This window comes from Lytechinus variegatus, chromosome 7 (genome assembly GCF_018143015.1).
Source record: "Lytechinus variegatus isolate NC3 chromosome 7, Lvar_3.0, whole genome shotgun sequence".
Lineage (NCBI taxonomy): Eukaryota > Metazoa > Echinodermata > Echinoidea > Temnopleuroida > Toxopneustidae > Lytechinus > Lytechinus variegatus.
Window position 1 is genome coordinate 43,545,474 of NC_054746.1, and position 144,179 is coordinate 43,689,652.

At 34.8% G+C, this 144,179-nt stretch overlaps 3 protein-coding genes across 4 annotated transcripts in view; all 3 read right to left on the reverse strand.

The window, feature by feature from the left end:
* LOC121418032 overlaps positions 1 to 2,094 on the reverse strand; it is a 2,398-nt gene extending 304 nt beyond the window's left edge. The window contains exon 1 of the mRNA XM_041611733.1: positions 1 to 2,094. This exon is cut by the window's left edge and continues 304 nt beyond it. Within this exon, the coding sequence (XP_041467667.1) occupies positions 107 to 1,183 (1,077 nt within the window). The 5' untranslated portion in view covers positions 1,184 to 2,094 and the 3' untranslated portion in view covers positions 1 to 106.
* A 10,478-nt stretch (positions 2,095 to 12,572) lies between these two features.
* LOC121419392 lies at positions 12,573 to 46,116 on the reverse strand. 2 transcript variants are annotated; one of them, XM_041613844.1, is made up of 4 exons: positions 45,819 to 46,116; positions 45,421 to 45,485; positions 23,120 to 23,201; positions 12,573 to 12,744 (listed from the first exon to the last, which is right to left on the reverse strand). In XM_041613844.1, exons 1-4 carry the CDS (start codon positions 45,896 to 45,898, stop codon positions 12,630 to 12,632), a joined length of 342 nt encoding a protein of 113 aa, XP_041469778.1. In that variant the 5' UTR covers positions 45,899 to 46,116; the 3' UTR covers positions 12,573 to 12,629. The 2 variants fall into 2 exon arrangements, with proteins under 2 accessions (XP_041469778.1, XP_041469779.1); XM_041613845.1 differs by lacking the exon at positions 12,573 to 12,744 and adding an exon at positions 15,985 to 16,638.
* A 2,747-nt stretch (positions 46,117 to 48,863) lies between these two features.
* LOC121419393 (DNA repair protein RAD51 homolog 2-like) lies at positions 48,864 to 84,407 on the reverse strand. Its single transcript, XM_041613847.1, has 4 exons — positions 84,307 to 84,407; positions 78,143 to 78,243; positions 76,902 to 76,980; positions 48,864 to 49,028 (listed from the first exon to the last, which is right to left on the reverse strand). The coding sequence occupies exons 1-4, from the start codon at positions 84,347 to 84,349 to the stop codon at positions 48,949 to 48,951; spliced, it is 303 nt and encodes a 100-aa protein (XP_041469781.1). The 5' UTR covers positions 84,350 to 84,407; the 3' UTR covers positions 48,864 to 48,948.
* Positions 84,408 to 144,179: the final 59,772 nt, after the last annotated feature.

The window sequence follows — 144,179 nt, forward strand, 5'->3', positions numbered from 1 at the left end:
AATGACATATCAGTTTGTGGATTGGTTACAGTTCCTTCTATGGGCTCTTCTGTATGATATTGCTTTCTAATGTCCTCTGCCGTTTGGCCCTCAACAACAGAGGGGTCTAGTTTTCCTCCTGGGATGCGATATGTTGGTGAGGAATACTGGCAGCTCCTTGTGATGAGGACTGGAAGACTGTTGGCCTGTTGAAACTGCCATGATTCTGCATGGTACCTGATTCCGTGCTCCAAGTGGGGAAGCTTTGATTCTCCTGATGCCAGTTGCCAGCAGAGTAATTATATTCATGTGCAGGGGAACCGGTGGGTATGTTGGGGCAGTCACGTCGTAGATGTCCTTTATGGCCACAGCTGAAGCATCGTCCATCAGTCCTCTTCCTCTGAGGTTTTCCTCCTTTCAGCTTGGCGACTTCTCCCCTAAGTTGCTCCAACTCCGTCATTATAGCTTTCTGTTGTTCTACTACCTGTTGCACAAGCATGGAATCTTTCATGACTGCCCTTCCAACTTCAATATCTGCTTCTCGCACTCTGGGCCTCTGAGTGGTGGCAGTCTCCTGAAAGAGTTTGAGGGCTTCCTCACGAATCTTGGCAAATCCATCGATTTCATGCATCATCTGTATTCGCCTCAACTCTCTCCTCACCCAAGCCTCCCGGGCACCATTGACAAATTGATCACTTAAGGTCTTGTTTTTCAACTGACTTAAAGCTTCTCCTTGAGCTTGTGTAGTGGCAGCTTTTTCCATCTTGTTGTAGGTGCGAATCAGGGCACGGCTGAAGTCACAAAGTGATTCTCCATCTCTCTGTATGCGATTATGAAACTGACTACTGAGGGTCTGTGTGGTTTCCTGATAGCCAAAGCACAATTTCAGACGACTTACTATTTCATCAAAATCCTGTCTCTTTGATTCACTGAGACACATTATTTCCTCTCGTGCTGGTCCTGAAAGGTGATCTAGCAACAGTCGAGCTTTGCTACTCATTTCCATATTTTGGTTAGCAGTTACTCCATTAAATTCTTCAAGCCATTCTGACAAGGACATATCATCCGCATGATGTGGCATCCCTCGGAATTTTGGTAAGTTGCTCTGTAATATACTCTGTAATCCAATTGAACGGCGGAAGAATTGGGACAAAACATCCATACTCTCAGTTGTAGCTGATGATGAACTCGAACTGGTTTCCATGATCCTAGATTTCAATTTGGAACATAAAAAGAATTTTGCATACAGAATAGCGAAACCACAATACAATCACTGCAAAAATCAGTAAAAAAAGCATATGTTGTCCATTACATACAGTCTGACCGAGGCTGTTTAGAACCAGTCTAAAGTCATTTCAATTTTACGTTGTGCACGATGACACCAGGATAAGACCACGTACAATGTAAGTTCTCAAGATTTCTTCTAAGTCCGATATCTGCAGAGCCCGCACCAGATGGTCCCTTGTTGCTGATGATCCCACTTCTGACACCATTGAAAGGGTTCGCGCCGACGACCACAACACTGACACGACTCACGAGGGCTGCGGTTTCATTGAACTCTTTTATTCACCAAAGGAAAACAGCCTCGGTCAGACACTAATTCTGCATTTTGCTTCAACATCTAAAGTAAAATTGTACATCAAGGGAAGTCCTTGCAGAAGTCTTCTCTACTTCAAAATTAAACTTCCTTCTGTAGGGACAAGTCTCCTCCTCAACAACAAGCAGTGGGAATGCCCTGGCTACTGCCAGTGTCATGAGTCACTGGACTCTCTCCCTAGCTAACAATAAAAGTGCAATGGTGCACATCATAGTACAAAAGCATCCCTAAAGGGGGTACATGAATTGGCATTACTGCTACTCCAAAAAAGGCGGGAAAGAATTAGCCAATGAGCAAAGAAGGCGGGAAAGAATTAGCCAATGAGCAGAGAGGGAGAGAGTAAGTCAAAGCTGATAGAAGTACAGAGAGGAAGAAAGAGTACTAAAGATCAAGTTGGCAGATATAATGTGCAATATAAGTTCATTATACACTTTATATTCAAATGCTACATGTACTGAATTGAAATAATAAAACATAGTATCATTTTAACTAGATTTTTTTTAGAGAAATATTACACAAGGAAAATCCTATTTACAACACAAACAGACACTTTAGTGGTCATTTCATTGGATTCTGTACGAACTCATTTTGATATCGTTACCAAAACTAGCATTTACCTTTAATCTAGTTTTATATCTGTATGTCTGTTTTGGTGTATTCTATGATTACTTATATGGACCTTTGCTTATGCAGTTGTGTCTGGAATAAAGTCTTGAATTGAATTGAACATTATCTTGATACTTTAGTCTGCACTTTATGTGAAAAATACTGCATGAGAATAAACTACTTACAAAAATAAACCAATTACAGAATTTACAAGAATAATGATTATGACATGTAAATGACCTGTACTGACTGCAGAGAAATGTTATTAGTGCTAACAGTACACTAACAGAAGCCCTGTTACAATTGGCAATATGGAAGCAATGCCTAATGTTACAATACATTACTTACTCATTGAATTAAATGTTTTGACTAAACAATCCAAAAATTGTGACTGGGCTTGCTGTTAGTTCGGCCAACAACGTTTCTGTGCAGCCAGCATCGGACTCTTCAATTTGCCATCAAGTTCAAGCGAAAATCAAAATATAGCTTTAGAAATTCTCCCTTATATACCAAAACAGAGAATGAAAGAAAAGAAAAAGATAAAAGAAATGTTACATGAATCTAGCACACACAGTCCTCCCACTTTTGACTAAAAATGTGTAGTACCTCACACTATGATTCACATTTCAGTGCATGCACTTTTACTTTTCAAGTATTTAAACTGACAAGAATACGATTGATTCTAAAAATAGAAATACATCAACATAAAACCAATCACTACATGAAGGAATGCGGACAAAACAGATCAAGAAAAGAGCAGCTTAAAAACAAATAATGTGCTATTGACACTATCCTCTTGGAGGTTTAGTACTAAACCCTCTGAAACCCATCTTATAAAAGTGAAAACAAGAAAAACATTCTTTAAGGCAAATTCCATGTTTGAAGTGTCATTTCCAGTGAGATTTTGGGCCATTTCACATGTGAATCTTGAATCATCATTGTAATGATGATTGCAATTCGACTTTAGAATCATCGGACCTTTCACAAGCCCGCTCGAAAACTGTGATTTGAATTGGAATTCCCGTGCGAAGACGGTAGGTATGTGCTCTTGGTGACTTGTCAGTCAAAGCACAGCATCGCATATACAAACTACGATGAGTGCATGACAATTGTATTATCTACGGAAGTGCTTGAAAGGTCACATAAGCTCCGCCCCAAAAGATGTTTTGGAGGTCAAGCCTTTCACATGCAAAATTTGTGCCGTAATGTGAAAGACACTTAACTGGAATTCACCTTCCGAGAAAAATTTGAATCCGTGATTGAGATTGGCATTCATGATTTTAGTTTGGTTTCACCCATGCTAAAAAAATTTCATTAGCCTTATTTTTTACTGGAATCATCATTCAAATTACGTTTTTTTTTACCGTGTGAAAGGTGGTTTGTTAGTGGCATAAATGCTTTATATAAAAAGCCAATACATTTAATATGGATATCAATCAGCAAGAAAATTCTTTTGCTCTAGATGAAATTTATTTCTCTGAGTAACTCATCCTTGAGCAAAAAAAACCCCTTTTATTTGTAAATCCACATCTTCACAGATGATAATTTTCAGTGATTTTTCATGAGAGAATTTATAAGGTTTCTTTCATCATCATGTGTGTATCTAAACAAATCAGATTTATAAGCTTTCAAACCTAAGATCATGTGACTGATTAGATAGATTTAGGTATGTGATTTCTAAATCCATAAAAAATGTAAAAAATACTTTTTTTGTTAGTTCATAAGACCTGTTGTCCGCAATTTTGGTAGTTTATAACAACAAAAAGCCAGTTGATTTTACATTAAAAAGAGAAATGCGGACAGAGAGAGGGAGGGGGCAGTAGAATGAAAATATCAAAAAATAAGAATCTTGTTATACTGTTTGAGGTAGATCAATGAAAGCAAACACACTCTTATTTTGTTCTCAAACAAACTTCTTCCTTTTTAGATAATAGAGGTCCCAGAGGCTTTCCTGCCAAAAGTCAGAGAAGAACTTTTCAAAGCAAAGCAACTTTTAAATCTTTGTATTTCATTAACTTCACAACGACTTTGTTGATTTACATTGACTGTCTTGACCAAAGTCAAATAGGCAGTTCAGGGTGTCAATATTTGATTCTATTTCATTCAGGAATGAAAGAAAAGATTTGTTTAGGGTAGACCAGACAGATAATAGAATTCAGGTTGAATCAGAAAATTAGATCATGGACAAGGTGTCAATAAAAACTGGAATCACACTGTAATTTAAATATTCATTCCAATAAGATCAAAACAAGATCTCTGTTATTCATTTTTCTTTTAATTACACATGCACCCTTGACACGCAGTAGGGCTTTGCAATTCCAATATTTGACACTCTCTACCCAGGTGAAGAAGTAAAAAGAAATACATCATGAATCCTGAGAACGCTGAAGCTAACAAACACAATGGGATTTATTCAAGTGTATATCAATTGCCTCATATAAGGAAAATATCTGCAATAACTTTAACCTCTTCATATTACCTGACTTATACCCCTTTCATAAACCCAATTACTATGAATTAGGCGGCTAATAGCAGCATAATTTGGTCGTAAAATTGGAGGAGGACAAGAGTTATCCGCATTACTCTGATGCTGCTATTATCCGCATAATAGCAGCATCGGGATAAGATTTTGAGTTTATGAACGCATTTCCAAATAATGCGGATAATTGCCATGGTGCGGTCACAAGGTCACCCTTTTTCAACACAACTGCATCGGAGGGGGCGTGTCCAGTTGTCATGGCAATTATCCGCCTTTTTCAGGACGGGCGCTCGTAAAAATAATGCGGCTTATTTTCGGAGTTTATGAACGCAATTTTTATTGAATTATCCGCATTACTCTTAGGCGGCTAATTGGAGGATAGGTTTATGAAAAGGGTATCAAAGAACTCGTTTTGGATTCCTCGTTATTCTGGATTCTCGTCAAATCTTCAAGCAAGAGGTTTCTCTTAATTTGGCTGCATGTATCAAAAATAACTTAAGGTGACCAGTATTCAATGACCCCTCTTCCCTCATGAAATGGACATCATTAATGTTACCCTGGTTATGCAAGTCATCACAAAGTAATCAGATTATTTTCAAGACTTAAAGTAAACACATTCATATCAAGTTCATTATCTTACAGACTGTGTGTGTAAAGGTAGTAGCAGATAAGCCTCAATTTCAATCATATTTTTCATGTGGCTTACATGTGAAAATCCCCATTTTACTCAATATCTGTTAATTGCAATGGAATTCATGATGTGAACTGATAGTCATACTGATTGATTGATTTCATTGGTCAAGAATATCACAGGATTATAAGATTCAATAAGTGGGAAGAATACCTTGACAGGATAACACATGAAAGCAAAGTGGCTTATTTCCAATGGGGTCCTATGGTAGTAGTATTATAGTAATAATAAAACGTAATAATTACGACAAGTACAAGAACATGGTAATACTACATATCTATCAATCAAATAATTTGCAAAAACCTGAAGCAGACAACAATTATCTACTTTATATATTAACAAATCCTATATTATAATACAATAGTAACTGTACAAAATGTGTACACCAGAGTCATATTGACAACCCTATCTCATTCCGATTCACTGTCATTTTCTTATGTTTTAGTCTCATTTTTAAAATAGTTTAATCATTCCATTTGCAAGGTATATTTTCTAAATGCAAATCAACTAAACGCGGTACAAATAATACAGATTGCATTTGTCTTAAAATCTAATTGATCTCCATGACCTTTGACCTTTAACCCATCAAGCCATCAATATGATCATCTATCTCAATATGATATGCAGGTTAAAGATGAACTATCAAATGGTTCTCAGGTCTTCATTTGTACATTGAACCATGGACCTACTAGCAGGTCCATGATTGGACTCAATCGACCTTTGACCTTTTTGGCATCAGAATTAAACATTACCACTCTTACATGTATGATGTTCACTGGATGGAGGAGCTTGGGGGCCATGACCTCCCCATTTCCAATTCGTCTAATGCCAATACGTCCAATTGCCAAATCGTCTACTACCATTGGTCTATCATCACTTCGTCCACTCACCACATGGTCTACTTTAATTTAGTCTAATGCCATTCCGTCTAATAACCAGTTGGTTCAATAGCCATTTAGTCCATATACCATTTGGCCTAATTGAACTAAAGTGTTTATTGTGCAAATGAATGAAAGGAAAATGGGTATTACATCAACTGGTTATTAGACCAAATGGTAATAAACGTAATGGTGATTAGACGAAGTGATAAATGGACCAAATGGTTGTTAGACGAAATGTTGGACAGAATGACATTAGACTAAATGAAAGTAGACCATATGGTGAGTGGACGAGTTGGCAGAGGATGAATTGGCACTTTACCCCCCTAAAGATCTACAACCAAGAAATAAAAAGGAGAAAGGGAAAAATGAAAGGAAAAAGGGTGGAATATGATATCATTTACTAAACATATCAATTGTCAAAATCTATCAAAAAATTAGCATTCTATACAAAAATGTCAATTTTTTTACTACCTCGCTTTGTTCACTCAAAATTTTTGTTTGATTTTTTTTTCCTATAGGGTTTGGCCCCTCTCAAAATGTGAGGCTAAATATACCATTGATTACCCTAATCCCTGATCTTATCTGATCGTTATTTCTCCTCTATCCAAAAGCAATATTATTTTTTAGGGGAAAAACATGAAAACAGGACTGATGGATGGACATACAGACGACCAGCAAACATCAAGCATGTATAACCATCTATGGTGGTGGGTGTACTGGCATAAATAATGAAATCTAGTGATCGTAGTTAAGATTGATTTCAGTTAATTCTAAATTCCAATAATTCCTTTAAATCTATGATAAGCAAATAAAATCAAGTTATTGTGATGGAATTATCAATGAGCTAAATAAAAAGAGACTAAATAGTAGAGATAGTACTGAATTGAACAATCCAATCATTCTTTGCTGAACCTTAAATGAAACGGACTGTGAACGAGTCGGTAGTGTAAATGGGGTAGTCGTGAAATATATCACACACCAAGATCTACAATCATTGCATCCTTCATTAATCAGTACTATTGTGCAAATTTAACTGGATTTCCAATAATCAAAAATTACATCCTGGCTGAGTAATCATGCATAACATGTGAATAATAACAATGGCAAAAGCCAAAAACAAATATACATTGGAATAAAAAAATGAAAAACTTCAAATAGCATTCGATGCAAAACCCTGCAGAATCCCTAAAATGGAAAAAAAAGCCTCATTTACACTGTATGAAAATCATTTGCAGTTGTACTCATATTCTAGGGAATACAGTCCACTCCTTTCCTAACAGACCTCTTCTTATATTGTTATTTGGTAAGGAACATGGATGCAAAATTCTGGCAGATATTGCTAAATTGTGAATGTTCTTCCCACAGGTTGGTCCTTAAAATTTTTGAAATATCATCTGAAACAAAAAATAAAACACATTTTGTCGTGTTCACCTTTTCTATAACATTTTAACATGTAGAAGGAAATGTTGGGCAAAGAAATCATTCACCAAAAAATAAAATAAATGCCCAAGATTTCAAAAAGAGCTTTTAAATAAAATATAATGACACTTTTCTAAAATGATATTTGTTTTGAACAATGTAAATGACCCAGTACAATTGTTATCTGGGTCAAGCAGTGTTTATTCCATTGTTTGTATGGGTCCTTCTCTCTTTCTCTCTGGTTCTTATTCTGTGAGCTTTGTAACACTTTTTCCCTTCTATTTTATTTTGCAGGATTGTGTTCACTGCAAATACAGGAAACTCCCCCTAAGCTAGTCTTGTCACAAGGACTTACAAAATCACTAAACTTTATTCAATATCTCACCATACAAAATATAGCTTAGGTGTACTAAGAGAGGTAGGTTAGAAGCTAAAGCATGAAACAATTCAAATGTTCAAAAAGATTCAGTAGTTAAAAGGAAAAGTACAATGGCTACTACATTTTTGAAAAAAAATGGGAACATTACATGATACTTTATATGCACAATCTACAATATTAACCATTTCCAAATTTTAGCTGGTCATTAAAACATATTTATTCACCTGAGAAAAAAAATTATATGAAGTATTAAGTGTTTTGTGATATCAATTTTATTTCATAGTTCCAAAAATATATGCATTAGGTATGATCAGTTTTCTTTTCTCCATCTCAACTAAAGACAGTGTATAAAATATTTCATATAATTTTGACAAGTTTAATAACAATAAATAAATATCCTTTTTTATATTACTGAAGATAAAAACCAAGCATGCAAGTTATGAACCCTTTTCACCAATTTGTTGTACAGGTGTTATGTAACTTATTACTGAAAATCAATTATTGATTTAAAGTTCAATGCAACATATTTTTGTAATAGTGAAAAAAAGACTTTACTGGAGCCTACTCCCAAGTATCAAGACAAATAAAGACAAACATTGAACACAAATCAAACATATAGTATTGATATAGACTTTGGGTTGTTTAATGGTACTTTAGACTATCTATTGACACATCAGTTGAGTGTGTGCATTCAACATGATCAAGCCTTACCATTTTGACAATTAGGGGCAGCTCCATAACAAACATGGGGGTAGTTTGTACCATTTTTAATTTGACAGCTTCGTGCACATTGAAGTTACCGTTGAAAAACAAGAGGTATAAAAGTTTAGTGATTGAGCTGTCATTATTAAATCACTGATCACAAGGCAACCCTATGGTCAGTAACACCCAGACTCTGATGAAAGATATTCAAACTACTTCTTTTAATTGGTCCAGATCTGTTGATAACCAAAAAGATTATTGCCATGCAATGCCTAGATCATCTTGGAGAATATATATAACATGATATGGCACTTGGATATATTGAACCACTGTACTCTATAAAAGTGACTTTTTGTTGCTTGCAAAAAAACATCAACAAACAGCTTATAATGTAATCACATTAAATAAACAACAAAGTTTCAAGGGATTGGTGCAATAATGTGCATTTCATCATGTTTTTTTTTTAAATTCAAACAAATAGATGATTTCATAATATTACTCACACATTCCCTCTTATATGACTTATGTGATTCAGAGACAACTCCCACATCATTACATCAAGATCAGAAATAGATTTCCACCCCTATCTTTAAAATGAAAGCTTCCGAAATGCTACTAAATTATTTCGCAAAGTTGCACTGATCAAACAGACACGCTGACAAGAGGAAGGGAGAGAAAGAGAGACAGAAAGGAATAGATAGAGAGAGAATAATCTGATCAGTTCAATTTTTATATGTTTTTCCTCCATTCAAACATAAAACTTGAGCAAATATGCTGAAAAGAAATATTGCCCAAAGGGATAGAATAATGGCCAGGAAAGGTACAAGAGAGAAAATAGGGATAGGAAGAGAATGAGATATGAGATCGGTGTAAAGGTCAAAGTCGTGAAAGATAAACAAGTATTGAGCAATAATTTCTCTTTTTAGTCTCCCTTTGCAATAATTGAAATTTCCAGTATTATTGATGCAATGATCCCTTGAACATCATACTGCTGCAGGTGTGGGTTTAACCCATGCAATGCCAAAAAGAACTTCTGGTAAATGTGAGGCATCATGTTTAACTAACTCCTAAAAATGAAAGTATTTTGGTTCCAAGACGACAAAGCGAGGTTATTCTAAGACCTAAATTTCGAACTTCCATTTTCATTTCCATCCATCTTCTATAATCTATTTGGGATACAATTGTTATGATCACTTAGAATACAATGCACCTGTTTTCTTTATTCTGGAAAGATGAAAATCATAAATCAAATTCATTAGTTATAAATTAGACATGTCATAGGCTGAAACCTATTCTATTCCATTCTATTCCACAGGTCAAAAATACAGCAGTAGTGATGTAGTAGTGAGTAGTGATGAAAGGAGAAAGTCAGATAAAAGATGGGGAAGAATGAAAAAGAAGGAGAAGGAGTAGGAGAAGAAGAAGAAGGAGAAGGAGAAGAAGACGACGAAGAAGAAGGAGAATGAGAAGAAGGAAAAGAAGAGAAGATAGAAAGGAGAAGAGAGGATATATGTATTGGAATGCACCTGTGAATGTCAACTGCAGTCATCTATCAAAATCAAAGCAGGTTTTGTTTTTCTTCAAACTTTTTTCTAATGCTGTACCTTTTCAGTGCACCTGTCTCATGCTCATAAGCTCATGCCCATTGTTGATGTCACGTAGCTTATAGGATATAATATAGGGAAGAATGCAATGGAGAATAGTACTAATACCTATCATACAAGAATAGACATCGAAAATCCTGTCCCATTTCATAAGCCCCCCCCCCTCCTTTAATATCTAGCTAGGGGTCACATACTTGGCATCAAGGTATAAGTGGAAGTAAATCTAATACTCAGAATACAGTCACATGATAAATTGTCTTTCCAAAGAAATTAAAGAAAAAATTATATTTCTAATTCATCAACACTTTGTGCTCATGTCGCATAATGTGGAAAATGAAAAATTATTTTTGAAGGTACAATTCTGAATCAATTATATTCACAAATCCCCACTTCATAAAAAAATAAAACTTATCCTGAAACCTATCCTCTCTTTTTATTGCTTCTTTTTCGTTCGTTTTCTTAGCTGTCCATTAATAATTCTTTTACACTACTTTTTTTTTTACTCACAGATATCACACTTTGAATGTCAATGTGACACCAGTAATTAGAAGGAATGAACCATATCATAAACAAACATAGTCTACCATTTCATACCTTTATTCATAAAAAATAACTACTGTCCAGAAATGTTTTATTCAAACTGTTGTGATTTAAGGATTACCGGTAAGCAATATTGTTTGTTTTGAGAGAGTAAAAATCCTCCCGTGTTATCCTCTTACTCTGTTAAGAACCTTATTATGGATTTAATCTGTATGACATAGGCCTATAGAAAAATATATGAATGCATAAAGGGTCTTACAAACATTCCACATCTTGTGTAATTGTAAGGGTTTACTAAGCATAAATTAGAAAACTCTATTAAAATCACTAATGGGGAAATAAATAAGTTCTTAAAATTTTTGAGGAGATAAATGAAAAAAAGGAAATTTTCTGAAGGCCCTCTCCTCTTCAGATTATATCATTATAGTCATTTTGTCAAAGCATAACATATAATTGGCTTACATTCATAATACAAACAGTCTCTGAAGATTATTTAACCATATCATAAGGTTAAATATAACATATGCAAAAAAAAAAAATTTCAGGATGTGATGGCCCGAATTCACAAAGGTGGTTTTTAAAACTATTGGTTGAACTCATGGTTTATGAAGATTTCCTGTGTAAATTATGCTTATTTACCACGTATAACAAATGACCAATGCTGATGCGTGCTTTTGTCAGAGTGTGCCAAATTGATGCCTGTTGCCACTGTTTTGAATTAATGAGTCCACTCTTCAAACAGTGGACTCATGAATAACCGATGGTTTAAAAAAGAACCCTTCTTGAATTTGGGCAATAAAAGTTCCAGAAGTTTTCAAAAGTTGCATTAATTTGGTCAATCTTGATGCTCATTGCTTCGTTAGCAAATTAAAATAATAATTATGGCAAGAAAAAAGAAATGTTTGCTCAATGTTAATGACCAAATTTAGGAGTATGTTCTCTATTTTGGAAATGAGTAGAGGTTATGACTCTAATTACTTGATTATGAGGCAGAACCAACTTCAAAGTATACCGAATGAATCCTAGCCCCCTCCCCCTTAATAAATGACCCCCTGCAGATATGTTGTTTCCTTTGATGACTGATTTTTGTTTTGTTCTAGTAACATCCACTTTTCATCTAAACATCATTTACAATGCCAATTACACTAATAAAAAAAAATTCTCAGAGGGGGTTCTTTCTAAACAAGTCATAACTACATCATTCTGTTTGCTGGTCATTAAACTCCTATTGTTATATATAGGGGCCTATAGCTTTGTAGAAGGTTGTAGAAACACTCTAACATGACCGTGAGTTGGCACCAATTAGTGGGCATGTATTCATCCTGTTCCATCTTATTACATCGGTGTTGTATAATGAAAGTTCTAAAGAAAATGTCATATCCCACATCTGAAAGCTATGGGCCTAATGGATGAAATGTGTATGGCAAAGGACAGGCCAACTGTTGCAGATAAACTTTTTAAAATCATACTGCTATCTTCCATAATTGCAGTTTCAAAAATCTGGACAAAGATCTAATGCATTTAACTCCTGGAATCAAGAAGTTCCTGTACAAATCCTATGGGAATTAAATAATCCAATTGTCAACAGACTTATCATGTTGGCCTATTACCCTATCTATACACATCAATCTAGTTACGTCTTGAAAACATCATACCAGTATCACAATCACACATCAATGGGTCTGAATGATCTAGACTACATTATTTCAATCCACAGACTGCCCACTTGCAGATTCTAACAGGCAGACATTCCTATAAATAAACAATGATGGCATGAATTACATACCTGTACATGAACCTAACAACAGATGGCGCTTGTCCTATTCTGGCATGGGATGAACAGGTTGTAGCAACAGGTGACTTGAAGCTAAATATATCAGTCAATATTGTTTGGATTATCGTAATGATAATTTTAATAGGGAAATTAGGCAAAGATTATATATGAAGTATATCTAGCTAGAATTATTCATAGATCTTCTTTCAATTCGGCAATGTCATTGAAAAATAGACATGTTACACATTTGACCACATCAAAGGGAAGCTCACCCTAGTCATATTTAAAAAAATATATATCACCCAGAAAAATAAGATGAAAATATTTGTGAAGATATGACAAAAGTCCTTATGCATAAAGAGCTTTGTTAGTTTTGGAAGTAATGGCTTTGTGGTTTCATATGTGAGCAGTTGCTCCATACTTCATATAAATATAAAATTCATAAATTTTCATTTCTTTTTCATGGCTGGTGTAGACTGAAAACAAAATGATGTACCTGGTGCTATATAAATACAAAGGTTCAAATTCTTTCTTTAGAATTTGATATGGCTTAGCATATAGGGAAATGCTCTCACATGGCACAACAAATTAAAATTTTGAAAATTTTGCCAAACCTTCAATAAGTTTCTAATGTTTGTTTGCTTTTAATAAAATCAATTTTACATCAAAGTGAACTTCCCATTTAAGAGGAGATATTTTGGAAGGGTACTCCATATTTGGGGCAGTAATTGTAAATGTACTGTCACAAAGAAACTTAGAAAGTATTAAATTGCAAAAAATGTATTGCAAAATAAATTGTTTATGACTGCAAATGTAATATGAATTTACGATTTCAAGTAAGTCAGAACTGTAATTGAAGATTGACCAATTGTTGGGGAAAAAATATGTCATAATCCTATTTTAGCATGATCAGGAGGACTTGCTCATAATATTTTTATGTTCCAGTTTAGATTTATGAATGATAACAATAGCTTCTAATCAAGAATGATGTGAATAAAATTTGATGAAATTTTGATTTTTTTCTCTATTTATCATCAAATCCTTACATGTTCCAAGCTGTAGACCATAGAGACCTGGATAAAAATAAATCAAGGCTCAGGTAAAAATCAAAGGTGTGGTTTGGACTGATTAATCTTCTCTCAGACTACTCACAAGAAAACCTACACATGGGACTACAAGAAGGAACCAGCAGGATAATACACAACACCTGGCACATGAGGTAGAAAGATGGGGCCAGGATTCTCTCAAGTCAAAGCCTTCAAGCCATCCAAGGATCTGTCATCAAGACATGCATGGCCGAGAGAAAATGGATGTAAGATGGCCGACCGATGTCATCACAGACTAAAAAAAAAATCTAGCAACTTGTTTTTACAGGAGACTTGCAGGTTACTCTTCACTTTACAAGGGTGGCTGATGCTTAAAGGCTCATTATTGAATTAACTTGCAAGATGGACATAAGGATTCAGATTTTCAGAGTAAATTGTTATGTTTCTATTATATTGTGCAGGACCAAAATTGAAAGGAAATATCAGGAGCTGAAACTTCCAGTCCACCAGTAGGCCTGACTCAGAGACTGCTGTATATAGGTTTTTAAAATATTTATGTTTACATTCAAATCATGGGTAGAACTGCATTTAAAGAGAAATTCCAGTAGTTTGCAGTAAACACTGATTTCATGAGAAAGTCTGTAAAACAAGGCGTAATTGTCAGTATATCATCGAGGATCTAGATCTGGTACAGTTACATTAACTGAACTTTAGGTGGTTTCAGACCGCCTCGAAGTTCGCCAGTTCCAGGTATTCTCTGATCGGGAAATTTACCCCGATCAGAAAATACCAGGTATTTTGGTAATGTGAAAACAAACTACCCGTAATTTCCCCAAAAGAAAATACCTGCTAAATAGTAGGTACTTGGTGAAATTACGAGAACTTTCGTGGGGATTTTTCCAAGGTCGCAGGTATTTTGGCAATGTGAAAGCAAATTACGGGAACTTTTATCCCAGCGTGTCGTTGGGCGCGGCGGCGTGGGTGGCTGCTGGGCAAGTGATTTTGAATCTCCCGCCTTGCCTGCTTATCAGACCACACTGCGCATGCTCGTAACTTCGGGAACTTATCCCGAAGGATGTGTTTCGGGGCGGTGTGAATGCAGGAATAATTAACGGGTATTTTTTAGCCTTAAAAAGTTCTCGTAATGTAATGGGGATTCTTGTGATCGAGGCGGTTTGAAACCACCTTTTGTGAAATCTTGAAATCTACACTGAAAAATGTTCACACCGAAGATCCCCAACACAGATAAGCGCACGTGGGACAATGTATAATTATTGCTTAGAGCGTCGGGCCCGACGCTCTACCTGAATCCTGTGCTTATTTGCTGATTTCAAAGCAATTACACAATTTCTTCCAGAATTCTTTGGCACATGCGTTTTATTCATAAAAACAGACACTTTGGTGGTCATTTCATTGGATTCTGTACGAACTCATTTTGATATCGTTACCAAATTTAGCATTTACCTTTAAGGTGAGGGTTTGGGAGTCTGACCCTTGAATAATTTTTTTGCATTTCTGTGAGTTTGTTTTATGGAAAGATGACACATTTGCCATTTTTACTTTCCATTGAAATGGAAAAAAAAACACAGAGAAATACATAACAAGAAATAAAGTAACAGAAAGGAGAGAAAGGGGGGGGGGGACTTATACAATGACATATCCATACTCGCAAAAACTCCTTTTTGCTTTTTGCTCTGAAAGGAAGAAAGCAAGGAATCCAAATAAGGAGGCATTCAATTAGCCAGGTATTTGAAGAAAAATAGGTGAAAATTGAAGAAAAAATCAGTAATCTTCCCAAAAATTGCTTTTCAATGAGTATATAATGAATTCACCATTGTATATTTTAATTGTCCATAAACTTGCCAAACAAATAACTTTGGATAGTGGTAAAGCTTTAAACAAATATTTTATTATTTGGGTGACCACGGTCCAATTGCTCCCTCTCCTGGTCCTGTGGCCCTGAGGCTTTGAGCCTTACACAGAGACCTTGACTGAATAAATAATTCAGTTCTTCACTCTGTTGAGATTTCTAGGTATTATACAATTAAAAGAATTTTACTGAATTTCTACTTTCATATCTTACAAAGATAGAGTGATTCTTATATGGATTATCATTCTTCAGAGATCAGTTACTTACAATTACAAAATGACCAATGTAATTAAAAAAAATTTCATCTCATGGCCTGTGTCATAGAATCTTATCATGTATTTACAAATGTTACATCATGAGGTGAAAATTCTTCAAAATTCATGACTTTTTGAATAGAGTTTAAAAAGCTGAATGAGGCTCAAAGTCACTATATTCTTTAAGGAAAACTTTGCAAGTGTTACATTAAAATTGTGAACAAATAATTTTAATGCAGTAGTTTTTGTAGCAATCAAGATGACACTTATATACGCAACATTATGCATTATGGATGCTGGGATCAATGATTTCTGTATTGTTGATCAAACGGATCAATCACAACTCTTTGTAAGACAAGGCCCTGGTCAATGACTGGTTATTGAACTTGTGAAAGCCACTACAAATCCATTATCTTGGCAATCAACCATTATTTCATTCATATAAACAAAAATATTATGTCTTGCCATTCTACATCTTTGGCTACTCATACTCCTATGAATCCTGCTTTGTGGAACAACAGATTAAGTTGGATTTAGTTCTTTGATTTGGCCTAATCCTCTTAATCCCTTTCCACATTTCCTTTACTAGGATGAATGGTTTCCCTCCCAATAGCCCTCTGCCAAGCCAAAAGAGGGAAATGGTTCACAAACTATCACATGATTCATCAATTTATTATTTAGGGTGTCAATGAATATCAGTTATCTGTGTATGTGGTCATGATACCAAAATCTTTACTTACTCACTCTCAGCAGGTGGTTATATCTGATCACCCTATTCACTACCTAACAGTTGGAGATGGATGGATAGATGAGAAAACTGCCACAAATTGAGAAAAGAGGGGGAAAATGAGGGCAAAGCTAAGGTGTAATTTTTTCTGAGAGTGATTTAGTAAGCAAAAAATGAAATTCATGAATGAATTAAAGATCAAAGAGCTGCATATAGATGTAGACTAATAAATTTGTCTAACATTCTGCTTCCATTCGTGTTATCTAATTATTACCAGTGTAAAAGTGTGATAACTGTAAACCATTAAAATTCTGACTGTCATACATGTAATTACATTGAATAACTTGATGTAAATGCAATGATTCCATGATAATTGTTGATTTCACTCTATATGTATATATTGTATTCTGTTTTTACTTTATTGTTTTGTTATATACATTGAATTGCTATTGATGTAGAGTTGTTTGTTAAACTGCAGGGTGCCTTTGGAAAGCAGTGAACAGGCCTACCCTGCAGTATAAAATAAAGAAAACAAAAAGATGAATAAATAACCAACAGTATACTTCCCACAAGAAGGGACTTATCAATATTTTCTTTAAAACATTGATTTGTTTTTATTGCTGAAATGTGCTTTATGCAAATAGATGCGTCCTTTCCCTGGGAACTGGATCGTGCATTTCGTTCCTGGAAAAAAGACAGTTCTTGGTTCAACGTCCTTACGTGCATAGACCGATTACCGGTAGTGCTAGCGGTCATTCTCTGGGAACTGGAATGCGTATTCGCGTAGGCGTTTTTTTCTCTGGGAACTTGATAAGTGGATTGCGTATTTTTTGTTCTCGGAAAAAGGGCATACAGTATTCATTCTCAAAAGATTAGAAAGGGTTTATAGAGAGTTTACATAAAATCACAAAATATCAATGAAGAACAAAATCTTGCTTTGTCAGAAAGTCTTAGAACTAGGACAGAGAATAATACACCAGCTGCTAGAAGCACAAAAATAAGGTCAAAACATAATTTGTGTTTTCTAAAAAAATGTACGTTTTGCGCATGTTAAGTCCCTTCTTGCTGGAAGCCGATGATAGTCTACATACAAAACTTAAATTACTTGGCAGAGGTCAAGCAAATCAACATATTCTAATAATTCTATTTAACCTTAAAGATATCGTGGATTCAGATATTGCAATAATTTCTTATTGAATAAAATATCAAGGTAACAACAACCACAAAGGATGAATTTTTTTATATTAAAAAAAAATAGTGATAACTTGAACTTTCACAAACCTAAATGGATTCAATAGGAAAAAACTTTTGAAAAATCATTGTACTCCTTTATACCCATTTAGAATCTTTGTTTTTATTCAATCAACCTCACAACTCAACCATTAATCCCACAAAACTTTCATTTTAGAATTGATGCAATAACCGCACGAGAAAATCCTCCATTTTACCAAAATAAATCTAGTTCTGCACTTTACTCCAAGGTGACCTCAAAAGTTCATATTGGTTGGTATTTAGAAGCTATTACTGAGTTTTATTTGGGAAGAGAATCATTCATGTGGAATACTCACTAACTAGCACTGATTTTTTTTTTCAAAATGAGAATTCTTTTAATATTGCACTCTTTATCATACCAGAAACATGTTCATAACGACATAATTTGAATGCATTTGGCATACATGTTGTGTTTATGCTTCCCCAGTAGCTGTCTTTAATAAATCATAAGTATACTTTTTTGCAAATTTACAATGTGATCTGTTTTAAAAAGAAAATGAGAAGGAAAACAATTCAAAAAGTTTTGGGCTCGAAAATGGAAAGGATAAATGAATCCAGAGAGAGATAGGAAAAGAACAATATGAGAGTAGAAAGTGGTTTATGAAGAGAATCTAACAAGGTTGTTTAACAATGGTAACCCAATTGATGATGTGATTGAATTTGACAGTATCAAGCAGGTCAATGGGAGGTGGGCACTGCATGGGGTATACTTCTAAAATAAATTCTATTTTCAGCGAAGGAAAAAAAAGAATTTCAGGGAATGATTCAACATGAAAAATGATATATGAATGGTTTAAACACTTTGTAAGATTATTGCATAGTATCTAATAGTGTTAATTTTACTAAATTGTTACAAGAAAGTATTTCTGGTTCAACTTTTCTACAACTGATTTCCAGATATTGAATAAGAAATTTCATGAAGATTCGATATAACATTCTATAGTTTACTGAGTTCGGTGAAAGATATTTAATGAAATTATCTAAAAAAAATTATATCTTTGAAACTTTGTGAGCACATTCATAGGACCCTTATAGCATATTAGCCTTTTCATGTTTTGACACAAATGTTTAATTATAGAACTTTCATGCACGAGTCCTTATTTAATAGAGACAGCCCTGAATAAGGGCATGAAAAGGGACAATTTAAACCTTTGACAAACATATTTAGCTACTTTTGTCTAAAAATCTATCATTAAGATAAACCAGGAACGCTATTTGTTGTTTGATTTCCACTTCTTTGATAGTTTTTCCCCTAATTTATTTTGATGAAGACAATGATGGATTTCCCTTTGAAAATAAACTTTGTCAAGAAAGAAAAATAATAGAAAATGAGATTAAAAAAAAGGTTTTGGGGCAATGTGAATATAGTAAGAGCAGAAACAGGTGAAGTTTGTCATGATCAAACACCCACGATCTAATTTACTGGTCGTGATTGATGTCTTATTTAACGTCATTCAAAGAAATAAGGAAATAGATTTAATATTGCATAATTTGATACACTCTCATTGTAACTATTTCTTAGAATGAAACTGCCTCTTGGTAATACGTTTCACACCTAAAGTACAATGATCTCTGAATCATAACTTCCTGCTTGTTAAATGCTTCTAGCACTACCTACATCATTCTCTATATGCTTTTGCTATATAAGTTTACCTGAACTGCTGGAGTTTGTGAATGTGACATCACACCTATATAGCCTGTGGGTGATAATAGTTTCAATATTCTGAGCCTGCATGATCTTGATTCATATCTTCCTGTTTCCTGCTAACTTTCCTTCCTTCTTTCCAGCCAATAATCATTAAATTCAATCCATAATTACTTTTAATATGATAGATCATGACACCATACTAGATCATTAATAAGTCATTAAATCAACCTTCCTCATTGTTCCTCATTCATTCAAACTTTCGTTTCTTTTCTCTTTCTTCCAAAAGAACGACACAATATCAACTTAAAGACAAAAATAAGGAAAAGAACATAACATTTTAATAAACGGAACATTTTTCAAGGTTCACACCTCATCATCAGCCTAAAATCATAGAACAGAGTAACTGGTATATATACATTTGGGATATCAATAGGGCCGTCTGCACCATCCCGAGTTTTCAAATTAGCGCGCTTTTTCTGATCCTGCAAATTATCCCGATTTGAACAATCTCGAGATTGCAATGGAGACGCAATTATTGCGCTAGTTCGTAGGATTAATCTCGAGATTGCAATCCCAAGTCAACTTAGGATTATTTGCAAAATAGCGCGCTATTTTACGAATTATCGCGCTAATTCGTAGGTGCAGACGCACTCGGGATTATTTATCACGGCGTCAGACCATTAATGCATCGATGCCTCGCTCGAGCAGGAATCGCTCTTCTTGCGATGGTGGAGACGGGGTTTCTTGAATCTCGAGATTAATCGCGAAGATGGCCGATCGCGCTAAAATCTCGAGATTGATCAAAAACTGGGATGGTGCAGCATCGCCTACTGTAATTTCAAGAATGTACTTACAGAGTGTGGAACAGGGTGAATTTAAAAAGGAGTAAAGGTAAAGATTATATCAGTGATAGGTCAGTTTGGGTGGGATAATTAAGCATTGTTTGATAATTGTTGATTGAGTTGGGACTTTCTCCAGTTGAGGGAGAGCCCTTCTTTGATTTTGACTGCCCAAACAGACTTTCAGCTCAAATGTACAAATACCAGTAATACCCTTTTCATAAACCTATCCTCCAATTAGCCGCCTAAGAGTAATGCGGATAATTCAATAAAAATTGCGTTCATAAACTCCGAAAATAAGCCGCATTATTTTTACGAGCGCCCGTCCTGAAAAAGGCGGATAATCGCCATGACAACTGGACACGCCCCCTCCGATGCGGTTGTGTTGGAAAAGGGTGACCTTGTGACCGCACCATGGCAATTAACCGCATTATTTGGAAATGCGTTCATAAACTCAAAATCTTATCCCGATGCCGCTATTATGCGGATAATAGCAGCATCAGAGTAATGCGGATAACTCTTGTCCTCCTCCAATTTTACGACCAAATTATGCTGCTATTAGCCGCCTAATTCATTTTAATTGGGTTTATGAAAGGGGTATAACTCTAATTCATGAATTTAGACTGATGATGAACCTTGAAACATGTTCTGTATGATGAACTGTTATGTTATTTTCTCTTTTACTTCACCATTGTTCATATTATCTATGAAAATGCATTTTGCATTTAATTGTATATTAAAGGTGCAAAATAATGATATACCAATAATCTACCCCTTCAAAAGTTTAAATGATTCATGAGAACAGTTGAAGAGATACGAAACAAAACTACTTCTTCACTCACTCTCTCTCTCTCTCTGCAAGCTTTGCTATGTTTTGCTTTTCCTTTTCTACTTGTCATCAACAAATTTTCTCTTGGACTTAATAAGTTCGTCTGAAATCAAATCTTTATTACATTCCTCACTCTGTGTGATTGGGGGGGGGGGGGGCTGTACCTCCCCTGCTTTCTGAAAAATGGTTTCTTATTGCTGGGTACAACTGTGTATTGATAAACTTTAAAGTATGCAGCAAAAAGCATCGCTTTGTTGAAAGTCGTATTGCTATTTCACTTATACAATGCAGTATCTAGTGTCTCTAAAGAGATGATATTTCAAAACATCATAAACTTACATCAATAATGCAGAATTAAACTGCCTTTAAACCATGTCATATTATCCACTTCTTTCCTTGATTACAAACTGCACTCGAGGTTTGAAAACACCAATAAAATGCAATATGATCCATGTTATTTCCTTCAAATAGAAACAATATGAACCAAACAGGTAATAAGGAAGTATCAGAAAATATGGCAATTTTGTGGAATGCAATTCAATGCTTTATGAGTCATTAATATCATATTGAGACAGAATGGGATAGCACTTGAGAAATATTCCATCATCTAGGGTTTTGAGCTCAGGATTATAAAGGCAAGTGTAGTCCCACCCATTGATGCACCTGTTATTATGAAGACATGAAAGGAATGATTGAATTGAGCTCACTCTGTGAGGATATGCTGCGTATCTCAACATGGTATTCACCCACCTGAAGAGTCAGTAACACAGTTTTGTACAAACACGGATAGTGGGGGGGGGGGGGTTGCACCTCATGTATATAAAACTAAGCATGCTCCTGTACTGTGGTACATATTGCACATACAACAGCATACTTGCTCAGTTATCCATGTCCTGGGGGTGTTTCACAAAGATTTAAGCATGACTTAAGTCGCACTTAAATGTCGACGCGTACATGATATGCAACGCGCAATCTTATTGATCAATACGCAGTAGTGCGCGTCCTCTTGGCACGATCTGACCAATGCTGTCATGCCTTTTATACTATGAGCAACTAGACATTTAAGTGCGACTCTAAGTCATACTTAAATCTTTGTGAAACACCCCCTGGTTTTTTTTTATGCCCAATATTCCTGAGGTTTCATGAGGTATAACCCCATCAAAGCACCACCCCCCTCCTGTAAGTAATGCTCTTGTAATAAGGGATATGCAGAAGAAGAGTAGTGAAAGTACTTTTTATTCATGATTATGTACAATTCACGCCTACGGACTAACAGGTTAAGTCATTTCGTAGCACAGGATATTGTGACATGGATATTTCATCATGTGTGAACTGTAGGGTGAGAAGTCTATTAACACCTGGTTGGTGGGTTTGTTGGACACCTTTAAGATCAAACACCTAAAAAGTTATCTAATAATATTTAAAAAGTGCAACTGATTTAAAGCCATCACATCTATGGAGAGCCAGCAACACCATAACTCATCTCATGAACAGACTGAGTCTTGATAGATGGGTAATCAATATTCTCATTGCCATCTTGCAAAGTTTGTTATTGCTGGCTGTCCATACAAGATATAAATTTGACTTAGTTGTACCTTTTAAGGCGTGGAATGTTAGCTCTTTATCATTCTCTAACAGAATACATCAGAAAAATATAGTAAAATTCTTTTCTTCTTTATGTTATAGAAATCTATCTTACTTATGAAATCAAATTAATTTCAAAATAAATGAAACATAAATCTTCACCTTTCCAATTCCAATAACCTAAACCAGAAACAGGGGATTTAGTGAAAATTACAGAAAATATATCATTTTATGTTGTGCAGTTTGTGTTCCTTCCTTTCAATTGTTCTATTGGTCTAATATATGTTGTTCTTGATAGCTATGGCAACAATACATGTCTAAACAAAGCATGCAGTGAACAGTTAGAACCAAGAAGGAAGCTGTAGGGTTCTATGCTATCAAAATCAGGATCTATCTTACCTCAACAGTGAAGAGCATCCTTTCATATATGTTGTCATGGAAACCATCTTGCCTCCATCAGATGTCCTATCAAGATAGTTTCCTGTATGTACAAACAAGAAATTCCATCAACATTTGATCATTAATCATACTCTAAGTTTCTTATACAGTTCTATTTGTATGTGTTTTTCATATCATATACCCTATTCAAACATGTACCACATAAATATGGTATCAAAGTACTTGAAAGAAGATACTATTTCTGGTAATATAATTATAATAATTTTGCATTCAATTCTTCAATGGGGGAATTAAGAGGTGTCTTTTCCATGACTCACACTGTGTTGTGCCTTAATCATAACTCCAAAATGACAACTTTTTAAGTTTACATTAAATTTCAGTTCATTTTTCTTGATTTATCGATCCTTATCAACTAGTTATAAAAGGTACAATGTGCATGGAGAGGAGACTACAATTGGTACAAGTTATTTGGTTACAATGATTGTTTACCAATAAAAAAAATTCATAAAAGTCATATCATTCATTGTTTAAAATCTTCTTACTCTGCTACAACTTCTGCATAGGAGGAAAAGGAATACAGAATAAAATATTTCAAATCCCACTATCATTGTGCAAAGAAAAAACAAATTAACTATTGCAGCTTTGATTTATGTGGGAGGAGGGTGGGAAGTTAAACAGTAACGCTTTTTACATGGATCATAAAAAGTGTTAATACTGATAATTAGGGCAAGTTGACTACCTAACTCTTGTGACGTAAGAAGCAAACCACAGTCACTAGAGAGTCAAAGAAAGACAAACAAAATACTTGCACTAGGCCAAAATTATGTGTAACAGAATTAGTCTGGTTTTTCCCTCCTAATTGACTGAAATGAAATAATAGTCAGTCTGGCATTCAAAACACAGCAACAGGCATCTCTTTTCATCTATTGACATACATTTTGACAGTGAATTAACTCGACCGATGGGACAGCCAAGTTTAACAACACAACATGAGTCAAGTCTTAGGTCTGTCATCAACTCATCGTAGAAGATAAACACACAGGCACATATAAGGAAAGCTGCGTTCGCACTCACTTTATCAAAATGTTTTCAGACAATTTTCTCAATATTTACCAAGAATTTAACAAATATTTTTAGTGTTTTGCACATAGGCCTGCTTCCCCTATTGAGTACCTCATTAAATCTGACTTTAAGTTAATGAATACATTAAAAATTAATCTTCATTTCGCTGTGCATATATAGTTATCAGTGGAACTCTTTATAATCTTTTAATGTTGAAAATAACTCTTTTGGAGTTCAAACCTAAATGCAGACATCAACTAGACACAGTAGATCTATGAAATTTAGGGAGCATGTCTGGAATGATATGGTTTTCTGATTGATCTAGAATAAAAGTAGATCACTGTTGATCTTTATCTGGTCAGTATCCCACTATCCCTCCAGATATCACATACAAAACTAAGATCAAATGTATTTCAAATTAATTGTAATAGCCAAGGTTTCTAAACACTTCCTCACAATTATTTTAGACATTGAGGTTAAGTTCAGATAGTTCATGCAGAGAGTTCGGAGGTCCATGTTCCATGGTTAAAGTTAGATCCTTGTCATTTTCACATAGGTACTTTAGCAATCGAATATTCCAAATTTGCAAAAATTAACATGGATCCCTGTGCTTGATTTTTTTTGCTACAGAGCTTCAAAGTTCACCCAAATGGATGTTCTTAAGAATTGCGCATTCAAAAGAATTTGGCATTTTTCGGCCTCACAAGATAATGAGTTTCAACCTCTATTACTCAGTTAAAATCCATTAACCCCTCTGGTGAAAGTGGTATGCATGGCCTGCCATAGCCAAACAAGATTTCAGTCATCCCCTCTGATGAAAGTGGTATGCATGGCCTGCCATAGCCAAACTAGATTTCAGTCATCCCCTCTGATGAAAGTGGTATGCATGGCCTGCCATAGCTAAAATAGATTTCAGTTTAACTAGCTGGTCAGTAACCTTTTTAATATGAACTTGATGTGGTAAGAAGGAAAGGACATTCAAGCGAAATGGTTTCTAGATGAGAATTGGCAAGCTTACTGCCAAATAAGTTTTTCATTTCCTTACATCGGCTTTATAAGACCCTTCTGAAACCTACCATGAATCATGCTCTCTCAAATCACAAACACAATTCCAATGGTTACAGTTGATCATTTGCATAGTTTTTAAAGGTCAATTAAGTAAAGTCTTTCTGGGTCCATTGTTAAACCCAGAAATGCATCATGAGTCATGAAACACTTTCTTCAAAGGAGCATTCATGTCACTATTCTTCCATAGTAATTCTTACAAACTTCTTGTGTTATTATAGGTCAAAGAAATTCATCCAAGTTTCAGAAGCCCTGACATAATCACAGCTAAGAAACATCATTATGAGTGTAAAGAACTGTCAAATTCAAGTGACTTCAAAAATGGTAATTCTATTTGGCTCATACCATTCTCAATGAAAGAAGAGGAGGAAACATAATCATTATAACATTTTTAACCAACGTAAAAGAAAGTTCAAATATTAAAAAAAATCAAATTAACACCCAAAATCTAGTAGCATGAAAGAGAATAAAAAGGACCTGAAAAGTCATTAGCTAAAATTCTTTTCAAAACGAGCTTCTCTTTTCACGACTGGGCGCAAACCCCGGAGGGGGCACTTTTTGTGTCCTAAATTCAGAAATCCTGGATATGCCCCTGCTAACAACTAACCACAATTACATTAACCTAAGTATGATATAATAAATCTCAAACTAATGACTTGCTGTATAAGCAATTAAGACATGAGTGACAATTATATTTCACAATCCAGCACAAGTGAACTGAAATAATGCAGCTGAACTTTGGAAACTTGCCAAGCATCTGTTTTCTAGTTCTCGATAGCTCAGTGATATCTTTAATTGCAAATGTAGTATATGATTATATTCCTTCTTTATGAAGAAATGTTAATCCTAGAATTTAATGAATCAAATATCATTCCTGAAAATATGAAGGGCGTTTGGATACTGAAGAAAGATATGATCCAAGTTGAATAACCTCTCTCTTACTCTTAGAGCAATTAAATGAGGTGTAAGCTAATGAAGTCTTTTCCAAGGCCTGTTTCAGATAAAAATGAATTCTTTCGGCAACTACTCTACAGATCTGGCACTTGTTCTTGTTGTTATACACTCATTCATAAATGATATATGGTCATCTATTAAAACATAGATATAAATGCTGTATTACTACAGGATGAAAGTTATATGATTTGAATCGATAGGGGAAAATGAAACAAGCATAACACAGAAAATTACATTAAATCATGTGAAAATTAATGAAGTTATAGAATTTCAAAGTTAAACATAATTTTAGGGAAACAGGTGCATGTACGTCATCATGAATATGCACAAAGTTTGCAGATGATGTCACATCACCACTTTAAAAACAAAAACAAATTTAAATGTTATCTGTATGGGAAAATATCCAGCAAATTTCCATCTAATCATATTTTACTCATATGATTATCATTTTTTATATCCTTAACGTAGATTTACAATCCTTATGATTTAGAGTGTAAACATTTACAATATTATTATCATATTTATTGACAAATAAGAAAGTTGATTGAAAGGATAATAAACGCCCAACAACCAATATCCTGAGGATTGAAGTGACCACATCGTAATAACTGTGGTCAATTCGATAATTAGAAACGCCATAAGCTGATCAAAGTTAAAGTCTTACAGGAGGGGGAAGTAAAGAAACCCCCACAGGAGTTCATTGAACCTTAGCTGATAGTCTACACTTCAGCAGCATAACTAATGACATTCAAAGGAGAGAGAGAGAAAAAAAAACACAATCATTCAAATAACCTTGCCTTTCCTCTACATAACAAAGATAGGAAGTAATCATACTTATGGTAAATTAATCATGAGAAAATAATGATCATGACAAAATAAAACTTGTGAGGAGTGTAAAACCAGATTATTGTGTCCTTGACCATCAACTCGAAGTCTGTATTACTTTTAGGCTGTGTTTATGTGACCTCAAGCCAGAATCATGATAAAAAACAAACAAACATGAAATCACAATATCACAGAATCAGCATTTAGATGAGTTTCATTCCGATGCTGTTTCTCCTCGGATTCGGGCCTATCCAGTGTGCAGATTGACCCAGGAACTATAGGTCAACTGTTCTGCGTGTATTTCAGCTCTCGAAAAAGCACCTTTTGCTTTCAGAATTCAATCTATTATACCTCATCTTGTCGGTGAATATCGGAAATGGTGTTCGGAAGTGAATTTCAGCAAAGATCCAATCTAATATTGGCACTGTTAACAAAACAACAACTGAGCTTATCGTCTTTTCAGTAAGTTCATTTACCAGAACTTGAATTTGAAGCAATGACAAAAAACACAAATGATCAAAATGAAAATCAGCGGATGATGCGATGATCAACACAGAACTTAAATAATGCACATGACAAGAAATGCATGCATGCATAGCACATAATTATGTACATAGATTTAGCGTAGCAGAGTCAAGCCAGAGGTAGCCGACGCAGTGATGTCATAGAAACATGATTAAAATCACGATTACATTTATACAACGTTTTTCGTTCTTGATTCTACAGAATCGTCTTTCCAAACGCCCCTTTTTCCGTGCTTCATGTTTGTGATATGAAAGAAGTTTATTTTTACGTTTGACTAAACACAATCGAGATTCTGCAGAATCATGATTTGAATCGTGATTCTGGGGTAAAAAAGTGGCGCATAAACACACCCTTATATGTTTTGTTTACATTACAGATGTTTTCTGATCCACCTCTAAACATATAAAATAAGTATGCAGAGAACATTATCAAAATTTAGCATAAAACTGAATTAATGATATTGCCCTGAAATCCATTCACTTTCTATGAATTTAAAATGTTCAAAAGCTTGGAAAATATCCATAGTCCCTACAAACTTGTAAATATGAAGATTCCAGCTGTGGCTCTATTTTTCCACATGCAATAGTATAAGAAACATGTTTGAACAAGTATAAAAACATCTTTTTCAATTGCATTGAGTTGATTATTTTTCAAAAAATTCAATTCATTACAAATCTCGAGAAGAAACATTCATAAAAAGATGTGTTAATACACTAAGCAAAACTTATTTTTCCTGACTTATCTATTAATACACAAAACCAATACAAGTTATCTGTTGCCTTGTTGAATGTGATGTGATTATGGTAAAGTCTAAATATATTTTGACAATTTTTATCCTTTAATATGCCATCGTTTCATGACTCAATCCAAAATGGTGAATAACATTTATTCTCCCTCAGGAAAGTCAGGATTCAGAAAAGGCAAAATTGAGAAAGTTTATAACTGCTTTGTCACATCCTCATTCTCAAAAATTCGAGTCTGTATAAAAACATTGTTCTTTACGTGATGAAGAGAGTAAGGGATGAAGTGGGGTGGGTATAGATATAATCTTTACTTCCTTTCTGTCATTCGTCATCCTACTATTCAGGAAACATAAACAGATAATATCAAGACAGAGAGGTAACTCTCCTGAACACCCACGCTTTCCTTTCATATGATACATTCACATGGCATTTTGTTTAAGTTATACTCTAAAATTACCAAGTTCAGATGAACATGGCTCTATAACTTTAAAGATAAATGAAAGAAGTTGCAGTAAACACTGATTTCACGAGAAAGTGTATGAAACCAAGCTTAATTGTCACTATATCATCGAGGATCTAGATCTGGTACAGTTACATAAACTGAACTTTGTGAAATCTTGAAATCTACACTGAAAAATGTTCACACTGAAGATCACTAACACAGATAAGCGCACGTGGGACAGTGTATTATTATTGCTTTAAATGTCAGCCTGACGCTTGACCCGAGTCCTGTGCTTATTTGCTGATTTCTCAGCAATTACACAATTTCATCCAGAATCCTTTGGCACATATTTTTCATTTATACAAACAGACACTTTGGTGGTCATTTCATTGGATTCTGTACAAACTCATTTTGGAATCGTTACAACTGGAATTTATCTTTAAAGATACCAGTTGTGGTAACAATCTCAAAATGAGTTAAAAGAGAATCCAATAAAATGACCACCCAAGTGTTTGTATGTATAGATAAAAAATGATTATTTGCCAATTGGCTCTGGAAAAATATATGTGATTGCTGAGAAATGAGCAAAATAAGCACGAAATTCCGTTAAATGTCAGGTATTTTTCCAAGCAATATTAATACACTGTCCCACAAATGCCCTTTTGTGCTAGTTATCATCAGAATTATCGGTCTTCAGCTAAGGTTTCATGATTTCACATAGATGAGCTGATTTCAATGTACCTGGTCTAGACCTATAATAATATCATGGTAATTAACATTGATTTTTAAAAGCTTTCTCATGAAATAATTGTTTGCTGCAATTATTTTATTTTACCTTCAAGGTTCAAATCTTTTTAAAGCCAATTTACACAGGTCTTAGCAGAGAGGCCCATAACACTTTGAACATAGTACTGACCAACGTTAATAAATGTAACAGTCTGTTTTAGACACTTACATTTCTTCCTCTCTCCCTCTCTCTACCCTAGTGTTAAAGGACAAGTCCACCGCAACAAAAAATTGATTTGATTAAAAAGAGAAAAATCCAGCAAGCATAACACTGAAAAATTCATCAAAATCGGATGTAAAATAAGAAAGTTATGACATTTTAGTGTTTCACTTAATTTCACAAAACAGTTATATGCACATCCTAGTTGGTATGCAACCAGGATTTTGTATTTTATTATATGAAATATGAAATCAAGTGAAAGAGTGATTAATTCCTCCCTGAACATGTGATATTAGCATTGCTTAATACTATATGATTCAGTCGATTCGGTCACTATGGTCATATCTGTAAAAAATGAAATATTGTATAATTCAAACAATAAAAAACAAAAGGAATAGTGAGTGATGGACATCATCGACTGACACATTTGCATGTCACTGAGTTGTGCATATCACCGTTTTTGAAAAATAAGCGAAACTTTAAAATGACATAACTTTCTCATTTTAACATCCGATTTTGATGAAATTTTCAGTGTTATGCTAGTTTGATTTTTCTCTGTTTATTCAAATTAACATTTTGCTGGGGTGGACTTGACCTCTAAATGGATACTAGGTGCAGTGGTAAGGATATAATACATGGTGGATGGTTTCATATCTTGTAAATAATATGCACATTAATTTGATTGTTTACAGCACATAAGTAGTTTTCATGAAACTTTCCAAATAGGACTTCACAAGCAAGAAACAATTTTAAATAAGCATGTAATAAATGCCATATTTGTAGGGTGTAAAGTATGTGATTGAATTTAGTTTTTGATATCATGATAGTACAATACCTAAGGAATCCAGTAAAAATAATTAAACCTGTGATATATTGTGAGATTATAAACATTGTGTTTTTCTTAACTTTCCAAGTACTTTGTGAGGATGATGATGGTATTTCCCACTGACAAATGAGATAATCTGCTGAAAACATCACACAATGGATGCTGTCTAAAGCAATGCCACCTTTTTGTACATCCATTGTTTCATAGATGAGACATCAATTTTGTATATATATATATATATATGTGTAAGGCTTTACATGTACAACAGCTTTTTGGCAACTCTTTTTTATTTAAATATTGTAAAGAAATGGATGAAGAGAACAATGGTAGGCGAAGCTTAAGTCCAGGTTCCCCAGAGCTATCTACCCTTTGGAAAAATTGGTAATGCCGAAAAAATGTCTCTGCCGGGAATCGAACCCGGGCCCCCAGCTTTGAACGCCGAATCGGGCTCACCCTAGCCACTAACCCGTCTCTATGGTCTAGTGGTTAAGGCACCGGCGTTCAAAAATGGGGGCCCGGGTTCGATTCCCGGCAGAGACATTTTTTCGGCATTACCAATTTTTCCAAAGGGTAGATAGCTCTGGGGAACCTGGATTTAAGCTACGCCTACCATTGTTCTCTTCATCCACTTCTTTACAATATTTAAATATATATTGTGAGAAACAGGGACCTATACACTGCGAGGGTGCTTTGTAGTATTAAAGAGGATGCTGTAAATACAGCGAGAATAAGCAATGAGACGTAACCGTGGCTCATTTCATCAAGTTTATAATCTCAATCTTTTGGCCATAATTGAGCCTTCTTCGCACGTCTGAAGTACATGACGAACAAGTGGCCCTAATGTACAAACAAATTTGCGGAATATGTATACACAGAAAAGGGTAACTACAACAAATAAGTAAATGTAATGAAATGAAAATACTTCCAGCTTGATCACTCTAAACTCATATGCCGGGGAGACCATTTCAAATTCACATGCCAAATTGATGAGCAATAAATCACAGAATTTTTTGCCTATAATTGATAACTTAATTAAAAATATGTTGCACAAGTCCAATGTTAAAAGCTTTAAGGCTCATTCACCTACCATTTCAATTGTCTCTCATCTATTTATTTCACTTATTTATTCTTTCATTCATTTTTATTCTCTTTCTTTTTATTCATTATGAAAATTGGAATTTTACCTCTCTGAATATTAAGCTCCTTCTACAGGCAATTTTTAAAGTGCCCTTTGCTCACTCATTTATTTTACAAATAAAAAATTACAAAGATTATATCCTGATATTTTTCAACACATGCCAGGTAAGAACATTGAATTTATTAAAAAAAATGCACTTTTTAATTTCTTCAGGATCCTAGACAAACTTAATTTTTAGTGTAAGATCCCCAAAAATATCCATTATAACACATTTGCTCGTATTCTGAAGTCGGGTTTTACTTAAACTCTGGTCTAAAGTTGTCGTTTAACTATGGATAGCCAATTGTGACATAAATCTGTAACATAAGAGATTCTATAAATCAGCTCATTTGACTCCCAAATCATTCCTCAACTGTCTGGCAAGGATAAATCAGATAATGTCTTCATCATTGAAGACTTGAACATTGAAGGAAAAAGCAAAGTAAACAGAAGGAGCATGGTATGCAAACATAATTTTGACATACATGGCTTCCCATAATTTTAGAACAGAGTTAAGACTATGGTCTAAGTTAAACCTGACTTCAGAATACAGGCCATTGTAATTTATTTTCATCCATACCACAAAATATTTAGTACATTAAAGTTTATGAAGTAATGTACGTGAGAACTGACAAAGAATTATCTCTCTATCTATCAGAGAGGCTTGAACTACAATACTTGACCGTCAATAACTTGCAGTTTAAGTTTAGATTTCAGACTGTTTCATGTGAACATAGTGTTTGTGATAATAGTACAATTATTATTTTTTATTAGTTCCTAGAAAACCAAGGCAACCAGGATACCATACTACTAAGGAAATAAGTCAATCAAAATTTATACCTTAATATAGGCCTATTAAAGGAAGAAGACAGTGGGGTATACTTAATGTATACTACAACATATTAAAGGGGTAACACAAATATGTTTGAACAAATGAAAGATAAAAAATAATTTTGGAAAGCCATGTAAATTTAAGGTAAACTCATGTATGTGAAACTGCCAAGATTCTGTTTTAATGACTGAACACAGCTTTTGAGCTGCCTCACAGAGAGCAGTCAAATGTACAGTTAATTGGTTGTAGGGTTCAAATCTCCTACAAATATATTTCAATAAAGTTTGTAACACTGACTTACAGATGGGGGGGGGGGGCATGGACTTCCCCAAGTTACACAACTAAAACAAAAAGGAAAGGATACATTGTGGAATATGATATTACTTTTCTGACTATTATGTCCACATCATTTACAAAATTAGAATTTTACATGAAATATGTCCAAAAAAATTGATAGCTCACACATTTTGCTTTCAGCTTTTTAGAAAAGTTGCCCCATATGCCATGTCTCGACCACTGGATTGTAATTAGTAACTTAAATCAAAGGAAATTTTAATTTTGCTACAAAATCTGTACCTGACCTTTAAAAGGTAATGTGATGTGACTAAGTTATACTTTATTACCTCAGCTTCCCTAATATATTTTGAATTTTATTAAAATTCTGGGAAAGGCTGATACTAAATGAAAATATTGGCTAGCATCCAATAGATAACAAACATGTGTCAAGTTTCTTAATTACAAAGTGAGCCAATAAAATCTAGGAAAACAGAATGTGTAGACCTTACTTATTTCAATCATAGTTTATACCGGGATAATATCCATCATTCAATACAGGTGCTTAGGATATACATGAATGTACCTAAGGATAATTTTTGGAAGATTTTATTTTGAAGAAATCTTAGTTGAAATATTGAGGTATTCTGTTATATCTTATTTGTTATGCAAATATCATTGGAGAAATTTATGTATTCATGTAACTTTTGCTTTAAAATTTTGCCTTGTTTTGTTTCAGTTCAATTTTGTTATGTTTTTTGGGTTTATTTTGCCAGTTCATCACCTTTAGCCCTTTGCTGTCACAAACCTGTTCAGAAATAAAAAAGCAAACTCCTAAATTTGACAGAGTTATGGTACCTTTAAAATGACCACAACTTTATTTTATTTTTATTGTCTCGTAAAACTATAATCCAATCAGGAAGCAGGATTCTTTAAAGTGACCTTTTATCAAATCATCAAAATATTCTAGATACTTAATGATTCATCAGGTCAATAAGTAGCCTTATTACCAGGTCAATCACATTAAATTCTTATTACATTAAGGTGTGTCTAGTTCAAGACTAGGCAAAATGGTTCATCATTCATGTCACCTGTGCAAGAAGAACTTTGTTTTGTTATCAATCTGAAAATAAAGAAAGATAGAGTTTGTATTTTTAAAGTCATTCAATAACAAAATATATAAAAAACAAATTTATCTAGAAAGCAAGAATAGTGTCCAGAAGTTGATAAAAACAGGATTTTTTTACTACCATTATATCACCTGAAAGACAGATTGTTACTATTTTAGACATATTAGTATTCATGTGCTTTTCCAGCTTTCATTCAAAATAGCTTGTCAATTTTCAGGAAACACTTTAAATATGTTCGGAGAGCATAACTAGAAGAAAGATTTTAAATGAATTATGGATTGTATTGAATGGATTATAGAAGTGAACAGAAGAAAAATGAATTTAACTTCATTCAATTAAACTTAGAATGAATTCAATCAAATAGATTAAACTTGTTATGATTAATAACATAGAATGAGATCTAAAGGAAAATAAATTGAGAGATAAGTGAGGAGTGAGGAAAAGGGGGAGTAGGTAATTCAGAGGGGGAATTAATTTTCATGATAAAAAGAAATTGATTATGTTAATCAGTTTTCATGGATGCAATATAAAGTGTCTAATTACATAATCAGTTATGTTAATGTTATGTTAATCATCATAATTATACATTATTATTATGTAAAATTCAATGTAATCAATTTTGTGATTGTTACACTATGTACATTATCATGACATGCAGAAACGAATAACATACAATTTTTATAAGCCAATATAGCATTAATGTTATGGCAATCAAACTCTGAAATTCAAAAGTTTGAATACAGTATAGATTTCTTTCTATAATATTTGTAGTTCAAGGCCTATACTTGTCATGTCATGGATTGTAAGTGGTCATGATCTGAGATTGTCACCAACAACTGTTGTTCATACTAACAGGCACTCATACTTTCCATGAACAATACTATGATTTAATCTTGTCTGGATAGTGTTATCCTGTTGTTGTCATTATCAATCAATTACATGTAATACAATATGATGGCAAAGAATAGATGCAACAGAATTCTATTTATAACTTTCTTTTCCATATTCTGCTGTAAAATCCAATTTTTACTCCATGCACAGCAGTACTGTTGACATTGTGTTGAACTTTTATCAGGTAATGATTATTCTTACAGATACAGCACTTGATAACATCAATGAACCAATTAAAAAATGATCCTATCACTTTAAAACAAATACCTAAGTTCAAATTCATTTAAACGTTCAATTTTCTCACTTCTGAATCAGTTCAGGGTCTGATTCAAAGAGAAAGAGACTTGTATTTAAGATTCAAACACAATTTTTTTAAATGGAGCACCGATCCCAATGCATGCATTTGATTGGATGAGAATGGAACCACAATGACACTACATTTGAATTCAACTCTTTCTGTGAGAGCCCCCCCCCCCCCGACCAAAACCTGTATCATTCGGCGGTGCTGCACCATCCCGAGTTTGCTCAATCTCGAGATTTTAGCCCGATCAGCCCTCTTCGCGATTAATCTCGAGATTCAAGAAACCCCGTCTCCACCATCGCAAGAAGAGCGATTCTTGCTCGAGCGAGGCAACAAGCCCGACATTCCGAGCATGCGCACTTTCGATCTTGGAGTTTCAACGGCCCGCGCTTTTGAATAACTTCCTGCAAGTACACGTACTCTTTTCACTAGCACTTTCGCCGAATTCGACCGTTCTTATGCAACAATCCTCTCAGCTCAGCCGCGCTATAATTATAAGCGAGTGAAGAATTCTTCGTTTAATATGATGGCGGAGGAGGCAACGACAGAGGGGGAGAGAGAGAGGAGGAAAGAAATGCTATTTGCTCACATTTTGTGAAGGAATAAGACGACACTGCTGTCAGTATTGTTATTGACTATGACCATCGTCGATAATGAGCGTCTCCCCCATCAGTCTGGTCTCTCCCAAAATCCATTCACTGGGGGGCTGGGGGGGGGACACCATCGTTGCTGATTGGGGAATTGATGAACGCTATTCGCGATAAAGTTGACTTTCGCATGCATTCGGTACAATCGCGATGTGTTTATGTTTTGACCAAGGCGGAAATGGAACGAGAATTGCATTATGGACTGAAGGTCATGAATAAATTAACCCAAGTCCAATCCCGAGTGCGTCTGCACCTACGAATTAGCGCGATAATTCGTAAATAGCGCGCTATTTTGCAAATAAACCCGAGTTGACTTGGGATTGCAATCTCGAGATTAATCCTACGAACTAGCGCGATAATTGCGTCTGCATTACAAACAATCTCGAGATCTTTCAGATCGGGATAATTTGCCGGATCAGAAATAGCGCGCTAATTTGAAAACTCAGGATGGTGCAGACGGTCCTATTCTTTCTTCTCATAATATAATCATTGGATTCTTATCTATGCCCCGCCCCAATCACCTCCTTCCTCCATTCAGTTGTATGATTTCTTTGAAACAATGAACCTGATACTTTTGTAAGGGAGAGAAAAAAAATCAAATTTTTAATATAATCTAATCTAACTACCATCATGACCATGGTAACAATGCTTAGAAGCCAATCAAAATCAAGGATTCAATGAAAGTTAATAGTAAACTTAAGCAGGCCAGTACATCTGAAATGAATATTCATGAATCACAGTTATGCTCGTGTTTAAAGAAAACACACCAATGAATGGATACTTTTCAACCACTTTGGATGAATTTTACATATACAAGAATTATTCATGAATGACATTCATTTACCAGAATAAAGAAAAATATTTGTGTATACTCTTAATGAACCACAATGAATAAACGTTGGAACGTAACCACTTAATATGAGATATCGAAAGTTGTGATAGTTGATTTAATTTCCGAGGGTTCAATTACTTTCATAGAACAAAGACAGGAAACCACAAAATCATCCACAAAAATGACTGGCAAAATGATAATCAATTTAACAGCTACATGCACTATAAAATGGGAGCAATTAAGTCAACATCAACAATTAATAAAATGTTTTTATTGTGTGGATATGAAACAATGATAGCATTACAATTCATGTCACTGTTTCTTTTGCAGTAAAATTTTATCATTTATTTTTTTTCTACCACTGTTTCTGTCTTCTTTAACTGTTTTGAATCTAGGCTATGTAATAATGAAACAATAAAAAATAAGGTTATGAAAAAGCCCTCCTGAGATGTTTAAGTTGCAACTTTTCCTCTCACAATGACAAATCCTTCATTCATTACCCTTTCTCTGATAAATACTAGAAGAAAAAAACTTTTGCCAGGCTACATAACTAAGTTTATTATTTTTATATTTGCTGTAGAGGAATTAACAGCCATGGTCGGATATCCCTTTAAGCTCCAATTATTGTGTTGGTTTCAGTCCTTTTCTTTGATATGAGAGGATATCCTGTTTGATCCAATTGAATTCATTTGGTGGTTGAATGACTGACTCGTCTGCTAAGGATTTCCTTCTACGTCTTACTCCTAACTCATTTTATTTTCAAGTCTTTTCTTTTCTACATATTACTGCCTTCACAATTCTTTTTCATCCTTTTCAAGGAAAGAATGATTTAATCTTGGCAAGGATTATTTTAACTGACAATTAACATGAAACTCAATCAATTAGACATGCTCATAGTCAGAACCCTCCCATACCACAAGTACTGCACCATTATATGAAATTTGCTCTTGGACCAACATCGTAACTGATTAATTGTACAATACTACCAGCGTTGTCACTTTAGTGGTCACTGCTAGTTAGAATCATTTACCAGAACTCAAATGCAATATCACACCCATAGCTTTAGATTAACACTTACAACCTCTCTTACAAAAGAGAGGAAATCATATTGTTTTTTATTTAAAATCTTGAAACCAAACAAATTTGGGACCCCCTACACCCCCGGTGACAAGGATTTAGACAATACCATTTTCACCATTAGAAAGATCTAGGTGACAACTCTGTTCACAATTAAAGAGTCAGAAAGAGATGGGCACATTGGTTCAACTCCTGCTTAATGAACAAGAAAGTAATGTCTTAATCCATGGCTGAGTCAAATAAAAGTTATGACTACAACCTAGTTATGTAAAGTATCTTTAACCAGATATTTCAGCCATGAAAAATTGAAACAATACGCCAAAGTCAATTGATGGTTAAGAATATCTTGCATCACACAGATCTATATTTGAAATGAATTGAGAAAGTTATAAAGATCAAGAGAGATATAAACATGAAACAGAGGTAAGTAAACATGCATGTCATCTATCTTGGCATCAGGATCAATAATCCTGACAATTTTAGTGTTTGTTAAATAAAGTCAAGGGTACAACATGTGTTAGCAACATTCATGACTTCCACAAAGTCACTTTCATGAATTCACCATGTTAAACATAAATTCTACAATAGATATTATGTCCATGGTTATTGTGACACAGTACAAGAGGCCCATTGTAACACAATCCACTTCAAATTAAAATTAAACTGGAAATGTGATAAATTGTGTCTGGGGAGGTATGTAGAAAGCCCCCCCCCCTCCAATCTCATTCCTCTATTTAATCAGGTGAAGCAGTTACAAAGCATTTACCAATCAATTAAAAATATTCGTATAGAGACTGGCAATTTACTATTTTGTGAAGGTTCAGAACTTCGATTGGGACTTTATAACTCTCACCCCTTTCATCTTGTAAATTATTCTTCATGTAATGAATATTAATACAGCGTAGTATTCCACAGGATGTTTATATTATAATCCTTTTGACATGTCTATTTCTGAGTTCTAAAGTCATCAACCTCAAGCGTTAATCATTGTTACATGACATACATGGTTGATGAGCAGCCAACAGCTTGTAGCAGGTGGGCAGGGCAACTCAAACAGATCTCATGAGACGCAAGCTGACGTGTCAAACAACCTTTCAACGCTCATCATCGCAAGGTGTGTTCACAGTCTGAGAATACAGCTGGCTGGCAAAACATCTTGAAAGATGAAAGTCTTTTGTTTCATAGAGTCTCTCCTAGAAGCAGACAACTAATATAGGACAATAAATCAAATCATTACTAGACAAAATTGAGCCATGTTTGAAACCAAGTAAATGTGTCACTGCCCTACGGTACCCTCTAAGGATTTGGAGTGGCCTTTCAGCTTCATGGTAGCACCCAGTGAAGCACCATGATACACTTAATCTCTGCTTCATTTAGAAGGTCATGACTGAGTTCACATCCTATAACTTCCTTCAGCATTGTCCTGCATTCAACCTTAGTATATGGTACTTGATAGAATACATTCCTTGACTACATGAATTATTACAATTGCTCAGACTAGCCAATCATTTAATGACTGTTGGTACAGCACTTATTTCAATATACAAGGTCTATCGGACAGGATGTAAAGCCATCAGTCCCCTGACTGCACATTAGCCGAGCATTGAGCTAAGCTACCACTAGACTACTAAACCTTTCAGAGCTGACACCTTTCTAAATCAAATCAGATACATGTAGGCCTACTTGTTTAAGACACAAGAAGAACGTTTCATGTCGGGAGATGGAACATGTTGTGGTTTGGGAGATCTTTGGCACATTGTTAGTCAGAGGCTTGAAATACTTCTTGAGGGAGGTTTACGGTAGTGTGGTTAGGGATTGGTACGTCAGGAAACAGGTGTCAATGGGTCGGGGGAGTCTGACAAACATTGACCTCTATACACATACATCCCTGGTAAAGATATTCATTAGTTGACATCAAGGACAGTAGACTTGATCGTTAATAGGACCCTCTACCACAAAATGACCAATAAGACCATTATGAGTTGTCAATGTATACAACCACTTCAAGGGTGCAGGGAGTAAAAATATGAGTATTGGCTATTTAATAACGGTAATAGCATGTTTTATTTTTTGATAATTGTAATTGTTGTATTATAAAAAGTAATGTAGACACTCTGACACATTAAATTCCATAGGAACTTTGGTAACAAATTAAGATTTCATTTTCAAAGTCAGAATTCATTGTCAGATTTGGTGAAAGATAATCTTTATCATCTGATTCAGTTAAAAAAGAGCCCCAGATTACCCAAACATAAAGTTAATTAAAACAAATCCTGCAGTAACAAACTAAATTATACATGTTTTTACACAATCTCGGATGTTTTAATTAAAAAAGTACAAAAATACAATTGCACATTAAAACTGATAACAATCAATACCAGTGCTATCTTCATCTGATGTGAACATACTATGATAAATAAGTCAAACTGATCACAACCAAGGTAACTGTTCTTACTGGTAGGCTACACAAAATTCTCCCAATCACATTTGAACCCACTTTAACCTGTTACCTACTGAATGATTTCAGTCGCTTTGTACATGACATCCCCGGTTCCAGTAAACAGCTTAACTTGTGTGTGAATTAAACTATATTTGATCTATCATTTACTTGATAGCAAACATGATAATGTTTAAAAAAATTACATCAAGCATTGTATAACCTAGCTATTGTAAAAAACATGTTGAAGGAAATAAGAGATAGTGCTATATCCTAATTTGATGTTTTTGGGTTGGCCAAGTCTTGTTTGCATATGGTTGAAATGGTGACCATCCTTAAATAGTGTGCTGAAAGTTTTGTTTATCACACCCAGTGTTTTACTACCCTAATTACCCATGTGGGTGTTTCATAAAGCTGTTCATAATTTTGCGACTGGAAAATGTTCTTAGGTCATAATTCAATTATGTAGGGACATCACATAGCGCAAGATAGAATCACCAGTTGTGCGTTAAGTCATTCATATCTCTAACAGCTATATGAAACACCCACCAGGTCTAGAAAAATTAACATAAAAACAAGGGTTGCTTAGAGGAGAAGGGGGGGGGGGAGCAGAGAGCTAAGCAGTGCTAAAGATATGACAATGATGTAAATTGCAACTGTGTATGTTGATAAAACAAACCATGTATTCAAAACCTCATTTTCTTTTTAGTACCATTGATTATCTTTCACACTGGCAATATACCTAGTATTTCTGATAAGGATAAATAAGGAAAGATTTCCTAATAAAAGAATATCAGGTAATTTTTTTTCAAGGCACCTAATTATGTCTAGTTTGGCACATTAAACAAAATTTTCACTTTTTATATATACAGAGCAAAAAAAATAGACAAAAGTCCACAGCTAATACGACGACTGTATCTTTTTCTCACCTGCAAAATAAAAAAAAAAGGGAAAAAAGGGACAAACTACCCTTACCCCTTAGTGGACGAAAACAGATCGTAATCTTCTATTCCTGATCTTGAGCTAGCAATGGAAAGTAACAAGGGAAGAGGTGAGGCTTGCGGCCAAATTCCCCCATTCCCACGATGCATTGTGAGTCCTTCCTGACAGGAAGTTGGAGTGTCTGCGGATAAACAGAACAGGACCCTTGTAACGGACATCCTGGCTCTCGTTGGGTTCTAGATCCAAGGCCAGTGGACCGCTGGGACAACCCCTAGTCTACGTCACCTTCAGACCTCACAGTCTACTGTCAGATAACAAATCAACTACTGGTTTACATCAATGATAACATACCAGTGCAGACAAAAGTTTCTTGAAAATACCTGCAACATTTGCTCACTCCACTAATTTTTGTGAGACAATCACCAGCCATTGATCAATATTCACTTGCAAAGAAAGCAGTCAAATTACTGAAAACCATATCTATTTGAGATATTTCTAGATAGATGGTGCATTATAAAGGTCTATTATTTTCATTAATATCAATGATGATGATCATCATTACTAATATATTAACCTGCTGTGAAATAAGGGAATCTATACCTCAAAATAAATGCACGTACAAGTATGATGAAAAACTGCCAATACAGATCTACACATGTTGGCAAGATTGTATTATCAGTTGGGAGTTATGGCATCGGTGAAGAGAGGGGTGTTCCATTTGACTTACCAGGTTTGTCAACTACCATTAAATGCCAACAGATACAGATTTTAGATTTGACTTGATGCATACACATATGTCCGTAAAAAGTTAATATGAAACAGCGTGATAGCAAACAAGCCACGATACACTCCTAAAACAGGGGGATCTGGCGTACCATCACTTCATGAACCAGTCGGGCATTTCAATGGTGTGACATGTGCACACTTGCTTTAATCCCTTTTTACATATCTCAGGACATGACGCATGCACAATAGGGTCGTCTGCACCACCCCGAGTTTTTGAATTAGCTCGCTATTTCTGATCCGGCAAATTATCCCGATCTGAACGATCTCGAGATTATTTGCAATGGAGACGCAATTATCGCGCTAGTTCGTAGGATTAATCTCGAGATTGCAATCCCAAGTCAACTTGGGATTATTTGCAAAATAGCACACTATTTTACAAATTATCGGCTAATTTGTAGGTGCAGACGCACTTGGAATTATTTATTCACGGTGTCATACCATAATGCATCGATATCTCGCTCAAGCAGGAATCGCTCTTCTTGCGATGGTGGAGACAGGATTTCTTGAATCTCAAAATTAATCATGAAGAGTGCTGATCGGGCTAAAATCTCGAGAGCAAACTCGGGATGGTGCAGCACCGCCTAATGACTTAAAACAACGTCATCTCATACCAGTTCACTTTTAAAACTCCCAATTTCTTGGTAACAGGCATGTCAACCCTAGAGATTGCCACGCCTCTTTTGCTTACTGCTAGATTAAACTGATACATATTTTTCGTTTTGGGGGCTTCTGGTTATTTTGGGGGGAGTAGTATTGACCTGGTTAGAATCATTATTTTTTTTGCAATCTCTTGCTGATGTGAACACACCACCTAATCCTCATTGTAATGATATCCAATAAGTTCCAAACTGGAGTATTCACACAAACATAATATATCACCTTGAAAAAATCCTGAAAAGTTATAGACAATTTGCCTTAATTGACATCTGTACCTAAATTCGGTCTAACAATAATGCATATTACATTTTTCAGAATGATAATCCTTAACAATAATTTTCTGAGGTAATCTCACAATAAGTGACTGTTTGGATAGACTAGTTAGTTTAAACCACAATGGCAGACAAACACTATTATAATGATTATAAAGATAGACTAAAATAGGTCATGTGCCGTTCCGAGAATAACATCAGGAAAGGTACTAGCAGAGAGATAAGGCAATGAATGAAAAGAAAAACCAGTAGTGAGTGATATACCAGATACTATTGTTTTTATAAATGTCATAACCACTGACTTTTAGTTTGCATCTCTGAGTTTTGAAAGAATGAATGAATTAACAGACAGGCAAAACACAAATACAGGTTAGTGAAGGTTACAGCATGGAGGTAGTTACAGTCAGAGAGTGATATAGGGTTACGGCTCTTATTCAGGTTTGATATTCAGAGGGTTCGTTGTTCCAAATATTTGTTTGTAAATCAAATAACGCTGGTTGGTTTGAAAACTAGATAAGGCTTATTATTCTAAAATTTCATAAATCCAGAAATGAAATAAGGCTTGGTTGATATAGTTCTATAGTAATGTTCATACTAAACGGCTTGGCACACCTGGACGTTCTTGCCATCGGGTAGGCCTACCTACTTTTCCTTTATGGGTCAACAACTTTTTTTTTATCTGGATAGCACGTGCAATAAGTAGGAATTGAAAAATATATGAAATATTAAATTGAACAATGAATCCTAGGTGAAGTGAAGAATAAGAATTTATCATAAGAACTATAAGTAAGATCCCAAGAGAGCTGAAGTGTTTAACGAGGGCTTGTAATCGCTTTGAAAAGGGAACATAATGATTAAAGCAAGGTGTACACTATTGTGACCAATCTCTCAAGGTAAATGCAAAGGAGTAACATCACAATGAGGGTGCAAGTTTGAAAAAATATCATGAAACGCATGGATCAAAAAGTATTTTGATCATATTTCTAGTGGTATATCATCAGAGCTGCCAACCTGAAAAGGAACATTTCAGTATTTCGGTGAGGAAATCAGTATTTTCAAAAAAATACCATAGGACCACACATACAACTGAAACTTTATAAATCAGTATTTTACATGAAACTATCAGTATTCTTCTCACTTTTCAGTACTTAATACTGAAAATCAGTACTACTTGGCAGCTCTGTATCATGATGAAAATCATTTTGACGTTCTTACTCAAAAGTCAATTCAAGAAACAATCTTTGGGTTTGTCATCATAACAAGATTCTTATCTTCTGGACAGAACTTTCTCCTGAGCATTGGGGTTGGAATATCACAACAGTCAACAAATGAAAATGATCAAGTTTCCAACCAAGAATATTGATTCCTTCAGACTGTATCTAGTTTGTACATAAGGGTATTTTCTTTCCAATCTTTCAGCTCTGTTGATAAGGATCATACTCTGATCACATCACCCTTGGCAAGCGCCCAAATGCAGATGAAATTACCTCAAGATGTAGCTTTGGGGGTGTCTTCATCAGAACAAGGTTGTTGCTTTTGCCCGCTACTATTGATCATATCAATAATGATACAGTCACATTGATGAACCCCAAGATATATATATCATTGAAAAAACTGAAGGCCTAGTAGCTTCGACAGCCTGGAGCAGGTTCCATAAGTGCGACTTTTACTATATAGTGTTAATTTTTTTCTCAAAAACTCGGCCCAAAACATTTTGGTTTTTCTGATTAGCCTGTGCAACCACAGATTGGCACATTTTGCTGGGCATCTTCACCAGACCATGCCACAGTCTGAACTAATGCAGCCCAATCGTTACTCAGGCTTGAGCAGTCTGTCCGACTTCATTCAGATGAAGTTGCTACACAAACTGAAGTTTGCTTCAGCAAGCTGATCCACCTTGAAGCAGGCAAGATCAACCACTTCTTCTACTTGGATCCATGTTCTGATGAAGACCCATCCAAATGAAGCTACTCTAACCATCATAGGTTAGAAGGCCATGAAAGTCAATCATGAAACAATAGCAACTCAACATACTTCACCACAGGGGGAGCTATACCATTCTAGTTCATGATGGTTTCTACTTAATTATATGCCGAAAGTTGACTGGTCATGACCAAACCCGTGAAAGAATTTGCTTAATCTGTACAAGGCTGGTGTTCAAGTAACAAGTCAGTCTCAAACTTGCAATTTATGCACTATAAATAATTATGTCTCATATGTCTGCATATACAGTCTAAATTACACGAGTGTCCAATTATCTTCCCAACTTTGAACATTCTCTCTGTCTTGGTTTGCTTGTTTCATACCTACCATGTTAATAAAAGGGTTTGATTTCCCTTTGTTTTCTTAATTGGTGCACTTTCGCATTGTCACTTGCCTTGATTATTCTTTACAAAGACTAATAGTAAGATTATGAATCAAAATATATACTCATAACACGCAATGTATTATCATAGCCGTCTGTTCTCATTATGATACAACAATAAAAGCATGACTGAACTGTTTTGAATGACAGAGTTGAATTATTTTTAGCCCATGCAGTCAGGATGTTTGCCTTATAAACGTCAGATTGAGGTTAAATGTGACAAAGCTTTCATCATAACCTTGCAATTATTTGAGGAAAAATTCCTGAATTAAATTAAATGAATGAGAATCATACCAAAATTAGCCCTCTTGATGAAGGACACATCAGACGGACAATGGTTTAGAATCTCGCAGCAAAGCCTGAAAAGATTAATAAGATAATATGAACATTTATAATACCTCGCTACCATCACATGAAGCTGATATAATGTACTTACTAATATACATGTACTTTGGATATGTCTGTAAATGATCAATAATAACTTTAGAATTAAAGTCAAAGTGTTACAGAGAAAGTTTCAAAGGCTAAAAACAAAGATCAAAAGAACAAGAAGACAAGCTTAAGCTAAAATATAACTACAATTTAACACTCAAATCTATTTGTTTCATTAATTCAACATCCAAGTAAACATAGATCCAAAATGTTAATAAAGTAATATCTAAGTTTGCCACATAGTTTTAATGTATACTCACAAAGTTGATATATGCCTTAAAAGTGACTTGAATGCCTCCAGACAGAAAGGAAGATGGCGGTGATTTATGTGCGGTTGCATAAATATTTGTAACTTTCATTGAACCATGGGCCAGAATAGGGGTACTCATAAAAGGCTTGTCAATATCTATTTTTAAAAAAGTAGTATAAAACAGTCATGAAGGTGTTGATATGATGGAAACAGATATATATTCTACTGCATTGAGTCGATGAAATTGATCCACTTCTACTTTTGAGCCAAATTTAACTGGAACCACTATCTATCTACTATCATCATACCCATAATCTATCACTAATTTTACTTGTTTATTTATGATCTAAAGAGATCTTTATCACATTAGGTGGTTTCAGACCCCCTCGAAGTTCGTCAGTTCCAGGTATTCTCTGATTGGGAAATTTACCCCGATCAGAAAATACCAGGTATTTTGGTAATGTGAAAGCAAACTAGGCGTAATTTCCCCAAAAGAAAATACCCGCTAAATAGTAGGTACTTGGTGAAATTACGAGAACTTTCGCGGGGATTTTTCCAAGGTCGCAGGTATTTTTGCAATGTGAAAGCAATTTACGGGAACTTTTGGCCCAGCGTGTCGTTGGGCGTGGGCGCCGTGGGTGGCTGCTGGGCTAGTGATTTTGAATCTCGCGCCTTGCCTGCTTATCAGACCATACTGCGCATGCTCGTAACTTCAGGAACTTATCTCCCGAAGGGTGTGTTTCTGGGCGGTGTGAATGCAGGAATGATTTTCACCAGCGAAGTTCGCCGGTGAACTTCTCCACCTCGCATTCCTCACTTCACCGGCGAAGAAAAAAATGTACCCTTTCGCACTGACATTTCTTCCCCGGCGAAAGTCAACGGGCGATTGCAGAACAAAACGAAAGAAAATTGTAAACATTACTTCTTACCTTTCACAAAAAGGTATCAAAAAAATAATTACAACATATTTTTGAAGTATTACGAGAAAAACAACCAATATCACCTTGTTTTTATATTTTAGCGCATTTTATACATGTAAAAAGTGCTTTTAAATATTGTTAGTAAAAAAAATATTTTCGAGGGTATATACTTGGCCATAGCATTCAGCTGAGCTTGCAACTTATCGCGCGCGGAATCTCGGTTTAGGGGTCTTTGGGAGAGAAAAAAATTGACCTCTGACGTCATTAAAGTTCTCCGGTTTGCTTTCATATTGGCTGTTTCACTGGCGAAGTTTGCCGGTGAAAAGTTTCACCGGTGAAGTTCTCCACCTCTAGAGGTGGAGAAGTTCGCCGGCGAACTTCACCGGTGAAGTTCTCCTGTGTACCTTTCATACTGGACACTTTCCCCTTCGCTGGCAAACTTCGCCAGTGAAGTTCGCCGGTGAAAAGCGCAATATGAAAGGGGTATAATTCTGAAAACAACAACTTGCAGCCTTATTCATGAGATTATTCAATATTTCTATAGTAAAAGTTAATAACAGGCATATTCCCAGGGTGGACATGAAAATTATAGTATATTTCCTGTCCAAGATGGACCATAAATATCTCACCACCATCATAGATGCTTCAATTTTCTGTTGTTTAGAAAAATAGCAGTCTATACAGGTATTCACACTAGGACAAACAGGTAATATTAAACCACTGGTAGAGGATTCATAATTACAGACAAGGCCTACTTATCAGTAAATAGAGGGATGGTTAACTATGATTATTCATTATAGAAATTTGTGTATATTACTGTTAAATCATTATACACTTGCCCAGATATGAATAGCGAGGGCACCCCCCCAACCATCCATGTGACCCTCCTTATCCTATCATTTATATTTGTTCTTTATACGTATGAATATGCTGAATAGATTATGATCCAATACTAAACCATGGCATTTGTCTAATGTGAATAACCCCATTTGTCCTCAATGGCAGTACTATTGCTCTAGTCAATCTGTCAATACTGAACATAAGGGATAGCCACCTGAAGGTTTACATCAAATATCTTTACATAGGTAGCTAATCATAATAGGTTCAGGTGTTTTACTTCAAGTGCTTTGCAATGTATTAGAGAAAATATTAATGTTTTACCCCCTCCCATCTCTATCTCACTACAACCATGGACCCTATGCTACAGTACAACCATGGACCTATCACATGTACTGAAGTGACCTACAACACAAGTTCTATATTTTTTGATAACTCCTTAGAACCAAAATGTAAAAAAAATCTTAACCCCCCCCACCCACAAAAATCCAACTCATCTCCGATAAGTGTAACAAAACACTTGTACTACTACAAGTGATAATAATAGCAATAACAAAACAGCAACAATGAAAATACCAATAACAAAATTAGAAGCAAAAATGAGATGAAGAAAAAGAACTGATGAACTATAGAACTAAACTCAGGAAATATTTTTACCTCAATAGTCAATCCAGATGATGAAGTTCCTTGTTGATCTAGGTTGTTAATCCTTTCTATCAATCATTTATCCTAAATTTTCAGAGGTTGATTTAAGTAGATGAAGTTCTTTCTTTCATATGACTTTCCATTTTATATAAGTCGTAATTATGTTCTAAGTCAAAAGATGCATTCATTTCTGATAACATCAACAACTCTTTGTCCAAAATCAAAGAAAACCAAGTTCTCTCTAGATAGCTTTCTTTTTTTTTCTAAATGAAAACATTTTTGTCCACCATTATCTGACAGTTCTTTGGTGTTTTTTTTTTTGTCATGTCTCAAGATGATGTTTTATTTGATGACCAAGATGATGAAGATAATGAAGATGGATATCGAGGCTGATAATGGCAGTGGTGATGATGTTGGTGTTGTTGTTAATGATGTTGATAATGATGATAATGGTGGTGCTGATGATGTTGTTGATGATGTTATTGTCAATGTTGATGTTATTGTTAATGTTATTGTCAATGTTTATGATGATGATGTTATTGTCAATGTTGACGTTGATGATGTTTTTGTCAATGTTGGTGTTGATGATGATGTTATTGTCAATGTTGATGTTATTGTTAATGTTGATGTTATTGTCAATGTTTATGTTGATGATGTTATTGTCAATGTTGATGTTGATGATGTTATTGTCAATGTTGATGATGTAAATATTGGTGTTGATAATATTGTTTCTGCTGACTATCTTCTGATGGCTGATCTGACCCTTATCTTCTGCAAACCAGGATCAGTACCTCTGAATGTAGAAACATTTTCCTCATCTGAGAAAAAAAAAGAGAAAGGAAGGGTGTGGGGAAGGGGAAGAGATAAAAGAATGGGAATGGAAAGCAGAAAGGAAAACAAGAGGACAAGAAAGGAAGAAGATAAAACCAATTTAATTTTCTTACAACACTGGACACATCAAAAGAGCATTCAAATAACATCTTACACACAAAAATGGAAATCGCAAAAAGCACTAGTGATATATGCTCCAGACATTCTGGTAAAAAGACTCCATGATTTAGAAGCACCAAATAACAAAGTAAATAAATAATTTAACATGGTAAATTAGAATATACAACACATTAAACTGTGAAATAATTCAATACCCCTTTTCGGCCATAAAAAGGGAAATCCTCACATTACTAAACAAATCTACACATATATTTACATATTTGTGTATGAATAACTTATTTCACTTGCTTGAATGAATGAAAATACATATGGCCTAATAATGTTTTGGGTTTATCCAATGCTATTTCTCAATTAGGAGCACATCATCATATCCATTGTAACACATGAAATATCATACATTCAGCAGGTTTCCAAAAGATTTCAAATTCCATGCTTTTTTTATAGTGATTTGTTGACATGAGTTGTTGTAATGTCATCAAGTAAACACATCTTGTCTCATCTGGAGAGTGTTTTGAATTGAATGAATGCCAGCTGTTTAACTCCCCTTCTCACTCATCCTCATATATAATCCCTTATGATCCCCTCACCATGCTGCTCAGGTCATTGACCATTTCTTGATCTATTAAAGGGAATAACTCCTGGGGAAAATATATTTAAAAAATTAGTTTTATAGCAATTATTCACTCACCAGTATCATACAAATTTATCAAATATTCTATACTCTATTGATTTGTTTGTGTTCCTGTTTTTTCAGGTTTAAATGAATACTTTTCTACTATTTCTCGTTGGCCTATTTTTCTTTTGTTTTGTTTTCTGCCATCTCTGAAATCTATACTTCTTTAGTTATGTTAGGTTGAATTTGAATCGTACTAAATCCCTTTGTTTAATCCTTGTCTAATACATTTTATGTTTTTAATGTACTGTATTCTTGTATTTCAATGTATTGTACTCTTCTGTCTCTTTTTAGATTCACCTTGTTTATTTGCCATTTGCTATTAATTTTCTGATCATCTCTAATAAAAGCATTCACCTTTTTATAGTCTCTTTCCATCCATCATCTTTTATCAGAGTTTCACAAATTTTTATGAACAACTTTATGAAAAACAGTAGACAATTTCCGCTTTTTATAGTTCATTTTATTATTCTAACACAAGTTCATTGACTTTAGAATCGATTTAAAATATAACCTAATGCATTTGACTACTAAATTGTAAATTATATGCAAATGTATGCAGCTACTTTGTTACTTTTCTTTGTTTTAAATGTACAGTGAATAATCATGCACTGTAGGTCTACTTAGACCCTTAGTGAAAAAGATTTGCTTTCAAATTGACCATTAAAGGGGAATCCAACCCAAATAAAAACTTGTTTTCATAAGAAAAAGAAAAATCAGACAAGTTGATAGGTGAAAGTTTGAACAATATTGGACAAACAACAAGAAAGTTATGAATTTTTAAAAGTTGTAAATATTGGTAATCACTATACCCATGGAGACTTCAAATTGGCCGCATATGGGATGTCATAGTGATGTAAGGCAAGGACTACTCTTCCATGTACTCCAATACATATTATGGCTAAACTGTCATTTTTCCCAAAATTTTTATTTCAAATTATATTTTTCTTTCATGAGGACATACTACAATATACTACCTGGGCTATATTTAGATTACTGCCCCAGGGGAATGGGTACTTATAAGAAAACCACAAATCCCTGATTATAAAGTACATGGCCTATGGGAAAGTTGTCCTTGCCCCTTGTCATAATTTACTTACACAGTTGCCAATTTGAAATCTACATAGTATTAGTGATCTCAATTTTAAAGCAGCTATAACTTTCTCATTGCTTGTCCGATTTCTTTCAAACTTTCACCATTCTGTTTAATTTATTTTTCTCCTTCCCAACATAACATTTTATGGCCAAGGCTGGATTCCCCTTTAAACTTTAGACTGGTCATTTAGCTATTCATAAACTTCCTCCTTTGACATCAACCATAAAAAAATTAAACTGGTTCAGTATGCAAGTGTGAAAGGGGTATTTGAAGTAACATGACATGGCATTTAGCTATTACTCATTGACATCCTGACTATGGTTTATTAGTATTATTTTCTAGATGACATACAGAAGAAATGGTTGGAGACACAGAGCAGTTTAAACTTCATTACGCGAATGTAAATGAGCATTTTGAAATGCTCATTGTTAACACACTTGAGCATTTTGAAATGCTCATATGTTCTCTTAAAGCACTATTTCATAAACAATGAAAATGATAAAGGACGCACCATCAAACATGAAATTAAAGATGGGTTTTGGCCTTGAAAATGAGAAAGTACAGGCGTGCTCAGTCATCTACATCTCAGTTACCTTAGGCCTATTTTAACAGATCATTATATTGCGTAATAATTATGGTTATCATCTTTTGGTATTTCACTGATATTATCTTTGTCACATTCACAATCAGAATCAAGACCAGTAGACCTGCTTAATAATGATAACTCTTCAAAGTACTGCCTTTCCACATATTAACTATTAATATGATTTGATGACCAGGTTTTGAGATGTTTTCCTCTGGACTTAATAAATGTTTATATTTAATAAATGAATGAACTATAAAGTTAGATTTCTGTTTGGAAACATTTCTTGTTACTATAGCTTGTCAAGAACAACCAAAGTATAAAAAGTTATGTCAACTGTCATTCTTTTGCATGGTTTTAAGGATTTTATCAATTCATCTGTAATTACTATTTTTGTGGATTTCTATACAAAAAATTAATGAAAGAAATATCAGTCCCAAATATCACCTATAAATGGAAAACAAAGCACTCTTGCCTTTTCTTGACCATTTTATCAAAATGGATCGAGACGCTATATAAATCCTATTTCTATTATTGATATTATTATAATATCAGGGTAAAGTTAATAGGAAATATTTGTAAACTTTAAAAAACATTGTAAGTGTGAATAAGGGTAATGAGGCCTAAACAATGAGAAATTGATGAGGGGGATATAATCTGATAACAAATGTATCATTATAATCCATACGACTTTCCTTTCTGGAGACAAGATTCATATCTTCATACTAAAAATAACTCATATTGGACTTATCAGTTATGAACATAGCAGGATACATTTAGAAAGAGAGTCTGACTTTGATCCTACAACTCAAAACAGTCTGGAACAATTTCTTTTTGTTGATTATATATGCTCTTGAAACTGAAGATTTGGCTTGTATTCTAACATTCAGAATTCTCTGTCTGATTTCTCCCTTGCTTTGTATCCTGTGGCTAGAAGCAGTTTTTTTTTCATAATTTGGTATACTAAGAAAGATCACAAAGTTCCATCCACTTGTCTCCATGATTTTGAATTTCAAGTTAAAGGTAAATGCTAGTTTTGGTAACGATGTCAAAATGAGTTCGTATAGAATCCAATGAAATGACCACCAAAGTGTATGTTTGTATAAATAAAAAGCATGTGCCAAAGGATTCTGGAAGAAATTGTGTAATTGCTGAGAAATCAGCAAATAAGCATGGGATTCGGGTAGAGCGTCGGGCCCGACGCTCTAAGCAATAACTATACATTGTCCCACGTGCGCTTATCTGTGTTGGGGATCTTCGGTGTGAACATTTTTTAGCGTAGATTTCAAGATTTCACAAAGTTCAGTTAATGTAACTGTACCAGATCTAGATCCTCGATGATATACTGACAATTAAGCCTTGTTTTACAGACTTTCTCATGAAATCAGTGTTTACTGCAACTACTGGAATTTCTCTTTAAGGTAAAGTCATATATACAGGTACCTATTTGACAAATTAGAAAAAACAATCAAAGACCTGATATTTTTGGGTAGATTTGAAAGATGCTCTTGAAACTAAGCAAAATTTAAAAAAAAGTTTTATTTTTCTTATTCTACATCTGTTTTGATTGAAATATTCAGCATAATGCTTTTTTATTTTTCTCTTTCTATAGATATCTCCCATTTCCACAGATACCTTTCTTTTATCTAAACTATATATTATAATTTGTCTACAAAATGTTTTGTATTATCTTTGTATGTTAATTATCATTAATGTTTTGTAATATTTGTTATTATGTATGAAAAATGATTTGTATCCATATTTATGTCATTTCTGTTGGAAATAAATCTGAATCTGAATATCAACTTTTTTTGTTGGGGTCAACTTCCCAAATAAACCCCCCCCCCCGATCAGCTTGGTTGCCTTGTTCTATCACATTTGTCTATAGATATTCGATCCCGTTTTCTGCTTCAAATATTCTTCTGCACAGGTTTATTTTGCATCCATTGATTTGTACTGTATTATTTGATATATGTAGTGAAAAAACCTCGACAACCGGGCCGTCTGCACCATCCCAAGTTTTCAAATTAGTGCGCTATTTCTGATCCGCCAAATTATCCCGATCTGAACAATTTCGAGATTTTTTGTAATGGAGAAGCAATTATCACGCTGGTTCGTAGGATTAATTAATAAATTAATCAATTGCATTGACTTGGGATCATTTGTATAATAGCGCGCTATTTTATAAATTATCGCACAAATTCGCAGGTGCAGATGCACTCAAGATTATTTATTCCCGGTGTCAGACCATAATGCATCAATGCCTTGCTCGAGTAGGAATCGCTCTTATTGCGATGGTGGAGATGGGGTTTCTTGAATCTCAAGATTAATCACGAAGAGGGCCGATCGGGCTTAAATCTCGAGATGTAGCAAACTTGGGATGGTGCTGAGTAGATACACTTTTACCCTTTTTAGACAGGCTAAAATTTCCTTAACCCCGTACTATTGGTGGGGCTAAATGGCAATTTAGCCCCACCTATAGTACGGGGTTAAGCTTAGCCCACTTTCGTTTTACACAGCGTTTTTGCAAAGTGGGCTAACCCCACCTATAGTACGGGATTATTTGGCCCTGCAAAAAAGCAGGGTTATCCCACCAATTGCGGTGCTAAGAGCAATAGTACGGGGTTAAGATCGCATGTGTAAAACGAAAGTGGGCTAAGCGCTCCCATTCATGCCCCGCAACAGAGCCGGCCCTGTTGTCCAATCAGAGGTAATCAGAGGTAAGTATAATGAATATTCATGACAGCGATCACGGCGATGAAAAAAAAGCGCGCGCCAGAAGTCAGCGATTTTGGATATGACTCGAATGACCCCTCAGTGCGCTCGTGAATATTCATGAGCTACCAATAGTCCGGGGTTAGCGAGTTTCGTGTGTAAAAAGCAAGCATTCCTTATCCGGGGTTAGCAAAAACAATTTGGCATGTGTGAAAAGGAAAATAAATAGTACGGGGTTAAGGATAGTACGGGGTTAGCGATAGTCCGGGGCCAAGAAAATCCTGTGTAAAAAGCCTAATTGTGATGATGCTTGAGGAATGGAGAAGTCTGGAAGTTGTAAACTACTGAGTCCACTTGAGGAATGATGTTTGTATGATGAGGAATGTGAGATGATGATGATGGGTGAGCGTGGGAAACCAAGCTCTGCTGGTGGCTTCATCCTTTCTTTTTCATATCTTCATCTTCCATCTCTTCCAATCTTTGCTTGTCTGTCCTTACAGCTGTATCAGGATGTCATAATGAATTTAACTCATCAATCTGCTATACACCAGACTCACTGACATCCCACAAAACAGATCACTAGTCTAACAAGTATACCCCATTTTATCGTAAAGAGTCCAGAAATTATACTCTTCCTTTTTTATGAAAATGGTTTGGTTTTAATATTTCTTTATTATTATGAATTTCTTTATCATTGTGTTGATGTTATGGGTTGGACCAAATCAAAATAATTACAATTTTTTATGGCCCAAAACTAATGATACTATTATTTATGGTTGAAAAAATGAAATTGAAAATAAAGTCGAGCTCTGACTCCGAGGGCCTATAAAACTGTAATCAGGTTTTATTTTAACGTAATCATAATCAAGGAACAAAAGTGAAATTCTTTGATAATGATGATAAATGGTAAAGTGTCAATAAAAACATGGCTTTTCTTAAACTTGGCTACCAATATAGGCCTACATATATTTTTCAATTTGTTCAAGTCTGACTTTTCAGACTATTAAACACACATGGTGTTGAGCAAAAGGAGGAACTTGTACTTGGTGATAATTTAATGGTTGTGTTATGATCAGATAGGCAGACCACATGTGGGAATGTCATTCTACATAATTTACTGAAGAAACTATTTCACTACATTTCCTCCATCCCCCAATACCTATAATTTGACCATACATAATTTTATGTGTACAAGGGAATTTTCCCTGGATATATTCTTCGAGTATACTATGCAACTATGAGGAGCAGTGAGCAGAAAGGGAGAGGCAAAGCTCAGTTTAGCACAAGTGATTGTGAGCCCCTTTAACCAAAAACAATGTTTTGTAGAATGGATTAAAGTGGCAATAAGAGAGACTTGCTATGTATCAAATTAGAAACTTTACACTCTCCCTTCACAGGGGGAAGAAAACTCTAGTAATAGTATAGAAACGAATAAAATCAAGAAACTTACCCTTTTCCCTAAATTTTTACCTTTTTTATGAAAAAAAATAACTTGTTTCTAATATCAAGCACTTTTGACACCCTGCAAGCACTGCACACACAAATGCTACTCTTTCCATATATAATTCTCTCTATTTCCAAATGTGAACCATTATTGACCCCCCCCCCCCCCATTCTCTGACACAGGTTGCAGAATGTTATTTCACATGGTAGTGTGATGCTAAAACCTAGCTTCTTATCTTCAATGTATACAGTCAAATATTTTAAGAAGGATTTATTTTCTGATTATGATGAAACTTGAGCTTGTTAAGAGCCTGAGGGTGTAAGGGAATCTCAGGAAGTTTAGTCTACCAAGTAGAGTGGAAACTAATATCATAACACATGATAAGGCTCTCTCAACACACTCTTTCACTCTTCAGGTAAAAACAAACAATATGAATTAATCAAATTAATCAATTAGTCTTAATGAATTGAAAGCGGTAGACCAGAAAGTTAACAATAATAATCTTGACTACTAATATAACACACATGGAATAGGACAGAGACAGAAATATCATAGAGCTATTAGCTCCATGGAAATATGATAGAAATTTAAATTCTCCTGAACACAATAGACTATAAATTTCTTAATGAAAGAGGGAAAAATAACAATTCCAACTTGAATATTTCTGGTGATGAAAGCTGGTATAAATGGAAATAGTTGCTTCCATAGCTTTAACCCCATTTACAAGTAATTATAATGACGAATGAGTATGAAAGCATCTATAGAAGTGATATGACAGAGAAATAGAGATTGTGCCATGCCAGCACTGACTGATGGAGTTTGACCAAATATGGCATTCCACTGGTGAAACCACTGGTAATTGGAGAGTATTTTGGAATGAACCACACAGTGTCATGATCCTTCATGTGGGAAACCCCTCTGCATGTCTGAAAGTGGAGAAGGAGGAGGGGCACTACCATTACAAGAAGGAGACTATGGAATTAATCTTGTACACCCAAGGCCTATTATTACCCATCGTAAATAATCCATGATCCATCAATATTCTTTATGATTATTCATAATAGGATGAAAAAATGCTTACACATACCGTGGACCTATTTGTAATAGGTCCATGCACATACATGTATCTGTGTTAGTAGCTCCATGCACATACCATGTTGTTGAGAATGTAGGACTAACCATTTTCCTGATTTTGGCAATTTTGACATCCTTTACATTTTACAAACATACAATGCCCGGCCCCAAAAAATACCAACAAGGTGTCCGATTTGCAATGACAGTGCCCCCCCCCTCACTCCATGATCTTGACATAATAAATGTAGACACTGCAATGCCTCAAGTCATTTTGAGATGTCATGAAAGTGAGTTGTTTGAATACACAAGGACCTGACTGGAATACATCATTAATATCAAAGTTTATTATTATTGAATACAGGTTTAGATGGAGAATCTCACTTCTTTAACTACAGTGTTAGTCCTATGGAGTCACGTGTTCCATTTTTGTATCAACCTGTTAGATGCAAAATAATCCTTAAAGGGGAAGTTCACCCTGATAAAAACATTGTTGTAAAAAACAGCAGAAAATCATTAAAAATATTGGTGAAAGATTGAGGAAAATCCGTTCAAGTTAAGACAGTAACTAGAATTTCAATTTTGATTTGTGACATCACAAACAAGCAGCTGCCCCATATGATATAATTATAAAATGCATAAATTGCATTTTCAATGGTTCAAGATGACTATTTTAAAATTTCTTTTTAGGAGCGGATGTGAATTGAGTCAAATAATTAAAATTATAATAACTTTTTTATTTTTTGATGGTTTTTCCTCAAACCTTCAACAATATTTTAAACCATTTTTTCTGCTATGAACCTCCACTTTAAATCCAACTTGATGTTGACAAGAGACATTGGATTCCTAGAGATAAATCTATTTACCCATTTTTCTTGAATATTATGAAAAACGAGGGCTCATTTCCCTATTAGATGTATGCCTTCTTTACTACTGATGATAGTACCACTACCAGATTGTAGAAATTTTTTAGACCCATAATTTCAAACACGGTTGAAATATTATTCCGGCTCAAGAATTCATGTTTTTTGCTTTCCTGTAGCACAAATCCCAAACCACTGGCATAGTTTTGACCTCTGACCTTATCTTAAAACACAGAGGAGATATCACACAACTTCAAGAAAGCTAGTACAACCCTTTTCAGTAAATCCCTGGTGCTGGTCTGCACTTGAGCTTGACTCACACCAAGTCACAGCATAAGAACTGGAGATAAGTTATGACTTGGCTTCGGTCAGGGCCAAAACAGTCCATGCTATTCTCACACTGCGTTTAGAAGCACCAGGCATGGGCCAGATCCGCACAGTCATGAACCAGGGTTTGACTGAAAGGGAGCAACAAATCTGGGCCAATATTCATCCCAGTCAGACTGAGGTCACTTGTTGCATGCATGTAAAACTAAATGCTTCCCATAGGCCAGTGCATTTACCAGGACAGTTTGATCACTTATTTGGACAATTTATGGAAAAGGGTGTTAACAAAAGCGATGTGCATGGTCTGCTCTTAGTGCAGACCTGCAGTGAAAGGACAAGTCCACCCCAACAAAAAGTTGATTTGAATAAAAATATAAAAATCCAACACGCATTAACACTGAAAATTTCATCAAAACTTGATGTAAAATAAGAAAGTTATGACATTTTAAAATTTCGCTTAATTTTACAAAACAGTTATATGCACATCCTGGTCGATATGCAAATGAGCTGACGGATGACGTCATCCACTCCCTATTTCTTTTTTATTTTATTATATGAAATATGAATATTCTAATCATTTCTTCATTGTCGAGTGAAACGATTAATTTCTCCCTGAACATGTGGATTTAGCATTGTTTAATACTATATGGTTCAGTCAAGTTGGTCCTTATTGTCAAATCTGTAAAAAAAATAAAAATTTAAATAATTCAAACGATAAAAAACAAAATAAATAGTGAGTGAGGGACATCGTCGACTCTCATTTGCATATCACACTTTTGAGAAAAATAAGTGAAACTTTATAATATCATAACTTTCTTATTTTACATCCGATTTTGATGAAATCTTTAGCATTACACTAGTTTGATTTTTCTGTATCTATTCAAATCAACATTATTCTGGGGTGGACTTGACCTTGAAAGAGTAAGGCCAGTCTAAAAGGGGTTTATGTCTTGAAGAGAAGGTATAGCATTCAGCAGTGTGTGAAAGGGTTGTTTTTAGAGGAGTGAATAAACTTTCCTGTGGTTGAAGGTGGTGTCTCCTGGTAAATGTTACTTCTCATATATCTTCACACATACCACTCATGCAGTTATTCTTGAAAACCAACAATATCTCCATCTGTTGTTTTGAAACATTCTAAAGAGTCCACTGTCAAGTGTCATCAGCATTAGCAAAGTTGTTAGGGAATGTTTTTTTTAAATTCTTTTGCCAAGTTCACAAATTTGTAAAGGAGCACTAACCAAAATATTGCGGAACACTACACGTTGCCCATATCAAAATGTTACTTGCAAAATCTCTTGTAAACACATAACTGGAAGAGCCTGGAATATCCCCTCCCCTCATTTGCTCTCTCTCTCTCTATTCCAATGACCTTTCACCAGCAAACAGGGTCAAATGGATCAAGCGCTTTATGGGAGGTCAAAGGTCAGAGAGATTTATAGATTTAGGGAAAGCACTGGAGGACATAGGAAACAATTTATGTGGTAAAAGAAATATATCTAAAGGCACAGAGGGGTAAGATGTCACAAGCTGCATCAGGTGGGTGTTTAATACTAGGAACATGGTTACTGCTTATTTATTGTACACTCGTAAGTTTAGCTTGAATGACAGCTGTATGACATATCTGAACCAGTAAATCAATTCAAAAGAGAGCAAAAATATAAGGTGGGAGTATTGTAAGTACTGACTTAAAATGATAGCATAAAGAGCAAGATAAGGAAGAAAATCTTCAGGATAGAAATTAGAATTTAGAATGAGTTTCAGTGCTCTATAAAAACATTGCTGGTAAGACAATAAGAAATAAATTTGATAGTTTGATGAATGGTTAGATTTTCAGATAAAAAGTTTGTATCTATTTGATTAACACACTGGTTGCCGACCTGGCTAATTACCGAACCCAGAACCTCAGATAAATATGTTCTGTTTTGTCTTAAGATAATACTTACTCTAAATTCTTGATGAACAAAAAGAAAATAGAAGTTAGAAGAAAATGTAATTACCCTTAACTTCATTTACAGACTTGTTATAAGAATACCAGCTTAGTGTTTAACCCATATGGGATTTCTAAAAATAAAGCACATGATATAAAAGTGTATTTTTCTGAGCTAATTTCCTATCTGAAATAGGCATGAATCAACATTGACTTTCTCAGCTAGCAATTAGGTTAAAAGAAACTGAACACTAGAGGGCACATGACCATATTTCTTTGTGGTTGTGTGTTTCAGGTGACCATTTCCTATTGGTTGCTGCTGTCCAGATCCAACCTCAATAGATGTCTTTTGGATAAGTGGACAAAATTCTAGACAGTGAAACATGGGGATCAGGATTCAAATCTCACTTTGACACAAAAAATATCTGACTGAGCTATTGTGTGTGTGTGGGGGATCAAATTTATGGTAAAGAATGGCTTTGGTATTGTTTTACAGAAATATATAGCCCTATTCCTCAAAAATTAATTTGTTCTTATTTAAATCAACAAAACATTAAAGTAGATCTTATCTTCTTAAAAGTTTATTCAAGACAAAAACTACTGTAAGTTTAGTTCTAATTAATTGAAATTATCATATTTGTCATTCTATACTCGAGTTACCTGGGTCCCATAATATAAAAGTTACCATTTACGGTTGGTAACTTGGCCATGCAATTGTAATTGCATGAAATCCTTGATTTTGATTGGCTGTTGAACATGTTTACCATGGTAGTTACCAATGGAAGTCAAAGTTACCATGTTAGTATTTTTTATGCAACAGGGCCCTAGAGTGATATCAATATTGTACTGGTAGGCCTAAATGAATTTTCCAGTGCCATCCAATGCCATGAAGTAGCCAGATCAGGAATGTTCCCCAGGGAGTGGGTGTTGTGCACTGCAAAGTGGTTTGAAAGTGTTTCTATCCATCAGGGTGAGCATATAGGCCTACTATAGTGATTGGCCAAATAGGCCTATAACTTGAGTTTTATCATCACTATTATCGTTATAGTTTACAGATGTTTTTTCTTCACATAAAAATAATCTCAAAATACAATCATTTCCACATCCAAAGCCTCTGAAAATTGAAGCATTTTAGTAATAAAAAAATGTCCCATTTCAATTCACTATAATCAAATTACACACCATAAATGCCGGCAAACTCTTGAAATGACATTAAAAGAACTCTTTAAGTCGAGGTCCATGAACCCATGAGGCTCGGATAACTATTCTGAAAAGAGGACCCTCTAAATCAAATTAGGAACAATTCCAAGCAAGATCCCTAATCTTGTTCAACCTGCTTTCTATGGGACCAAAGTGAAACATTCCCCAGAGAGGCCGTCCCAAGCAGAGCGTCAACAGCTAGATGAAGTAAACCAAAGAAAAGCACAAAATGGAGAGGAAATTTCCTTAAACTTTTGCAAGAAGACATGTTGAGAAGCTACAGAGATTTAATGATATCATAGAAGGTTTCCTCGCCTACACAATAATATCCACCCCTGGTTCCTAAAATATGATTTTCTTTATTTTTCTCTACTATTGACATAATTTGTACCAATTTATTCTACCCATGGAAAGGTACCGAGCTGACTTAGGATTTATGACCCCATCATGAGACCCTATGGGAGAGAATACAGTCAAATGGAGAAAGAATTTATTCTAACTCTCTCCCTTGTTTAGGTAGAACCATTTTCTTTTCTTTCATTTTAAAGAGTTTATATCACAGGTTACTTGCAATGCTTCAATCTGTAAACATGTTATTCATTACTTTTTGTTACTTATAGAGACTCATTGTACTCATATTTTCTACAAAATGACTTCAATATTAATATCTTTAACGATTATTAAATTGCTAATTTTGATGATAATGATGACGATGGTGGTGGTGGGGTGATGATGAAATAATAATAACATCAACAACAAGAATAATAACAACACTACTACTATTACTACTACTACTACCACTACTACTACTACTACTACTACTACTGCTGCTGCTGCTGCTGCTGCTACTGCTACTACTACTACTACTACTACTACTACTACTACTACTACTACTACTACTACTACTACTACTACTACTACTACTACTACTACTACTACTACTACTACTGCTGCTGCTGCTGCTGCTGCTGCTACTGCTACTACTACTACTACTACTAGTACTTCTACTACTACTACTACTACTACTACTACTACTACTACTACTACTACTACTACTACTACTACTACTACTACTACTACTACTACTACTACTACTACTAGTACTAATAATTTAATTCAAAGTAGCAGTAATAATAATATCAACAACAATAATGTTGATAATAACAATCAATAGGAATTAGTAGTAGTAGTGGTGGTCTATCAGAAAGGATAAAACTTAATAAACAGTGTAAAAAGTGTTGTGCATAAGGTATGTTCAAGGTAAAGGTATACACTTTCTTTAGTTGTTTGCAGAGGGCATATAAACAAATTATTTTATGTCACTTTGTGCACAAATTCTGTCTGAGTTTCTCTCTTTTAGTCATATTTTCCAGCTGACTCTTACCTTAGATTGAATTAAGACCTATCAGTATGACCTTCAACTTGAATTCACTTAACTTATTTGGTTTGATATTGACAGTGAGATAAAGACATCAACCGCTAGGATTGAATTGACTATGCCATGTTACTTGGTCACGTTTTTATAAAGTTCAGAAGGTAGATGTGGGGAGAGGGGGTGTTAAAGGGAATAATGTCATCTTTCCAGCTACTATTACAAAACCATTACAGAAATCACCTGAAGTTTATAAGTGGTCATACATTTATCAAAATATTTAGCTACTACTGTAGCATTAAAAAATCTTGTACAGGGTTGTGAGTGGTCACAAATAAAAAGATCTGAAAAAAGCTGAAGAGTGTTGAAAAATTCTGAAATAGAAAGAGCTCCCATACTTTTTGTACAGAGGAAGGCCCAAAATAAGCTGAAATTAAGCTGAAAATCAAAACAAAAAAAATCTGAACTCTCACACCCCTGCTTGTAAGAGGGCATTGCGGCCTAGCAAACTTTGACAAGGCATTAATCCACACTTTGCCACTCTCCATCCAGGTGTTAAATTGATACCTGGTAGCTTGTCCAGCATTATGGGTGCCTCATTGGCTACTGGCCTGAATCCTCCCCTGGGAGTGGAGGATGTGCATACATTGTGTGGGGGAGAGACAGATTGAATCCGATGACCATAACAGGGTAATAATAAATCTTTAAGCTCTTAGATATGTACAATGTGCAGGCGCAATGTGTGTCTCGGGCACATTATAGGTAACCAGATTATCATTATTATCATTAGTATTATTATTATTATATATATCTGTGTGTTGCAGGCCCCTGCCCTGGCACAAAAAGTTCTGTCTGCTGGACACTCTTGGGCATGGGGTTTGGCGAACTTTAATTATTTTCCCCTTTTCTAGATAGTTAATGATTTCCATTTTGTCAAGAAGTTTCAGGTATTATTAATTATACACAAGAAAGTGATATAGTATAACTCTCATTCAACCAGAAACAATTTTTTTCTGCTTTTGACATCCCTTTAATATTCTCTGCTGAGTTATGAGCGTTTAGGAGAGAAAAATCATTTAAGTAATAATTTATACTAATCAACAGAAGTACTTTAATAGAATGACATAGATGATTATTTGTTTTGGCAAACGTCATAGTTCGTACCCCAGTGGGAATACACTGTAAATGTATATATAGAAAGCTAGTGCTAATTACTTGGATTTGAAAGATTAGTAAAGGTAAACTGACTTCATGCAGGTCAGGGTTTGCCCACCAATATTTCTGCTGAGAATGAGAAGGATGATAAGTTTAAGACACATCAAAGACTATTTGAAAGTTTTGAACTTTGTAAAGCTCCTTTGTCCCAAAATTAGTGCAAGCACAATTCAGATATTGTAAAGTAATGCTTAGAAATTTAAAACAAAATTATACTAAATATGACTGTTTTCTTAACAAGAAGATATAAAGCCCCCATTTGTTCTAACCCTTTTTTTCAGTGATCAAAGGCTTTATTCAAGCAATTATTAAGGTGTTGGAAGGTATAACTCCCTCCAAATTCCTCATTGGTCTTAAAAGTAAAATAATTGCTATACACAAACATGAAACCAATGAGTTGGGAGGTGGAACACTAAAAAGGGTGATTCTACAGATAATAAAATTCACTTAAATGAAAAGGAAATCTACATTATAATCCTTGGAAGCCTCTTATTCCTCTTAATACTGCAGTAATACCATATGGTACAAGCTGACCAACAATGGTTACCTTTTCCATCAAGCATTTATCTACATTTGCCACTCTCCACCAAGATGTTGTAAATGGGTACTTGAATGCTTAAGCACTTGATAAGTGAAGCCGGGCTAAAGCCAGGGTAATATTATGCAGCACTTAGGAACATTGTATTAAGCCCTATATGAATGTTGCATATTATCATTAACTTCATGTCTTTTCACATCATAGCTAGAGGCAAGCCTAACATTTTAAACCCACCTATGTGCTTTCACATCAAAGGTAAGGTCCACCCAGTTCTAACCTAATTTTCACAAAAAATGAGAGATGAAACTGTATTTTATAACTTGATTTACTTATGACCAATGAGAGAAAAACGTTCATTATTTAGAATATCGGCCTAAAATGAAGTAGCTTGGTGAGAAAAGAGGAGTCATAGAAGTGCGTATAAGAGTTCATTGCCATCCTGGCATGCTGGCATTGCAAAGGTGATAATCAATGATTAAGTCATCAAAGTTTGCCTCATTATATGCTGCCATGTACCGCAAATTAACATCCATCCTCAGCGCAAACCGATAAAGCCGTCCTGGAGCAAAGAGGGAGGAAAAACTCCACCACTTATCTAATTCATCATCTACCGCTTGTAATTCTGTTTCTACGCATTAATTTTGAGACGTATCATATGTACAAGATAGTGACAGACAGAAAGAAAGAGAGACAGAGAGGGATGTTTATGGTATGAAAGGAGAAGACATCACTTGGACGAACTTTAAATTAACTCTGAAGAAAACAAGAAGAGAGTTGGAGATCATTTTGTAGAAGTGTTTGGCTGTAAATGACAGGTGTGTCATAATGTAGTTATATCGTCTGTTTCGTTCCTCTTTTCTTCATTTTCACGAGGTGTTCCCAATAGAGTAGTGGGGAAGCTTAACGAGGTAACATAGTTTAGTGATTTGGGGTAATTTCCTTGCTGGGGTGAAAACCTTGGGAGTAGTTAATTCAATCATGGAGTATAGCTTACAGCTAAATAGTCCCTATTCATGAAGGGAACTACAGCTGAAGCCAGATACTTTTAAAGGTACCCACTTTTCACTGTATTTTGATATACTTTTTATAATATCTCAAAAATCAATATATTTTTAATTCAATAAATGTGCTTTACTAATCCATCCAATCATTCATTTATCAACTTTACTTTTACTAATCATTAATCAACCTTCTTATATTCTACACATTTATTTTCTATTCTTAATTTCACTTTTCTTTATTTATATCTTTATTGGTAGTGAGGGTCAATATTAATTATTGAAGTAGTAATACCAACAGAACCTGTAAATAGCATCTCAAAATGAGCTATATGAATGTTGGCTCCTGATCATCTCATCTTTACTTGAAGTAACTGTTATAGCAACTACAAAACAGACTAGGTAAACATATTGTATACATTGTTTAAATTGTAAACATTGTATTAATGTATGCAGAGTATATTATACTGAAAACATTGTACAGAGATGAATAAAGTGAAGCAGATTATATTAAAATTATGAAAGCCCTTTCTTTTTTTTCACAATTCTTTCACTATTGGATGAAACATTGTTCTGTTAATAAATTTTGATTATTCTAGTGAAAAAAAAATTAATTTGTTATCATCTCATCAGAAAAGCTTTCAATGAAATGTCACTATCCTTACTTGAGAGTTTGACTTGACCAATATTTTCTATTTTTTCAGCATTTATTAAAACCAACTTGACGTAAGGCGGACTTCAGAACCAGTATCAACACAAACATCAAGGCAGCAATTTATCTTTGGTCAATAGAGGGCACTAAACAGATACAGCAGAATGCTAAGATGAAGTAATATAATAAAGGCATCACTATATAAATACATGATACACCTTTTGCAAGAAAGCACAGTACCACTCAATAAATAAGTCAATTGTAGTAGAAAAAAAAGAATTAGGGACAGTAATAACCTTTTAATGTACATATGAATCTAATAAATTACCAATGCAGGAAAATAATAGTTTACAGAAGACGTTCACTCTGACGAACAGTTTGTTGAAAAATCAACAGAAAAATTAATAAAAAATATTGTCGAAGGTTTGAGGAAAATCCATCAAAGAATAAAGAAGATATTAGAATTTGAATTATTTGATTTGTGACATCATATGCGAGCAGCTTTTCTACATATATCATATCATTTCACACTCGCTCCTAAAAAAAAAAAATAATAATAATTAATCACAAACAATTAAAAAATTAAATTTATCAATATTTTATGGGGCAGATGCTCATTATTATGTCCTAAATTAAAAACTTGAAATTTAATAACTTTCTTGATATTTGATGGATTTTCTGCAAAACTTCACAATATCTTTTATTGTTTTTTAAAAATATTCTTACGATAAACTTTTCGTCAGGGTGAACTTCTCCTTTAGAAATACCCCTGAAGACTTCAAAGTGTATCCACATTATAGATTGGCATTTGAACTTCTTCCAATAATGTGTCAAGGTCATGAAAAATATTTTCTATTTCTAACTACCTTTACAAAGTCTACCCAAATCCGTAATTAATAGATTGATAAAAATTTGATGTTAAAGCATCTTGAGCACCCTTAATAGGTTGGATATGTTTTTGCGCATTAAAAATGTCTAAAATTCTAAAACCATGATGTCTAGAAAAATGATTTAATAAAGGAGATTTATTTGACTTAAGGAAGGTGGAATTAAGTGGACTCTACAAAAAAGATTCTTTAACCTTTGTTAAATTCATGCAGTCAACTTCACTCCAGTAAATCAGATAATATACAGTCCCACATCATCTCAAAGTATAAATCAGCTTTATTTTAAACAGCGCCATCTATAGAGCCATTGCTGAAATCATCATCCTCTACTTCTCTATCTCTCTTCCTCGTGTCTTAAAGGGGGAGTGAACTGTAAGTGGTCTCTCATTGACTCTGTGTTATAAATACATAGTCTTAAAATATACGTTTTCAGATTTCTACTAATACTACAGAGAATAAATTGACCTATAATTGTATTTTGTATAGAGAAACTACAATGTTTTGAGAGGAAAGGCAATTGTTTCGCTACTTGGTAACATAATTATTGTGGTATAAATGTATCGAGTACTTAATTAGTATGTCATCATTCAAGTGGGTCTATATTACTAGACTACACTAGCATTATGGGTCAGGACACTGGCCAGGTATGAGTAGCTGAGGACTCGAGATGGTGCTATTGGTTTGTATCTGCTTTAAAAGGCATACTAACAGGACTAGACGAACACTGCCAAAGCGACCACCTTTAGGGAGTGTAAAGGGGCAAACATGAAATCAACTATAAAAATGTGTTTACTATCACTTACATCACATCAAATACTCTGTTCTAGCTCTATACCCATGTCATTTTATTCTTCCCCCTCTAAACACATCAATCCAGCTGTAAGTATCATAAACTAGGCTGTCTCCTTAACAAATGAGATTTAAGATCAACAATATTAGATAAAATATTAAATATTATTCACTTATTTTGATAGTTTATTTTTTGGGGGATAATCTTATAATATTTGATATATGATTTGAAGCAATACTGACTATTTTTCAATATATTATCCTTCGTATGCATTCATCTATCATTTCATCTGTTTCATTCTGAAGTCAGCCAATTGATTTTTTTGCATCTATGAATAAAAAAGAAAAGGTAAATCTTATAATAAAATTATCAATCAATTTTATCTAAAATGTGATAGTTTTGATGCTTAATACTGAATAGAATTTAAAATAACAATGGCTATTTCTTATTATGATCTTTACAAACGCTTATTCATTTTATTTATTCATTATTCACTCTATGAAAAAATGAAATTTAAAACTAGGTTTCTCTTTAACATTCAAGTTTGCAAAGATTTCATAAATTGCATAATGTCATTTGCATCACTGGTGTAGATTTGATTTTTTTTTCCAGGGATGGGGTGACATCAGCCCCACCCCCTGCTCTGGACTTAAATATTGTGACTATAATGATTTGATTCTTATATACTAAACATCTTTGAGAAAGATGATAGAGAAAAAAAGAAGTCTGAATATTAAGAAATATTTCATTGTGAATTATACACCTATCAATTGTAAGACGCACCCCTTGACCCCCGGGGATGGTGCGTCACTTGTCAGATGTGAGTCGGATTTTCATGTACCATGACGCACCTGTGTGTCTCGACTGTGACGGACCTTTTCTTACGATGACTGTGCCTGGACGAAAAAATATGACGCACCAGTGCTGGATTTTGACTGACCATCGACTGTCTCTATGACGCACTCCGTCCGCGGGCGCGGCACGAACGTGCCGCTGTACTGTACGTACATCTCTCGCGAAGGAACCTTGCAAAGTACTATGGAATAATACCCATTCAGGGGGCGAATGCACGAGAGGGTCTTTGAAAGGACTGTCTTTGGTATCGCATTTTAATCATGAACTACCGTATTTGCCGGCGTCTATAGTATAGGCAGCACTATTTTTTGATGAGAAAAAGAAGCAAAGTCGGGGTGCGGCCTATACGTGACGATAGTCAAAAGCCGTGTCCCGCGAACGCTGAATACCGTGATGTTGCCAGTACTAGGTCCGAGCTGAATAAAATCCCCAAATGGCACTCGAAAAATCCCCAAATTGGAACCTAAATCCCCAAATTATTTAAATCACAATAATTTATGAAAAAGTGAGGATATTTATCATGGTTGTTGCCCCAAATTAGTTGATGTGTTCATACAACACACAGCAGATTTTTTTTCTTTTTTTTAGGTTTCGATTCAAAGTAGATTGGCAACCCCACCATTTACCGCATATTTTCAACCAATGAAGTTCAATGTAAAATGAATTCATCGGTTGAATTGCGGATGATCTACATATTTTAGCATAAGAGTGATATATCTCATGTATTTTAGCATCATATTACTGAAAAATAACGAATCGGTGCTTTTCATCAAAACCTTCAAAAATACCCTAAATTGCATGAAAAATCCCCAAATTTCTTTTAATCCCAAATAATTTTTTTTCATCCCCAAAGGCTTCTCAAAATCCCCAAATATTGAAAATTTGGGGATGGAGATTGATGGCAACACTGAATACGTGGTCAAAACAGCACGTATGCGTACGTTTGGGACTACAGTGACGCTTCCATTGTAATGGTAGTTAAAACAGCGCGTTTATAGGATGAAATAGTAAAAAGCATGACTTAACTAAGAAAACATTTCAGTACCGGTACGTGATAACTTACTTTTCAAATTAAATTCTATTTAGGTCTAAATTTGTTTCCATATAACGTAGCAGAGCTCAGAGACCGTGCAACTCAAGCGATCTGACTCTGTCTGGGGGTCTGGGGCCGGCATTCCCCGGCAATAGCATGTGTAATAGTACGTTTGCAATATGTATTGGTAGACTTATGACAACAACCCATCTAATTGAAATGAATGTCATTACTATTTATGAAATTATGTGGAACATTGATTTAACATGTTATCATTTTTATCTTCCTTGCAGGAGCCAGGAAGATTAGCAGCACCTCGTTCTACATTTTTAAATTTATTTTTACATCGTCATCGATCGTAATGGAAAATAAAATGAAAATATTTACCTTTTGATCTTTTGTTTTGCATCTCCAAGTCTCATCGGCCAATAAATAATAATAAAAACCTACCTTGCGATGTGTGCTGTGGTCTGCTGCGGGAAATGGCGGTAGTGGTGATGATTGGCTGGTTGGTTGTGAATACAAATATTTTGGATGAATTATGTGATGATAATGCAAATGGTGACAATGATATTGTGTCAACGAATTGCCATAAAATGATAATTAAAGTTACAACATTGAGATGAGTGATTTAGATTTTTACTGGTTAGGCATTATGGATTATTATGATGGCGACGAAGATGATGATGATAGAGCACGTTTATGTTGACAATAGTAAATGATGATAGTATACACGATTTTTTGCGACGATAAAGATGACACGGTGATACACGAAGTTTGCATGCAATTTAATATTCTATTGCAGGTGGAAAAATAGCGTAAGTATAAAAAAGAATCATGCCGCCTTCAATATTTTCCCGCTGAAAGAGACCGAGGGAACATGACAAGGTATGTCAATTACAATTGCTTTGTGCGTGAATTAATAACGGTCTTTTTCAAGGCCACGTAAACTTCCAAGAAAGAATCAGTGTTCATCTCCGGGGGGGGGGCACTTCCATTCATGAGTTGCCATGCGCGACCATGGGGTTTCGAAAGCACCCTAAACACCGTAATTTCCATATTCTGAAAATGCACCCCTTCTCTGTTAGCTCCATGGTGAAACCCTACCCTTAACAAGTATTGGAAACAAACGATACTCTTGGCAAATATTCCCTGAAATGAACCCTTAAACAATTAAGTACAGGAATGTTTTATTGTTACGGGTTCTTTGGTCGTCGGCTTTACCTAATGTACGACCCCACCTCCTACACCTCGCGCAAATCAGACTCTATCTAAACACGAAGTGTTGGGGCAAAAAGGATATCCTTTACAAAGCATTTTAATTTTGTTTTATCATCCCCGCAAATTCGACCCTAAACACGTATTTTTCCTAGCGAAATAGATACCCTTTTTCCTTATTTTTGTGTTTTTGACACCCTTATCACGTTACGTACGTAACGTGCCCTATCGTGAAAAAGACATCCTTTTTACGTTTTTTTTTTTGGTCGCGCATGGTATCCACTCGTCAATGTAAGTGGCCCCCCGGGGTTCATCTTTTTTATTCATAGGCGGGGGGCAGGTCCCCAAAAAAATTGAGATGGGGGACGATCCCCCTAAATTTTTAGTTCATAACTTTTTTTTTGCTTGTCAATTTTGTTTCCTGCATCCCCCTCCCTAAATTCTGGTGGACCCCTAAAATGTCTCTTGTCCTCCCCCCCCCTAAAATTTAGGTTGATGACCTTTTTTTTTTGCTTGTGAAATTATTTTACTTACATTTGTCCATCACTAAGGTAGACCCCCTCTAATTCTTTGGGCTTCCGCCGCCAATGTCTTTATTTCACTTGGTCTTTACCTCTCTCTCACTCGTTATTTATTCAATTCAATTCAATTCTGGTTTTATTGTGAAAATGGTACATGACAAAAGTCCGAAGACTCATATTATCATATTTACAAAGTAAAGATGTACATGTATATTATTAAAAGATTACATCACAATTCTAGTGCTTGACAAATAATCAACAAATAAAGCCAGAGAAAATAATTTGGACAATCTCAAAAAAGATTATTGATTGAAATTATAACATTGTAAAACTATCGTCGTCAAAATCACATCAGCAAAGTTGCAAGTATTAAAAGCATATATAAATTAAGTTACACTTTTAAAATATCATATTTAAAACAAGAAAAATATGTACATGATATAAAAAATTGTAAATAGCAAGACAAATTAAATAATATATAAGTCCTATAAAAATATAAACCAAATCAATGTTGTGAATAATTGCAATTTCCAATTAGTTTGAGCCTTGTATGACAGTCATAAAACAAAAGCGAAATAAATACGATGTTACAATAAATTGGTATGAACTTCTGGAATTAACCATGTGATATGCTGTAGATAGTACACCACCAGTCACAATCCCTTGACCACCCGTTTACCATGTTTACCTGCCTAAACCAGAGAACAGCAAATTCAGTGCAATGAATCCAATGTTCTCCGGCCGAAACAGGCAAATAGGTAGTCAAAGAAATGTGACTGGTACAGTATATGCTTTATAGTAAAAAATAAATAAATAAATGAACCAAAAAATCATTGAAGTTGGGCAGAATTACATATCGAATAGTCGTATTACATGTAAGTGGAACTCAAGTAAGTAAAAAAAAGAACATTGGAATAAAAAGGTGACAAACATAAAATAAAATCAATAAGATTAAAGATAAACAAAGTGGAGTACAAAAAGTGTTACAGTTGCTAAAAAAATAAAGCTGCATATAAAGTTACATTATATTACAGAGTTCAACAATTGCACAAAGTGGGGGATTGGCGACTGTTGGTATCTTTTTGTTCTAGTCTGAGGAATCTCAAGATGATGTGCATTTCTTATGGAAAGACCAGTTCCAACCCTACGGGTTTCAGGCAAGAAGTGGTGATGTCGTTTCGATTTTAGCAACGAGCGTGCAAATCCTTCAAGAAGCTCACTCCGTCTGTCTTTAAGAGATGACACATTCATACTTTGTAGAAGTTCAATGTATGTCAAGACATTTGGCCAGGCAATGATACGCAGAGCCCTCTTCTGAACCCACTCAATGCTAGCGGATTGTTGGCAGGTAATGCTAAATGCCCAAACGGGCACGGCAAACTCAATCAATGGCATGTCAGTACATCTTGTAGATTATTTATCTCATGTGACATCACCGACTTCAATAAAAAAAAAAACATTGAAACACTGCCCGTGCTTGCGTATTTATTTAAAGGACAAGTCCACCCCCCAAAAAAAACTTTGATTTGAATAAAAAGAGAAAAATTCAACAAGCATAACACTGAAAATTTCATCAAAATCGGATGTAAAATAAGAAAGTTAATATGACATTTCAAAGTTTCGCTTCATTTCACAAAAAAGATATATGAACAGCCAGCTACATCCAAATGAGAGAGTCCATGATGTTATTCACTCACTATTTCTTTTGTTTTTTATTGTTTGAAATATGAAATATTTTTATTTTCTCGTCATTGTCATGTGAAATGAAGTTTCATTCCTCCCCGAACACGTGGAATTCCATTATTTTAACATTTTGTGTTTCAGGCAAGGAAGTCCTAATCGTCAAATTCGTAAAAATTGAAATATTGTATAATTCAAACAATACAAAACAAAAGAAATAATGAGTGAGTGACATCATCAACTCTCTCATTTGGATGTAACTGGCTCATTCATATATTATAACTGTTTTGTTAAAAATAAGCGAAACTTTGAAATGTCATAACTTTCTTATTTTACATCCAATTTTGATGAAATCTTCAGCATTGTGCTTGTCTGATTTTTCTCAATTGATTCAAATCAACATTTTCTGAGGTGGACTTGACCTTCAACTTTATTTGTATGAAAAGAAGACGTTAATTGAAAGAAATAAAATATATTCGCCGAGCTTGTTTACTGTCGCAGCGCTTGTTTATCTCCGCCACTCTTGTTTACCTCCGCAGCGCTTGTTTACCTCCGCAGCTCTTGTTTTCATCCGCAGCGCTTGATTACCTCGATCGGCCGTTTCTTCACGTCGATGGTGGATTATTTTCCTTGCGTCGCCTTCCGAAAAAGATGAAACAGTAAGAAGAATTACAGCATGCGTGTTTATTATTTCCCATTCCGCGGCGATTGTTGAACAATTTTCCAACCAAGATTTTTTCCGACTTCGCCGGGTATTCTGTCATGCATTTTTTTTTCAAAGATGATTCGCAAAATGGGGGTGGGGCCTTTACGCCGGCAAATACGGTATTATTAAGCAACGGTTTTTGTTCACCAACAAATGAATAAAATATGTTGGCAGGCATTAAAAAAAAAACCAATGTCCTACGGCGCATCATAAATCCGCAACACGAAAGACGTCCTTTGCAAAGAACACCCCCCCCCCCAAGATAATCAGTTTTTGATCTGAGAGGAACGACGTACGAGACGCGCGCTGCAAGAAAAACTTGTTTTTCATCCTAAGCCATCGTGCGGGCTTGCGGGCTGGATATATAAAAATGGATCTAAAGAAAAGTGAAATAACTTCTTATGCAAGGTGACAGAAAATTCAAGACAAGATTTTAATCCAAGGATGAGCATCCCGATGAGCATGCAGGGTTTAAATACAAACGCCCGACGACGTGAGTAAAGTGCGTGGACAGAGCCGTTCGTACCATGCTGAGGCTTTATGACGCACCCCGGTAAAATGACTGACTATGACGCACCTATTCTCCATGCTCTGACTGACCAATTGCCTCCATGACGGTACCCTGAGTCACTAATTTGTTGGTAAATGACCCACCCATGACGCACCATTCCCGGGGGTCAAGGGGTGCGTCTTACAATTGATAGGTGTATTAGCAAATGGAATTTGCAGTCATGTGCAGCTGTGAGAGGGTAAATCTAATTATGTCATTATCATTCTCTTCAATAAGAATCCTATGAGGGTCTGAGATTATCACTACAGTGGTTTTTCACTGAAACATAGTATTTCCAAGAATTTCGAAATCTCAACTTTTATTTGATTATAGAAAGAATGATTCCACACATCTGTTATGAAGTTATTCCCCTGTTCTTCATATTCATGGATTAAGAATGAAACCATACTAAAGCCTTGATGAATGATCAAGTGCGCTTATTTAAAGAGAAATGCCAGTAGTTGCAGAAAACACTGATTTCATGAGAAAGTCTGTAAAACAAGGCTTAATTGTCAGTATATCATCGAGGATCTAGATCTGGTACAGTTACATAAACTGAACTGAACGCTCTACCCGAATCCTGTGCTTATTTGCTGATTTCTCAGCAATTACACAATTTCTTCCAGAATCCTTTGGCACATGCGTTTTATTTATACAAACACACACTTTGGTGGTCATTTCATTGGATTCTGTACTTATTTTGATATCGTTACCAAAACTAGCATTTACCCTTAATGTTGAAATTCACGTTTAATCCAACACAGAAATAATAAGAATTTAATTTTGACACAGGTATTAGATCATAACCCGTTAAGAGGCAGTATATCATAAGCTAAAGTTTTTTTAATGAAAGCCTCTCAACATCCAAATCCTGGTTTATACAGAGTGTGATTGACTCAAATAAATCTCAACTATGGATGACCAGTCAGGACATAATTATCACCTATAGTGTCTGAGCATAACATCATTGATAGATGGTATGCATTTGTTTGAAAGAGGACAGTGCATAAAGCTTGTAATTATGACATCACTTGCTTTTCATACTTGATATTGATTTCCATATGCCGTTCTCAGTGATGACAGTAAATGATGGCAGTAATATGTCTTTATATCTATGTTTTCTCAGTGTTTGATACATTATTATGTTGAGTCATGCCAATAAATCTGATTTTGTCTTAAAATACTTACCAAACTTTCAGAGAGCAATCAGCATCTGTTTGTTTTGAATCACAATTGTGCACATGATGTTTGTGAGAACATGAAGAATGTTTGGTGCATTGCTTGCAGTAGTAGATATGAAAACATTTAATCATCAACATACTGTTAAATCTGCCTCTGGACCTCTCTATAAACACCCAAACTCCCTCTTGATTTTGTCCTTATATGCAATAAAATTGGTTACATTTAGTCATGCTTAAACAAGAAATATGTATTGTTTTACTTGTCTAACCCTACAGCTACAAGTATTTTCTTCTCTATTAAGCAAGAAATGTACATTTTATCTTCATGAGTTCTTAATGAATCAGTGTAGAGGCTTCAAGGTACACCATGTGTTCTTTTTTGGGCATATGTTTTGTCCAGAAAGGAGCACAAAAACTTTTGAGAATATGTTTTCATCTTTAAGAGAATAAGCAAGTTTTGGTAAAGCAAACAAACATACAGGGTGCCATATGTAATTCAACTCTACATTGTGTTCTGAATGCCTATATAACTCATTTGTCATAATTAAGTTTAAATCAGGAAAGACAACTCTTTGATGTAGCAATTGCATGGCTTAAAAAAAACCCTATTAAAGAGAAATGCCAGTAGTTGTAGTAAACACTGATTTCACGAGAAAGTCTGTAAAACCAGGCTTAATTGTCAGTATATCATCGAAGATCTAGATCTGGTACAGTCACATAAACTGAATTTTGTGAAATCTTGAAATCTATGCTGAAAAAATATTCACACTGAAGATCACCAACACAGATAAGTGCATGTGGGACAGTGTATTATTATTGCTTTGAATGTTGTGCCCAACGCTTGACCCGAATCATGTGCTTATTTGCTAATTTCTCAGCAATTACACAATTTCTTCCAGAATCCTTTGGCACATATTCTTTATTTATACAAACAGACACTTGGTGTTTATTTCATTGGATTCTGTACGAACTTATTTCGATATCATTACCAAAACTAGCATTTACCTTTAACTATAAAGAAAACACTAGGTGAAAAGTGCAGTACTCTATCATATACTTAGCAAAGGGTACATGTAGTGAATTCGAAAACATCGATATGTCAATGTATAGTTGGAGAACTATCAAATTCAAGTTAAAGAGAACAATCACATCACACCGCCCCCCCTTCCCCTTTTCTCTCTTAGTAGAGGAAAATGAACCCTATGCATTGTTTGTAGCTATGTTCTTGGGAGTAGATACACAGCCATACAGCGTACTTCTCTAGTTAGGAAGTATCATGTCTTTAGGCAGTAATGCCGTGAGTTCATGTTAATGCCTCTATCAAGTCCAGCTCAAGTTTATTCATTTACAAATGCTTTTTAAATGTATGGTGTTCATATCTATCATACATCATTATAGCACCTTACAGAAATTGCAGATTTCATGCCGAATTATTTTATAACCACTGCCCTTTTTTATTTCAGGATGCAAAAGGAGGTAATACAAAACATTTTAAAATGTTTTTTAATGTTTTTTATGTTGAATGTAAAGAACAAAATACTATTTTTTTTCCTTGTTATATACTCTTGCTTTTTTATGCAAATGAAGAGAACGCTGAATTGAGGTGAATGGAAGGAAAAAAAAGGATAAGTTTTGTTGAACCTACCTGTAGATACTAAGCCTGCATCTTGGATGGTATAGGTTACCTTAGCGAACGGAGCAAGCGGGGATTTGGCTATCAATATCTGTACACAACAAGAGGGGATAATCAAAGTCAAGTGTTAGAAGACAAGTACTCTGAATTAACCTAACCTTACACGCTGGCTTGATTTTTGGAGGAGATGGGTTGAGACAGGAGAGTGAGATGGAGAGATGCGGTCCTTGTTAGTGGATTCTATTACAAAGTTGTGCCATTAGAGATGAAAACTGGACCGACCAATCATATTACAAGAGCATTTGTAAGATGGACAAACTCCATTCTCATATCAACATTGCTATTTGGTACATTTTTCGTGATTTTTTGTTTCTTTTAAAAAATATTTTAAAGCCATTTCTGACGCAATTTTGCTCAAGCAAGATTATTTAAAATTTAGGAACTAACAATAAGATACAAGGTCATTTTCATTATGGTTGAAAAATTAGTTGAATATACAAAGAGCCAACTCTATATCTACTAAACAATAACTTTAAGGGAATTTTTCTGATACAAAGGTTAATGCAGGGCAATGTTTTCATACATATATAATGTGGTGGTTTCCAAAGCTGTAGTTCCATTACATAGGACTTAACATGTGACTAGTTACCTGTTCTAGGGGGGGAGGGGGGCTATCAGATTATGTTTAACGTGCATCTGAATGCAAAGTTTATGAATTTTTGTCCCCAAAATTGATTATGATTACAGGAAAATCACTCCCATTATAATGAGATATTCAAACAGGGGAAATTTGGCAATAGAACAGGTCATCAGTAAAATAATGCATAACTTATGAACAGCTTCATGAAAACAAAACAGAACAAATGACACCTTAGATTAGATTCTAATGACATCATATCAGTTTGCTTTGGAAGAAAATAATAATAATATATGTAATTTGTAATGCGCCAAATCCACTCGGCAGAATGCCCAAGGCGCAGTGAAAGAAGAAAGAAAGAACGAAAGAGAACAGGTACAAATATAATAGTAATAGATCCAGGAACAATTAAGAGTAAGAGGCATTGAATAAAAAAATGACAAAGATAAAATAACCAGGTTCATGCAATTTTTTTTCTTTTCGTAGGATTATGAATTTTCCATTCATCATTTTCTCTGCTCCACTTGATCTACCCACATTTGAAGAATTTCCAGAATAATCCAAAAATATGAAAAGTAGGTTTAAACTGCAAATGACGTGGCATATCTTTACATACCTCTCGATGTACTTCATCTCGATACTGGAGAATAAGACGAGTGTTAACGTTGTGACTCCATGTGTTGCCTAGGGCTGTGGTCACATGACCTTCTCCGCCATCTTGAAAGAATTTGGCATGAGGTAAATATAAGAGAGATTGTTAAGGGAAAGACAGTGGAAAGAGAGTGTCAGAAGAGGGACGGAGGTAGGAAGACATGATGATGGGTGAAGGAGGGGAGGAGGTAGGATGAGAGAGTAGAAGGAACGATGGAGACGGGAGAACATGATGGAGGGGAGGAGGATTAATAAGAATATGGGAAGAGGGGTAGAGATGGAAGAACATGATGAGGTTGAAAGAGGGAAGGAGGAAGGATGAGAGTATGAGGAGGGATGGAGACGGGAGAACATGATGATGGTTGAGGTACGAGAGGAGGAAGGATGAGAGAGAAGAAGGGGTAGAGATGGGAGAATATGATATAGGTTGAAGGGGGGGGAGGAGGTAGGATGAGAGAGTAGGAGGAGAGATGGAGGCAGGAGAACATGATGAGGTTGAAGGAGGGGAGGTGATAGGATGAGAGAGTAGGAGAGATGGAGGCGGGAGAACATGATGAGGTTGAAGGAGGGGAGGTGATAGGATGAGAGTAGGAGGAGAGATGGAGGCGGGAGAACATGATGAGGTTGAAGGAGGGGAGGTGATAGGAGGAGAGATGGAGGCGGGAGAACATGATGAGGTTGAAGGAGGGGAGGAGGAAGGATGAGAGAGTAGGAGGAGGATGAGGCGGGAGAACATGATGAGGTTGAAGAAGGGGAGGTGATAGGATGAGAGAGTAGGAGAGATGGAGGCGGGAGAACATGATGAGGTTGAAGGAGGGGAGGAAGGATGAGAGAGTAGGAGAGATTGAGGCGGGAGAACATGATGAGGTTGAAGGAGGGGAGGTGATAGGATGAGAGAGTAAGAGTAGAGATGGAGGCGGGAGAACATGATGAGGTTGAAGGAGGGGAGGTGATAGGATGAGAGAGTAGGAGGAGAGATGGAGGTGGGAGAACATGATGAGGTTGAAGGAGGGGAGGTGATAGGATGAGAGAGTAAGAGTAGAGATGGAGGCGGGAGAACATGATGAGGTTGAAGGAGGGGAGGTGATAGGATGAGAGAGTAGGAGGAGAGATGGAGGTGGGAGAACATGATGAGGTTGGAGGGGAGGTGATAGGATGAGAGAGTAAGAGTAGAGATGGAGGCGGGAGAACATGATGAGGTTGAAGGAGGGGAGGAGGAAGGATGAGAGAGTAGGAGAGATGGAGGCGTGAGAACATGATGAGGTTGAAGGAGGGGAGGTGATAGGATGAGAGAGTAGGAGGAGAGATGGAGGTGAGAGAACATGATGAGGTTGAAGGAGGGGAGGTGATAGGATGAGAGAGTAGGAGAGATGGAGGCGGGAGAACATGATGAGGTTGAAGGAGGGGAGGTGATAGGATGAGAGAGTAGGAGGAGAGATGGAGGCGGGAGAACATGATGAGGTTGAAGGAGGGGAGGTGATAGGATGAGAGAGGAGAGATTGAGGCGGGAGAACATGATGAGGTTGAAGGAGGGGAGGTGATAGGATGAGAGAGGAGAGATGGAGGCGGGAGAACATGATGAGGTTGAAGGAGGGGAGGTGATAGGATGAGAGTAGGAGGAGAGATGGAGGCGGGAGAACATGATGAGGTTGAAGGAGGGGAGGTGATAGGATGAGAGAGGAGAGATGGAGGCGGGAGAACATGATGAGGTTGAAGGAGGGGAGGTGATAGGATGAGAGAGGAGAGATGGAGGCGGGAGAACATGATGAGGTTGAAGGAGGGGAGGTGATAGGATGAGAGAGGAGAGATTGAGGTGGGAGAACATGATGAGGTTGAAGGAGGGGAGGTGATAGGATGAGAGAGTAGGAGAGATGGAGGCGGGAGAACATGATGAGGTTGAAGGAGGGGAGGTGATAGGATGAGAGTAGGAGAGATGGAGGCGGGAGAACATGATGAGGTTGAAGGAGGGGAGGTGATAGGATGAGAGTAGGAGGAGAGATGGAGGCGGGAGAACATGATGAGGTTGAAGGAGGGGAGGAGGAAGGATGAGAGAGTAGGAGAGATTGAGGCGGGAGAACATGATGAGGTTGAAGGAGGGGAGGTGATAGGATGAGAGAGTAGGAGAGATGGAGGCGGGAGAACATGATGAGGTTGAAGGAGGGGAGGAGGAAGGATGAGAGAGTAGGAGGAGAGATTGAGGCGGGAGAACATGATGAGGTTGAAGGAGGGGAGGTGATAGGATGAGAGAGTAAGAGTAGAGATGGAGGCGGGAGAACATGATGAGGTTGAAGGAGGGGAGGTGATAGGATGAGAGTAGGAGGAGAGATGGAGGCGGGAGAACATGATGAGGTTGAAGGAGGGGAGGAGGAAGGATGAGAGAGTAGGAGAGATTGAGGCGGGAGAACATGATGAGGTTGAAGAAGGGGAGGTGATAGGATGAGAGAGTAGGAGAGATGGAGGCGGGAGAACATGATGAGGTTGAAGGAGGGGAGGAAGGATGAGAGAGTAGGAGGAGAGATTGAGGCGGGAGAACATGATGAGGTTGAAGGAGGGGAGGTGATAGGATGAGAGAGTAAGAGTAGAGATGGAGGCGGGAGAACATGATGAGGTTGAAGGAGGGGAGGTGATAGGATGAGAGAGTAGGAGAGATGGAGGTGGGAGAACATGATGAGGTTGAAGGAGGGGAGGTGATAGGATGAGAGAGTAAGAGTAGAGATGGAGGCGGGAGAACATGATGAGGTTGAAGGAGGGGAGGTGATAGGATGAGAGAGTAGGAGGAGAGATGGAGGCGGGAGAACATGATGAGGTTGAAGGAGGGGAGGAGGAAGGATGAGAGAGTAGGAGGAGAGATGGAGGCGGGAGAACATGATGAGGTTGAAGGAGGGGAGGAGGAAGGATGAGAGAGTAGGAGAGATGGAGGCGGGAGAACATGATGAGGTTGAAGGAGGGGAGGTGATAGGATGAGAGAGTAGGAGGAGAGATGGAGGTGAGAGAACATGATGAGGTTGAAGGAGGGGAGGTGATAGGATGAGAGAGTAGGAGAGATGGAGGCGGGAGAACATGATGAGGTTGAAGGAGGGGAGGTGATAGGATGAGAGAGTAGGAGAGATGGAGGCGGAGAACATGATGAGGTTGGAGGGGAGGAGGAAGGATGAGAGAGTAGGAGGAGAGATGGAGGCGGGAGAACATGATGAGGTTGAAGGAGGGGAGGAGGAAGGATGAGAGAGTAGGAGAGATGGAGGCGGGAGAACATGATGAGGTTGAAGGAGGGGAGGTGATAGGATGAGAGAGTAGGAGAGATGGAGGCGGGAGAACATGATGAGGTTGAAGGAGGGGAGGTGATAGGATGAGAGAGGAGAGATGGAGGCGGGAGAACATGATGAGGTTGAAGGAGGGGAGGTGATAGGATGAGAGAGTAGGAGAGATGGAGGCGGGAGAACATGATGAGGTTGAAGGAGGGGAGGTGATAGGATGAGAGTAGGAGAGATGGAGGCGGGAGAACATGATGAGGTTGAAGGAGGGGAGGAGGAAGGATGAGAGAGTAGGAGGAGAGATTGAGGCGGGAGAACATGATGAGGTTGAAGGAGGGGAGGTGATAGGATGAGAGAGTAGGAGAGATGGAGGCGGGAGAACATGATGAGGTTGAAGGAGGGGAGGAGGAAGGATGAGAGAGTAGGAGGAGAGATTGAGGCGGGAGAACATGATGAGGTTGAAGGAGGGGAGGTGATAGGATGAGAGAGTAGGAGGAGAGATGGAGGTGGGAGAACATGATGAGGTTGAAGGAGGGGAGGTGATAGGATGAGAGAGTAAGAGTAGAGATGGAGGCGGGAGAACATGATGAGGTTGAAGGAGGGGAGGTGATAGGATGAGAGAGTAGGAGGAGAGATGGAGGCGGGAGAACATGATGAGGTTGGAGGGGAGGAGGAAGGATGAGAGAGTAGGAGGAGAGATGGAGGCGGGAGAACATGATGAGGTTGAAGGAGGGGAGGAGGAAGGATGAGAGAGTAGGAGAGATGGAGGCGTGAGAACATGATGAGGTTGAAGGAGGGGAGGTGATAGGATGAGAGTAGGAGAGATGGAGGCGGGAGAACATGATGAGGTTGAAGGAGGGGAGGTGATAGGATGAGAGAGGAGAGATTGAGGCGGGAGAACATGATGAGGTTGAAGGAGGGGAGGTGATAGGATGAGAGAGGAGAGATGGAGGCGGGAGAACATGATGAGGTTGAAGGAGGGGAGGTGATAGGATGAGAGAGGAGAGATGGAGGCGGGAGAACATGATGAGGTTGAAGGAGGGGAGGTGATAGGATGAGAGAAGAGAGATTGAGGCGGGAGAACATGATGAGGTTGAAGGAGGGGAGGTGATAGGATGAGAGAGGAGAGATGGAGGCGGGAGAACATGATGAGGTTGAAGGAGGGGAGGTGATAGGATGAGAGAGTAGGAGGAGAGATGGAGGCGGGAGAACATGATGAGGTTGAAGGAGGGGAGGTGATAGGATGAGAGAGGAGGAGAGATGGAGGCGGGAGAACATGATGAGGTTGAAGGAGGGGAGGTGATAGGATGAGAGAGGAGGAGAGATGGAGGCGGGAGAACATGATGAGGTTGAAGGAGGGGAGGTGATAGGATGAGAGAGGAGAGATTGAGGTGGGAGAACATGATGAGGTTGAAGGAGGGGAGGTGATAGGATGAGAGAGTAGGAGGAGAGATGGAGGTGAGAGAACATGATGAGGTTGAAGGAGGGGAGGTGATAGGATGAGAGAGTAGGAGAGATGGAGGCGGGAGAACATGATGAGGTTGAAGGAGGGGAGGTGATAGGATGAGAGAGTAGGAGAGATGGAGGCGGGAGAACATGATGAGGTTGAAGGAGGGGAGGTGATAGGATGAGAGAGGAGAGATGGAGGCGGGAGAACATGATGAGGTTGAAGGAGGGGAGGTGATAGGATGAGACAGTAGATTGAGTGGAAAAAGGAAGTCATGAAGAAAACAAAAATAAAACTATATGCATGCAGTAACCATTCTAATACCTTACAAAAAACAAAGTTTCAAATACTGTATGTTTTAAAACCAATAAAATAAACTGGGCTCCAAAAGAAATTTATGAAAATTCACAAGCCCACTACACAAATTCCATTATCTAGCCTGTGTCAAAATGAACATAATTTTGACACAGGCTAGATTCACTGATCTTTACTAAGCACATGTCAATAATAAAAAAAAAATTGGTTTAATAACAGAGTTTGTAGCCACTCAAATCAATTGTTCCAGAATCCAAAGTCACAAAAGTATCAGGTTCAGTCTCAACCCAAATGGTCATTCAGTACTTGATTGCTATTGAGTCCATTCATGCATTATGCCTTTTTTTACCTCAATATGTGTGTTAAAATGTTAATCTTAACTTCCAGTGATTTCTTACTTATTGAGGCAATCAATTAAACATGCCGATGGTCATAACATGAACTTTACTGGTAAGTTTGTTCAATCCCATCTCATTTTCATTGGTCTTTTTTTTGCCATTTGGTGACTTTGGATTACGGAACAAATGATTTGAGGGGCTACAGCCTCTTTGTGATTAAATCAATCTCTTAATTATTGACATGTGCTTAGTAAAGATTATTGAAGCTAGCCCATGTCCAAATTTGTTCATTTCGACTGAGTGGAATTTGTGTAGCGCACTTGTGAACTTTGAGACGTTCATCTTGAAACCCAGTTTATATAGAAAGGAAAATGCAAAGGAAAGAATACATTCATACAAAGAGTATCTACTTGAAATGAGGTGCTAAATAAGCACCAAACACCATGTAGCAGTTAATTGATGTTTAATCACCATCATCAATAATAGAAAGGTCAGAGACGGAGGATTGATCTAAATGAAAACCATGTCAGTGATTGCTTGACCATCGGCTAGAAATTAAAGCAGGTCAATAGAGGGCAAATTGAGTGGGGGAGTATTGACTCAATTCATTTAATATTGAATAAGAATAATGCACTAAATATCCCAGAATACAGAAGAAAATGGGGAAAAGACTAAAAATGGAAATATTTAAGATGTTTGTATTATTAACATTTTTATTTGTCATTTCAAAATAAAGAATAAGGTACAAAGTCAAAAAGGGCAGAAAAAAATTGCCTACCTGAGGTAGCAACAGAAAAAGATTCAGTATCATCTGTTTCCATGGTAACTGGATTCTGTTCTACTGGGTTGGTATAATGTGTTGTAATCTGATTGGTAACTACAACCTGAATGAACAAATGATAAGAATAATAATCATTTATTAAATGATGATGATGACGATAATAATTATAACAGAATTTATATAATTACTTTTTGCCAGATGAGAATACAAAGCGCTGCTATTATTGCAGTGACTTCAGCTCCAGCTACCATTTTTTCAACAGCGCTCAGTGCATTCAAGGAATTAATCCTGCCCGGTACCCATTCAAGTGCAGTACAGTGTGCATAATTTTCTTACTGAAGGAAAACATGACATGGCTAGGATTCGAACCCGTGACCATCTGTTTGAAAGGCGAAAACTCAGAACCACTAAACCACAATGCACCAATATGATGATAATGACGAAGATGACGAAGATGATGATGATGGTGATAATGATGATCACAGTGATGGTGATGATAAAAATGATGATGATGATGTTGATAATGAAAGTGATGATGATGGTGGTGGTGGTGATAATGATAATGGATGAAACAAAATGACCAGTTTAATCTTGTTCAACATTCAAGAAATTCTTCCTGGTATATCATCTCCACTATAATAATTTCAGGACACTCTGACTGAAAAATAAAGAATGATATAAATAGTAAACAGTCAATCATACAAATATATTCAAAGCAACATAGGAATGTAGGCCTTATCGCACATTATTCATGTAAGCCATTATTGACAAAACAACAATAGAAAAAATATATACCAATTATATCCTTAAAAAAATGTTTTAACCACAGTATGGCATGAGATAGCAAATTCTTATTATTTAATGATAATCCATCTTGGAATGTACATTCTTATAGAAGACTCTTGACATGGGCCAATCTATTTTACCAGAATTTATATAAAAATTACATTTAATTAAACATTTTAAATGAATAACATTAATGTCGAAAGAAGTGGGATTCTAATAGTGCATTTCACGTTTTCTTGATGAATTTGTTGGTGGAATATTCATTACAGGAAGAGGGGGAAGTAAAGCATTTACAGATTGAGCATGTTTGATCAGGTCTCTGAAATAGCTTGCACATAACTGGGACATGGGTATCTATTACAGCATAGCCTGTATGTGCTTTATCCCATCTATGTAGGGGAAGAACAAAGGCACTGTAACTCAAAGCATAGGGCTACTAACCACCATTAGGATTGGTGGAAATGAGGGATTTGGGGATAGTTTTATCCCTTGTTATCATATTATTTCATTCACAGAAACCTGGATTTCAACCTACAAGAGAGATATGAGACTGATATTTACAAGCAGATGGTCTTTATACACGGTTTACATAGGCCCAAGTTTCAGTGACTTATGATTTGTTAAAAATTTAAACAAAATCATCAGAAAGTTCATTTCATTATGGCTGTATGTAACTGAAAGATATGATTTGGAGCTGTATATAAACTGCATCTACAGTAGATCTTAACATAGTATACTCGAACCTGTGAGTCATTAATCACCTTTAATGCATGATGGGTTTTATATCAAATGGAATAAAAAACTTACATATAAAAATTGCTAACAATATTTTATTTTTTGTGTTATTCATATAATTATGATAATATTTTATTCATAATCAACTTTCACATCAAGTTTTTACAAGCTGATAGTCATCAGGACTCAATATGTTTTAAAGAGCTCTCAGATTCATACAAACAGAATTTGAAATTGATCTAAACTTCCTATTTCTTAAATATGCTTATTTTGATAAATTTAAATTGAGACTGATCTATCTTATCTCTTTCTAAGATGGGGCAAAGGTCTTCCATAATTCTGGGTGACCATGTGGTTAAAACTCTTTCATCAGACAAACTTTGTTTAGTCTACTTTGCCATGTGTAAACATAATATTTTTTCTATCAAAAAGTATACATATCAAGTTAAAACACACTGTTTAAAAGACAACAGTATTATTCATAACCAGTCATAATACTATGTGACTGATCATTGTTGGTCATAAGAATAGTTATGCAAGAATCAAAACAATTGCCTGATGACATGTGAACCAATCATTGAAATGTGATCCACTTTTTTTTATCTTACTATATACCACTACATTTCTGCTTGACACACACATTATCAAACACCCATTCTTCTTAGTGATTACGCATCATTGCAGGTCCTATGAGCATTGATCTGACCAATGCCTAGATGGGATACCACAAGAAACACAAATAAGTGTAAGTTTTAGTTGGATTTGAATCTTTGTCAGAACCCCCCCCTCCCCCGGAATTTGAACCATTACCTTAAGACGACCCTGTTGATAATACTGAGCCTATGAAGATGAACAAATTTAGCATTACAGGTTGATATGATTATGATGAATAAGAGTCTTTGGGAAGTGAGTAGCGTAGAGGGATGTACTGTAGATCATACAGGATGGTGACTGTCGTAATGATGAGAGGAGGAGAGGCCAGCCTCATCAAACAACATCAAATAAAATTTGTCAGCATGTATATGAATAATAGAAGGAAAATGGGAGACCATAGATGAGGAGCAGACAAAGTTTACCCTAACCTACGTCTCTCCTTTTCTTTATCCATCCGCCCTCCCCATCTCCTAACAAACCATGCTGGGAACGGCGTGTGACTCTGACGACATCGTCCAGTTACCATGGTAACTCCAGACCCACACTATTGAGTGACATGAAAAGCGATGATGCCGGTATTGGCATTAGTTGTTATCTGGCCACGATACTAATAATCTTACTTACTTTCTCTGACTGGCTTTCATTCTGTTTCTCTCTCTCTCTTTTCTCTCAGACTCACCATCCCACACACACACACACACATACCTCACATAAATCTAACCAAAGGTTACCTACTCTGTTTTCCTGCCATCTTTCCCACCATCCTACCATGCCCCCATCATGGGCCGGGGGAAAGAGAAAAAAACAAGCTTCTTGCACTTTCAGTCCACTGTAACCCGTGAAACATCATAAATGAAGTCACAATACAACAGGTTCGTACACTTCCATGATTTTACAATTTCTTTAACTTCAATAACAGAATTTTTCAAGATTCCAGGACTAATTGATCATGGGAAATACAGATTTACAAAGTAATGAAATTGAACTGAATGCTATACATAGTACCTTAACAGCTGGTTAAAGGACCATTTTCACAAACATGAAACACACTCATGGTTGATTTCCATGACCCCCCCCCTCCAAAAAAAAGGACAATTCCCAGACCATTTGCTTTGAGATAAATTTCATTTTACCAGAAGACACTTTGATAGAACATGAAAAGCTATGGACACAGAGAAAGAAACAAATGAAAATGCATTAAAAAAATGCTGCTTATAATACCGATTCACCGTGGAAGGGGAAGGGGTGTTAACAAGGCTATCCCAGAGCAAACCTTAAGATTTAATTCATATCATGCGATTTCATTTTTTTTTCATTGCCCCTCCTTTCTCACTACGTTTACTTCTCTTCCTCAGCTTCTGCTCCTTCTCCTACACTATCTCCGTCTTATTCTCCTTTCCATTTCCTTCTGCTTACCCTCCTATTCTCCTTTCTCCTGTCTATTCACCCCAATTCTCCATTCTCCCTCCTCTTCTTCCCTTTCACTCTTCATCTTCCTCTCCTCTGTTCTTATTTGCTCTCCCACTACTTGATATTATGCCTTTAAATGCCATTATTATTAACATTATCATCATCATCAGCATCATTAATATTGCCAGCAATCCGGGAGGGGGGGGGGTGAAAATTATTATTATCATGATCATCCTTGCAATTTTCGTTATTACTGTTATCAAAATGTAATCATACTAGTTGGAACACAGAAATAAGATTATTACTTTTGATACTATCATTATTAGCAAGACAAGAAGGGATTAAATGGTATTTTTTTCTTCCACTTCAACCGGCCCCCATTGCTCCTCACCCCCTCCCTCTCTCAATTCTGAGTTGCCTCTACATTCATGTAGAGTGAGGCCTTCACAATAAAAGAAATCAAGCCCAGGGATGAGAGACAAGGAGAAAACCAATTTTGACATCACCTGGTTGCTATGGTAACATGTGACCTACATCATATAGTGACAAAGTGCGTGGGAGTAGACTGCTCTCTATAATGACAAATTTCTTTTCATCATCTTCTCTTTCTCTCCCTAATGTCTATTTTTCTCCCTCTCCCCTCTATTATTCTCCTCCTTCCCCCTCTCTCTCCATTTCTTCTCTCTCCCTCACTCTCTGTTTCACCTCACCCTGTCAGAGTAGAATACTTAGTTTGGTGCTTTCAATCAACGAGACATGTTTTGTATCATCCTTGAGTTCTAGCCTTCCATCCATAAAATCATTGAAAATTATCATTACATCATGTTTCACTTCACTTTCCTTTAAAATGAAAGCAATCTCATTTTATTTGACGCCACCCTTCCTTTCTATTTACAAAAATCAAATAAATCACATCCGTCATCATTCGTTATCAATTAAGCTGTTTAATCTTTATAAAAAAATGAATATTGGAAAGTGTGCCTGATATCTAACTGGTTTTAATAAAAGCAGAAAAAAATAGTAGATAGTCAAATCAAATTCAAGTGATTTCAGATTTATAATGAGAAAGCAATCTGTTTAGCTTTAACATACTTTAGCAAACATCATGTCCACAGATTTACCACATTTGGGATTTCATTGGGCTTAATATAGAAATAAAATCTTTTATGCAAGTAAAAATCAGATTCTATAATTTTTTTGTGTGCATATTGTATAATACCCTAGACAGACTTCTCAAACATAATTTGAATGTAAATTCAATAACATTATGTTTATGTAGCTTTTATATATAAATCTATAACAAGAGTGAACAAAGGGTCTTCATTAACTAACCTGTTACCATTGGAGACTAATTATGATATATAACGCACATTCTATAGTCCCCGACCAGTATATAATTAACTCTGCCTAAAGTCAACCTTCCAAAAGTCCAATAATTGCCCGAAGTCAAAGCAATTATTTAGACCACATAATTCAAAACATAAGTTATACCATGTGATTAAAAAAACTTGACACCTTGAAATTCCTTAAATTAAGGAAAATATTGTGTAATGAACACATGATTATTATATATAGCCTGAAAGATTATGTTCTCCAAAATACCATATTAATGTGGAATGTGTTAATCAGGAGGTATTTTTTGCAGTGATGGAAATTTTGATTTGTGCCATAGTTAGGCATGCAATCTTAAATTATACATTAGTGTCCTCCTCCATCCTATCCCCCTTTTTTTGCTGCAGGAGTGTTGGATTAAATTCAATTTAATTCATTTTGTATAAGCCTTGATCTAACCATATGACATTTTATTTTGTTTTTATTATAAATAATGTGATTGATATTCTATACGATTTTGTTATTTGTAATGTTTTCATGTCTTTTGGTGACCCCTTTTTATAAGCATTGCTTCTCTGGGGTCTCCGAGCCATCTCTGAAGTATTTGCTCATTATCTCTACTCTCATGTCTTCTCTGCTCTTCATTCTATCATTATCTCTCCTCTCATGTCTTCTGTGCTCTTCATTCTTTCATTATCTCTCCTCTCATGTCTTCTCTGCTCTTCATTCTATCATTATCTCTCCACTCACGTCTTCTATGCTCTTCATTCTATTATTATCTCTCCTTTCATGTCTTCTTTGCTCTTCATTCTATCATTATCTCTCCTCTCATGTCTTCTCTGCTCTTCATTATATCATTATCTCTCCTCTCATGTCTTGTATATTCTTCATTCTATCATTATCTCTCCTCTCATGTCTTCTCTGCTCTTCATTCTATCATTATCTCTCCTCTCATATGCTCTATTATTATCTCTCCTCTCATGTCTTCTCTGCTCTACATTCTATCATTATCTCTCCGCTCATGTCTTCTCTGCTCTTCATTCTTTTATTATCTCTCCTCTCATGTCTTCTGTGCTCTTTGTTCTATCATTATCTCTCCTCTCATTGTCTTCTATACTTTTCACTCTATCATTATCTCTCCTCTCATGTCTTCTGTGCTCTTCACTATATCATTATCTCTCCTCTCATGTCTTCTGTGCTCTTTGTTCTATCATTATCTCTCCTCTCATGCCTTCTGTGCTCTTCATTCTATCATCTCTCCTCTCATGTCTTCTGTGCTCTTCATTCTATCATCTCTCCTCTCATGTCTTCTGTGCTCTTCATTCTATCATCTCTCCTCTAATGTCTTCTCTGCTCTTCATTCTATCATCTCTCCTCTCATATCTTCTATGTTCTTCATTCTATCATTATCTCTCCTCTAATGTCTGCTCTTCATTCTATCATCATCTCTCCTCTCATGTCTACTCTTCATTCTATTATTATCTCTCCTCTCATTGTCTTCTATACTTTTCACTCTATCATTATCTCTCCTCTCACGTCTTCTGTGCTCTTCACTATATCATTATCTCTCCTCTCATGTCTTCTGTGCTCTTTGTTCTATCATTATCTCTCCTCTCATGTCTTCTGTGCTCTTCATTCTATCATCTCTCCTCTCATGTCTTCTGTGCTCTTCATTCTATCATCTCTCCTCTCATGTCTTCTGTGCTCTTCATTCTATCATCTCTCCTCTTGTGTCTGTTCTTCACTCTATCATTATCTCTCCTCTCACGTCTCCTATGCTCTTCATTCTATCATTATCTCTCCTCTCATGTCTTCTGTGCTCTTCGTTCTATCATTATCTCTCCTCTCTTGTCTTCTGTGCTCTTCATTCTATCATCTCTCCTCTCATGTCTTCTATGCTCTTCATTCTATCATTATCTCTCCTCTCATGTCTTCTGTGCTCTTCATTCTATCATTATCTCTCCTCTCATGTCTTCTATACTCTTCATTCTATCATTATCTCTTCTCTCATAGCTAGTCTGCCCTTCATTCTATCATTATCTCTCCTCTCTTGTCTGCTCTTCATTTTTTCTTCTCTTTTCTCATGTCTTGTCTGTTCTTCATGCTTTCATTATCTCCTCTCTCCTCTCATGTCTTCTATACTCTTCATTCTATCATCATCTCATAGCTAGTCTGCCCTTCATTCTATTATTGTCTCTTCCCACATACCTTGTCTGCTCTTCGTTCCCCCATCATATCTCCCCTCATGATTGATGTGTAAGGAGCGCTACAGACGTCACCTAGCATAGCATTAACGCCACAAAACACCACACCATCATAGCGTCAGCACGCTCTATCCCGTCTTGAGCAAACATCGCAATGCAATTCAATCCACCCAACATCACAATGTCACAGTATCTTAATAAAAAATATCTTGATCTTCTTCATATCCTATCAGCTTAGGTGTGTCAGCCCCCCCCCCCCAACCCTCCCACTCTTCATCCATGCACAAGAGGCAAGAATATGTTGCCAAAAGGCACATTTTGAAAAAAAACTACCCTGGTTAACAAGGTAGGTTTGCATGGAACAATAAGGATGTTATCTTCCTTTCAAATCAGGTGACTGTACTTTGCTAATGGTTGTCTTAGGATAAGGACTGCATTTGGCCCTGAATTGTGACGTTTATTTAGGATACTGTCTAACAGTCAGGATACACAGGGGAGGACTTCCTTTCTATCTATAAATGAATACACAGGCATGACATTCAAATTAGAAAATGCAAACACACTGAGTTTAATATAAAGACTTTTTTTCATATGCAATGACAGGATTGAACATTGAAATTTAAATGCTATAAGCATCTTGTTCATTTTGTCTAACAGAAGTCCAAAATGAGATTAATATAAATTACTTTTCAAGTATTCAAACTTAAGTTCTTGAAGGATTCCATAACAATAAAGATTTAAATGAGCAATAACTTTATTATGCACAGTGAATCCCAGAAAAAAAAGAAACTTAACCCATTGTCTGCTTTGTTGGAAAAATTAATCATATATGAAAGAAAAGATGGATATTTAGGTTATGCACTTTGTTTTCTACACATGGTAGATATCAGTAAAAGCCAGAAAAAACTCACTAAAACTTGTCATTTGCTTTTGCATATGGAAATTCTGTAGAACCAGTTTCTATTGTTTGAACTCAGTCATGCATGCATTGTGAACATTGAGATGGGCTTTAAGTGAAAGAAGAAAAGCATATTTTTGTCAATGCATGTACAACAAATGAAGCAAATTTATGATCTTGAAAAAAAATTAATTGAATTATAGAATTCTAAAATATGTGACAAGACATCACAAACCCCTCTAAAAGTCCCTGGAAATGAAATTTTAATTAAAAAGCCCTTTTGAAATAGGAGATTCTAAGCTATATAATGATATACAACTCATGCACAATGACTGATCCTCACCCACACAAGTAAGAGGAGAATGTTGACTATTGTGGAACACTACTTTTGAGAAATGAAGGATTAAAAATCACTTGTCTATTGAAGAGAACTTACTCTTCCACTATTGTGCATTGTAGACAAAATGAGGATTAAACTCAATACAATTTTGATAGATGGAATTCAGTTTGCCCCCAAAGTTCACACACTAATTAGTTTGAACATGTATCAATGTCAGAAGTTATTGTGTTTTAAATTTATAGGAGTTCAAAGAGAGATAAATATTCAGTTTTTTTTTTAAACAAAACATGATTAAAATTAACTCAAAAAGACAAAAACAGGTCTAACAAAAACACTCAAAAACTACTTTAGGTTTGATTGGTACATCCAAATGTTTACAATAAATAGGAGAGAGTATTCTTTTTCAGAAAACACCAAAATCTGAACATTATGACCAAAATAATTTTAATTGGCTCCAACTGAAAATCACACAGTGCAACTTCTCGTGGTTTTTTGTACTAGGTCACATATTATCATACGTAGAAAAGATTTTCGTGTCAATTTTGTGACACAATTTCGAAATAATGAAATCAGAAATTAATGTCAATATCTAAAATAAATGATGCAACTTATTTCACCATTTTCTATCTGAGTTTGTAAATATCCAAGTAGTGTATTAAATCTATCTTACCTTTTGGCTCTTATCTTCAGAATGCTTTTATATGAAGAGGTAGGATTTAAAAAGCAGACATTGTTTTGCAAGGCATACCAAATGTAAAATAATCCTACATTTTACTATCCAGATGTTTCGACATTTTCCTTTTGAAATTTATAAGCGCTTTTATTTGATCATTTTCATAGAGGCAAAATTTTAAAACAAGTTTGACAACATTAAATAAAAAATTCTTTTGAACCTCATAGTAGATTTGGTAAGATTTCAAATATAAATACAATTTAAGAAAAAGATTTTTGCTAAATATTTCAATACTTTCATCATTAACACGCAATGACAACAAAGGACGGAGTAGGGGAATGAAAAATACCCCATGCGTGAAAACCAATTAATAACTTCTGTAAAGCAAGCCTTGAATGAAAAAAAAAAGTTAGATTTCAAATCAATGGTTATTATGTTGTTTTTAAATCTCACACTTAATTTCAATTAAAGTGAAATCCTTGAGTACTAGAGGAAAAACTGTTATTTCAATCTGATCAAGACAAATGATGAAAGCGATAAATCAAATGAAACATTCATCAAGTTTGCAGTGAGCATTGTTAGAGCTATTCAAATCCTACAAAAACAGATGCAGAAAATTAGAAAACGATGGATGGAAGGAGAGAAATGACGAAAGAGAACCATCCAAAGTTACAATTTCGGTCAAGGTTGGATGAAAGACATTGAAGCGAGAGAAGGTAGAGAGCAGGGAGCCTGGAACAGTAGTGACGCAAGATTGAAGTAAATGAGTTTTCAATGTGTGTTCAATTAACTTGTCTCCTTATGATAATGAGCAGGTTCAGCTATTGGAATTCATTAGATATAGAGAGGGGAAAAAGAACAGTGTTGAAAGGCAAAGGGGAAGTAAAAGGAGGCCAAGATTATCGAGTGCATGAATTTCAGGGCGAGGAATAATGGAAAGGAGGCACTGGGTGGGGTCTATATGTAACAAAAAGACACTTAGATCTTCGATATCCCATAATCAGAGATAGTTGTTTTTATAATTTTTCAGCCCTTCGGTTTACAATACCTTACTTGCCTTAAAAAAACCTTTTGCCTTTTGAATCATAACAATGATGTTAATTTTCTTCAGATTGAAATACGTAAAATACAACCACCAAATTGACTGCTTATATAAATGCTTTATATTATCATTATTGTGAATAGAAAGAATGTGTTCTTTATACTATGAATACAGCACAAATGAGTTCTCAATGCATATAACTGCACTTGTTTGTACAACAAACCACCTTGGTTTAATATAAAATGCTTTATTATGAACCTCAATAACACTAATCCATACTAATTACCCTATCTTTTTCTATATCCATGCTTCGCAGAATTTTGCTATCAAACAATGTTAATAATCATATAAATATAATTAGGGATACAACTAATATTAAAAAAAGATAAATGAACATGAAATGGAAAGGATGAGAATAGATTTAAGAGACATGTTTATCCATGTAAGATGAGAAGGTATGATCAATTAAGCATGTCTTTGTCATACTCCAATGATCAGAGAATATAAGACCCTCTTCTCATCTACTTTCTGACACTGGTTTAGGAAACCAGTTTAAAAGATTGCTTCGCTAGCATCCTCATCACCGTCTCCTGAACTGGTTTCCTGAACCATTTTATGTTTAAAGTGGTCTTGTTGCTATGGGAACACTCTTAGTGGAGTCACATGATTTGTGCAAAATTTGAAACTGCAGAGTAGGCATTCTACACACAGTGTGTTGTGAGTAGCGAGCCTAACATGCACACACTCTTGTACTTCCGAAAGAAGATCGCTTCTCAAAGAACGGATGTATCCTTCCTTAAACCAGTTTAACATGGCAAAGCGATCTTGAAAACCACATCGCAAGGTGGTCATCCAAACTGGTTTGGACGACCACTTAAGATAGCTTCTAAGACCGCTTCGAGCGTCCCCATTACATATTAAACTGGTTTCCATAAAACAAGTTAGAAGATGCAGATGAGAATGAGGTCAAACACTGGGTGCGTTTATGCTTTCCATATTCAGGCCCAGATCAGACTTGTCTTACATGTTTAATTCAGACCATGGTTATGTCCTAACTCATTTCCATTTAAATGCTCATCGTAAGCTAGCAAAGAGGTGTTCAATGATCAACGTTTCTCTAAGACGATAGCTTCTGGGCAGTATAATGTAGAAACAGCATCACCATTGTCATTTTTTGTGCTTTGATCGAGATCGCAAAGTAACAACACAACAATCATAAAAGCATGCCCCTAGCTCGATCTTTCCTTCTGGATCAACTTAATATGCCTTAAAAAACAAATGGTACTCCACAGATCTGTATTTACAATGAACATGGCATGCCCTAATTATGCTCTCTCTAATTTCTTAAAGGAAGCATAAACACACCCTATTTCATGTATAAAGAAACCTATACCAAAACAGACAGATGGGACCTGCTGCTTTTAAAGGACACTTTCAAAAAGATTGCACAAACAAATATGAAGTTACATATGCAAAATATAATATGTAGTTTACAAATTTTATTTTGTATTTAAATGACAGATACATCATTCTATCCATGGATCCTAGTTCTAGTAGGATCCATGTTCTATCCAGGCTTCAATGATTCTGTTGTTCATTGAGGGGTCAGTTTATATCGTGTCCATTCACAGAAGACCCCCCCCTGTCTACTCTCTTAAAATACCAAATGCCCCCTTCTGTGTATGATGATATTACTAAGATTACATTGAGGTTAATGAGGAGACAGGTGTAAACAACACAATAGGTCAGAAGAGGTCTCCTACTAAGGTAACCCAATTAATCTAGGAAAGGAAATAATGATCTTTCTTTTTCTGAGTTGATGGTGAAATGGACACATCCCTGTGCGTGAGCATTCTGTCTTCCTCACTGGATATAAAGCAAACTATTATCCCCGTTTTAAATCTGCAGAACAGAATTCTGAAAATAGATGCTAGTTAACTATTGTAGAGTTTATTTCAGCATCTGTTTCATTTGCTTGTTAACATTCACTCATTTCACATCTTAGGTAGATACAGTATTTCATAAACCTGTTTTCATTCATTAACACTCTACTTAACTCTTTGCCCGCCACGGACGACTCGCGGCACATACAGCGGACTGCCAACGACGACTCAAGTCACAGTTCGCACACAATGCATACGGCATCCCAAAATTAATGTGGCGCAGGGGGGATAGTGTACGTGGCGAGCAAAGAGTTAATGCTCTTTCTGGGGAGCTGACTTTGATTCTCAATTATTTGTATTCCCATCAGCGACAGTTGATATACAATCTCCATAATACATGGGGTAAAACCCAGATTTATATTCTTAACAACATCTGATACAAAAATTCAATATTTTTCCAAAATTGATCATAGGCAATACACCACCATTATGTTTCAGCTGGGACAAAACATTATACCCTTCTTAAAAACATCATCAGCTGTGCATGATATACTGACGTGGAACTCTTTATGAATTAGCTCCCTTTAAATATCCCACCAGCCATGATTACCACTCAAATCCAAAATCAAATGTAATCATTATAATGCCACCCTTGAGAAGCAAAATATATATCATGAAATGTGATTCACATTTAAAGCAAACACGATCCAGCAGCTATCAATAACACCACCTCAGTCCTCAACTATTAAAATCTGGCCATGTTTTTTACCCATACTGCAACATTCTGAGCTGAGTATTATTGAAATATATATATAGTTGAGGCCAGAAGTTTACATACACCCAAGAAATTCAAAGAAAATTTGACACTTCCCAAACATCATAAAATTTCCTGTATCTTATAAAGCATTTATTTCATCATGATGAATTTGATATAAAAAAAAACTGAGTATGTCATGCCCTTTCTTCACATTGCTTTGTCATCAGGAGCTTTTCTGTTTAGGTGCAAGTATTTACCCCAAGATCTTCATATTTTAGACAAATTAAAAATAAAAACTTGCCAAAACATTTCATATTTGTGCTAGTTAGTTCTCAACGCAAACATTGCAGATTACACTATTTGTTCAGTGGTGACATATGATGAAATAATATAAACCATTGATTTGACATTTATACATTTCTATGAAATGTTTGAAAATATAAAAACAAACAATTAAATACATTTGGCACTATTGCTTTTTTTTAACCTAAAATATACTTAAATCCCAACAGCATCCAAATCATGTGAAAAAGCTTAATATGTTCTTTCATTTATACCAAATTTGTCATGGTAATATTAACATTTCTGAAGATTCGGTAGAACCATAGTAAATTTTACAATGTTTGGCAAGTGAACAAATTTTCACGGAATTCCATGGGTGTATGTAAACTATTGGCCTCAACTGTAGACACTTAAATAATGATACTAAATCACTACTCAATACTGTAATAGTTGTTACTAAGTAGCTTAAGAAGTACTTTTCTTTTCAAATATTTAAGTTTCTCTATTATCGTGGAGCATTGTGGCCAGTGGATTAGTCTTCGGACTTTGAAACAGAGGGTCGTGGGTTCGAATCACAGCCATGGCGTAATTTCCTTCAGCAAGAAACTGATCCACAATGTGCTGCACTCAACCCAGGTGAGGTAAATGGGTACCGGTAGGAAGTAATTCCTTAAAAAGCTGTGTGCGCTATGAACGCCTAGCTTAGCCGGGTAATATAGGAGCGCCTTGAGCACCGAACAAGGTGGATATGTGCGCAATATAAATACCCTATATTATTATTATACATATACTATAGGCTTATTTACTATCTGTATTACTTATACAGTATTTATATCTCAAAAGATAGACTTGCTTTGTATAACACAGTCAATGAGGAACTGAACAGTGCTGTTCAGTTCTCCATCCCCCCACCCTTGAAATATGAAATTCAACCAAAGTATATGACAACTGTCAAATTAGAGTAAATGCTGGAATCAAACACGAATAGCATAATATTTATTTTGAAGATATTTACACAAGAAAATTTTGTTTTCATTGAAATATTGACCAGTGTTTTTCTATGGCAATACCCCCCCACAAAAAAAAACAATTACAGCACTATCAAATACTACCTTTAAGAAATTTGTTTTATTAGAAAAAGAAATCATCATGATTCAAGGATATCGCAATAAATAGTTGGGTTTAATTCCATGGAAATAACTTGCAAAATAGATGAAGGGGAATGAATCAAAGGTTTTCAAATTAGCGATATATCTTATTCATGAGTTTTCCGGCTGATCTCACCATGAGATAGAGTTCAAATAAAGTGCACATGATGATGACCTCTATAGTATACCAATGGTAACACACTGACTAAGACGTACACACCTATTAATCTGCTATACCATAACTACTGCACCTCAAATTTGCACCAATCATTAATTTTCTATTCATTTTCATAATTTATTTTTATTTATAAACCTGTATATATACATGTTTCAACATTCAAAATCATGATACATAGATAGGCAAGAACAAGAAAGTCAATATCTGACATATCCAAATGATAAATGAGACAGTAAAAAAGAGAAAAACTTGAAGCACATGCATACACATTTTGGTAGGTTGTGATACTACTTCTCACTATCCTTATCTTCTTGGAATCTTTTACGTATTCCTTTTCAAATAAGTATTTTAAATGGAATTCACAACAGTCTTTTCCTGAATGATTTCTTAAAAACTAATAAAATATAACATGAGCCAATATGTATGGGGAATTTTTTTACACACACTGATAAATTTGCATTTGTTTTCAAACAAAGGTTGTGTGTGTGTGTTGCCAATTTAGAGAGTGTAAGTTAATTGCTTTTCTTGTAGAACCACATTCTGCACTAGAAATGGCATTTGCTACATTTTTCTCTTTCTTAACACTTCCAATATAGAATTGCAATCTTTCAAGAAGAAGATAAATTGTACAAGTGTGTCATAAATGAGTCACATTAGATGACAGTACCTCTATATATTATGGAGTATAATAAAAATTATCATATGAAGAGGGTCACTATACACTGAGTAGGCATGATTTTCACTGATCTTTGGGTACAGATGATATTTACACTCAATGATTTTATTTCATGGCACACAAACGTTTCCACTTGCTGATGCCAATATTGCAGTTGTCTTTATTTGTGCAATATTGCTGCAAACTCAAGAAATATTTTTCATATCCCCTTTTGAGCTTTCAAATATAACAAATATTTCAGTTATTATGATGTGCAATATTGGCTAACTTTTGAAATATTTCTGGTCTGTTATTATAAGCTATCCAATATAATCATGTCCACTTTACACTAGTCATCCCAAATGAATACATGAACCTTAAAAAGGGGAAAGTAGTCTTTTTGATAGATTCTTAATCTAAAATATATGAATAAATGCTCTGGAATAAAAATCAATATCTTGAACACCAAATAAAATTATCATTTTGTGCATATTCTCTGAATGAGTGGATAAAAATGGAATTCCATCAGGGTTATTTTTGTCTCTATTGGGAGAATACAAGTTGAAGCATCCTATTTCAAAAACCTGTAATCAATAAAATAAGAAGAGGATTGATTGCACATCAAGCTTGTTATAATGGTTGAGGATAATCTTATTGATTGTCAAACAAATAATAAAAGAATTCACAGACAGATAATTTGAAGGTAGGTTTCAAAAAGGTGGCTAATCCAGACTTATGAGATAGTCAACAGACATAATCAATATGCATTTTTGAAAAAAGAAGTGATTAAAGCAATAGCGATGGGAAAAGTAAAAGCAAATTTGATCAAACAACTTCCTGAATGTAAAAAAATATCTACATAAGGATTTAGAAAGGCACTTGAGTAATCACACATAAGTGGAAATGTTGTAAAAAAAATTTCAGCCAGTGCTTAATTTTGCTTCAACTTATGAATGTGCATTGTCTTTTTTTTAATCCACAGCACTTGTCATTAGCTGATGACATATTGGATTTCATGATCTAAACAGAAATTAATTTGGAAATTAATATTTATATTTCATTAATATATAACCTGGTAAGACAAAAATACCAGCAAGTATCAAATCAGCAGACAAGGAAGGTTGTAGCTCTATCTCTTTCCTCTTTTATTATCAAAATAAGGTCAAACAGGGAACATAAAACCTGGAATACATAATCGCTGGTACTAGATTTACTTTAAATTCATATCTTGTAAAGAAGTCTGTGAAATAATATGACAAAAATAACAAATGAAAATTTCAAATGAAAATCTTGCTTCGTGTTTTGTACATTACTACAAGACTACAAATAACCCCACCCATAAATCTTTCCATGAACAAATTACAAAGTACAAAGTTCTTGTAATCTTCTTGAAGCACTTTTAGTTCTTCTTGATCCAGATTAACATGTCTCTATAACAGTCTTTAAGTCTTAACCAGCATCTAATCCATATTGCACCTTCAAACACAATGCTATTCATGCTTTGGAAAGAAGGATGGTGTGAATTCACAATAAGAACTGACAGACATCGGTCCTCTAAAAAGAGAAGAGACTTAGATTATATGATCAATACAATGATGAATTATGTTAAGACAGGATCAATGAAAGTTTATGAAAGCCTCTTGCTGACATTTTACACAATATATACTCAAGTGAAATTAGATGAGATAGAGGCCTATGCAATTTTACATACGGTCATTCTTTCAGAAAAGGTTGGTTTCTGGTTTGAAAATGATTGATGATAAAAGAGAGGGAGAAGAATTAATGAGATTGATACGATTGTCATCAGTGCTGTAATCATTGATGAGGATAGGCTTTCCCACAGCACAACCCCACCCGATATGAGATGTTTGCGCCACTAGCAAAATGCAATATTAAAACTCAGCTGGAAACTGCTCCGTTCAATAAGCTGACCTCCCCTCTAAGTGTGACTTTGGAAGAGGCTTGAAAGCATTCCCACATTGTAATGAAGCAAGTCCTCTCTCTGTAAGAGAAAGTGAGGGTGTGTGTGTGTGTGTGTGTAAGGGAATGGTATGATCTACTAGGAGAGTGTGTGTAGATGAGGGAGGGTGCAGTGATAGAAAGCTTGCACCACTACGGGATGGATGTACCGCTGTCTCCTTTTTTTTACACATAGGCACAGAGCACTGTCATAATGGAGAATGCAATGTATGGGTTACTGCACAAGAAAGGCTTGTAGTGGCGTTGTATAGGCTAGCCATACCGGCACACACACACACCCACACACTCTCACGCGTTATCTCCATACATATAGCCTGGTCTGTGACTGCCCTCTCCTTTTTTTTTACCTCTAACCCAAAATAAGCTACCTGGATTGTTTTAAGTCAACTTGATTTTGCTGATTTTTTGTGAGAGATATATCCCTTGAGCAGATTAGATTGTCAGTACTATGGAGGCATCTACCAGGACTGTTTAGCCAAAAGGAGATGGGATTGAAAAAGGTTGCGCTACGTACGTTTTACAGTTCATACTTGGATTAATGGCAGCAATGATAATAAGCTAACTGGCAAAGTGAAGCAGCAGCCAGTTGCTTTAGGGATACATCCTAATGTGATGTGAGTGGTTTGCCTGTGTGTTTCAAGAGTACATTACCAATGAGCACAGTATGGATCATACTCCAAAGCACCTCATCCGTCGTGCCATAGCAGTAGGCTAATCCATTTTGTCTTTGGATATCTTTGGGATTTCTATCTCAATCTGGATTAATATCAACTTTATATCCATGATATATTTCACATGCAATGATATCCTAGGATCACCGGCTATTTGAAATTCTGTCTACAAATATTGATTTATCACATTTTACAGGATTATCCATTTAACACCTGGATCAATTTGATGATAAATGGATGGTACCAGGAAATTCTGCAATGTGGAAATTTTGGGAGAATGAACAAGGAAGGCAGACTGGAATAGCTTTGATGGTTATATAGAGTGTTGAGGAAGGAGCATCACCATGCAACGCTTGTGTTCAAGCTGCCTGAGAGGGCTAAAGATGGGGTTAGCTCCAAGCTTCCCTATCGAGATGGAACCTGTGCACTTTGAACCTGCAGAAATCTTTACTAGTACAGGCAAACGAAGAGTGGAAGGAGAGGCCCTGCAGGTGGTGCGCTGCCCAGAAAACATCACCGAGGATATATACAGGGATATAGTCAACCGGCGCACCTACCACAGTCCTCATGACCACCTAGAGCACATCAACTTTGAGCAGTTGAGTGAAAAGTACCCAAACTGGACTCGCTCAAATATATCTGAATTTCGGATAGAGTTCATCACCCACGACAAGGACAAGGACTCGTTGCTAAATTATGACGAGGTCTCTGAAGTCCTTAATAAACTTGGGGATGACTCCCCAACCAATGTACGATTCCACTGCTTTGTACAAACAATGAAGTCAATGAAGTACCCTGAGCTTGGGAATAAGGTAGACTTTCAAGATTTCCTTGAATTGTGCCATCTATTGGTTCAGGTACGAGCTAAAGAGGCCGGTAGCTCCTGTGAAGAGATCAAATTAGAGGCTTCTGGAGGTAGAACTGAAGGCGCTAGAGCAACGCCATCACCAGAACCTAGGAGATCTGGCCGGTTGCTGTCGCCCCGTACCCGCCGGTCAGCTACCGGTAACTCATCACCACGGTTAAGTGGCACAAGTGCAGATAGTAGTCCGGCATGCAAAGCAAAACCCAAAACTCTATGTTCTTGCCCTCTTGCTGACATATCTGAGACTGAAGCAGATGCAAGGATCTTACGGGGAAAGAGCGGTAAAGGAAGGGTCAAATCACATGATCATGTGGATAATATTCTGAAGAACCATTGTGTGACGCCTGCATTCAACAGGACAACTGCTGTTTACAACCAACTAGGCAACCCAGAGACCACCAGATTGGAGAAAGCAGACAACACAAGGTACAGTAGTGACCATAAGGTTCCTAATAACAGGGTAACGTGACAACAACAACCCACATACATGCAGTATTTACATTAAATACAAGTCAAAAAGCAATAAATCCGCCACTGCACAAGCAAATATATGAATTAACATGGAAAAAAAGAGTGGGAGAGACAATAAAAGATCAGGTCATACACACAAAGGCCCAGAAACATTTTGTTTTTTGGTCCATGAGTATTGATCTGATCGGAAATCATGTTAATGTTTGACTCTCCCAAACACTATAAGATTACACCAGACCAGAGCTGCAATTTGGCTCTGGCAATTCAGAGTGGACTGAAAAGCCACAAATGTTATTGAATTTTTATTACAAAATGTATGCATCAAATGAATTTCTTCCTCCAAATTTAGGCTAGAACTTGAGAAATATAGCTTGTAGATGTTGATTATCATTATATCGTATAGGTTTGGATTTTGTTTCCATTGGCTATTGGGATATATCATAGCACTGATTTGATTCTAGATATGATGGAAAGTAGGTTCTTTAGGGTGAACATACTACTTTAGAAACTACAGCAACATGCTAGATGTACATTATCTATGTACATGATATTTTATTCTAACAAAATTGTAAATGATTTTATGTAATATATCCTAACCAATTGCTTACTATCACAAAAAGATTTTTGAGGTATATGAAATGACAATTATAGGTATTATATTGAGTACTTCATGAAATATATTTCCACTATTTAGAAAATGTATAAAGTAAGAAATGATGTGATGTGTTTTCAAAAGTACATAAAAAGCCTATCTCTATTGTACCACATGCAACATGAAAAGGTATTTCTATCCTTTTTATTGTGGACATTTTTTCCTGCTTTAATTTGTAATAACAGGGGAATTTCTTGAATGATTTGCCTGTAAGGCAGGTCAAATGACTTCATTGTGATATACAGAATGTTGTGTGGAGTTTTTCCCCATGTATTATCTCAAATCTCTATATATATGAGTGGGCAGCGTTTGTGTCTGCCCTTTTATAATCAATATCAGCAGTTTAAAGGGGTAGTATAAACTTTAGCTAGATATCTTACGTGCCTTCCCAATGTTTCCCAATTATTATCAATGTATTTCAGAACACTTGATGATATCATACACATATCTATATTCCTAAATGGGAGGATATTGTTTTAACACCTAGTAATCCTAGATATTCTGCATTTCATATTTTATTCTTCAATTGATTATGATACAAACTTATTAAAGTCAAGTTTTGTACGCGAACTGGGCTAGGAACGTCGATGTCCGCGGACAGAATACAATATGTTTTATCTACTTATATGACATTTCATACTCTTGTATTCAAACTTTAAGAACCTAGCATGAATTTAAAGTAATCGTTACCTTATCAATTTTTGTTTGATGAGGATGCATATGTACTCTCTAAGATTTTGTTATATAGATGAGTTTGTGTGTGTGCAATAATGACAGCTTTTTCAATATATATATGAATATATCTATATAATATATACATTATATTACAAAATATTACAATTTACCCTATTTCCTCATAATTCAGTCTTGATAACTGATATGACTTTTTTAAATCAAATGGTAGATTTGGTGAACTGGGAATTATTTTAAGGAAACCTACGACTTAAAGTACCCATTTCAGCAAAGTCTGCATTTAAGTTTTACTAGAAATTCTGGTGTATTATAATTTTCTGATTAAAAAAAGTGTGGTCAAAATATGTAGATGAAGTAAGTTTCAAGATTGACAGATCTCCATCGAAAAAAAGATGCGATAGGTTTATGAGGTATAGGAAATATAGAAGAGAGATACCATTTTTGGACAGGACTAGACAGACATAACAATGAACTTTACACTAATCCACTTGCCCATTATTCATTAAAATAATCATTTACCAACAGGAACAGCATTGTATTTTTAATAGCATAGACAAAAAAAGAAACAAATGAAACAATATAAGTACGTGGTTGAATTCACTGTAAGCATACACAGGCAAATTTATATCCCACTCTCTTATTTCTAATTAGAAATAAATTAGAAATACTAGTTTTGCCAATGAAACATCCAAGGAAAAAAAAACATTGCAAATAAATCCTATGAAAATATGCTTACTCTATCATGAATACCTGAAAGATAAGGGGAAAATAAGTTCTGCTTTCAATCAGTGGTTTAAAGTTTTAAATCAAGAAGTGCTTTCAGGATTCCTGTAAATTATGAAGGCTTATTCAAGCATCATATTTCATGTTAATCATTTGCACTAATACAAAAAAGAGTTTGACACAAGAGAGACGTCAAGATGAAGATAATTCTTTCTTTTCCTGCTATTTGTCTCAGTAAAAATTAACAGGTATCCAACTACCATGTTCACCTATGAATAAAAACCATACATACCGATATGTTTGATTTGTTTCTTTGCCCCCTCCCCAATTAAATGACTTGTAGCAAAAATTCAAACACAAGACTGGTCTTTCTATTCACATGCATGTAATTTGAGCTCCTGTCGTAGGGTGAATTCAAGTTTAACTTTAATCATTCAGATTGGAATATGTAATATTTCTTTTCCTGTCTGGATTTCTGTTGAAATTGATTTTAATGACTGACAACACAATTGAAATGAGTCATACCATTACGTAATGAATCTGTGTTTGGTGTGCTGACGACTCCTACCTCATGTTCACACAAAGAGCAAACAATGTTTGAAACAATATTTGTGGGTCCGTGGAGACAATCTGGTGGGACTGAACATTATTAAGTCCTTCAGAATGTAAGACTGAAAAGAGGACAAAAGGATGAGACAATGATGTAACTTGGTTGCATGCAAGCGACAATATTATTCAAATTAATATACCTACTAAAGTTGTTACTTTCAAAAGTTTACTATCGTTGAGAAAGGAATATCACAGATTTGAAGTTTATCACTGGTTTATATTTCTCAGAGGTTGATATTGTCTGTAGAGATTTCAACTATGTATTATATAATTCCATAATATTTTTTTTCATTTCATTTGTGTTTCTTCCTAATGCAGAATTATGCCAATTGCCATTTTTCTTTCATGCAATGTCTGTTTCATTTGATTTTTCACAATTGTTCTTTTGATCTTAAATTGATCTTTTAGTTTGGATACTTAACTTGAATGGTGCAAGCATATGATTAAACTATTGGTCACTTCCTCCCTGGAGTCAAGGAACTTTAAATATATACAGTAATATTTACAAACTACTTTTATATTAAAATCATTTCAAAATTGTAAGACAATGTGAATGAAAGGAATGGTGCATTGAAAAGGTATGAAATATCTGTTTTCCAAATTATCTAAGTGAAAAACATCCCTATATATCTATTCATGTCAAATTAATTTACTGGTGAATACATGCTTTAGTATCTAAGCAATTATTTGATAATTACTTTATCAGATAAAATATATTTGAAGGGAAATGGACACTTTTTTGTCTTCTTTTTCTCAAGCCAATCTGATACATTTCAGGTAGTACAATTGTAAAAGCAAGTATGGCAGAAACATGTTACCTCTGCCAGGTGAATTTTTATAAGGAAAAGATGATTTCCTCTTAAAACCAAGACCCCTAATAGATTTAATCAAATGCTTGTAACAAAGAACAATATCATGTAATGTAGGCAAAGCACACCATACATGATAGTATACTGCAGAGACATAAATAGGCCTAAAATGAAGATTCCATATAAATCCAAAACTTTCCAAGAACAGAATTACATCTTCATTTGTTCTGCATATTTGTTAAACTATTTTTTTCATTTTACAAATCTAATAGGAATACTTGAAGTCTGGCTGGCAACAAGAAATATTCAAAAAAAAAAAATCAATTTTCACATTCCTATTGTTCAGTTTTTAATCTGATGGTGGAAACATAATTCTAGCTTTATTAATATTAGGTATGAATTATTAGTCTGCTGTTTCCTTTTTTGAAAAAGGGAATTTAGTCCCAATCATTTCATTTCTAATGTTTCATCACGTGATTACTAAATCTTCATAATCTATTGAAAATTGAATTAAATTTCTCATAGATTGGCATTGAAAAAAGTATTGTGGCCAGCCTACTACGATACAAGTCCCCATAGGATAAATGAGATACGATTTAAAATTCATAAATAACTTATCCTTGAATTTATCTTGTTCTATTTTGAGACATCAATCAGACCTGATCTACATGTATGGTAGGCTTTGTGTCACAAAGAATCCACCGTTTTATTTTTGAGTTGCTTAGATGTAGTTATAATTACTGATAACTTCTATGTGTTTGCCAAATTATAGCTGTGATGTGACACCGGACTGAAATCCTAAGATTTGTAAAGGTTTACATAGAAGGTTTAAGATTTTTTGAACCACTGTTGTGTTTTTTGCTCTTCCAGTTTAATTGTAATTTTAAAAGGATGAATTTGTAATTCTTTGAACTAGAACAAAGAATAAGAGTATGCCATTGATTCTATATGGAGTGACATCATTGTAGACTGACTAAAACAAGTTTCTGACAAACAAAAATCAAAGAAGCTTATTGCTTAGATTTCTCTTATTAGAGATATATAAGGTAAGGAAATAGCATGACATGTAATGACACTTCCGTCACATATTTGACTTGATTGCTTGTATTTCTCTTTTTATATCTCCCACAGTGTGTTATATTAAGGTCCTTTTAACTTTTGTTGTATCATGCATATGTTATATTATTGTAAAATGCCAATTTATATCATTGAAGGTATACTTCTATTTGCTAAAAAAATATATGAATCATTAACATAATAGTATTATAAGCTGAATTATTGTAGGGCCTCCTTTCTATCTTCTCATTAAGCTATTGTCTTTCTTAAAAACTTCATTTCACATAGTCCCATATATAGACTTTGTCTACAATGTAGACATTATATTCATTTTAATCAAACTCTTATCCCTAAATACATTGATGACAACAAATTCAGATATATATATACAGCATGCTCAATGAAGAGCTACGTATTGGGTGAAAATTCATCGTTCAGAATACTACCTGAAACTGTGAAACATCTCTTTATGTCTTTGTTGAGCATCAAAGTATAACATGGATTTTCTACATGCGTCATATTTCTGTGACTGGTACATTAGCAAACAAATCATTGTTTGCACAAACCCTCTCCAAGCTATGCATGTTAGATGTGAATAATATCAATTGTATGTATACAATGTTTCACATACAATCAATAATATGAAACAAAGAACGAGGGACGGATTATGCAGCCATGGATAATATTTCTTAAGGGCAACTGCAAACCTTCTGACTGGTTTGCGACCGATTTGTGAATAAAATGCTATAACCTTTGATAAGAACATTTAAACAAGGAACAGACTATCATCCAAATTTCTGACCCATCAAATAAATGCAAAACTTGAAATGCAGTATGAAGGTACATACTTGCATGCCTTGGAATACATAACAAACCTAATTCTATTTAGTGACATCATAATGACACCATTCTACGAGCTGCTATCATTTTTAACAGATTTGAACTTAAATCAAATTTTGAAATTAGCATTCTAGAAGTGATTTCAAACCTCAAAAATCAAAATATTCAATATCAAATCATCAACCAATCTTAAGGTTTGCTGTAGCTTTTAGAGAAAATCAAGTTTTGTTTGCTAATTGTGCTACCATGATCACAATGGTTAGAAGGCTATCCATGTACTGCCTTGGGACTGTCCAGGTCCCATTAACAGAAAGCTACGTGAATGATTGTATGACTAATTTTCACAACGGATTGTACAGAAGTGTAAATGCAATCGATCATAAATATTTTCTACAATCAACTGCTAAGCGTTGTGTTACCGAGCCCTTGTCAAGATCCTATCCTCTTTACCTTTAAAGCTGTAGCCTCTATCTCACCTCTCCTATTCTCAAACAGTTTTACATTGAATTATTCTTTATCATATCATTCTCATTAGATAAACTATGTTATCATTACCATGTAGGCCATTATGAAAGAGTTATGAGATCTAAAAGGGAAAAAATATTGTGTTATATGCACTTAAGCAATTGGAAGTATGACTCTTCTTAAACTTGCAATAAATTGGTAATTGGAAACCATATGGAAAAAAATATACAAGTCTATGTTTCATCCCTTAAACATGGTTTTTATTTATGATAGGTAGCCTTGGATTTTGGTTCTCATGAAAATAAATCCTCCCCAAAATAACAAAGAAACAAGAAAATTCCAATAAAACATTAACAAAGAATACAACACGAAAAATTAAGGCATGCATGAACTATTCAATAAATTAGCCGAGAGATGCATATCTGTGTTGAAACATTAGGTATATTATGTTAGACCTAAAATACATGTTTATCTAAACTGAAATTAATATGGTTAACATTTAATGATTTATTACAATTTATAGATATTGGATGCATAATTTGCTTTCCAGAATTCAAGGTTACTTCATTATTTCCAAACTCGCTTTGATCTATTTCATTGAATACAACATAACAAGCAGAATGTCTATAACTTTAATACTTTTGCTAGATGATTCTGCTAGAATCATTTTGATGGAATGGATCAAAGTTCAACATAAAATGGAAATCTTATATCTTACACTTACATTCCAGTTTGACAATAAAACAATAGGAAGATCTATGGAATTCTATGTGAGTATGAAGAATTAAAATCAGGATTCATTTTTAAGTACTATATGTAAAAAATGAATTAAGAATATTTACTTCAAAATTTTGAACTGAATATGAGAGTAAAATTAAGTCAGATTATTGTCCACAATAGAAAGTAAGAGTAAGGTAAAAGATTTTCATTTCTAAGTAATGTGTGTGAAAATGGAAGCTAGTTAAGTATAACAGAATCTTATGGAACTTTTCCAACTTATCTTTGTGATAAGAAACTTTTCGTATGCATTTACTCTCAAGTTTGATAGAAAATTTCAGAGATATACTTCGACCAAAAAAGATATGAAATTGTGTTAAAAATGAATGGGACATAATTCTTATTGTAGATAGGTTGGAAAAGACCTAAATCATTCCATCAATTGAATGCAATACTATGTGCATAATGCATTGGAAATGGTATTGGACCTTTATAAATATTTATACTACTCATTTCAAACAAAGGTAGACAAAAACATTCCAAACAACATTAAGTGATACAGGAATGTACATTATTTTCATCTGATACGGATTTGTGATCAGTATTTTGATCTTTGCTTTTCATACCAGGATCTGATCATTAGCTCATTATGTTGCATTCAATGTATGTGGTGATATTGCTTTCATGTGAAAAAAGAAATAGTATAAAATGATTATCAATTATATAAGACATCTAACCAGGTGATTATATGGACTATTGATTCAATCAGTAATTAACATTCCATAATGATGATACTGTCAAATAGATAGTATGGCTGCATATTAAGCAGTGCAATAAAATGTGCCATTTATTGAATGCAAAAAGCAAAAAGCGTGAATTCTGCTTTAATGGCAAAATGTCACATAAGTATCTGCTTGTGGTGTCATGCTAATTCTTAATACTATCAAAATATCATAAATGCCACCCTTTTGTGGACCATTTTGCTAGAACACCTAGCTTTATCAACAACTATTTAAGCCATTGTTTGACATCTCTATGAATTACAGCAAAGTAACTGACTTTGCTATATGTGCACATTTAATTCCAATAGATTTTTTGTTTAAATGCCATCAAGTCCATTTATCTCCTGGAAGATGTTTTATAATTTATGAAAGGGACTAACCTTAATTAAACCAAACCGATATTTATTACCCTCACAGAAATTACGCTATACTCTAAACTACAACTTGGAAAATATTAGGCAATGTGATTTGTTTTGGGCAAAATCTTCTCTTAAAAGAAAGGGCAATACCATGAGAATAATGGTCCTACTACATTTCTCTTTCTTCAGTTTACTTTCTGCCATTTGTATCTTTCTCTGTCTTTTTGTGTGTGTGTCTCTCCCTCCTTGTTCAATCTCTCTTTCTTTTTACCTCTATCGCTTCCTCACCTCTCTTTCTTTCATCTACTTTTGTGTCTATTTCTATCTCTGTTTCTCTAGCTCGCTCTCTTGCTCACTCAATCTAAAAATATTTCATTTTCAAATTCCAGTATATAGAAAAGAATAAATTGGGCATAATACCAGACCAAAAGACAACACTGCTCCCAAAATTAGTTTGACCATGTTCAGAAAAAGAGAGGTTATCTAGTTGAGAATCAAATGATTGGATACATGTATGGCTTCTTTATTCACCATATCACTCAATCAGAAAATGAGACGTATAGAAAAGTGACCTAAATAGTGACCATTTATATAAAGCATTTTTACCAATTTCACCATAATGGGATTGGCTTTCCAAACCTCACTGTTTGCCATTGCAGGAATGGAAACCTTAAAAGGAAAAAAAGAGGCTTTGAAGGAATGCTGTCAATGCAAAAAATAGCTTAATCTTTTTTTTTGAAGTACCACCACACCAATGTTTACCCATAAAACTTGGTATTAAAAAAAGAAGCCCAGAAACTGTGATCTATAGAAGTCAATTGAGCAGAAAGAACAAAAATAAGACCCTTGTGCTGAAACTACGCTGCAGGATTCTGGGGAAAGTTTTTCTTTTCCAGATAATAAGGACTTCTTCAGGAATATCATGCTTACAGAGAAACCACCTTTCCAGTCCTGAGGAAAGTCATTGTCATCATCATCATGACTATCGTTATCATCATCTTCATCCATACTGATGATCCCATCAAGACGGCAGAGCATTCCAAGATCCATGCTGCATCACACCTATCAAATGTTATTAAGATCAATATTTCCTACTGCAAACATGATGCTCACCAGTAGAAAGTGGTATTATACTGAGACAATAAGTTGACCAGCAAAGCTATTTCTAGTTTCTATACTATGTCTTGATTTTTAATTAAGGTTTCTTCCAAAAGCAAATAAGCGCTGTGTTAATGTACGGACAGCCATATGAAATACCCCTCTTAACAGAGATTTTGTCAAGTTTTTTTTTGTTGTGAATTGCTGTAGAGTTTTGAGGGAAGTAAGAAACACATTCAGTTCAATCACCTTTCTCTGTTTCCCCATTTAAAAAAAAATCAATTTTCAGTGGTTGCACCTCATTCTTGCAGTAGGGAATATCTTTCAAGCTTCAGAAAATTCTGAAGTTAGGAACCTTACCAAAAGTTGGTCTTACCAGAAGGAAGCATCCTTACATCATTTATCCTCACATTCCATCACAGACAAATAGAATGAGGAATGTTGGAAGACTGTTGTGTAAAACATTAACACCTACATGTAGATGTGGTACATTACCTTTGGTAAGGTTTATTATCAAGTGTGTATTAAACAAATAATTACAAATCTTGGAGGACTTCATTAAATGCATTTGATAGGGAGTTGTATGCATTGGATACAATCAATGGAAGAATATTGGTAAAACACTACCGATGAAATGAAATCAATTGATCATCACTCAACAAGCATTCTTCAAGCTCCTGTATCAACGAGGTATCTTCATTTATTTCCCTTTTATTTATCAATGCAGTATAATTTTGGGAAATTGCTTCCAAATGGACAGATAAAATAAACTTTTCAATAACTTAATACCAAACACAATATTCCATTTATGAATCAGAAATATTCTCATTCTGATGATCAACGTGCTTTCCACTCAGGATATCAATTATTTGGATTTCTTATATCTTCAAGGAAATAATACTTGCACATTAATCATGCAAATAATTTTTTTGGCAATTATATCCCTAAAACCTGAAGGCAAGTTATCTCAGGGATCACCCTACAAATCCTCCATCAGTGGGAGCAGAACATTCAGTTCAGACAAAGAGTTTGGGATAGAGCAATGGTTTACACGCAATAGCTTGTCCCTCTGAAGCTTTGTCTCATCACAATGTCCCAGAGCCAGAGGACAACACGATCAAATTAATCTGGTATATGCCACAATATTGTCCAAAGGTCTCTAAGGGGTCTCTGTGATGTCTCTGCCTTCTCTGCATGGTAGGTTTGTAGATATCACAGAGACAACTCAAGCCAGTGAGACCACCCTTTCACACTGAATGGGAAGCAAAATCTAGTTTCTCATGATTCTGGCGTCAATTTGCATAACTGATCCTTTTGAAAGCAATTTCTTGTTTAAATTTATTTGATGGATTGTAATAATAATGTATGAAGATTACTCCTCTTTGTCTTATAACCATTTTCATTTCTACATGTACTAATATTTTGCTAACTGTTAAGGTTATGAATTCAATAACTGGTATACTACTTTCGAATCACTTGTTTTCACAGTTTTTAGGTTCACGGAGCACATTATAATCATTTTGGAGTAAATGTGGTTTACATTGGAAAACGGGGCCTTTGTGAAGAGTTGGGATTAATCGAAATAAATCAATAAATCTCCTAAGAAAAATTTGAGATCAATCTTTAAGCTAAAATTGATTAAATAATGGATGATTTATTTAACTCAATCACAGCTCTTCATTTCAGAAGCCATGGTGTTTGTATTACCTTTTTCTAATCTTCTTTAGATGTGAACCTAGTAAACTGACAAGACTTACATAAAATGTATATGACGGAAACTCAACCTTTTCTTCTACCAAGATTAAGATATCATTGTGTCAGTGCAGGAACGCCCTTAGCACCACACTTCCATGCCCCTCACCGGTGCAGAAATACCCATACGCAATGCCCTTATGTGCGCAACTAAGGGTATTTCTGCGTGCATATAATGCATGAGGGTATGGTGCTAAGGGTACTCCTGCAACGACACGATGATATGAAAGTAATCTTAAAACAATCAACATGGTTTTAACATTACCTTTTAAAATGGGCAAGATATTGAAAATATGGTGATGGTATAATTATCTTCACGTATAAACTGATTTCTTTATTTTCTCATGGCATGAGTGTGCATGCTTTATTGTATACCTTCTCTCTTATTTTGACAGGTCTGATTTTACCTTAAAGAGTTCTAAGTGACTGAGCCAGTTATGTGTTTGACAAACAGTGTGTGCTTTTGTTGGTTAATTATTAATATTTTTCCCTCTATATACTTATTTTACACCAGAATTTACAAAGTTAACAATTTTGAGCTTATTCATATACTAACCAACCTTTTTTTGCAGGTTTCTATCTCATCCCCTCCAAAGTGTCAACAAAAAAGGTAAAAGGGAATATAAAGAAATAAACAGATGGTGGTGAAAGGGATGTATTCTCAACTATTCTTTACCTGAGTATGTAATAGTTGATAAAGAATAATACCAACATACTGACTTCAACTAGCCCAAATCCCAAGTGTTTTAAAAGATAATTACTCCATAACAATTTGTCTACTAATGAATTACCCATACAAAGACACAATCAGTCATGTGAACTACTCCATTGAAACCTGTGTCAAATTCATTTCTGCTTGACGTCATGCTTTTAATTGAGTTTTACAGATATCAAACTCAGACACATCTTTTTCAAAGGAAACATAATTGTTTCATTAGAGATACATCTGCAATGGTGACAGCATACCTGATTGGGGCCTATTTCAAATTTCAGCCTCTGTGCCCTCTCATCATAATTTCATTTTCTGTTTCTGTGGCAACAGCTATGAAAATCATGATCATGCATGTCTAATGTTATTCATTAATTGGGCTCTAAGGGATTTGGACTCTGGAATGATCTGTTCCCAAATATCTCTAAATTACACACACAAAACTTGTTCATGATTATACTAAGGAGATTAATCAATTTGATCAATATATCAGTTTTTACAAACACCAATACAAATAGACTTTTATTAACCTCACTGAAATAGAAAACATAATACTCATCAATCACTTTATTCTCCACTGAGCCTTAATGCAGTTTTTTTTAGAGAAAAAATGAACTACTATTTAACCCCAAAATAAATAAAATTAAAAAATACTATGAATTTTCTTATAACTTATATTTTCAGGACCACTTTTAAAGATAGAAGAGCTTCTAATGCAAAAAGTAAATAATAAACAAAAAGGTGAAAAATGGAGAATACATGATGAAATTTATTACCAAATGAATAGAGGTCAATAAGAATGATTATTTCTACTTAAAGGGAAACCTCACCCAAATAAAAACTTGTTTTCAGAGGGAAAAAAAATCAGACAAGCTGATAGATGAAAGTTTGAATATCGGACAAACAATCAGAAAGCTATGAGTTTTTAAAAGGTTTAAAAATTGATAATCACTATACCCATGGAGACTTCATATTGGCCACAAATGTGATGTCATAGTGATGTAAGGCAAGGGCTATTCTTTCAAGTACTTCAATACATAACATGGCTAAAATGTCATTTTTTCAAAAGTTATACTTCAAATTATATTTTTCTTTCATGAGGACATAAAACAATATTCTACCTGGGTTATATTTACATTACTGCCAGAAGGGAATGGGTACTTATAGGAGGAAACCGCGGCACATACCTACCACTTTTTTTGGTCAAGTACCCCCCCCCCCTCGAGCTCTCCTACCTTAATACTGCTACCAAAATAAATGGAAAGCTATAAAAGAAAAGAAAAAATGATCTAGAACAGTTTCATTTTAACAAATTATCAATTATTCCCCAATTTAATAATGGATATATGAGGTTTTGAAATTTGAACAATCAACAATTTATTTTCCAAAAAGTGATGTTATGAATTCACCAACTTATTATAAGTGAAACATGATTCACAAGTATAAAAACGTAATTCATTAATCCATCAAGTCCATATCAATCGCAGGAAAAAAAAACCCACAAGCATTTCAATAGTCATGGAGTCCATATACTATACTTACTGTTACTTTTAGTCCCTTTATCAGCTTTTAATTCATAATTATATACATTATAAACAATATAGCAGTTTGTGAAACAAACCCCCCCCCAAAAAAAAATGAATACATCTTCAAATGCAGCATATGGGTGTATCATTCTAAATTTCTCTAAAAGATAAAAATAAAGTTATGGATAAAAAAAATGATATTAAAATACTCTTTAACAAAGGGTTATAGGAACAATGTGCATGAAAAATAAGTCATTTATTGTTAATGGGAAGCAGGATACATGCAAATGATATAAAATGCTATAAACCTAAAATCAACATGGTAATCATGACCTAATCTCAAACCTAGCAAGTGAGTGGAATACAGGAGCAAGGTGGAGCAAAGGCATGCCTAGTTTGCCCTTTCAGACCCTTGTCATTCACATTAAAAAAAACCAGAGTGTAACGATTCACAGACTATCTTCATTGTTTTAGATAAATTCATAACATAAAGCTTTATAGTTGATCTCTTCCTGGTATATTCTATACGGCCTGCTAATGAAAGAACTAAGCTCTGTTAGAAAGTTTACGGAATGATATTAGATTAGTCTGATACTTGAGAATAGTTGGTGCCTTGATGAGAGTGAATATGGGCATGGGAACATTATCATTGCCTGACATTTACAGCTGCTATAGGATGCCTAGTCCATTAAGTATTCATAGCAAAAAAATGTTCACTGATTCCAAAACTCATCCATATTTGATTACCTGGATAGGATCTTTGAAACACAAAACCAACCCTCCATAGCACACAAATAGATTTGCTTTTGGATTTAAAAAAAAATCTTTATGAAGTAGACAAATTTTTATCAAATAAAATGAAGCAAGTCCGATGTATTTACAAGCACGGTTTGGTACAATAAGTTATTGATGTTCCTTTTCTCTCAAAATCTACAATAATTTCCCTTGGCTTTGCAGTAAATATTTAAAAAGTGATGACAGGATGTTTAGTGGTCATTTGTTTTCTGATCAGAAAAAAAATCATTTTATAAATTACTAAACTGTCATGAACTGTATGTATTTTTCCCCTCTCTGAATGACTAATTCATTTGGAAACAGGGCAAATATATCAATTCAAATCAAATGAAATCGATTCAATTAATTCATATCAATTCAAATCAATTCTGATCAGATTAAATCAAATTAAAAAAATCAACTCAAAATTATATTAAATTAGACCAAATCAAATGAATTAAGATCAACTTAATTCAAGTCATATAAAATCAATTCAATCAAAATAAAATAATTTTACATCAAATTAAATCAATTCTAGCCAGGTTTCCTCATACCAAGCAGATGGTTGCCTATTAGAGCAAAGATCCACTTAAAAAATATATGGAGCATACCAATGGTTAAGATTTAAACAAGTTCAACCAAAAAAAACCCCTCCACAAATCAGCAATTAATTATCACGCTGCAATTTTTACATCCGTCTTGGCAATATGAAGATTAGCCCAATAAGTGTTGAATTATAAATTTACATTATGAGTTTTTTTTTATCCAGTACGGAGATGGGGTCATTTACCACTGTAATACTTGATCTTCTCCTAAGTTAAAATGGAGGGAATGCAACTCTAAAAATTTTCAAAATTAATAAAATGGTAAGAGGCTATCAATTATTGCAACAACAAAAACTTTATCATGATACAATAATTTTAGCAACAAAAGCAACCTTGTCATTTGAATTGCGTATACTTTATAGAAGAGTGTTTTCTGTTGCTTCATTTCAACAGCCATTACGTAGCAATATTTTAAGGACCAATATTCCATGCACTACACTATGCAAACAAGGTGGTTCTCAAGTGTAGGTTGTAGGACCATTAATATTTATGACCATTCCACACGGTGATCCTAGCTTTCACACACATGTAGCAGGATTCTCTCCCACTCACATACAAAGAAAGGGAATCTATACCGGGTGCACGATGTATTCACACCAATTGTGTTGATAACGGGCTGGGGATGTGCGTAACGGAGTTAGCAGCAGACGTTCATATGAATATGTGATTAAGTTTATGCAGTGATCCACTGTAAAAAAATGAATTAGTTATGTGGTATGGAAGAATGAAATTTTATTATTTATCACATAATTATGAAGACACAGACAGAGAAAAGAATGAGCCCCAAATTCATTTTTTTTATCACTACCACATTACCTTCTTCAAATATGACCATAGTTAGAAAACTGGTTAAAAGATGTGATTTTAATTTCATAAGAAATGGTTGGGGAAGAAGTCAGGAGATAATAAAAGTGAAAATTTTCAAACATCATTTATTTACGCCTTATTACAAAGTCGAAATATCCTTTGCACATCATCAAACTTTCATAAGCAATATACAAAAAGGGGCCCAAAAGTACTGAAGCTGTGTCTGTTTATTTCTACTGGAATTTAGCAGGTTTAGGTAAATGTGCAAACCATGGCATATTCAACTCAGGGAAATTACTCAGCGACTTTATTCCTTAATTCAATCAGATTTATGAAGAAAGACATGTTGACAATTGCAAAATCTTAAGAAATTAACTTCTACAACACAGTTTTTCTCAGTTTTGTAACCTCGGATATTTTTTTATCAAAAACAGTTGGTAAAAAAAAATATATAGGCTTATTAGGAAATTTGTCATCAACTATTCTCACTGATAATTTTGTTGACAGGTCACTTTCAATTTCAAAATACATTCCATGCCATAATGACTTTGCAGAATGTATGAAATTGAGCCATAATGATGAAAGGGCACCTCTATTAAGATATTGTGACAGCATGGTGCTGATAAAAATATGAATTAATTTTTATTTTCACACACAATGCTCAAGCAAAAAGAGGAGAAAGAAAGTTATAACAGTCATAGTCACAAATCTTTAGTGACTCATTGTCAAACACTTCAACCTTGTGCAATATATTCAATAAATGAACCCCCCCCAAAAAAAATAGTTTTTAGTTACAAGCATACAAAGAATTAGAATTCCCCTTGGAATCTTGGAATAAGTGTAATTATGGGTAGGACAATAAGGGGCATGATTTTTCTAGCAGTGATGAAAGGCAAAATGGGTGATTGGAAAAGAAAATGACAAACCAACAATGTGTACCTATATTTAAAAAAACAACATCCTATTTTAGTCATCCCCAATAAAATATAATGTAACTGGCCATATATAAACTTAAAAGTTACATAAAAGTACAAAGGCTTAATCATGACAAATTCTTCTCAACAGTGACAGAAATACATGTTATATCTATAAAATGAAATTAATACAGACTTCAATGCCAATAACATATATGACACATTCTTTATTCTTCCATTTTGGTTCAATAATCCTAGTTTATCAGATATAACGATGATTTTGGAAAGAATAAAACGCTTATTTGACGTTGCAGTATCATTTTATTGATCCTTATCGGATAACAAAAAACATGAAACTTTGCATTTTATTCAACTCAGATCATGTGCCATGAGTTAAGGTTCGAAACTGGATATAGTTTGATATTTCTTATATACAATAGAATTTAAGATGTTAAGAAATTCCATATAATAGATTTGGGTGCTCCCAAATGCAAGATTTATGATGCATTTTGATATCCCCCCGACGATTGCCATAATTTTCAATCTAATATTCATCTGAAATCAAGAATATTTTGAAATGATGATCCTATTAAACATAAATAAAAGAAATTATACATTTCAAATCAAAGACTTCATGAAATAATCTGAATCACTTTTGTGGATATTTCTGGGGGTATACATGTTCCAGTATTTAACATGGACAGAGAAAATAAAGATGTGAATAGTTGTTCAATAAGCTTGTACACGATTAATCATTCACACGTCACAAACATACACCATAGCTAGTTGACTTCAAAAACACAGTATATTGTCGGGAAGTTCCTTAGAAATGGTAAAGAATTTTAAACACTACAGTAACCGTGAAGATTAAGTTTTTTCACCAATGTCCCCCTCCTTCTGATTGTCTGTAAGTCTCTTCACCCCATCCCGTATCATGATAATGCGTGCTATCGCATATGTGACCTTTATGGCGACAGCAGCGCAAATTAGTTTGGCTGGGGCTACAATTGTGCAGATGAATTGCAAATTAGAAGGCTTGCTAGCCATCCCATATCTCTGTATAGTACGAGGCAGGCCGTCATCTTAGCAAAGGCTATCATTTCCTTCCATTCCCTCCTGAATATGCTGGGATAAATAAACCATATCAAATGTGTGTAAATGGTTCTATACTCCATCCTACCTCATTTATCTTCGCTATGCATGGATAGTATGAAACAGGGACTTTATTACACCACAAAATGAATTATTCATATTTATTGACAGGATGAATGATGAATGAACAATGGAGAGTTGAATCCTCGCTCTCGGGGCGGGGTGTGATGACACTCCCTTCCCTATATATTTTACACAGCTGTTTCTCCTTTTATAAATATCCCACTAAACTTCTTGAGCATTACAACACAATAACTTTATTGTAGTAAAGAAACCTTAAAACTCCACCGAGGTGAATCTGTGTATAAATCATACCAGCATTTATTGTTGGATCAGTTTAATAGTTTAACATTAACATCCTTGGATTTCTGCTAAATATGAAACTATAAATTAAATGTGTGTTATTCGGACATGCGGCTTTCTTTGGATTTCATCTTTGAGATTTTCTTCTTTATTTAAAGAAACCATGCTGATATCAGAATTAGAAAAAATAAGATTTTTACAAAGACAGCAGATTGGATAAATCATAGAGCAGAAAAAACAATAAATTCAGAGTTATGTGAAAGCAAGTTATGATATCATTATCACAGGATGTTTTTTATTATTAAAAAATGTACGTGAAAAAGTTGCAATAAATAAGGTACTGAACCACAACAAATCATTTGTTGTTCACGAGTTGATGAAAATTATATAGCTATATAAGTAAAAAATATACATGTAAATATATATAGGCCTACATATCAAATCATCAACTAATCTTTTAACATGTTAATCCCATCATCATATTGTTAAAATTAAGAACCATGATTAAAGGGATGTTTTTTGGTATTTATGTTATGATAAAAGGGATGTTAACAGATGGGGATAAAAATGATGATAATACTTAATAGTCATGTATACTCAATATCAAACATTTTTATCTATGAAAAAAAATATTTTCCTAATCACCACCACCATCATCATCATCATCATCATCAAAATCATCATGATCTCAATTAGCTTGTAAGGCCTCATTCCTCCCAAAAGTATTTCATTACCCCACGACCCTAAGAAATCATGCAGACATTCTATATCATGAAAAAAATAATCTGAACTTCTTCATTATTTTGGGGGAAAAAAGAATGAAAAAAATAAAATTGGAACTGAGAGACTATAACGATAAAACAACTAATCAATATAAAAGCAAAGAGAAGTAGTTCAAGTTGATTTTATGTAGACATAGAAAGTTGATATGAGATAATAAAAGTCATGAATTAATGATGGTTGTATAATGATTGAAGGAGCAGTGAACCTCTCTAGTCAATCAAATGACATCTAATACAAACTAACCAATGCCTGTCTATATTTACATTGTCTAAATGTGTTCCATCTTATTTCATTTCTTCTCACGTCTGCAGACTTGTCTTGCTCCCTTCTCCTTTTATGTCTCCTTCTTTCTTCTCCTCGTTCTTCTTTCTTCTCCTCGTTCTCCCCTCCCTCCTCCTCCCTCATCTTCTTTCTTTATATATTTATTTCTCGTTTTCTCCTTCTCATTTGTAAATACTTTAACCATGTTTACTGGTTTTTTTTTACATCTAGTTACTTGATCATCTAATACTGACAGTAAAAATATACTTTACATCACTCAAAAAGCTTTCACATATTACACATTAACACTTCTCAATTTGAAAAAAAAATATTTTTTTGCAACTTGGCTTCAATCAATTACACATTTTCAGAAATATATTGTAACCATATCAGTCTAAATTAGATGCCCAAAATATGCAGCTTCTAATTGTAGGCAGAAAAAATAAATTCATTCTGAATTTTACAAAAAGGTGGTATATCAGTCTTATTACTCTTTTCTTATTAGACAAGAATCAATATAAAACAAAACAAAATAAGTGTATTCAATTGACCTTCATAGACCAAAAACTGCTATCATCAATTATAGTTAAAGCTTTTTGAATAATTGAATTGATGACATTCACACATCAGCAAATGAAATTACTAAATTCCTATTATCGTATCAATGGTTTTCATTTTTATTTAAACTTTCAAGCATTAAAATATGGAAACAAATCAAACAACTGACAGCAATGACATCCTAACCACCATGGTTTTCATCATCTTCATCATTTAATCATTATTCTTAACATGTCAGAATCAGGACTAGATGACAGGCATACACACATACATCCAAACAGTTACCTGTACCAATACACAATCAGACATACAACCACTGTGTACACACACAAGCATGCAGAATAAATGCCAGTGTACATAAGATGTATATTTATACACCCAGCCTACAAGCTTTCACATGATCAGGGGGAAATAAGGGAAAATACTAAACACCACTGAAAAAGGAGAGACATTACATCACAGAGAGGTTATAGGAATGAAGGGAAGAAATATAAAGTAAAGAAGAAAGAGAGAAAGAGAGAGATAGTAAGAGAAAGGGTTTAGGCCAAATACTGGGTAGGTTTATAGCAAACAAACTACACGCAGGCAAAGTATAGCAGCCGATGGTTAGTTCTCTGTATGCAGAACGAAGGATGTTTTTATGGAGAATCCAGTACTTCTAAATGTCATATAAATCAACATATGGTAATGCGTTACGTTGGCTGCTGCTGCATCCCTGTACTACGTATATGTACTGGGACATGCCCCTCCACCATCCTCTCTCTACACACAAATATATATGCTCTATTTTCTGGAAGGACAAATATTATATCTCACTCTCTCTGACTTATCATGTTTTTGGATCATCATAATTACTTTCACAACAGCCTTTGTTCTTTCAATATACTACACACAAATGGTTTTCTTTTATGTTGTGTCTATTCATTTCATGCATGTATTTCCAGGCTAATTTGCTGCTACCTATTTTAATGCATGGATACTTATATACATAGGCAGTACTTTTCCATGTATTCTGATCTATCACATATACTATCACTCATACAAAATTAACTTAATTTGGGAAATTGCGCCACCAAATCATACATTACTCACATTTGAATATCTTAAGAGAAAATATATTCAATCATTGAAAAGAAAATCTTGACTTACTGTTTACATTAAAATGTACATCATCAAAGAAATAAAAAATAATTTAATAATTTTTGAAGAAATCAAAGGGAATGCTTATTATTTTTTCAATAAAATGCATTGAATAAGTAATTTACAATCATTAGGTTTTATAATTAGCACTAAAACATTATGGCTTTATGAGAAGTATTTGCATCTTCAGTAGATGAAAACATTATCATATTTATCAAATACGGCTATTTCAGTTTAAAAAAAAACAATGAAATGTCAAATATCATCATGTCATTTGTGATTAACCATGATGAATACTGTCTACCGTCTTGCCAAGATATAAAAAATTCTTACTCAGAGTCAGCAGATGCATATCTTAAGTAGATGTAGACTTATTTCTCCTACTATTCAAAAATATCAACAATTATTATGAAACCAAAAATCAAAACTGGAAAGAAAATGATTTTTTTCTTTCATGAGAAGTAATCAAAACAATTTTAAAGAGTGGAATTTAAAAAAGGCCAGGTTTTAGTATGTATTAAGCACTACCCAGTTAAAATGCATTTTGTAAATTACATCTTCGAACATTTGGTATTTCAATCTTTGGTACATGAAGACAGCAACTAACATTTGTTCATTTCAGTAAAAACAAGAATTACATGTCAATGAAAAGGAACAAGTTTGCATTTATAATCATAAAAAAGCTTTCTTGGCATATTATTTAGAATCATAACTAACGCACATATCTAATGTAGATGTATAATTCAAAATTCTCAAGAAAATAAATGTTGATTTCCGTTTATCAATAATCAGTATGATATCATTAAGGTTGGCAATCATCAAAATATTTATCAAATGTTCGGATAAACTGAATGTGAGAGTTACTTATTTTCTTATCAACAAAATCTAAAGTAGATGTGGAATGAGTTAATGTTAGGTAATGAACATCAAATCATTCATTTTTCTGATATTCAGCATTCCCATCGATTCAATGATTTTTTTTTATAACCTTTCAATTAAAAAGGAAACATTAATTTATCGTTAGTAATGGAACTTGGAATAAGGACACATATTTAATTTACCATTTTTTATATTCGAATATGTATAAATAAATATTTGGACAGAGCAACAAAAAGGAAATAAAAATGTTTCTGCTACATTTCAAACGATGACTTGTTTAGACTAATACTATTAACAAAATAAATTTCACTTTAAACAAATTAAAAGATCAAACCTGATGATTCTTTATTATGTCATTATTCAAAAAATGAATATTTCTTCTTAAAACCAGTCTTCTTTTGAAATTAAAATATAATTGTCAACTGTCTTTGTACTTCTTCCAATATTACGTAAAATGTCAATATAAGCAAATGTGCATATGTTACTGCAAATCTTTATTTTGTGGTGCTTTATAATACTGAATCTCTGGATCTAAAATATAAGATCAATATCATCAATAAAATCATGGATACTTTACATTTAGGGCAAAGTAAATTTGGGTATCCATGTTTAACACAAGATCAGTGTTCTTCTAAGTGAAAATCTGAAAAGTCTGAAAATGGTTTGGTCTAGTTTTTTTAAATAATAACAGACCATAACAAAATTAAAATAACATTTTCACACTTAGACAAATCAAATACAATCACCATTCCAGTACTGAGACATTGCCTGTTTTCACTATACATGCCCTTTGTACTATAGGATAACTTGTGTAGGAATGTATTGGAATTGTGTATTAATCTCAAATCAAACAGGGATCCACAGGTTAAACCTAAGAACAACAAGATCTGGGGGGTAATTCACAAAGATTTAAGTATGACTTAAGTCGCACTTAAATGCTGACGCGTACATGATATGCAAACCGCGATCTTATTGATAGATACGCAATAGTGCGCGTCCTCATGACACGATCTGACCAATGCGGTCAAGCCTTTCATACCGTACGCAGCTCGGTATTTAAATGCGACTCTAAGTCATACTTAAATCTTTGTGAAACACCCCCCAGATTCTAAAATGTATTCAAATCTGTATCATACAAATACAGTAACTTCTACAGCAATTGGGGGTTTTCATGGTAATTGTAGGCCACTTTGATTAAATACTAAATTCTTTCCAATATATTTTTTTCATTACAAAATGATACTTGAAAGCCTTACAGTAAATTGAGCAGAGTGTTAAAGATACTTAGGTCACATATAGCATTATGCATGTCCTTATCATTCTCAAATGCTGCTGGCAGTTTCATTTTTTTTTCAAAGATTGCTGGCAGTCTATAAACCAAATCATTAATAACTACCATCAACAATATTCATTACTCCTCGTGTCCTTGATGTGGAGTAGTCAACAGAGTAATTAATCTATTTTCAATTTAAACAATAAGAGAACTGGAGTAACAGCTATTGAGAATTCATATATAAGCACATGGAGAATTAAGTATTAATTATTGTGCACTTAATAGATCATTATTATTATCATATTCTTTCCACCACATTTTGATTTTATAGAATTACATTTTCCTTAGTTGTGAATTAAAGAAAATATTACATAAACTCACAATTATTCACATTTACCAATCAGTATCCAATTCTGTTCTTCGAGGGCTTGCAGGTAACAAGTATTCAATTTTGAGAATCTAATTATCAATATTGTTAACTTCATAAAGACCTAAGAAAAATAACATCTCGCTAAATACCCGCCTTTCCTAAAGGTTACATAAGATTGTACAATTTCAAAGGACTGTGAATTCAAATAAAGTTGCCTATAGTTATTTGATTATAAAATGAATGCATTTTTTAAACATTTGTAATTGGTAGAAATGTATTACATAACAAACAACATTCTTGTAGAAATGTACTCTATTGCAAAGAAGGTAAACATTAAAAAGTGATATTGCATGCTAAGTATATCAGCGCTATCACATATTAGAGGTTAGACCATGGGGGAAAACATCCAAATGAATGGTAAATGTCACTGTTTTATAAAATTAACAATATACTTGTTCCGTTACATGTAAAATAAATGCAGAGCAGCATCTATCTGGAGAAATCTAATTGCATTGACTTAAAGATAGCTGGCATGTGTTTGTCATTTGGTAAATACTGAAAAAGCACCTCAATGATGTATCTATTTTGTTCAAGTATGTTAGATTCTACTCATAACTATGCAGCCCTACAATTTTAGTAGCTTACTACATTTTCTGTCAATTGATATCAAATTTCACAAAGAACAGGTTTCCTTTATTATACAAGCTCTGTTCCCCAGGTTCTGATATCCTTATGTAGGCTAAATTCCAATGTACTTCTATTCATAATGCTTAATTGTCACCAAAACAATGCCCTTCCCATCCCTTAACACATATTCAGTCATTTCAGTCATTTTAAATATGTTCACGCGTCTCCAAGAACGTCATTGCCTAAAAAGCAATTAAAAGAAAGCTTCCATCTGCATCATTACTGCCACATTCCTAACATGTATGCAAACAAGGGAGGCTATGCCGCAAGGTCAGTCGGAGAGATGCCAATTATTAGATTCATTTGTCTTGGGCGTCTGTCTGTACCTCATACTAGGAGGTTTGATAAGAAGGGTAGCAGGCGGCTCATCCCTTCATAGCATACTGGCTCTAAGTTATTCCCATCTCATAATGTCGGCAAACATGCCATTTATATTTCCAAACCATACCATCACCTAAGGACACAGCACATATGGACAATCACTTTAGGAACTCAATCAGAGAACAATATCAAGACTTCTCTACAATCAACTAATAATGTTTCATTTTTTTCCTATTTAGAATTCTAAAAATAAAGTGTTTCCCCCCTTCCCTCTCACCATCTGCTTCTCTCCGTCTAGTATGTACATCATAATCTGGTCCTTATACCAATTTTGTATGCTCCATAATGTCCACTGAGAACATGTTTCACATCACTGCTGATAAAGACAGAGTAAGCAATTAAAATTTGTTATACAAGAGAAGAAAATTTGGAAAATACAATTTGTGTAGTTTGATCTTGCAAATTCAGTACATCCTTAAAATTCAAACCTAGGATGCATAATACATAGATATCTAATTACATTATTTTTGGGGAAAACATAAAGATACATTTTAATTGAATCTGGTTTTTTTTAAGGAGATCTTTCTCATATGGATACAGAAAGAAGTTAAGATCATATTGCTAGTTAGAAACATAAGAGATATCCAGATCACATAATGGTTTATGATATGAAAATACTACACCAAAACCAATAACATATTTATAATAATTTTCTATATAAATAGATTTTGGAAATGAGAATTCACAAATCATTTTGGTTTATACATTAGTTAATACAATTTGAGTGTGTATTTCCTTTGACAGGTGTCTTTTAAGGAAAAGTATGTTCAGTATATCATACAGAATGGTAAAGGGAACAATCCAAAAGTCAGAAAGAGAAAAATAGTTGGAAACAGAAATGACGTTGTAATCAGACTATATGATAAAGAAAGAGAAAGATATTCTTGAATCACGTAGATAATGATGTAGAAAGAGAGAATTCCAAGATTTGAAATTTCCCCTCAGATTTTTAAGAGTTCATTATGGAGGAACGTGGGAAGAAGAATTCCTCATTTGGGTGGTGGAGCAGCAAATTTAGACTGAAAATGGCTATAAAGAGATTCAATCCAACTCCTTCAACCTCCCACTAGGGGCCCAACTCACCCCACTCAATACTATCACTCATACTTGCAATCACGTTTACTGAAATTATTTCAGGTCAACCCTTTTTCTTCTTCTTCTCCCCTAACTGAAAAGGGAGAAACGCACTTCCACATATCAAAGAGTCAGTGATTAAATTTTACACATATTAAGTTGAAAAGAATTGATCAGTGAAAACACATGGTATTAAAATCATGAAGTGAAAAATGAATTTTGAAATAATATTTCAATGTTCAAACAAATATCAACCAGAAAACACCACCACATGCAGTAGACACATTAAAGATTGAAGTAAATAAGACCTTAAATCAATCTCATACTCAAATTTTGAGTTGTATCTTTTATCAGCACACACTTATTTTACAGATGTAAATTTCATTGTTTGGAACATGACTGAAAATGAATTTAGTTCTGTGCAAATTATTATTATCATGTCATGAAATAAATGCAATCTGTAGTAATGAGTAAGTGGTTTGATGAAGTGAAAAAAATAATTACACACACTCCCCCCCCCACTTCTTCCTGGCCTTCCTCCTCTATCCTACCATCTCTCTTTCTTCCTCTTTCTCTTTGACCCATGTGAAAGGATGAATAGTCAAGATTCCTATCACGTTGAGTAATTCCTCCATCCCCCATCCAGATCAGTTCAATGTGATGACGTATGGCTTCGTGCTTCAGCTAGCAGCTGGTATGCATAATAGCTGGTCATGACGTCAGACCTCCTTACAATCATATTATAATTCATTCATACAAACCCCCCAAACCGGGTGAATCATTCATGACAACGTATCAATACATTTAAATCATTTTTTTAATCACATGGCTATAGTTCATAAATTGCCCTATTTTACAATTACTCATATTTTCATAGTGTATTGCCATAGACCTACAACGGATATCAATAAGAACAATAAAAAAATTATTTCATCTTTCACAGTCTGTAGAACAAAATCTGTTCCAAATTACAAGAGAGTAGGTTCTATAAAGAATCAAACTGATTAATTTTCCCTTCTTTTTAAGAGTTAAGCATTGAGCATTAAATATCAAGAGATGACTACACATATAGAAACACACACCTTGATGTTTTGAAAAAGTACTTTGAGTTTTTACCTCGAGATTGTAAGCATTTTGACTCTGAACATTCCACTATGAAACATTCCTTGTATTTAACGAATCCAATAGAAAAATCAACTGTGAATCAAGTTCAAACAATCATTATTCCTTCTGTGAAGATCTATCTGTAAGAATTAGCATTATCATTTTATTACTAATTACATGTACCAAGGTACATGTTAATCTTGTATACATGCAATCTTTTTTATAACCTTGATTTTGAAATAGAATGTAAAAAAAGAAAAGAAACTAGTGAAAGGTTTTGAAAATATTCAATTTGTTCACATATTGTTTCCCTGTATAAAGGAGCATACAACACATACTGCATTCATGGGCAATGATAATTTTCGACATCCATTTTTTCCTTGACAAATAATTATTAATATCTCTTCTTATTTTTATTGTTATAAGTTTTAGATAATGCTTTTATTGCTAAAATAATCCTAAACAAGTCTTATTTTCAGTCTATGTTTACGATGAGCATACCAACGCCAATGACTACCATATATACAGACTTGGCGTGTAACACCGTTTGATATGACTTATAACTTGCTAATTCTCACTAAATCAAGGCAAAATGCCACCCACAGACTGATTGATATTCATGGCCAATTGTTAATTAGCTCATTTAATCAAATTGAAAGATGGAAGAATTTATGTGATCTAATTCAAAAGACCTTGTTCCAAGGCTAACATCTATTATAATAACAGAGAAACTAGTGTATTTATCTAATATATTTCAAATGACACTGGAATTTATTCACACTTTTTAAACTGTGTGACAAATTTAAGCAATAATTGCTGGATCGAGAGGATTTCAACTGGTAGGGTATAATTCCTGAAAATACATTAAAGTGATACAAAATTGATTTAAAATACAATAAAAAAAAAGTTCATTATGTCATACATAATAGCATTCTTTGCAAGATTAGAATCTACTATTGCCAATCTCCATCCAGGTATTAAATGTCAGCTGACATGGTGTTGTATTGCTCTTCATTATATACATTAGATAAATTAACAATGTACAGAAAATGCGATACATACTGCATGGGGAAATGCTGAATATATTGAATGAGGGTACTGTATCTTGATATTTAGCACGATGTTATTTTGTGACTTTGCTTGAAAATGTGATATCTATTTGTTTATTTTTGTAACTTTATTTTATTTTTTTCAATCACTCTCAATTATTATCTCTGTATATTATGACTTTAACTACTTAAATATTATAATCAATATAATCATCATTATTATTAATCAATAATGCTATTCAAAGCAAGAAGTATAAGCCTTCATACGAGGGTAAACTTTGTAAATTGGTGTAGAGAAAAGGGTAATAGGACTTCACCATATTTCACCTGTGTATATCAATGTATAGACAAATCATGGTATATCAACAGATATGCTGATATTAGATCAAGCCAGATAATTTGTGTTGTTATTACATGTAATCTGCTATGTCTCTAGGCTAGACATGGTATGTAATTCTTTTTCCAATCCATTCAATAGGCTAGCCTACTACCCCTGGCGGTATCCTACTCTCTTCCTATACCCCACCTTCTTCTATGTCTTCTTATCTGTCTTCTCTTCTTTCATTTTTAATCCTTCAAGTAATTTGCTGCTTTATTCTCTATCTACAGTACTCATTTTAATCTTTGGCTTCATATCTTTCTCTCATTCTATTCTCAACTAAAGTCCCTTTGACCTTTTCCTTTCAATTTCTTTGACACATTTCCTATCACTCTGTCTCTCTGTCTTTACACCTCTGTCTCCCCCTCCCTTTTTAATTTCTTCCATGGTGACAATATTTGTATCTTCTTCCTATGAAAAAAAAATCACTTTCCTTATTCCACAACAAAACACATGCCATTTTATCTTATACATATATAAAAAAGGATGTGTATTTGTCTTATATTCCTTTATTATGGCGATCTGTACAGTTAATTCAAAACATATCTTACCTGCAGTACTTCCCCCTACACTCCCTCTCTTTCTCTTCATACAACATGTGACTTATGTATTTAATGTGTTTGTGCATGTATACCCATATTATAAAGATAACTATTTATCTTCAGATCATTTTCTTTCAATCTTCCATGTCTTCTTCCCTCTTCCCCAACCCCCTCCCTTTCCCCTTCCCTTTCCAATGATGGTAGAGATGCATTTAATCATGCCACGGGGCTGAGAAGTAATCCGCCATCGACATGGGAAATTATTTTGATGTTTGGAATGTCACAAAGAAACATGGCCTGAATTCACAGAGGCATGCATGAGGTCTGCCGTTGAGTCCATTATGTGTGGCCCTCATTCTTTTTTTTCCATTCCATACATGCATTATTCTCAGCTCTATTCTATTCAAATATTCATAAACTACATGGAATAATTACAGCGGAACTACGATTCCTGAATGTATTTTAGATTATACACGCCTAAAGATTCAGTCTTCTTCCTTAAAACATCCCTTGACTTAGACCCTATAGCATTTGGAGATAAGGCAGAACCCTTTAAATTTTTGTACCATAAAAAAAAGAAAAATGCTTTCCAAATACTATGTAAACACAGAATTTAATTAATAAGAAATTGTTACACTGTCATATTAGGTCTATATAATATTTGAAATGCACTGAAATGAAAGTTTTAAATTAACCTCCAATTCATTCCAATCCATTGAATATTTACTATGGTGTTTTTACAAGCACTTTACAATTTACTTTCTAACTACTTAAGCACAATTTGTGACAATATTTACATTCATTTCTAAATGTTCACCATCTCCAAGCCTCATAATTTTCTCTTCAGGAAATACAATATACATTCACAAAGATTTTTTTTTCACACTTTCAATCTTTCCTTTCTTAGGTCATTCATACTTTTTCAATGCATTTTTCTACACTGCTGAAAAGTATCAAATACATTGACATTTACTGGACATTAGCATGGAGTCTCAAATATTTGAATAGTGATTCAGAATTTTGTTTGAACGAGATGATATCTTCACCAAGATAGTGATCACAAAATGCCAATTATATCTTCACCTCAATACATCACAATGATAACCATCTCACTTTCTGACTAATTACTTAGCTGGAGCGTATTCAATGGGATATTGATCCATGGTGATACATCTTTATGATTTCAATAAATGACCAACAATGACAAATATTGACTTTATTAACACTTTAGGGTCATTATTTTACCGCCTTTCCCCTCCCCCTCTTTCTCATTTGCTTCATAGGTCATGTAATAAACAATATATAACCCTTTTTTCAATTGGAACATTGATATTGTGGTGAAATAATATCTATAACACAGTGAAGATGTTTAATGAAGACTGAAATAATATACACAGTTTATGCCTATCGTACAGGTCATAAATAGTTCTTTTCTGTAATAAACATGAAAAGAAAAATTGAAAAAGAAGAAAAACAGATGACAAGCTAAATCTATTCCAAACCATAAACAAAGGATCTGTTATGGTTAAGGAAAAAAGAAAGAATGTCAGAAATATTTTTCAAAAAAAGCTAGAAAAGGAAAAAGATATGTGTAAGACAGAAAACATAATTGACTAAGATATAATCCAAAATGACTTCTGTTTTCAAAAAGCATTATTTGTTTCAAATAGATATTCCAATTTTTAGAGACTTGATGAAATGAAATAAAAAGTTAGAAAATTGGTGGAGGAAGTTAAAATGCTTTCGATAACCGACATTGTTACAACATTGAATACCAAAAAAATAAAGAAATTTTATTGGATTATTTTTGCTTTTTATTCATTTACACAAAATTAACAAAAAAAATATACCATCTTACATATCTTGAAGAGTCAGTTCTGAGTTATACCAAATGATATGTATATCCAAGTTGGCTGGAAAAGGTTCCTTAAATTTGAGTCCACAATGCTGGCAATGAAGAAATTGATGTTGAAACAAAATGAATAATAAGAGTCACTGTAACAAGTTGAAATGTCCGTGAAAACAAAGTTGATGATGATAAACAGTCTATTTCAGCAATCCATGGGTTGAAAAGCGTTTGTTAAAACAGGTTGATGATCTCGATGAGAACTAAGAATTCCTCTCTCAAAATAACTGCAAACAATTCATTAATGATGTGCAAATAATTCCTCAGAAGCCTCAGAAGCTAAATGTTGTATTCCAGTTGGAAATAAACTATGCTCTGACATTTAAAGTCTAGTGCGAAACTCCGATGATGATGACTTTGAAGAAACTGCCAGCTTATATATCTAAATTTCCACTATTCTGGAAACTATACTAGTATTGTACTTAAAATGAATATTCTGCCAATTTCTAGAGCAGTCTAATTCTAGAAGACTCTTGAAAGACCTCAGTGCAATTAACAATGCAAACAACATAGCTAATCCTATTATCCTTTTCCACTGTCACTATTAGGCCCTATTGTCTACCAAGAATCATCGTAAATCATACAAATAACAATTACCCTGCCTCATGCCTACATACTGAAGCTTAAGACATCCTGGAATGTTCTTATTATGCAATGAACTTACTTAGAGAAAAGAATAACTAAATGACTGAATATACATCTAATTTCTGTTACAATTACTCTTATATATAAAACAACATGAAATTGAAATGCATAAAAAGAGTACTTAAATTTACAGCGTTATATTGATAATGCCGTGCTATTATCCATTTAGTGTTTCAGGCTCAACATAATGACTACACAGCTAAACAAACATAAAAACTGACATTGACATTTCATCAACTGAACATGCTTTGCAAACGTCTCCACATTTATTTTCTCATCATCTACTGCAGGCTGTGGACGAAGAGTTACCCAAATTAGCTGCGCTTGTGATTCTGCTAGAAATTAGGGAAGCATTTATTGGGTTTTAATAGCTGCACCCGCCACTCAGCAAGCCTGACACAACGACAGCCACCTGCCTAAAATACCCTGCAGTTCAATATACCTCTCCATCTCTCTTGGACCCTGTCTCACTTCTTCTTTTTTCTTCAAAGGAACAAAAATACTAAAGATCTGCTGGAACAACACCTACATTTCACTCTTATCAACTCGTTTTTAATTCCTTTACTGCTTGTCATACACAGTGTTACAACAGTTTTAAAACGTTCAAATTGTATACATTTGTGAGTGCACTATTATGATCTATGATAAGTTCAAATTATTAGTTACTTCTTTTTGTTGTTACCTTCATTATCATCATATTCCTACTTAATATTGTGATCATTATGAACAAGTCTGCTTTGAATGAGTACATACAATGGTGCAATGGATATATGGCATATTGACATAAAGGGTATTCAAGTAAACAGCTCATGCCGCCAAAATGTCAGCGCAAACCTCAAATGCAGGATTTAATGGGTGCCTTCCAAGAAATACACTTGTCTCCACAAAATTCCAAGGTCTGTGGATGGCATCACTTAGTTGCTACGAAGACAGTTGTAAGCTCTTCTGGGAAATGTCAATGAAACAGGGCTCCTGGGACGGTGTTTATTTGCTGTTCATCAAAATTCATAGTTATAACTGACTAACTAAAAGATAAATAATACAGATGTCAAACATATGATGTCATGCTTATTAGTCTTGTTAGTATTTTTATCAAGAAATGGCTTAGGGTTGAGAGTAGAAGGATCATCATACCTAAGGAACTATGGTCTTCAAACAGTTGTCATACGATACAGGATATTGAACCAACTTTCCTAGAAAGCTGTATTATGATTAATGGTCCACTGTGAACTCTGATTAAGAGATGAACTCAGAACTGGTTTAGGATGTATTTCATGCATGTTCTCAGTTCAGACGTGAAACATGATGCATGGAACGCTACTTGTGTAACCAAGAGTGCCTATACTATATTGATGAGTGGTCATTCTTCTCAAACCTGTCAACTTTGCTTGTATTTATATAAATGTGTATTTTGACAATATGCAAACTTTCATTGGAAACCTACATTTACATGTACCACCATGGAAGTATAACAGCAAAAAAAAGAGAGTAATTTTTGAGTTTTTTGTTTCTTTAAATTACTTTTAAATTTAAGTATTCTCTAAAAGATCTATACCAGAGTTAGAATTTCGCATCCTCAATATCTATTTTAAAAGAAAATCATATTTGTGAGTAGACATGCTCTAAAACAATGATTATTGGATGAATTTATTGCTTGAATGCAATCACAATTCATAATGGAGGGAGTAAGCTTTGCCTGATGAAATGCATCAATATCATCTAATTTATCAAATTCCAAATAAGAAATAGGGCTAGAAAAAGTGCAATAATTAAAAAAAAAAAATGCTGCAGTGAATTAAATATCACTTCTGAAATACTATTCATGAATACCAACAACAGAGCTCCTTTTTTCTATTACTGCTTCTTTTATCAGGAAAACAACAAAACAAGATGTATGATATTTAACATGAACCTTAGATGCATCTTTAAGTATTTCAAATTCCTGTGACAATTAGATGATGAAAAGCAACTGGGCCATGCATGATAGGGCAATATGACATTTTAAAACAAAGAAAATGCAGCTCATAAATTATTGGAGATCTGCCAAATTCGATGTCATTAATGATAGACTTCCAACTGAGACTACCTCTATCACTGACGTAGCTAAGTCGGCAAAAGATCATTTGTTCTTTTTGATCATTGTAATAGGAGTAGTCATTATGAGAGGGTTACATAAACAGTATCAGACAAAGAGTAGAACAGGATGAGAAAGGACACACAACTGGTGGTTAGGTATCGATAGAGTGAAGGGTTTATACCTAGAGGTGACAGACATAGATAGACACATCACACAACAGACCAATATCCATTTCAAACATGATATTAAACAACACATCATTGGAGTTTGACATAAACCAAGCCACTGAAAATTAGTTTATTTACACAGCAAAAACTGTGGTGTTAACCGGTGTACATAGAGGACCACACCAGGTATTTTACACTGGTGTTAAATTGATGGTGTTAGTTTTACACCTATAGGTGTTATTACAACACCTTTGTTGTTACATTGACCAATCACATAGCATGAGTTTTGAAAAGTGTGACATTATAAACCCAACTATTCCATTGTTCCAAATAAGTAAGGTGTTGTACACTAGCTGATCTAGAGTAGATATGAACCTAATATTGAGGTGTTAGTGAGTTTACTACACTCAACACCAAGCCTTGTGACCTAACACTAATACTAGGGTGTTAAGTAGGTCTTGGTGTCAGTGTTGTGAGAGGACCACATCTTCAGGTGTTGGAATCACACAACATGACTTGATTACAATGCCAAATACTGGAGTGCTAAGGCAATAACAATACATGTTGTGGTAATATTGATGGTCGTTTTACTAATACAATATTTTCAATACTGGTGTAAAGTAAACACCATTTGGGTAGACTTGACCTTTAAACACCTTGTTTTGTAGTGCAACGTGCAAATAAACTAAATCTATTTAACATCTTTTCTTTGTGGAATTATCTCTCTGATCACTTTTTATAGATGATGTAGGATAATAGATTAACTTTCAATGTCAGGTGCAGCAAATAGGAAATATGCACAGCGAAGTGGTGTCTGTCATTTATATTTTCCATTTTGGACCTTATTAATACTTAAATCAATAAGATGATATAAAGAAAGGAAACCTATATATTTCTTGCATTCAACTTCTAAAATTAAAGTTCTTAATATAAAAATCAAGACTGATAAAACGGCAAGCCTATTAGTGCCACACACATGAACCTGAAATTGATTTTACATATACAAGCTCAGTACGGGTATGAATAATTGAAACATAAGCATATTTTGTCGAGCCAAAGGGTATGGAGGTGATGAGGACTGTAACATATTTTTGAGAGTTTAATCATTGTGAGAGTATGATAGGAGGATTACATATCAAGATATGTGTCGTAATCTGCGTAGGGTCTTGAGGCAAGGGTAATCTATTATTCCGTAAGGGCTTAGTCAAAACATAGAGGAGGGGATAGGGTAGGGAGAAGGGGTTCAGAGGAAAGTGAAACAAGGAAAGAGAGATGGAGAAAAGAGAAACAGGTTGATAGAATGATGGTGTGATGAACAGGAAGAGTAAAAGATGGAGATAAATTGAAGGGTGAGAGAGGGGGGGAGGTGTGCAGTAAAGAACTTCAGATCTTATCAATTGAGGGGAAGGGAGTGATCTGGAAAGGAAATAAAAAGAGATTAGACAGACTAATATAAAAAAGGAAAGAAAGAGAGGGAGGGAAAGAGAGGGGAATGGATTGAATAGGGTGAAAGAAAATTGATAATGATGGAAGAGGAGAAATTACAATAAGTCATTGAAAGAGAGAACAGGATGTTACAGAGGCAAGAGCAAATTAATGAGAGTAATGTAGATAAGGAGAGAACAGAAGGGGATAAGAAAAAAAGATTAGAGAAAGGGAAACAAAGGGGTAAATAGGAATAGGAGAGGAGAAGAGAAAGAAGGTAAGATGAAAGTGAGAACAAAAGAAAAGAAAGGAAGATAGGGTAAACAGTAAGAAATATACAAGTGATGAGAGGAACAGGGAGAAGGATGAAAATAAAAGAATTTGTGAAGGACAATGAAGATCAATAGTAAACTTATGAAAAGAACATGAAATGAAGAAAGGTAGACAGAGAAAGAAAGATGAGAGGGAAAGCGTGAAGGGATGAGATCAAGAGTCATTTCAGTGATTGTAATCACCTGTCATCACAACTGTCATTTAATTAAATTGTTTTGATATGACGGACAAGTTGAGCTGGTGGCATTTTAGTTGACCGTGCAATTTAATTAATCATCAATGTGAGGGATCTCCTTCCCCTATACTCATCTCTCTCCCTCTCAATCTCAGTTCATGTAACATCTTATAGATAGGCGCACTCAGACTATTGTATATGGGTCCATGTTACAGACATGCTTGCACATCTTTTCCCATCATCTACATTTTTTTAAACAATGTATCTTTTACAAACAAGTGTTCATAATAATGCTCTATTTTTGGAATTTTTTTTTTTTCAGGAAGAATATATAAACCGAACTTCATGAATTGATTTGATAGATTTATTCATGCTAATGTTTAACAAATCCTTAGACTATATTTCTTTCCTCCATTTCTCTCTTTCTGTGTTTTATTTTACTTTCTGTTCTTCAATTGCCTCCTGACAATATACATGCATTTTGTCAGTTTCAAACCAATATTCCTTGTGATGCCAATATCTGACATAACCTTAAATTATTTTGAATATTTATTTATTTTCAGAGACATAATTTACCATTTAGAAAATATGGTCTTTCCTTGGATTTTTAAACCTAATGCTGCATTTCATTTTTTACAGTAACAAAAATAAAATTTGTGTTACTCTTTTTTAAAACAACCAGATTCTTGCACCTAGTGATATTTTTTTTACCTATAAAAGGCATTTTAGCACTGTCAATTTGAGACCAACGGGGCAAACATTTGCCATTTTGCCCTCTCCGTGCTTTGCCCAAAGGAATACTGTACAAAAACCGATGGCAATATTGGCCACATTTCTTCAAGTACACTTGCAGTAGGAGCTACAAGTACACTTGCAGTAGGAGCTAAGTTTGATCACTAATTTCAGTATTTGCGAAATCTGGTTGAAACTAGTTTGTGAAACAACGCATTGTAGGTAACGCGCGGTGCGGCCGGTGCATACGCATTCCCAGCTAATCAATCCTAAGCGCAAGATTTTTACAAGTGTATGTGGGCACCATGCATGATGCGCGACTGCGCGGTCACAATTGCTTAGCAAGGGTTACTTCGCCAAGTTTGTGAATAACCTGATATCAGAAGTAGTGATAAGCAAACAGGCATATGAATTACTATTATCATTATCATTATTTGTTTCGGCATCACCTATGCCTGGGAGGTGAAAAGCAAACTGAATCACTCTGACCCATTGGTCTCTCCTCTTGATATTACTGATTGTGGGAGTGCAGGTGGACCAGTACACTGGGGTTTCCCCCCTACTCTTATACCAATAGTGCAGGGGTTCTTAACGAGTCCTAAATAATAGCTTGAATTACACATCATACAGATGTAGTTAAATATATTGACTGGTTCTTAAAAAACCATATTGCCCTTGTCTAAAAACTCGGGTCAATATGATTCTGTTGCAGGCAACATATTTGATGTTCCCCTCAAGGCCAGTCAATACTATATAATTATCTATAATGCATGTCGATATTCTTTGATATTTGAGCCCCCCAATATTTACCAATCATTCAATGACTGCATTCCACTAAATCATAATTATCAGGTATTACAGTAAACAAAGAATATGTCAAATCATTTATCGTATGATCATAAAGAATAAAAATAATAAAAATAATCAAATAATTTATCATATATGACCTATCAAGCAATTAAAATCCACATGTTGTCAGAATATAATTTCTCATTTCCTTGTGTAAACATATATAGAGCAAATTTCTACAGCGATGTTTGCCTTACATATATATATATATATATATATATATATATATATATGTATATATATATATATCAAAACGATATCACATTCCGTGTGTTGGACAAAGATGAGATAAAAGAGACAAAGAGGTAATGCATTGCAGTTTTCCAACAAAGTTTATTTCCAAGTATATATATATATAAATCTTGGTTTAATTTGTGAGTCAATTGATTGGTAAACATGGCATAGCATAGTATAGTTACTCCTAATTGCAGGATAGGGACTGTGTTGTATTGGAAATGCATGCATAATGGTGTATTGGTGATGATTATTATGAACGCAGCCACTGTATTGTCATAGGTACCCCCTCCCATCCTTCTGACGACTCGACTAATGGGCTTATTATTGGAAAATACTGGAGCTTTATTACAGCGGTTTGGTCGAGTTCACTTGGGTGAATACACTTTTATATCATTATATTTTACCCTCTTTTCGTTCTATGTGTCTCTTTCCTTCCTCTTCTTATCTCATACAGTGATGAAAAAAAGAGAAGTAGAAATCCTTCTATTAACAATTAATTCTTACTATCTGATACATTCACAATAACACAAAATCTTATTCTAAGGCACTCAAAAAGGGGATATTATTATTCCGAATAGAAACATGAAGTCCTCTAAAAAAAAAAACATTTTGGCAAATGCCTTTATCTATAATCATTAATTACAATTCATTTATTTTCAAAACCTACTTCCAAACCAAAATTGGCTTTACATTTTGTTCCCATCTCATATAGTGTTACAGAAAAAATATTTCAAAGAATCAAACTGTTAACAATTCATTCTTACTGTATGATACATTCACAATAACACAGAATCTTAATCTAATGCACTCAAGAAGGTGATATTATTATTCCGAATAGAAACTTGAAATCCCCACCCCCCCCCAAAAAAAAGAGAAGATATTTCTGCCTATGTCTATAATCACCATTTACAATTCAATTAGTTTTTCTTCTTTTTTCCATTTAAAATTGAGTTTACACTTATAGTACAAAGCCAAGTAGAGAAAAAATACTATTGGATCATGACAAGAATTACATAATTAAATGCATGTAATATGAAAAGGAAAATAATCAATTGTTAAAATTTGAAAAGTTGAAGTTGAAGAGTCACTATAAAACTTTCAGCTACTGATTGCATGAGTATTTCTAGTGTGTTGAGATCAAAGGTTTAACATGTTTTTTTCCACTAACACAAGTGAACTTTCATGATATAATCATATGAAAAGGGTATGTAACTGATTTTTTCCTACATGTGTGAATACCATACCATAATAATCTCATCTACAGAACTATCCTAATGCTTTTAAAAACCCAAGAAATCTTCATTTTTTTAATATCTCAATTACCTATCAAATTCCTCAATTTCATCAATTGCTTTCCCTTCCCCCGCTTCTGAATACATCTCTTACCATTTCCCTCAGCAATCATTCAATATACTCGCAAGTAAGAGTTGGAATGCAACAAAGCAAATATAATAGAATCATTTATTGACTAATTACAAGCATGAATAGATATTAGTGAGTGACATACTCATAGATTTGACGTCATTTGACACCTTTTAAAGTGAATTCTGGATGAATGCGTTTTGTGGTTTGTACTAGATTCTTAGCGCTAACATAATCAAATTGACCGTATGTACTATAGCTTCCTCTGCTGTATATTTCCGACAGAATAGAACCAAAGCACTGCAGAAAACAAAGCTGTTGCTGCTCAGATCAATTTAAGAGATTTTATTTCTTTTAAATGTATTGAGGTCCACCAAAAGAAGAAAATAAAAAAGAGTACACTACCTCTCAGATCAATTTAAGAGCTTTGATTTTTCCTTTTAAAGGTAATAGCCAATACTAGTAATAAAAATCATAACAAAATCTGCTATTTACGTGGCTATTAAAATGTATGTTAATTTTAAACTACATGTATAATAATAATACAACATAAGAACAATATTAAAGAAGATAATGTTTATAAAAAAAATGATAAAATTTGAACGAGAGGGAGAGAGAGAGAAGGAAGAGAGAGTCATATACATCTAATGATTGTAAATCTCATCATCCACAGATTATTCTATGAAAACCAACATGAAAGAAACAGAACCTATAACAAAAGAAGACCTCAACCTCAATATCCAGTCATTCTATGTTCAAGCTTGCTTTTTTTGTTATTCATATTCCTGGGTAACTGTTACTGTCCATGACCTCTCTGGCTTGTACTTTCTTTGTCTGACATAGCGACATTTAACACGTTGGGTAAACTAACACTTGATTGAGGAAATGCAATAACTTTAGGCAGGTGCTGCCATATCGCCTCCAGGTAGGGCTATGCACAATGTTTTGTTGAATAACGTAAATGTAGTCAACGGCTGAATAGACAGATAGGGAGACAAGCACGTCTGGTAGGTAAATTCCTGTACATCCATAGAACTTCACTACATACATAGGTAGGAGGTATATACTTCAATTTCAAACGACATGAGGAAAACATGTATTCTCCAATAAAAGGCCCATTGATTTGCCTTTGACGTCATGTTTAAGAGAATGCCAGGTGATGTCTAGATCGCTACTCCTACATAGCTTAGCTATGGGCAGAGGGCTTAGACTAGGAATCAAAGTGCTGGAGGGAAGGGATGCTTTCCATTACCTAAACAAATAGAGTTGGATATGATGTATTTACTGGATTCTGGAGGCCATTAACTACATGTAACAGGGATGTAAATGGGAAAAGAAATGAAATCACCAGCCCTGTGCTTGGACCATGCATCCAGCTGGTAACGAAGTGCCTGTGTATACTCATTCATAGATTCAAAATAGCAAGAACTTTAAAATTATGTGAAAAGGAGATACTGTCAAGAGAAATTCAGTTGAAAAATCATAAAAGTTAATAGTTTCTATATTTTGATTTTTTTATGTAACTTTTATAGTGGAATTTGATGTAAATGATTTGTATGTTGATGATTTATGAATAATTAGGAAAAAAAAGAGAAAGAAAACAAAATCACGATTATATTTTTTTATTTTTAAAGAAAACAAACTCGAAGAATATTTATAAATATACATGGCAAAAATAGTCAAATTAACTAGTTACAAAATAATAAGAACCCCTCCCCTTTATTATGTCAACTTTTTTTCCTTTTAATGTAAAATGACTTCTCAAAAATTTCAGGATATAATCCTTTTCTATAGCTTTCTGATATATATTCACTAGATTTGAAAGATAAATGCCCAGAGGGCATTCTTCATTATGGCATTATATAGAAACAGTACAAGATATCTACAAAAAACTAACAGAGGAATAATAGATTCAATGGTCACTACATTTCTGTAAGCGTTTGTAAATATCAAATGATGATCAATACAAAATGACCAATCGGCTAATAATTTTAGACAGGTATTATATTATTACCTATACAAGGCATTTTAGCAGATAAATAAATATATTTCGCTCGCTACTTCTAATCCGAGACCAACAGGATAAATATTTGCCATGTTGCCCTCCCCGGGCTTTGCCAATAGGAATACTGTACAAAAAACAGAGGGCAACATTGGCCATATTTCTTGTGCTTGCCAATTTTGATCGCTAATTTTAGTATTTGTGAATACTGGCTGGAACCAGTTTGCGAACCATCGCAGTGGAGATAATGCGCAGCGCGGCCAGTGCATATGCATCTCAGCTAATCAAAGCCAAGCGAAAGATTACTATGCGTTAAGTGTATGTGCGCGTCATGAATTATACGCGACTATGTGGTAACAATTTACGTCACAATTGCTTAGCAAGGATTACTTCGCCGAGTTTATGAATAACCCGACATCACAAGTAGTGATAAGCAAATAAGCATATTAATCCTTCCAAATAATAGATTGAATTACATATTATAATGCTGTAGGCAATAATAACTGATTCTTCTTTTGGGAAACATCAAATACATTGCCCTTAAAAGAACCATATTGCCCTCGTCTAAAGACTCAGGCCAATATGATTCAGTTGCGAGCAACATATTTGATGTTCTCCTCAAGGCCAGACAATATTATATAAATATTGTATCTATCATATGAGAGCATAAAGGAGGCTACTCCATTCTCGTTTTGGAATTGTGTCTTGGGATCAGTAACAAAAAGAAAATTGTCCATAGTCCATTCGTATGCTTGATAACACATACTGATCAATTATCAAGTTTAAAATCAGCTCTATGATCAAGCCTTATAGAGGACCCAGGTATGTCTTTCACAAGATCAGTTTAGATGTGTGTAATCAAAATCATGTTCGACTTCTTAGGCACTCTTTAAATTTGATGGAAAACTACCAGGTTTAATGAGGCCAGACTATGCATGTGATCACGAGGTCTCCTTAAGAGTGCAAGAACATAGATGATGTAGGATCGCGCTGCAGGGGACGTCACAAAGGTAGCTTCTACCATGACACGCAGGATCCACGTTCACACATAGGATAGAAAATACACAGCTGGCTATGTTTATGCAATGATGAAAGATACTCCCATGTTATGTCTGCTTCAAACATCTTCTCACAATGAACATAACAAAGTCAAAAGGATGTTAACTCGTAA

What these genes read in the sequence shown, in the direction of transcription:
- LOC121419393 (XM_041613847.1), bottom strand. Translation starts at nt 84,349, where the DNA reads ATGGAAACAGATGATACTGAATCTTTTTCTGTTGCTACCTCAG. An exon ending in TTTTTCTGTTGCTACCTCAG is followed by an intron (nt 78,244 to 84,306) that starts GTAGGCAATTTT and finishes AATTCTTTCAAG; the next exon opens with ATGGCGGAGAAGGTCATGTG. An exon ending in TGCAGGCTTAGTATCTACAG is followed by an intron (nt 49,029 to 76,901) that starts GTAGGTTCAACA and finishes TTTTTTTCTCAG; the next exon opens with ATGAGGAAAATGTTTCTACA.
- LOC121419392 (XM_041613844.1), bottom strand. Translation starts at nt 45,898, where the DNA reads ATGCAACCGCACATAAATCACCGCCATCTTCCTTTCTGTCTGGAGGCA. An exon ending in CATCAAGAGGGCTAATTTTG is followed by an intron (nt 23,202 to 45,420) that starts GTATGATTCTCA and finishes TTGTACATACAG; the next exon opens with GAAACTATCTTGATAGGACA. An exon ending in GGATGCTCTTCACTGTTGAG is followed by an intron (nt 12,745 to 23,119) that starts GTAAGATAGATC and finishes TGATATATTTAG; the next exon opens with CTTCAAGTCACCTGTTGCTA.